The 144,179-nt window shown below is 38.0% G+C and overlaps 8 protein-coding genes across 17 annotated transcripts in view; 4 read left to right on the top strand and 4 right to left on the bottom strand.

Moving 5' to 3' along the window:
• gabrr3a (gamma-aminobutyric acid type A receptor subunit rho3a) overlaps nucleotides 1-2,134 on the bottom strand; it is a 13,688-nt gene extending 11,554 nt beyond the window's left edge. Inside the window, exons 1-3 of the mRNA XM_079861560.1 lie at nucleotides 2,069-2,134; nucleotides 1,198-1,363; nucleotides 1-8 (exon numbers count right to left, since the gene is read on the bottom strand). The exon at nucleotides 1-8 is cut by the window's left edge and continues 105 nt beyond it. Coding sequence (XP_079717686.1) covers nucleotides 1-8; nucleotides 1,198-1,340 — 151 coding nt within the window. The 5' untranslated portion in view covers nucleotides 1,341-1,363; nucleotides 2,069-2,134. The remainder of the gene's footprint in view (nucleotides 9-1,197; nucleotides 1,364-2,068) is intronic.
• Nucleotides 2,135-5,583: 3,449 nt separating this feature from the next.
• Nucleotides 5,584-12,209, top strand: hhla2a.1 (HERV-H LTR-associating 2a, tandem duplicate 1). The gene is made up of 7 exons (XM_079861561.1): nucleotides 5,584-6,260; nucleotides 9,213-9,497; nucleotides 10,675-10,953; nucleotides 11,052-11,378; nucleotides 11,504-11,593; nucleotides 11,678-11,740; nucleotides 11,889-12,209. Exons 1-7 carry the CDS (start codon nucleotides 6,191-6,193, stop codon nucleotides 11,933-11,935), a joined length of 1,161 nt encoding a protein of 386 aa, XP_079717687.1. The 5' UTR covers nucleotides 5,584-6,190; the 3' UTR covers nucleotides 11,936-12,209.
• A 688-nt stretch (nucleotides 12,210-12,897) lies between these two features.
• On the top strand, nucleotides 12,898-18,633 carry LOC307152709 (uncharacterized protein). The gene is made up of 7 exons (XM_079861559.1): nucleotides 12,898-13,132; nucleotides 14,533-14,841; nucleotides 15,817-16,092; nucleotides 16,188-16,514; nucleotides 16,609-16,716; nucleotides 17,488-17,550; nucleotides 17,626-18,633. The coding sequence occupies exons 1-7, from the start codon at nucleotides 12,985-12,987 to the stop codon at nucleotides 18,060-18,062; spliced, it is 1,668 nt and encodes a 555-aa protein (XP_079717685.1). The 5' UTR covers nucleotides 12,898-12,984; the 3' UTR covers nucleotides 18,063-18,633.
• Nucleotides 18,634-29,796: 11,163 nt separating this feature from the next.
• phldb2a (pleckstrin homology-like domain, family B, member 2a) lies at nucleotides 29,797-54,828 on the top strand. Of its 9 annotated transcripts, none has more exons than XM_079860593.1 (18): nucleotides 29,801-29,934; nucleotides 35,654-35,771; nucleotides 38,370-39,331; nucleotides 40,918-41,250; nucleotides 43,172-43,306; nucleotides 45,612-45,749; nucleotides 46,115-46,243; nucleotides 46,570-46,725; nucleotides 46,827-46,937; nucleotides 47,768-47,857; nucleotides 47,966-48,112; nucleotides 48,256-48,355; nucleotides 49,079-49,271; nucleotides 49,880-49,970; nucleotides 50,080-50,196; nucleotides 51,020-51,239; nucleotides 51,946-52,031; nucleotides 52,121-54,828. In XM_079860593.1, the coding sequence occupies exons 2-18, from the start codon at nucleotides 35,717-35,719 to the stop codon at nucleotides 52,259-52,261; spliced, it is 3,204 nt and encodes a 1,067-aa protein (XP_079716719.1). In that variant the 5' UTR covers nucleotides 29,801-29,934; nucleotides 35,654-35,716; the 3' UTR covers nucleotides 52,262-54,828. The 9 variants fall into 9 exon arrangements, with proteins under 9 accessions (XP_079716723.1, XP_079716719.1, XP_079716717.1 ...); XM_079860591.1 differs by having other exon boundaries at nucleotides 47,966-48,142; XM_079860590.1 differs by having other exon boundaries at nucleotides 29,834-29,934; nucleotides 35,703-35,771; nucleotides 43,169-43,306; nucleotides 47,966-48,142.
• A 2,306-nt stretch (nucleotides 54,829-57,134) lies between these two features.
• Nucleotides 57,135-61,243, bottom strand: LOC307152185 (uncharacterized protein). The gene has a single exon (XM_079860599.1). It carries the CDS (start codon nucleotides 61,035-61,037, stop codon nucleotides 58,446-58,448), a length of 2,592 nt encoding a protein of 863 aa, XP_079716725.1. The 5' UTR covers nucleotides 61,038-61,243; the 3' UTR covers nucleotides 57,135-58,445.
• A 4,205-nt stretch (nucleotides 61,244-65,448) lies between these two features.
• On the top strand, nucleotides 65,449-77,244 carry zdhhc20a (zDHHC palmitoyltransferase 20a). 2 transcript variants are annotated; one of them, XM_079860335.1, is made up of 14 exons: nucleotides 65,449-65,610; nucleotides 67,169-67,195; nucleotides 67,430-67,524; nucleotides 68,643-68,763; nucleotides 69,737-69,806; nucleotides 70,311-70,343; nucleotides 70,464-70,584; nucleotides 72,081-72,116; nucleotides 72,818-72,950; nucleotides 73,953-74,079; nucleotides 74,279-74,362; nucleotides 74,642-74,751; nucleotides 74,981-75,028; nucleotides 76,554-77,244. In XM_079860335.1, exons 1-13 carry the CDS (start codon nucleotides 65,493-65,495, stop codon nucleotides 75,022-75,024), a joined length of 1,119 nt encoding a protein of 372 aa, XP_079716461.1. In that variant the 5' UTR covers nucleotides 65,449-65,492; the 3' UTR covers nucleotides 75,025-75,028; nucleotides 76,554-77,244. The 2 variants fall into 2 exon arrangements, with proteins under 2 accessions (XP_079716461.1, XP_079716462.1); XM_079860336.1 differs by lacking the exon at nucleotides 72,081-72,116 and having other exon boundaries at nucleotides 65,450-65,610.
• Nucleotides 77,245-77,809: 565 nt separating this feature from the next.
• On the bottom strand, nucleotides 77,810-92,915 carry smg6 (SMG6 nonsense mediated mRNA decay factor). The gene is made up of 19 exons (XM_079860334.1): nucleotides 92,742-92,915; nucleotides 89,447-91,619; nucleotides 89,107-89,287; nucleotides 88,259-88,369; nucleotides 88,030-88,136; nucleotides 87,696-87,774; nucleotides 86,153-86,263; nucleotides 85,857-86,069; nucleotides 85,052-85,113; nucleotides 84,382-84,527; nucleotides 84,152-84,268; nucleotides 83,853-84,027; nucleotides 83,555-83,771; nucleotides 82,722-82,889; nucleotides 82,394-82,561; nucleotides 82,124-82,268; nucleotides 81,824-82,041; nucleotides 80,554-80,635; nucleotides 77,810-79,966 (listed from the first exon to the last, which is right to left on the bottom strand). The coding sequence occupies exons 1-19, from the start codon at nucleotides 92,884-92,886 to the stop codon at nucleotides 79,836-79,838; spliced, it is 4,749 nt and encodes a 1,582-aa protein (XP_079716460.1). The 5' UTR covers nucleotides 92,887-92,915; the 3' UTR covers nucleotides 77,810-79,835.
• Nucleotides 92,916-114,245: 21,330 nt separating this feature from the next.
• ovca2 (OVCA2 serine hydrolase domain containing) lies at nucleotides 114,246-116,788 on the bottom strand. The gene is made up of 2 exons (XM_079861710.1): nucleotides 116,424-116,788; nucleotides 114,246-115,807 (listed from the first exon to the last, which is right to left on the bottom strand). The coding sequence occupies exons 1-2, from the start codon at nucleotides 116,587-116,589 to the stop codon at nucleotides 115,290-115,292; spliced, it is 684 nt and encodes a 227-aa protein (XP_079717836.1). The 5' UTR covers nucleotides 116,590-116,788; the 3' UTR covers nucleotides 114,246-115,289.
• Between the last annotated feature and the right edge of the window lie 27,391 nt (nucleotides 116,789-144,179).

Genomic DNA, 144,179 nt, shown 5'->3' with positions numbered 1-144,179 from the left:
CTATTCGTCTGTTTGAAAGAAGACAAAATGGGGAAGGTTTATTTTTATGATGTAACAGACATAAGCAAAAACAAACCTGTACACACAAGTTCTTGGTTACATTCTGAGTAAATAATCAGCACTGACTAAAACAAGAGAAATTCATTTCACTTCAGTATGGAACAAGATCACAGATGATTTTATGCACTAAGACAGATATATCTCTCATGATATATGACTAATACTTTTGAATGTATTTAATTTCTAATCACAAGACAGCAATACAAAAGTTTCCCACAACAACTTTGACTTAATATGCCTCTTATTAAAATAACCTGGGTTATTTCCAGGTGACATTTCTGTCTCCATGACTTACTAGTACTAATATAATAACAGTCACATATTTGATAGATTTAGTGTGACATAGAGTGACATAATAGAAAATTGTTCCATTTAACAATATTTGTTATGTTTTTGTTATGTTATGTTATGTTATATTATATTCACACTTACATTGGCATTACCAAGCTCAATAGTTCAACCTCAATATACCATATAAAAATGTAACATAGAAATGTAACACTTTACGGATAAGGTTTGGGGTTAACAATACATGGTGTACTCTGGTGTATTACTGGTACTGTAACCACATATTCAGGATTTTATGAATAATGTATTTAATAATAAATGTACATAAATACTATCTATCTATCTATCTATCCATCCATCCATCCATCCATCCATCCATCCATCCATCCATCCATCCATCCATCCATCCATCCATCCATCCATCCATCCATCTTTCTGCCACAAATGGCACTGTTACCTGAGAATGACCTACCCCCGGATCAGTACTAAAGACTAAATTACTACCCAGTGCTGTTTTTGTTTTTATCTCACATAGCCAGCTCAACCATGAGCTCTAATTACAGAGTTCCTTTATCCACAATTAATTATACCCTCAAACACACACACAATCCAACAACCCCAAATTGCAGGTCATAACAGCGCTTCAAATAAACCCGTACACATCAATCCACAGGGACGAGACCACAATAAATAAGACCAAGAGTGTAAACAGACTGACACGGGTATTTAAATGAAACAGAATAGAGCTGATTGATAATATACAAAGTGAAGTTCAATCTACAACAGCATTCTGCAAACGCATTTAGGAGCTGAAGAAATGAGCGTAAGGAGCTAGAAAAGTATCCTCACCCTCCGTGTTTGTGCCGTGTGTTTTCACCCAGGTAGACGTCCTTGTGCCTGCGCTGGTTTTGCGTGTTGCTTCCTTTGAGCAGGGCGACGGGCCACAGCCAGGCCAGGCACATCAGCCTCAGTGTCGTGAGAGCAAAGTCCATGGCCGAGGCCTGAGGTCCAGGATCTGATGTGAGGAGAAACAGAGAGATGGTGTGGGATCAGTCTAACTCTCTGGAGTTCCTTACCCAGCATCCTTTCCATCTGGAAGTGTCGCCCATTCCGACACGGTAACGACCCTTAGATCCACACTGTGCAGCACATGTTACATGGTGCCATGTGAAATCCTCTGAGCTCCACTTTTGTGCATGCGTGTTTGTGTATATGCCTGGCGGTCTTGTTTCCAACCCTGCCTAAAAGCCTGTCTGCTTTTCTGACATGGTGCTCTCCATCCATCCCCCTCCCGCTGATTATAACCAAATATCAATTTATTTCTATAATGACAAAGGAATGACGTTAATTCCTCCCTAATCTTCTTACACGCAGCTGCTGAAATCTTTCAGTAACCTACAAACTCCATGGGGAAGGGGAGGTGCATCACAAGCAGAGTTAACTGTACCATCAGGTCGGTTAAAAAAGCAACAAGCCCTCTTTGTTGAGAATAGTACCCAAGAATTTCTGACGGAAAAATCTACAAATTACTAGTCTTCTCATGTCCGTCAACATAAACCTAACATTGTTAGTAGTCTTATGCGTGTTTACAGAGTGTTTTACAAATCACTCGCATTTTGAGTAACCTCTAGCTGTTGATGAAGCATAAAGTGTCGGTATGTGTTTTTTCTGTAATTGCATGTGTCTCTGGCTGTCATGCTGCTATGATGTGCAGACTCACCATCAGGCTAATCTGTGAGAAGCATCTTAACTCGCTTCATAGAGGATTACAGTCATGGAGAAGATCAAGAGATGATGGTGAGATGAAAGGTTGGGGGGGGGGTGATAGAGGGAGACTGAACAGGGATGGGAGAGAACAAGAGAGGCTTCCTTTAGGAGACAAAAGCAAGATGATGGAGGAATGCTATATATTATATAATAGCATAACATAATATCCATCCATCTATCTATCATCTATCTGTCTAAGCAGACATGATCGCTTTATCCGATGAACAGATTCAATTTAGGCATTTATTCACATATAAACATTGATCAGCAAACATAAGCTCAACCGAACCTGCTTGACGTGCGAGAACAAACCTCATTGGTTCTTGCTGAAGCTCAAATGGGCTGTGTAACACAAGAATGAACCTCATTGGTTCTTGCACGTCAAGCGAACATGCTTGAGCTTCCGTTTATCATAACTGATGAGTGTGTCGATTAATGTTTATATGTGAATAAAAGTCTAAATTCAATCATATAAAGTGATTATGTCTCTTCAGAAACTTTGGACTAAAGTGCTCAATTCATATGGATTAGATTTACGATATCTTTATGAATTTTTTGAAGCATCAAAATGGTAGTTGCGTAGCTGTCAATGGAGGGACAGAAATCGCTCAGATTTGATTAAAAATATCTTTATTTGTGTTTCGAAGGTGAACGAACGTCTTGTGGGTTTGGGATGACATGAGGGTGAGTAAGTGATGACAGAATTTTCCTTTTTGGGTGAACTAACCCTTTAATGTTGCCTTTCTAATATTTTCACATTTTGCACAAAATGTACCGGAAATTATGCATAATAAAAATCTGATGTGATATTTACCTTGATTTTCTTAATTTTTTCCATACATCATGTTTCATATTTGATCCCATGCACCTTCAATGACACTGTTGTCTCCTCCTTGGAAACCAAGTACACTAACTTTTGAAAAAATGGTCATGGAAAAATGGTTAGTCATAGCGGAAATGCCGTAACAACTCGTAATGTGTAAAAAGTAAATAAAGAATTTTCACACAATAAACAGTAATAACATTAGTAAATATAATATTATTAAATATAAATATGAATATATTTAAATATAAAATGGAATTGCTTATGATTATCATATCATAATTATAAAAGATTTAGCAATAAATTAATAAATGCATGATAAAAAGTATACAATAGTTGTAATGATTGTCAGAAAAAAAAAAAAAAAATTAGTTCCAATAAAAATCATTCCCTGTGACAAAAGCACAAGAGAGGGGAATTGAGGAGAGACAGTCAGAGTCTGTATATAGAAAAGAATTATAAACTGTAGTCCAACCGAATATCAGATAAAACATGGTGGCACACAATCAATAATAAAATTGCAGCTAGCAGAACAGTAATCCCCCAGACCAGTAACATGCTCCTCTAATCCAGGATTAGAGTCTGATTGAGGACACAGAAGAGTGGTGGCATCTAAGGGAGTCGTGCACGTGCCTCACTGCGTCTAGAGGAAGCTGCTCTTTTACGCTGAACGAGGATCATCCTTCTCTATTCAGATCATTAATCATTATAAGAAGGATATAAAAAGCTGCTCCACCATCACAGCCAAAGGGTAATTTCCACAATCACCCCTCTTCTTCATTCAAATTCCACAAACATCCTCTTGTGGCCAAATACTGAATGACAGGAGAGCTAATACTGTTTTGATCACGCAGTTGTGAAGTACAGTATATGATATAGCCATGGATACATTTTGAAACTTAAAAAAGTGGAAATAATATGATTTGTGAACTGCTTGATATACAAACTCTGAACATTGTTTGCACCCTAGTTTCAAAGAATCATATTTATTTTTCTGTGTCCACAACATATAAAAATGACAAAAAAAAGTCTGATTTTGACTTCCTAGAATATATCTAAAACACATTACTGTATATTACCAATTCCAAGTGGTGCTCACTGCAGAGCCAAATGACATCCAGCTTCCCTTGTCTGGACATAATCCAGCTCCGCCTCTGTGGACCTGATGGAATATTCTCAGTGGTTGATAGAGTAGAGTGGTGCAGGGATGACATATTTTTGTAGGCCAACCCAGAAAATAGCATCACCCTGGTTCCCTCGACAAAAACCCAATGGGATTTTTTCATTGGCTTTTGGATTATTGCAGAAAATAAGGCCTATGACTAAAAAAAGCTAATGATTCTTACACGTTTTGTTCATTGTGATAATCTTCACAATTGAACACAACTTTTATGAATTTTGAAGCCTAAATACAATTGGAAGAAGTCAAAACGTAAAGACAGACAGACAGACGCGGACTGTCAATCCTAAAGATTGGATTTGAACACCAAATCACATTTGTGTGCAGTGTGATTAAAGGAGAACTCCGGTCAATTTTAACATTGAGCTAATTTTTTTGTACATTTGGAGTGCTGTCAATACAGAGAACAACGACAAAAATCGGTGTTGCCTACACCGTGTTATCCTCTTTTTAAAATTTGCACCCTGTTGACTTCAATGGGGCAAGTTTTAAACCTGCTTTTAGCCTCTTAACATCCTTGATGTGTCATTACAAGTGCACAGGTCATGTGAGTGATTCCTTCGGAGTGAACGCGGGTCAATCTGACTGCAGTAGATGTGAAAGATATGAATAAAAATGATATTTATTCAGCCAGCGCTCATACCTGTATTTACATCCTGTTTTCGGTCGAAGTCCATAGTAATCGATTGTCGAGTTCACGCGCGTGATCATAGGTACTAAACCAATGCGCGTGAACTCGACAATCGATTACTATGGACTTCGACCGAAAACAGGATGTAAATACAGGTATGTGCGCTGGCTGAATAAACATCATTTTTATTCATATCTTTCACATCTACTACAGTCAGATTGACCCGCGTTCACTCTGAAGGAATCACTCACATGACCTGTGCACTTGTAATGACACATCAAGGATGTTAAGAGGCTAAAAGCAGGTTTAAAACTTGCCCCATTGAAGTCAACAGGGTGCAAATTTTAAAAAGAGGATAACACGGTGTAGGCAACACCGATTTTTGCCGTTGTTCTCTGTATTGACAGCACTCCAAATGTACAAAAAAATGAGCTCAATGTTAAAATTGACCGGAGTTCTCCTTTAAAGCCAGGAGGAATGTATTTACTGCACTGCCCCTGCTGGCAGAACTGAACCAGCACTGCCATGTCATCACACACATTGACCACACTTCTGCTACAGCCTGAGGGCACTTGATCAGCTCAGTCAACGAACGCACTTCCTCAAGCCTGTGCATTTGTTAACCTGTAAGGTTGGTATGACAACTTGCACCTGTCAAAGTCTGTAAATACTACAAGTTTGGACTCATTCTATGCATTACACATCAGTCAAATGTAGCTGTGGAATGTAAAAAAAAAAAAAAAAACTATTAAAGTTTTATTGGGCCATCTAAAGGGCTCCTTCCAGGAAGGAAACTGTTTGACGTCATACGAATCTTTACTAATCATCAGGGTTACTGCAATCCACTACTAGGTTTGTACTGCCACACTTAGAGTTTGGCAAATTGAGCAAGAAGGTGACAAGGACAGTTGCAGCACGTCTAAATTTAGCAAAGGCTCAACAAAGAACAAGGTGGTGAGAAAAGACAATGTACTTCAGAAATGTTGACCTGGGGGGATGTGGGAAGGTTATCTCAAAGTCATTCGCAGGAGTACAGGGTATGTGGCAAAGGGTTTCAGCTGCCATTTAGTGACTCAACTCATGATCTATGAAAGAGGCGTGGAAACCTGTCCTCCTACACACTCTCTACACCTCTTTCTCTCTGTGTCATTCAGCAAGCTCACACAGCAGAGTCAATATTCAGAAATCACCTGAGGAACTTTCTCTACTTGCCTCTAGTTTTTTATTCACAAAGACTTCATTCAGGTGGACCCAAGGGATACTTCTTTCTTTTTTTTTGCCTGTCTGTGCTGTTGAAGCAGTAAAGAGGAACAGGGTCTGATTACGTTCCTAAGAAAGACTCTTTTGAAGAGTCTCATCTTCTCAGCAATTCAGTTTCTCTCTGCTCTACTCTTTTAGTCCCGCAACTCTTTTTCACTTCAGTACATTGTTGTGAGGGAGAATGTCAAGGACTCTCTATGGCGCTTATGTTGTTTTATGGATTTCTTCCTTAGTGGAGTGTAAGTTTCCAGGTAAGATTGACTTTTATTGTGATTTTTGACATTGTTTCTAAAAGTTGAGTAACTTTTTTCTTATTTTCCAGTATGTCATTAATTTTTAGGTCCAAAGTTTGACCACTTTATTTATAAAGAATGCCACTTTCCTTTATGAAATGAAGCTAAAAGTTCTGCTCATGAATCGCTCAGCTAAAGTGATTGATTTACTTATTATTTTTCTTTTCGCTATTGATCAGCTTTGATTTCTATTTGAGTGCTACTTTCAGTTGGGTCACTTATGATCAATTCATGTTTGTAGTGAAGCTGAAAAGATGCCAGGAAAGACTTACGTTATGAATATACCTTATGTAATTCAAGTGGATGGAATAGGGTTATGAATGTTGGCAAGACCACTTAGAGACATCTGTTTTCTAGTTATTAGGTAGTTCCTGCTTATGAATTCTTTCCAGTACTCAAATTAAATGAAACAAATATTAGATATTATCCATTGATTGCTTTTGCTGTTATAAATTATTATATAGGTTCAAAATATATGTTATTTTAGTATTATTTATGTACTACTGTAGTATTTATTCATATTTATTATTTTAATAATATATATATTTTTTAGTTTAATATTTTAATAGTTTTTAAAATATATATCTTTTTAGTTTTAATTTATTTATACTTCAGTTTTAGTCATTTTAGCACTTCAACTTAAACGTATTTTTCAGTTTAAGTTTTTCATATATATATATATATATATATATATATATATATATATATATATATATATATATATATATATAACTGCGTATTATCTATCATCTGTATGAGTCTTCTCAAAAAAGGCTTTCAAATAGAGACACAAAAATGCATTTTTGAGCTAATAAATTATTAATCTGAAGTAGGTGATTTATCTTCGCTTTTCCAGTTTCATTGGACCGCTTATTTTGAATGTGCATTATTCCTGCAATAGATCAACAGCCAAACTAAAAAAGATGCCAGGAAAGATGAATAATCGTTATAAATATACCTTATTATGTAATTAAAGTGGATGCTACTCTTAGATCTCAAGTGGAGGCAGAATTTCAGCTAATGCGTTTTTGAGCCCCTCCTTGTTATAGTCTGCAAGCGAAGGAGATGAGTGAGTCTGCTAGAATGCACTCCGACCCGTCATCTGTTTAGACTAACACGGTCACTGTGAATATTTTGACAAGCCAAGACCTCTCCAGGGACTCTCAATAATAGATCTAGACTAGACACATAGCACAAAGGAAAGCGTTACATGACATCAAGATAAGATGAGAAACAGAAGTACAACTGATCCATTAGTGCAACTATTCCATATGAGATTTTATCACTCTTATGACAATAATCAATGTTATATAATCAATATAATCAATGATCGATATAATCAATGCCAATTAATCTGTGGAAGAGGTAGTTTGGTGCAATCTCAGTCCGCTACGCCAGTGTCACAACATAAAGGTCATGCAGTCATGCACTTTGCTGCTGCTGTTTATTTTGTATTTATAGCCAAACAATCTTCTTGCAGACTCCGATAAGGTGAGTGTGTTGAACGCTAAACAATCACAGTCATAAGTGGTCCTCTAAGCATGATGATCTGGGTGAACACACAATTGTAATCACCCATAGAAAAGGACAGACAGCAAACAGCGGCAGTAGAACTAACTTTTTCTGAGAAAAAAGGTGGCATATATATGGGTGCATACAATTATGTATGTATTGTACACATGCACTTACCATGAGGTTAGGAAACTGAGGGTGGAGATTTACATATACTGTACGACAAAGGCATCAATCCAGCAACATCTTTAAAAGGAAATATTAGTAAGAAGGTGATGGTTTTGAAATGGCAAGGTTGCTACCTTCTCAACATACTATGATCATTGTATTAGATCACAAAAATGAAAATGACATAACTAAAATAATGTTGTTATATTTGGTATTTTGTTGTATAATTCTTATTTTTTTTCAGCTTAAGTATCTTAATATCTGAAAATATTTTAAATCAGTATAACCTTGTTGCAAAAACCTGCATTGATTCCATGTTGGTCCAGGCTGGTTTATGCTGGTCTAGCAGAGTCATCTGAAATTCTGAATAAAGTAAAAAAAAAAAAAAAGTACACCTGGTAAATTGTGAATCACATTTGATTCTAAAGACAAATCAGAATGTAATAATTTTGTACTTATCTTCTGTTGCATCACTGAAAATTAAAACTTGCTTGTTTTAAGGACTTTCATGCACATTTGGGAACATTCATGTGTCACAATCCAGCTGGCAGTCACTAACACCCCAAAAGTTGTAAACTTGGTAAAAGGAATAAATGTTAAAAGAACTTAGAATAATGTCATTGCAGTCAGGAGCATGACATACAGTACTACTAATGTAGACAACAGTGACAGCCTGCACTTCAACAATTGCTGAAAGTCAACCAAAGTCAATGACCCATTTAAAGGGAACACTGATCACCATAATAGTGACAACATTCTCCAACAACATTTGTTGTGGTCTTGCTGAGATCATACCAACATACAAATTACAGTCCACCAGCACTTTAGTATCCCATGGTGGGGACCAGCCAACCAGCAACCCAAACTGGTAACAGTGCGCAAAACATACCTTATGCTAGTATTCAGCAATGATGGATTTTTCAGCAAAGAAGTTAAAAGTTATACGTTGTTGAAAGATTTATTTAATATTCCCTTTAAACCAGGTGTGTCCAAACTCTGTCCTGCAGTGTTTAGCTCCAACTTGGCTCAACACACCGGTCTGGAAGTTTCTAGTATTTCCTAGAAAGAGCTTGATTGTCTGCTTCAGGTGTGTTTAACTGCGGTTGAAGCTGAACTCTGCAGGACAGTGACTCTCCAAGAGCAGGATTGGACACCCCTACTTTAAATGAAATTCATAATTCCTTCTCGTAAATGCAGGAATATCTTAAAAGCCCTTTTGTTGATTTGCAGAGGTTCGTGTGACCTGCATCTTCTCTGAGGACTGTATTCTTCCCTGCTCTTTCACGCCCAATAATACTGATGTGAATATTAAGTGGTACCAGCAGGATGCGCTCATACTCAGTTTACAGCCGGCGGGACAGAGGCTCAGCAATGACAAAGTGTGGCTCTTCGGCGACAACGTCTCCAAGGGCAATGCATCGCTGCTTGTGAAACAAGTAGATACAAGGAGTAAAGGACGATACAAATGTGTGGTCAACAATGCGACTCAGACATATGTTATTGCAACAGTGGAAGGTTTGATATATATTGATTTATTTTTAAATGTATTGTCTGTGATTAGTAGTCATTGACCATTATGGGTTTATCAGTGGCTTAGGACTATAATCGTTGGGTAACATTACTATAGTGTTTCCCAACCCTGTTCCTGGAGCACCAACAGCGTACATTTTGGATGTCTCCCTTATCTGATCTCTCTATTTCCCTTCTTTATTAATGAGCTGATGGTTTGAATCAGGTGTTTGATTAGGAACAGGAAGAGTTGGAAAATGTTTTTAGTGTTAGTGTGCCTCCAGGAACAGGGTTGGGAAACACTGCCATAATAACCTATCCATTTGTAGTGATGAAGATTTTGATTCATCCCAGTGACTTTATTATGTAAATAACTTCACTAGAGATTGGTTCAGATTGATTTTATGATTTGTTAGAGTAGGTGGTGAGAAGTGAGTCTTTTTGTGTAATGAGAGTCATTGAGCCATTCATTCAACAGAATTTTTTTTTTTTTTTTTTGTGGAAGTCTTCCAAAACAAGTTATTTATTAACATTTGCTCAGTTTTCGTTCACAAACAAGATGTCCTAGTTCATTCAGTTGTTTACGAACACAATGCCCCATTCATACTTTTTAGCTTCTTTTATTCAGTTAACTAGCAGATAAAAAAATCTGTTCTATTTTTGCTGTATATAAAACAAATTAATGTTAAATTTTGTACTCATGATTTACTAACAGCTACCAATGCAAACCCTTTTTTGGCATTAAAAAACTACTGTCAGGATTTACTTAAGACACGCAGTGAAAAATTAGCGCTGAAAAGGCGTGGACAGGGTGATTTTTGTGACTGACCTTATTGCATTTGCATTTGTAGGAGTGTCCTTTTCAGACGCAACATTTTATGAGAGAAGAGTATTTAAATGAATCATGCAAGCTGATTTACTAAGGTTTGCGCAAGTCAATTTACAGGTATTTGCGCCATTATTTACCGATCAAAAAAAGCACATCTTAAACCAGACTCTAATTGGCGCTGCTTTTGGTAGATTGCGTTGGTCATTATGGAAATTGCACTCTCACACTAATTTGCCCTGTTTAGTAAAAATAGTAATTATTATTGGCCAATTCTGTTCTGACAAAGGCTGAATTTGTACTGATTGAGTTTAAATAGAATTTAAATTGAATTTTTTTTCATTGAATGTCCTCCAGCTCCCATCAGTGCGATCTTCATTAACACCGATCCCTCTGGGCTGATTCGGTGCTCTACTAAAGAAGTTTACCCAGCTCCGGTGGTGCAGTGGAGCACAAAGCCCAGTTTACCTCCTGCTGCCCTGCAGGCCAACACCCACATGGCTCCTGCCGGAAAGGGCCTCTTTACAGTGGAGAGCATCCTAAAACAGCAGAACAAAAGCCTTGATCATATATATGTGTGTAACATCACCTCCAAATATGGCACGCAGACATGGACAGCTTCATTAAAACTGCAAGGTAAAACTTGTGATATATGCTTTAGTACTAATACAGTTTGTTATAAATGTTATGCTTATGAAGGTGATAATAGCAATGTTGTCTCATGTACAAAACAGAAATTACCAGCTCTGAAGGGCAAGACCTGATTATTCCATGTAGAGCTCCCAAGGACCTTCAGTCCTTCTCTCTCGTCTGGACTTTTACGACAGTAAACAAAACCACAGATGTCCTCGAGTATGACAGCAGGACCCATAAATCCAGCCGCTCCTGGGATAATGCAGAACTAGAAGAGGAAAATGCATTGAAAGGGGATGTTTCACTAAACCTGCAGAAACCTGTTGGCTCAGAGCATTCTGGAATCTACACATGTGCCCTCTCAGGAGCAAAAATGCGGCATCTGATCCAGACCCGTGTTGTTTTTACATCCTCCAGGCAGGGGAAAGGTATCCACTGATCCATGAACTTATCCATCCAATAATGAATCTGTTGGAACAAACCTTGAACTCATTTCCTGTTGAAACATTGTGGCAGTTTACTTTTTTAAACATCTGTCTCTCTCTTTTTGTAGATTTTCTTAAATATAATCTGTGGATGCTGGGTATTGTCGCAGGATTAATCGCTCTTCTCGCAATCACTTTGGTTATAAAAAAATACAGAGGTAATACAGTGTACAGAACTCAATCCATAATATTTCAGTGTTTATTGTTGTGTATATATTCAATGGTGATGTTTATGTTTGCAGCAAAATCGAAAAGAAATCAAGAAAACACTGAAGAGGATGCGGAAATGCAAAGCATGAACTCAGGTACTGTCCTGTTTGTGTCCTTTGTTTTTTTATAATTAAGTCATAAGAAGAACTTCATAGAAATTCCCTGCCATGTAAAGATGAAGTAAAATTTCCAAACATAGATTTTCAATTTTGCAACTGAACATTTTTCTTTTGTCTTTCATAGCCAGAACATTGGAAGAGCCACAAGCGGGAAGTAAACTGATGACATAGAGCCTTTGGGTTCTCAAAGTTAACCACGGACAGAAAAAAGAAGAATATTAGAAGAGAGAAGCCAGTATGAAATACAAGTTGGAAGACCAACTGATGGGACTTTATTTGCATTCTGAGTATTTGTGTGAACAAAATGTAATTCAGGAAACATTCAGAAGAAACCAAATATTTCTTGTATATTATGTTTTTGAACAGTACTATTTTTTTTTAAAAGATTATATTAAAATAAATACATTATTTATCAATAATTTATAATAAATTTCCCATAAATCTCACACTGGCTGTTTTTACGATATTAAATTGTATTATTAAAAAATATATCAATTTCCATACATTTTGTAATTACACTACTGTTTAAAAGTTTGGGGCCATGAGAATTGTTTTTGTAAAGAAATTCATACTTTTATTTAGCAAAGATGCATTAAATTGATCAAAAGTCACAAAAGATTTCTATTTTAAATAAATGCTTTCTATTCATCAAAGAATCCTGATAAAGATGCATCACGGTTTCCACAAAAATATCACACAGCTCAACTGTTTACAACATTGATAATAATAAATGTTTCTTTAGAAGCAAATCAGCATGTTAGAATGATTTCTGAAGATCATGTGACACAGAAGTCTGCAGTAATCACTGCTGAAAATTCAGCTTTTTTTAAATTGTAGTTATATTTCCCTATATTAAAGTTTTTATTGTAATTTTGATCAAATAAATAAATGCAGATCATTTCAAAATCATTAAAATATCTTTCCATCCCCAAACTTTTGAACGGTAATGTATTTAATCATAATCATAATCTTATTTAGGACTAAAATAACCACAACATGCCACATGCATGGACAGACCACACCAGTGTGCTTTGAGGTTTATATGAACCGGTCTGTTCTTTTCTTTCTCCTCTGCTTAACTGTACCCGTTACATGGCCAAACCAGTTCTGGTCACTATATGTCCACTCATGCACTCTGGTTAATCTTTTACCGGTTTAATTGATATGTCCACAAGGGTCTATCTCTCCCCCTTTCTCACGCGCACACACTCTCAGGACACATGCACACATACAGAGAAAGATTGTGGCATCACAGTAAATTTGATCTGAACATGTGGCATAGTCTGACAGTCATGGATCTGCTGTTTCTGTGTGTTGCATTTGTGCTTTTACTTAGGACTCGCGTTTCTGGTATCACCATTACTAAAGGTAAGACCGCATATACACGCATGCTCACTTTTGATGCTTCTCAGGGTGAGATATAATCACCATCCATGTCTTGTAGGTAAGTCTCTTTATGCTTTTTAATGTTGTCTTCTTGAAATATAAAATAAGTTTTTTTAAATAGTTTTTCATTTATAATATAAAAAAATATAAAATGCAAGATCACATATTTTGAACATGATACGTGAATAAATTGTTACTGGAAAATTTATTTCATTTTATTTGAATGGTACTTGTTTGGTCATTTTTTCCCCTGCATTTTCCATCTCTGGCATTTAAGTTGTATATCATTTAGTTGTATGCCATTTAAGTAGCTGTAGTTGCTCAGTGAATGGATCAAAGCAGCACTTGTAGGAAACTCCATTAGTCTCATAATGACACTGGTGAACGAGAACAAAGACTGACTTTGACGAGAATGAATATGTGATTTATTCATCCTCATAAGCAGCCTACAAGGAAATATTTTAGCATCTACAATACAGTCTGTTTGAATAAAAGAACAGGTTCATGACTAAATCTTTATGTGCAAATGTGCAGTTTTGTTATTTGATGATTTGGCATTGTTTGGCATAAAGCTATTTTAAACCAAGATAACCAGAACAATAGAATCTGTAGTGACCCAGCTAACAGGGAATGTTCTCTCACAGTTATGAACAAATGTTCTTCCAGTAATGTTTAGAGAATGTTCGTTCAACGTTGTATGGAACGTTTTTCTGAAACGTTTTAGTTTGTCTAACGCTTTTAATGGTACACTGTGACTCCGCCCTCTAGCGGTTAAAAAACTGCATGCATTTAACAGAAGAATATTGTTTTGGTTGTGCTGAGGCTCTGCCTGACTGTGCAAGTGAATAGCCTATATATGACCTTTTGCAACAGATAATGTTTTACAATGGACTCTGTTAGATAGCTATCTGTTCAATACCTTACTCACCTATTGAGTGATAAAAACGCCATCTCTTTTACATAATTTCAAATCCCTCAGTTGTGGCCATCTCCGAAAAGCCAAAGTCTTCTCTGTTCTGCTGTTCTAAATTTAGCGTGATGATGTCAACCTTTTTGACAACTATAACCCATTCCACTCCCACACCATACCCGCGACAAAGTTTTCGGACAAAGTTTTTTTTTTCTTCTTCTCTAGTATTTACTGATATGACGTGACATGCATGGGCGAGACACGTACGCAATTTCCCGCGAACACCATCCTGACAGCCACAGGTCTAAAATATAAACACTTATAATAGGCTTACAAATTTATTTTTTGCATAACTCAATGGGAACGTTAACAAAATGTTCTTAGAACAGTTTTAGAAGGTGAGAATTTTTGTATGCAAAGCAAAATTGAATTTAACATTGCAATTATTTTACATGTGCTGGTCTCGCTCTAGATGCACACGTGACCTGTCTGTTCTTAGAAGACTGCGTGCTACCCTGCAGCTTCAGGCCCACGGGAGCCGTGGTCATCCACTGGTACAAGCAGCAAATCCCCGTCCATAGCTACTACTACAACAAAGACCAGTACGGGCTCCAGAACAAGCATTTCAGTGGCCGGACGAACCTGTTTAATTCCCAGATTACACAGGGAAATGCCTCTCTGGTGCTGAGGAAAGTTAAAGTCCAGGATCAAGGGAGGTATAAGTGCTACACCAGCACCAGGAAGGGAAACCAGGAAACCTTTGTTAACCTGGGGGTGAAAGGTCAGTCACGGGGTCAACAATTTTTGGTCTCCTATTGTAAAAGGAATTTAGTTTTCCAACTGTGGTCAAAGGGACTCTCATGGGGTCACAAGAGGGCGCTGGCGGGGTCTGTGGAAAACTTTTAAGTGGAAAATTCACATGTAAAAGTAACAAATGACATTGAAATAATTAAAAATAAATAATAATACATTTTTATTTTAGGTAATTTATTCTTTTTTGACAGATAATACAGAAAAAAAAAACGTTTTAATTTAAAATAAATTATTTTCTTTGGATATATTTGTTTTCTAAGGAAAAACATTTAGCCTATTTTAATTTTGAAAACACAAAAGAGTAAAATACAAAAAGTAAATAGGCCTACTATGTTAAAATATTTTTGGTCGGAAGTAAAAAAAAAACAAAAAAACAAAAACAAATGAGAGTAATCACAAAGTATTTTATTCTATTGACAGATAATAAAATAGTATAAATTTAATAGAAAGTATTTTTTCAGATTTTTATTATTTTGAAAAAGGTATTTATTTGAATATTGAAAATATTTATCTTTTTGTTTGTTTTTTTTATTTTTATTTTTTCCATATATTTTTTTCTCCAGGTTTATTTGTTAAAAAACAATAACAAAGAATAGATACATTTGTATTTTATTTTTAAATGACAGTTTATACATGGAAATATATAGCATATAACTCCATGTATTATATATAGCAAATGGCAATAAATAACATTATATAATATATGGCATTAAAACGTTTGAAAACCCTTAATTTAGTAATTCACTAGTAGATATTTATACCAGTCATTTTCCAGAGACCATGCGATTTAATTGCTGACAGATAGTCTTATTACAATGCATGTAGACAAGATAACATGAAAAAGTTTATTGTATATACGTTTGTATAGATACACAGTTCAAATAATAACCAATCGATTCATTTTAATAGAATTTCTTGTGGTACTTTTTCTTTTTATGTTCAGCTCTGATCCAGTTTGTGAAGCTTGAGATGGTTGAGGAAAGGGTCACATGTCTGTCCCAAAACATCTATCCAGCTCCTGAGGTCACCTGGGCCACTGATCCCCCTCGTGACACCAGAAGCCTCCAGAACTTCACTCGTAAAACCTCGGACTCCAAGGGCCTGTTCACCGTTGAGAGCGCCATCAGTGTGATGGGCAACATCTCTGACCACACTTACTTCTGCTCTGTCGTCTCAGCGGATGGAACGCAGGTGTGGACCGCATCACTGCATCAGCAAGGTAACAGTTTCCATTTCTGACACTTGCTAAAACAATGTCAAGAAAGGTGTTCGTCATTCCTTCAAACAGCTCTTTGAATCGTTTGAATCTCTTAGATAAGTTACTTGGTGAGGAGGGCTCTGGACTTATGATCCCCTGCATGATACCACAACCTCGCCACAATTTCACCCTCACTTGGACCTTCATCAGAACCACAGAATCCTCCGTCATCTTCACTTACGACAGCCGGACCCGTCGGATCGCGAACCTGTGGGAAAGTAAAGCTGAACTCGACATAGATCAGGCTCACTTAGGCAACGGGTCCCTTCATCTGCTGAATCCAGACAGCTTGGGACACAGCGGAACCTACATCTGCACATTCTACGGCTTCCAAATGAGACATCAAGTCCAAACCCACGTCAATGTTACAGTTCGCGTGACTGGTAAGATTTACTTCATGTGTTTGAAAGTTTGGAACAGGATCATTTCACTTAATGACTAAAAAGTCAATACATAATACTATACTTTTTTTCCCAGATGATGATGAGTTTGACTGCAGGAGGTCATGGTGGGGAACCGCTGCGTCTGTCTTCATATTTCTCATCACTGTATCTGTAGCTCTGTCACGATGTTTTAGACTGAGAGGTAAATAAAGTATTTCATATTCAAAAATATAATAATATATTTTGACATGTAGCTATAGGTTATTGAAAGTAATATATTTTATTACTCATTGTTTACACTATACATAGAGTATAGTGTATGTGTATAAAAGCAATTTCCCTTTAGCTTTCACTTTATTATAATAAAAATTGAAAAAACATTTTTTTTACAAACTATATATTGTATACTATATTAATCATATATAATATAATATTATAATACTATATTATATAAAATATTGTAATGTATTTTTGTTACACAATTATTTATTATTTATACAATGTACATGTAATATTTAATATATATAGTATAATATATGAAATATTTTAATATATGTAGTGGTAGTTTCCATTTAGCTTTAACTTATAATAAAGTTTTAAATATACATATTTTGACACAGCAATATATTATTGATTATAATATATTTGTTAGATAATATTTTACACAATATACATATATTTATAATATTTATTATAGATAATATAATAAATGAAATATTCTAATATAGTTTGTAATATTACACAATATAATATTATTAAACATTTACTTTATTATAATAACATTTTTAAAATATTATATATTTGTATTACACATTTTTACACTATATATATATATATATATATATATATATATATATATATATATATATATATATATATATATATATATATATATATTGTGAAATATACAATATAATATATTATTAAAGCAATTTCCCTTTAGCTTTTACTTTATGCGTATTGTCTCTTGCAGGTGAAAATCCAGTACGTGGCCATTCAGACATCAATAAACGAATCAGATGTACCAACAAAACCGGTAAATAATGATCCTCATTCATGCATTCATGCTGTGAATGCAGCACTCTCTAATATCCTTTATTCATTTTGGCAGAAATCCCTCTATTTGAAAGACAAAGACAAGATGAACCCGGGCACAATGGTTTGGAATCAGTGGAGACTGAGATTCGCAGAGCGCCATGCAACACAACACCTTTTGAAGCATCCAAACCATTTAAACAAGATCCTGACTGCCTTAATAATGACGTCCTGCCACATCCACCAACAGTAATAAATAAGTGCATGATTATTAGTGATTCCTCTACATCTGACACACCAGTGGAAAGACACGAATCCAGGCCGCAATCACCTACAGGTGCTATAATAACTCTGCTCACATCTGAGATGAAAACTGATGCATCTGATAATAAAGAAAATGAAACAAATGAACTTAAATCTGAATCACACTCAGCAGATGGAGTAGAGACGGAAAGTACAATGATTCAGAGATTCGCCACAACTGAGCACTCACAGATTAATGGCTTCAGGTGATTGATATTCATTTAATAATTTGAAATGGTGCTGACTAGTTATAATCACTTCTGGAATGCATGGCCTATAGTAAATAATAATGTGTAGTTATTTTGGACAAAACCCAACAACACAAACCACCCAGCTGAACACTCAATATTCTTAACTAATAAAATACATTTTAATATAAAAGTGTTTTATTATTATAAGTCTTGCACATTTTATAAAGTTATATGTCTTTAAACTAGTATACCATCCTTTTACGGTAATCATAATTTAGATAAAGCTTATTAAATTAACCATTTTTATTTTTAATTAGTTTTATTAGTGGTTTATTTATCTCACCTTGATATAAAAAGTGACAATGTCAACAGACTATGTGACTTGTGTGAAATACATAAATAAACAGTGTATGAATGTGAAATGTGCCAGTCTATAACCAGGAGGTGGCGATATTTCTATTCGCGTAAGTACTGTGTCAGTAAGTACTGGGCTAAAACCTATTTTTTTACAGTCTATGGCTAAAACGTGTGATTTTTTTTTTTCTGTCAGAAAAAAAGATGTTGGGCAAGTGTTTTAGTAAAATTTACGCAAAAAAGAAGAAGAACATACTTTTTATGTACTATAAGTCGGCTGTGAACAACCACTGGCTACTGTGTTGTTGAATAATGTAGAAGCTAACAAATTGAGCAACACACAAACGCACAGAGTACATTTAAGTAATAACTTCAGGCTGATTTTAGAGTAAATCTCTCAAGATTTTGGGGAAGGAGCTGGTCCTTTTTTCCTGTTTACAAGGCGACATATCATCCCTCGCGGACATTTAAAAATTAAAGAACAGAAATGTCTCTTTCAAGCTTGTTCAGCTGTGTGTCAATGGGACTGTAAGCTCTGTTACTGCATCATTGTTAATTAAATAAGGAACCAGATGATTAAAGCTTGAGTGGACTTTAAATATACAGGACTTGTATGTGATCTGACCTACTGATCCCTCCAGTCTGACATAAGCATCTCCGGGGTAAGATTATAATCAGGCTATTATTATAAACAGACTCTCGCTCCTCAAATAGCTCATGGCATAGGATAATCATCTCATTTGTATGCATAGCCTAGTCTGTAAATCTGAATGGTCCAATGAATGTGAAACACTTACCTAAGTGAGTTTGTGAGCCATGACAACATGGTCAAGTAAACTTAGATGGTTGCACTAAGAAAAATCGCTATTGTTACGTCCCATGGGTAAAGTTGTCTAGAGTAAGGGAGTAAACAGTGAAAAGAAAAAAGAAAAAAAAGTTTGGGGTGAGTGAGTGTGCTCGTCCCCTGCCCTGCACGACAGACACATCAAATTTCAGCTCAAAGATTTATTAACAAAATATAATTGACAAACTATGAAAAGGAAGCAAAGCAACCTTCAGGAAGGGGGGGGGGGGGGGGTAAAGCCAAAATAACAAACATAAGAGGCTACCCTACTTAAAACTACTTAAAAATGTTCAATGGAACATTTTTTTCTTAAACATTTTAGTTGGACGGGCGTCAAATGTTTTTCTTAAATGTTACTACTTGTTTCAATGATATTCCAATAATGTTTGCAAAATGATCAAATGGAATGTAGGCTACCGTTCCCATAACCAAGAAAAATGACTTTAAAAAAACAAACAGTCTGAACATTCAGAAATGTTTTCATAACTTAATGGTAACATCTGAAAACATATTTTTGTTACAGTAGCCTTTTGAGAAAAGCAGCCCAAAAAAGTTTTGTTTGATTAATTGCATTGTTTCAAATATATCTTGCACAACCTAAAGCTGTAGACAGATGTGAAAAAAAAAATATTTAGAGTTTATCTACATATAATGCAGCAAGTCATGTGAAAAGTTTCTTTGTTAGCAATCAATGTTGTTTTATGCTTATCCAGAAAGAGTGTGACTTCTGAGGGTTTTTTATTCACAGTCAACACAGTCACTGTGTATATGGCTGATGGATTTTGCTACAAGATTATCCCCCCTTTTTAGCTTATTAAGGTGATGCAAAGTCTTCTCAATAGGTTTTCAAGATCTTTCCCAGACAGCAACATAGTAGTAGCCCAAATCTGGTTCATGTGGATTTCACATGGTCCAGATGTGGGCCGGACCTGGGCCGACACTATGTTGCTGTCTGGGTTGTTATTGGGGAGAAATGGACTAGCCCAGTGACCTCACGTACAGAAACCGAGAGACAAGGGGAGTCAAGTGCTCTCAGCTGTCTCTGATCCTCACTTCCTCCCGACGGAGCAAAAAGAAAAACCCAGAACTCCAGCCAGCTGGAGAGAACAAGGGGAACAGCCTTGTTTCATGACATATCCCATATCCCAGAGCAGAACTGCTGTGCTGCTTTTTAAAGATAAAATTATTAGAAGACCTAGATAAACATACTTTTAGGGGGTTCTAGATCATTTAAGATTAGCTTTGTTAATCTGGGTTTATAGCTCATAATTATAAACCATATTCTGGCGCACAAAGCGTCACTTGCCATTCCAAACAATTTTTTTACTTCAGAAGAAATATGGACCTTTTTTATTTTACTTTAATGGTGATTTTACTGGACAGCACCAGTTCTTACTCTCTTCCGTTGAAAAGAAAAAAAAGTCATAGACTACAGGTTTGGAATGGCGTTAGGGGGAGTAAATGATGGCAGCCTTTTCATTTTTGGGTGAACTTTCCTTTTAAATAATTAAACTGGTTGTAATGGTTAGCTTGATTTTAAGGGTTTCTTTGTTTGTTAATTTTGGCTGGCAGTCATGTGCCTCCTCAAAGTTTTAACCATGGTACTTTTTCTGTTATTTATTTGTTTTTCCTTCATGGCAATTTATAGTAAGCCCTCTCAGCCTGGCCTCTTTTCTTCCTTCTCCCTCTGTCCCTTTTCTGACTTGCTCCCAGAAGATCACATGAAAACATTCCCCCACACTCTTTTCATGTCCTCCTCCTCTCTTAAACTGAGACAACCCTCCTTACTCTAAAACTTCTGTTTTGTCTCTGATTATGTATATGTGTGCATCTGTAAATTAATCTCATTCTGAGCAAATGGGAGATCCACTAAGCCCATTTTCCTATAGTTAGTACTGTATGTAAAGGGTCTTTTTCTCAGGCTATATAAAATGGCCTATAAAAACCTGCTCCAGCGACTATGAAACTAAATCACTTCACCATGACTTAGAGGGTTTACAATATATTTTACTGCAGCGGTGCTTGAGTAAGAGGAGTAAATCCATCATTTTATTTGCAGATTTATTTTTGCTTATCTTTGTTTGAAAGCTTAAAACATTGTCTAAGGAGGTCTATAATACCTGGAGAAAGTTATCTGTTAGCATTCCCGTTCATTTCAGTTGTAAGATATCATTGCAAGGCAAGTTTATTTATATACCAAATTTCATACACAATGGTAATTATGTGCTTTACACAAAAATGAGAAAGGAAATGCAAGGTTTAAAAAAGTAAGTAAATAATTTAAATTAGAATTGATTAGCAGAGGAGATAAAAAAGATAATTAAATGGGGTGCACACACTGATCTATATATAATGACGTCATTCTATATCAGTGGGTGCATATAATTAGTCAGTAGAATGTGATGCTAAATAGATGTTTTGAGGCAAATGTTGGATCACAATAATTAGGAACCACAGTTTCCACAAATCCCTTCACTCGATTGGGATGTTCTCTTTTATTCTGGACGGCAAGGGCAGTGACTGTAACATTCGAGCATATTTTGCAGTATTAATAAACACGTATTTACCCTTACTTTTTCAGTAAGGGGCAATATTTGCCCCCTTAAATCGATTTTTCCAGTGCATTTTTTTTACCTATTCCTTTATAAAAAAATAAAAAAGTTCAATAGAGAAATATGCATTGATGGTAAAAAACGAAGCGACGCTTTTAAATATTAAATTAAAACCGCCATTAGGTGGCGGCAAGTCACTGTCTTTATGAGTGAGTCATCGAGTCATTCATTCATTCAGTACCGAAGCAATTTGCTGTAATTATGAATGAATCATTGAAGCATTGACTCGATTTGTTCAAAGCCGCAGATTCATTCACAAACACTGCTGTGTGCTGCTGTTCTGCTGTGGCTTTCGTGGAGCTATTATTTTGTTGAAAAAAATACTGACAATACAGTGTTTAAAATTAACATCACTTAATATTATTACCTTTCGTTTGTTGAACTGTTGTATAAAATCAATGACACATTTGCAATAGTGTGGATATTCGATTACGGTAATGTGATCAACATTAAACACAGGAACTCACACAGGGTATGTTTTTGTATCGAAGAGGGTTTAAATCTTAAATCCAATTTTACAAAGGTAGAAAAAATGAAAGCATTTTGTTCGCATACCCCATTCTGTCACCGCATGTACCCCCAGGGATAGGGGAGAGTGGGGCACAACCTAATGCGGGGCTAGTTGTAACACCCTTGTTTTAAATACGGGCACCGGCATGGACACCAGTGTCTCCGGCATGGACACCAACGTCTCCGGCACGGACACCAACGTCTCCAGAAAGGACACTACCGTCTCCAGCACAGACACCTCCATCCGGCACGGACACCGGCACGGACGTCTCCGGCACGGACGTCTCCAGCACGGACGCCAACGTCTCCAGAATGGACACCACAGTCTCCGGCGCAGACAGCACCGTCTCCGGACATCAACGTCTCCAGAACAGAAACCAACGACTCCGGCACGGACACCAATGTCTCCGGCACAGACACCAACGTCTCTGGCACGGACATCGGCAAGGACACCGGCAAGGACACCGGCACGGACACCAGCGACTCTGGAACGGACACCACCGTCTCCGGCAAGGACACCAACGTCTCTGGCACAAACCAACGTCTTTGGCACGGACACCGGCATGGACACCACCGTCTCCAGAACGGACACAATGACTCCGGCACGGATACAACGGTCTCCGGCATGGCACCAATGGACACCATCATCTCTGGCACGGACACCAGCACCTCCGGAACGGACACCAACGTCTCCGGCACAAACCACCGTCTCCAACACGGACACCAACGTCTCCGGCACGGACACCACCTTCTCTGGAAAGGACACCACCGTCTCCAGAAAGGACACCGGCACGGGCACCACCGTCTCCGGCACGGACACCAGTACGGACACCAACGTCTCCGGCATGGACACCACTGTCTCCGGAAAGGACACCACCATCTCTGGCACGGACACCGGCACGGACACCAACGTCTCTGGCAAGGACACAGGCACAGACACCAACGTCTCCGGCACGGACACCAACGTCTCCGGCACGGACACCAACGTCTCCGGCACGGACACCAACATCTCCGGAACGGACACCACTGTCTCCGGCACGGACACCAACGTCTCCGGAAAGGACACCACCGTCTCCGGAATGGACACCGGCATGGACACCGGCACGGACACCACCGTCTCCAGCACGGACACCGGTAAGGACACCACCGTCTCTGGCACAGACACCACCGTCTCCGGCAAGGACACCAACCTCTCCGGGACGGACAACGACTCCGGCAAGGACACCATTGTCTCCGGCATGAACAAGTGAATGGACACCACCGCCTCCGGCAAGGACACCAACCTCTCCGGGACGAACAACAACTCCGGCACGGATACCACCGTCTCCGGCACGGACAGAATGTTTTCCCCTCATTTCATCAGTCTTTTTAGTGGCTGTTTTTAGATCATGTTTGATTTTCTCCACAGCGTTTCACTACATTCTCAATAGAATTAAAATGGGTAGTACATTTTATCAATGGCTTGTGCAAATCTTATCACACTTTTGGAGCGTGCTGGTGAACGCGCCATAGCGCACCACTCATGCTTATAAAGGCTCCGATTATGTGATGTATACAATTAAATAATAGCCTGATTTTATGTTTCGGTCAGAGTACCAGCAACATGCGAGAAGTGCCGGCACGCATGAAAAAGTGAGGGTGTAAGTGCCGGTACTGAGATACTTCAAGCACTGAGTAAGATCGCGTGGGTGTTTGGAACCAGATCGCAATATTTTAATGATTAATTATGGAATTTAATTGCGCTATTTTTTTGTTCTGAACTCGTATCGCTTATGTAGTCTATTGAGAGAATAACATATAGAAATCCCTTTATTTCCCAACAAAAATGTTTTAAAAAAATATGAACTGGAATGCCGTCAACCCTCGGAATTCAATCCCTGGACTCCATCCCCCGCGTTACCCCCCATTTCCAGCCCTGGATATAATCAGATATAAGGATATAATAGATTGATCACTATATGCTTACAAACATTCCACAAAACAATGTGTTCCTCAGAAGAGAGAAAGTTAGGTTTAGAATATGTTAGTCGGTAAATGACTATCTGTCTCTTTAATAAGCTTTGTTGAAACTCCTGCTGTTATCCTTAGAAAACCCTATTGCATTTAATTGACAGTGGGAGTGGCCTGAAGGTGTGGTCACAGTTAGCCACACCCTACCTGATCAGTCTAGGCAGTGGCTTTATTACTTTGATACCTCTTGCTAAAGGCGAGTGTGTCTACTTTGAATAAAATAGGCCTATCAGAATATTAATAAGACGGATACCCAAGTATTTATTATTGGCTCTTTTTACTTGTTTATGCAAAAAGCTATGTTTTAATAAATGTTTGTTAAATGTTTTTTAAATGTTTTACTCTGCTGTATAGGGTGTGTTATATTCTAGCCACATGGCAACCTTGCTGCTCTGAGACCATTAAAGTTTCAGACTGTGCACAGGAAATATTCCTTCAGCTAGATTGGAATAATGTAGCCCATTAAACTGAGGCCATGATGGCTGAACTAAACTTGAGTTTGAATATTGACCCTCTCACCACCTGCTGAGTTTAATACCAGTTATTTAATGTGGGGGTTTCCAGAGCAGTGTGGTATATTCAGTATTTTAAAAGCGTACAGGAATTTGATGACAGCATCATAAAGGCATTTTATACCAGTTCTTCTGTGAGAAGTCCAATTAAAGGGCAATTTTAGGAGCAGTTGTTTCTGAGACTAAATTGACTAACATCTGTCATAGTGATGTTGTCACAACATAAGTGAATAGAGTGTGTTTGTAAGCCAAAACCCGGAAACGGGCTAGCATTTTAGCACTTCTGGTTCCATCGTCCTGAAATCAATGGTTATTTTCAGTTAAATCAGTTAAATATTTATTTTCACATTATATGTAGTAATATTATATTTTTATTTACTGATTCAATTAGTCATTCATTAATTTCTATATTTTTGTTTTTTATTTTATATAACTATGTATCCATTCATTCCACTAACCACAGATATGTTTCTTACACAATGAGGTTCTAATATTTATTAAACTGATGCTGGTTGAGTTCCATGCACCCACAGGATAGAATCAGCAGCTTTTAAGTCACTACATAAACGTTTCTCATCATAGGGGTCGGGGAACGGACTCTGACAGCTGGATTGTTTGCCGTCAGATTCTGTTCCCCCCCCCCCCCATGTTTCTTACTCAAGGATGTTCTAATATTTATCAAACTGAGGATGGCTAGTTGGTGCCAATAGCCTCGTCTGCAGTGCACTGCATTTCTGGTGACCCGAATTTGAGTCCTGGCTCGTGGACTTTTCCTGATCCCGTCCTCCCTTCTCTCTCTCTCTGCCAATTTCACTTTCTGTCTACATACTGTCCTATCATGAAAAAAGGGGAAAAAATGCCAAATTGGTGCTGGTTAAGCTCCGTCCACACACAGAATAGAATCAGCATTGTTTAAGCCACTACATTACCATCTATAATCATATGGGTGTGGGAATGGATTCTGACAGTTGATTGTATGCCGTCTGATTCTGTTCCCCCCACTTTTCTTAGAAAATGAGTTTCTAATATTTACAAAACTGATGATGGTTTAGTTACATGCACACACAGGATAAAATCAAAAACTTTTAAGTCACTACATCAACATCTCTAATCAAATGGCATTAGGATTCCGACAGCTGGATTGTTTGCCGTCAGATTCTGTTCCCCCCATGTTTCTTACACAAGGATGTTCTAATATTCATAAAACTGATGTTGGCTAGTCGGCCCCGACAGCCTAGTGGGCAGCTCGCTGACAAAGAGTAGTTTTGTGCTTTTGGTGACCCAAGGTCAAGTCCAACTTGTAGGCTTTTCCTGATCCTGTCCTCCCCTCTCTCCCTCCCACTTCACTTATTGTCTACATACTCTCTTTTCATGATAAGAGGCAAAAACGCCAAGAAATAAATCTTTAAACTGATGCTGTTAAATACCATTCACACACAGTATAGAATCAAAAACTTTGAAGTCACTACATCAACATCTCTAGTCGTGGGGGTGGGGGCACGGATTCTGACAGCTGGATTGTTTGCCGTCGGATTCTGTTCCCCCCATGTTTCTTATACAAGGATGTTCTAATATTTATCAAACTGAGGATGGTTAAGTTCCATGCACACACAGTATAGAATTAGAATATTTTACATCAACATCCCTCATTTTGGGGGTGGGGGAATGGATTCCGATAGCTGATTGCTGTTGGATTTTGTTCCCCCCCAATATTTTTTACAAAATGAGGTTCTAATATTCACAAAACTGTGTTGGATAGTTGTCCCCAATAGTTTAGTGGGCAACTCGCTGATATATAGTACTGTTGTGCTTTGGGTGACCCGAGTTCAAGTTCCAGCTTGTAGACTTTTACTGTTCCTGTCCTTCCCTCTCTCCCTCCCCCTTCACCTTTACCTTCACTTAATATTTATCAAACTGATGCTGGTTAAGTTCCATGCACACACAGGATAGAATCAGCATCTTTTAAGTCACTACATCAACATCCCTCATTTTGGGGGTAGGGGAATGGATTCCGATAGCTGATTGTTTTCTGTTGGATTTTGTTCCCCCCTTGTTTCTAACAGATTTAGGTTCTAATATCTTGTGCTGGTTAAGCTCCTTGCACACAGAATCAGCATCTTTTAAGTCACTACATCAACATCTCTAATCATATGGGTGGGGGAATGGATTCCGACAGCTGGAGTGTTCATGTCGGATTCTGTTCCACCCATATCTTGTACTGCCTTTTGGGCAGCTTGCTGACATAGAGTACTTTAGCTTTTGGTGACCAGAGTTCAAGTCCCAGCTAATAGACTTTTGCTGATCCCGTCTCCCCTCACTCTCTCCCACTTCGCTTCCTATCTACATACTCTCTTATCATCATAAAAGACAAAAACGCCAAGGAATAAATCTCTAAACTGATGCTGGTTAAGCTCCATCCACACACAGAATAGAATCAGCATCTTTAGCCTTGTGGGCAGTGTGCTGACATGTAGCACCGCCGTTTTTTTGGGGGACCTGAGTTCAAGTCCTAGCCTGGGATCTAACCATGCTTGCTTGAGAGAAATCAAAACAGACGACAGCAATGAATCACTTCCTGTCCAGTGATACCACTCATGCCTGACACACCACAGTTAACATCTCTCTCCCTCTTACATTCTTTGTTCTTGATTTTCTGTCATAGGTTTAGCAGAGTCTACAAATAAACTCTCTTTTTCATTCTCTTTTTCCGTCTCTCTTTTCTTCCTGCGTTTGCTGATCAGAATGATATGAGATCACACTTTTCTGTGTGACTCCAGATTTCCAGAGAATGTTTCAGTGTTTAATAGTTGATTGGTCACACACCCCTTCTCCTCCCTCTCAATCTCTTATCCTCTTCGTCTCACTTTATTTTTCTTAAGGGTCAGTAACTAACTGTGGGACTATGTGTCCTAAAGTTCTCAGGTAAATATTTAGAGCACTCGGAGACGTCATAAGATGTAGACAAGCATAAACAGATAATGAGACTCGCAAGTTTTGCAATTCCCATGCATAGACATTAGAGACAGATAGATTAAGGCATTCCTAAGCTTACTTGCTGTTTCATGCATGTCCAACAGACCAGTGTGTGATATCTGTTTTTTTTTTTTTTTTTTTGTACTGTCTCCGTGAGTGGCAAACAAGTGAGAAAAAATATACAAAACTGCATCTGGTATATATCTAGTTTAACTAAGTGTATTCGGAATGAATGTTTATAATTGTGTTTATCCGCATGCGTTCATGTGCTGTATGAGTGCATGAATATGGGGATGTCTGTGTTTAAGTGTGTTGAAATGTGTAGTCGAGGTCTGGAAGTAATCAGAGCAGCTGGGCAGCACTCCAGCGCCCCCTCCCCATGATGCAACTGGAGCTCTGAGAGTGATGGAGAACAGAGTGCCCGCTGGGCAGCAGGAGGAGGGAACCATCTTTCCTTCTCTTCCCCCCACCCTCCTCTCAGCTGTACGCCGTTACACTGAAGGAAATTTACAATGGAAAATATGCCAATGCACTCTCTTCATGGATTTAATGCAAGGTCAAGCAGAAGATTTGCAACCAGTGAAACACACACACACACACACACACACACACACACACACACACACACACACACACACACACAAATGCTTGTTTTGGATTGGCCAAAACTTCCCTTTTACAGAAAATGTATAGAGTCTTCAAATAAGGGAAATTCTACTTTGCACTTTTTTTTTAAACTACTTTTGGCTAAGAACTTGAACACGTTTCAATTATTATCTAAAAGTATGTTATAGGTTTTAATACAAAGTTAATTATATATAATTATTACACACACATACACAGAGACATGTTGTGTTTTCATGTTTTATGGGAACTTTCCATAGACATAAGGATTTTTATACTGTACAAACTGTATATTCTATCGCCTTACACTAACCCTACCCCATCACAGAAAACTTTCTGCATTTTTACATTTTCAAAAAACATTACTTAGTATGATTTATAAGCTGTTTTCCTCAAATGTCCGCACAAGGACAATGATTTAGGATATTTCTATCTTTGTGGGGACATTTTGTCCCCATAATGTAGGGTTTACCAGGCCACACACACACACACACACACACACACACTGGTATTCCTATCATTATGAGGACATTCCATAGTCGTACTGGTTATTATACTGAGCTAATGACATTTACTAGCTCCTACCCCTAAACCTAACCTTCACAGAAAACTTTCTGCATTTTTTCATTTTCAAAAAACATAATTTAGTATGATTTATAAGTATGATTTTTTACTCACAGGGACCAAAGAAAAGACCCCACAAGGTCAAAAATGACTGATATTACTATCCTTCAATCCTTGTGGGGACATTTGGTGTGTGTGTGTATATATATATATATATATATATATATATATATATATATATATATATATATATATATATATATATATATATATATATATGTCTGTGTATGTGTGTTTATGAAACCATCTGTAGGACCTAAATTACAGGGCACATCAATGAAAAAAAAAAAAAACATGGTTAAAGAATCAAGTGATTATGTTTTTGTTGGCTAGCAAATGTATAGCTCGCTGTGAACGGATTGGTATGGTAATTGTTACCAGACCTTAAAGATATGCCTATGTCGACTCATACAGTAAGCAAACAGAAAATTGTGTTACAACAGAGGATATTTGTTAAATCGGCATGATCAAACTTGTAGGAGGTAGATCACACAACCTCTGTTAGTCAGAAACGTTAAATACAAGTGAAGTATCCCATGAACTACGACAATTTGTGTGTGTGAGTGACTGTGAGTCACTGTCTGATCAGCCAAAAGTCAGAGAGTTGCATTAGAGCGCGTTCTCGATCAACCAAAAAGCCAGAGTTCCATAGTTCCAGAGCGCGTCCCCGCTGAGAGGAGGCGTGTCCGCAGACACGGCCAAGGTCTTGCCGCACTCACTCAGCATCGCGTCTGTCCTCTTTTGTCATGCTAAACTGGTCGGGCACAGAGAGGACCGACCGCGCATCATTCTCCTCCTGATGCTTCGTCAATGGGACACTAAATAAAGGTTAGTTTTAATCCTTCAACTGCAAACAGAGCTCAAGAAAAATCACTTGGAGCTTAGTGAAGAGCGTAACTACGTTGATACGATTAAGTTAGGCGTTTTGCATAGTTTCAAAAGAGTTATTGTTGGGAAATTAATTTTGTGGACAAAAGTCGACTAGGGATTGACAGAGAAGTTCTGAGCAGTCGTGTGCTGGTTTTGTTCTGCAGTAAAGTAGGTTAAAGGCATGTTTATAGAACTTTAGACTGACAAACACGGCGTGACGCCAGTGAATGGCGTTTAAACAGAGTCGCATGTGTGGTTGTTTGCTTTGCGGCGCAAGCGAGCAGATCGTTGATATTTAACTCGCTTAATCCCAGTAAATTAAAGCGATTAGCGGTGAGTGCAATAGGCTGCCTCAGTGTTAGTACTCTCCTAACTTGTTCAGATGTGTTTTTCTTTTTCATGTGCATCCACATTCTCTCTCTTCTCTCTCTCTCTCTCTCTCTCTCTCTCTCTCTCTCTCTCACACACACACACACACACACACACACACACACACACACAGAGAGAGAGAGAGAGAGAGAGAGAGAGAGAGACAGAGAGATACAGATATACACTCACCTAAAGGATTATTAGGAACACCATACTAATACTGTGTTTGACCCCCTTTCGCCTTCAGAACTGCCTTAATTCTACGTGGCATATTGATTCAACAAGGTGCTGAAAGCATTCTTTAGAAATGTTGGCCCATATTGATAGGATAGCATCTTGCAGTTGATGGAGATTTGTGGGATGCACATCCAGGGCACGAAGCTCCCGTTCCACCACATCCTAAAGATGCTCCACACCATTACACCACCACCACCAGCCTGCACAGTGGTAACAAGGCATGATGGATCCATGTTCTCATTCTGTTTACGCCAAATTCTGACTCTACCATCTGAATGTCTCAACAGAAATCGAGACTCATCAGACCAGGCAACATTTTTCCAGTCTTCAACTGTCCAATTTTGGTGAGCTCGTGCAAATTGTAGCCTCTTTTTCCTATTTGTAGTGGAGATGAGTGGTACCCGGTGGGGTCTTCTGCTGTTGTAGCCCATCCGCCTCAAGGTTGTGCGTGTTGTGGCTTCACAAATGCTTTGCTGCATACCTCGGTTGTAATGAGTGGTTATTTCAGTCAAAGTTGCTCTACTATCAGCTTGAATCAGTCGGCCCATTCTCCTCTGACCTCTAGCATCAACAAGGCATTTTCGCCCACAGGACTGCCGCATACTGGATGTTTTTCCCTTTTCACACCATTCTTTGTAAACCCTAGAAATGGTTGTGCGTGAAAATCCCAGTAACTGAGCAGATTGTGAAATACTCAGACCGGCCCGTCTGGCACCAACAACCATGCCACGCTCAAAATTGCTTAAATCACCTTTCTTTCCCATTCTGATATTCAGTTTGGAGTTCAGGAGATTGTCTTGACCAGGACCACACCCCTAAATGCATTGAAGCAACTGCCATGTGATTGGTTGATTAGATAATTGCATTAATGAGAAATTGAACAGGTGTTCCTAATAATCCTTTAGGTGAGTGTATAGCCCCTCAATGTATGGTGGTAGAACTGTAGCATAGGAACTATAGTAACTAATGCATTTGATGGAAACTATGGTTAAAATGGAAAATTCTTAGGGTCAGCTTTGCTGGAATATTGGTTTATAGACCTCTGCAGATAGCCCTAAAATGAATCTTGAAAACTGAAAAATGAAAACTTTAAGCATGGCACTTTTTGCTCTGTTCTGTCATCACTTTGGCAGGGTCTTTGTGCTGAAAGGCTGACAAGTGCTGCAAATCATCACACAGAATGAATGTGGTTTGTACAGGGCAGACCCGATTCTGGAAATTCCAGAGTTAGTGAAACTCAGGTTTTTGCAGTCTGTTCCCAAGATCATAAACTAAAGCAAGCTGTTAAACTTTAGAGAGCAGTGATTGCACTACACATGATACCATTATGGAGACATATAGTATGTAATTGTACACTCCTTCAGTCCAAGACTATGCTCATCAAATGATGTGCTTTAGGCTGGGAGGGAAGGGAGGGTTTCTATATGTTTGAGAGTTGGTGTCAGCCGGTGATGGAGAGAGTGTGAGAGAGACATCACAACAGACCTGAGAATTTGGCACATTTGAGAGAGCCTGAGCTATTACCACATATCATAACATTGCAGCTGAAGTACCTCATCACCTTGTTCCAAGTAACTGCATTGTTTCAATAACAATTAAACAACTGCCATGCAACGTCACAGTTCACATAATTATTGACAAATGGGGCATGATGAAGAAAATTTTCCAGTGCTCTGCCTCTGTCTGGATAAGACAATCAACTCAGCCCTTTGTTGGTTTAGAGGAAAGCCAAAGCTTTCTCAGGTGGCTGGCGATGGTGAACTCAGGGTGAAGGATTGTGTCGCTGACAGCGTAAAACGATCCCCCACTTCCTTCGCAGACTCCTCATAGGCAGCCACAGACTGCAAGAGTGGGCTTCTCAGGAGAGTCTGATGGGAGTTTGAGTGTTCATGCAGTGTGTTTCAGGAAAAGCCTGTGTGCTTACAGCATGTCTTTTGCGCATTGATTATTATACATGTGGCAGAAGCTTGCAGTGGTATTCTGAAATGAGAAGGCAAAGTCCTCACTGTGTTTTTAATGTTTTTTTTATTTAAATATAAATTCATGTTCCAGTTACACTAATGTTGACACATTTTTCAGATTAAAGTGCCCCTATTATGCTTTTTTCAAAGATTACTTTTTATGCGGTATGTAAATATAGCTGTCTGTTTATGAATGTAAAAGGTCTGCAAAGTTTTAGAGATCAAAGTGCACTGCACCTATGTAACATTGTAACAAATTTGTAATTGATAGAGCAATCAAAACAAACTGGGCCGTCTGACCAATCAGAGCAGAGTAGGCTCACGGAAAAGGAGGGGTTTAGAGAGACTGGATCTTAGAACAGACCGTTTTCAAACTCTTTGAGAAATGAGGTGATGTGCAATGTGTATTATGAGAAAATATGTTTTTTGACCTTTGATGGATGTCAATCTATTGTAGAAGGCCAGCAGCCATGTCACCCTGTAGCCCAAGACTGGTTGCCCACTGAAGCTAAGCAGGGCTGAGCCTGGTTAGTACCTGGATGAGAGACCTCCTGAGAAAAACCAGGTTGCTGCTGGAAGAGGTGTTAGTGAGGCCAGCAGGGGGCGCTCACCCTGTGGTCTGTGTGGGTCCTAATGCCCCAGTATAGTGACGGGGACACTATACTGCCAAAAGAGCACCGTCCTTCGGATGAGACGTTAAACCGAGGTCCTGACTCTCTGTGGTCATTAAAAATCCCAGGATGTCTTTCGAAAGAGTAGGGGTGTAACCCCGGCATCCTGGCCAAATTTGCCCCTTGGCCTCTGTCCATCATGGCCCCCTAATCATCCTCATATACTGATTGGCTTCATCACTGTCTCCTCTCCACCAGTAAGCTGGTGTGTGGTGGGCGTTCTGGCGCAATATGGCTGCCGTCGCATCATCCAGGTGGATGCTGCACATTGGTGGTGGTTGAGGAGATCCCCCATTCTATGTAAAGCGCTTTGAGTGCCGAGAAAAGCGTTATATAAATGTAATGAATTATTATTATTATTAGAAGAGACCTCTAAAACAAATAGGAACCTTTAAAATAGCATAATAGGGGCACTTTACAAAACAACTCTTTTCTGATTTTTAAAGTAACAATGCAATTATTGTTCTATTTATTAAAAAGTATAAATCCACATCAAATTTTTACATCCATTCCAAAATAATAAATATAAGAATGCATAAATTTTTTAATATTTCATGTATATTTTATTTAATGAATTTTCAGCTGTCCTTCTTAATTTAGGATCATCAGCGATAAAAACTCGGTGAACACTGGAGGCGTCATGATAGTCACAGACATAGAGATGTAGGCCTACCTTTAATTTCACCCAACTGATTGCTCACTAAAAAACCCTCACAAATCACATTTTCTAGTCATTTCAAGTTTGGATGTGACTTGACATAAAGCAGCGATATTAAGTGTCTAAGTTGTCTACTTACTTTTGGAATTATCTGATCACACACATACATCACAGAGACGTTTTTTTGATGTGCGTGTTTACATCTGGACGACACAGTTTTTAGAGTGTTTGCTCATCTGCAATACGTCTTTAGGACGTTTCCTCTCAGATGTCAAATAGACGTTTAGAAAATGTCTTTAAGATGTTTATGATTTCGAATGTATGTAAAACTGACATCTTAATGACGTCTATCAGATGTTAGTAAACAGCAGATGATTTCCAGATTAAGTGATCTTTAACAGACATCTTGTAGACGTGCGTGTGCTATCTTTCACATTTGCACATCATTTATTCATTCAGAACAATTTGCAAATGTGGAACGTGGACAAAAATGAGAGATGGGAATTATCTTGTGAACAGCATAATACACCAATTGTACATCTTTGGAGGAAATGCCCCTGACGTAGTTATTGGAGAGAGCTATATTCCATCCACCTATTTTTATGCGCATTTTGGGATATCGCATTAAAATTCGCTGAATGTAAATGCTATGATTCACATAAATTCTAAAAATACACATAAAAAAAAAAACGCATGCGCCCAATTGAGGCGTGCATAAACTGATGCAAACACATTTACCGAATAAATCCCTTGATGCGCAACAAAAAAAATCCTCAACAATGGATGTGATTGGATAACTGGACTAACCAGCAGACCAATTTCATCGCACAACATCTCAAATGTTAGATTGATCATTCTGAAACGACTGAGCCAAAGTCTGTCATGAGACGCAAGTCAATTATGATGTACGAAAACGTCTATTTTTATTACAGATATTTTGCACCAATTTCCCAGGAAGTGACGATTTTGTACTCTGGAACACGTGGAATGAAAGCACTGCTTTATTTGCAAATGTTTTTCACAAAAGTTAAATTCACAACTTTGGATGGAAACAGTGTTTGTTTGATCAGTCAGACATTTCCCAAAACACTCCCAAATCTGCGGATTTTTTAAGTATTTTTCTTACTTTTCACACTTCTTTTGTTTTTATGTAGGCTAATTATAATTACTAGAGACAAACCCTACACCTAATTTGCATTTTTTTTAACTTGTAAGAATTTAAAAACTTTTTTGCTTTATTTATGAATATACATTTTTCCAATTGAGGACATCGCCACCAGGAGGTTTTGTCAGTTTAAGCCCACATCTGGAGATAAAATCAGTAGTAAAAATTAAAGAGAGAGGGAAAGAAAAGAAAAAGAAGGGGAGAGAGAGGATGTGCCACCAGACTTAAGGGGAAAACCAGTCTTGTGGATTTAAGTCTTCTGAAAGACTCTGTGGACTTTGCTTTAGAAGAAACTTAGAAGAGAGCTCTTTCTGGATCTGTTTTTTCACTTAATCAATAGACTGTGTCTCTCTTTCTCTTTCTGTCTTATTGAGCTGAATTCATATCAAGACATGAAGAGGGGAAAGAGTTTTGTCTTCAAAATACCATAGCTCTTTGTCATTTTATGTAACTTTATTTGGTCATCATAACTTTTAAAACAACTGTGAATGTGTATCATACTTGTGGGCTTGTACGTCTGAGGTAATGATTTATTACAGCTTAATTTCCTCACCAGTGCAAGCACAATATTTTTATGTTAAAATGACTATGTGTGTGTGGTGTGGTTTCTCCTCAGGGTGTACTCTTTGTCTGGGTAAATCTTTTTTTCTGTTTCAACCACCCAGAAGAGGCAAATCACATGAAGAACATGCTGCCAGAAAAGACTGCAGGACCCGCACTGTCCCTCAGCACGGGTGAGTGACATTTTCTTTCACCTACCCCCCCAAACCCCCCGATCACCCAAACCCAACCCCCCCCCCCCCCCCCCCGATGAGCTCTTCGGCTTTGATCCAATCTGCTCTTTTCATAAACCGAGTCACTTGCTTGCAGCCTAATTGATCCCCTCCATTATCATGCCGCAGACTGTTTTATACACAGGAAGAGTGCAATTCAGTGCCATCTGTTCTGCTCTTCTGCGCTATTTTGTGTTTGTTTGCTTGTTTGTTAAACATGTAAATATGCTCATCAGTCTCAATGAATGTTGTTTCCTTCTTTCCAATCACTTTTAAACATTACTTGTAATTTTCCACGAATAGGATACAAAATAGGGCCTTAAGCGTTTAATAGTTAGGTATTTCTAAACTAAATGTCAGTAAAAGGAGTTGCTTAAACTTCTAAAAATGACTGATAGCCAACTTCAAAGGTCAAACTAAATATTATAGATCTTTTTATTTTCTATTCATTTTAAATGAGGTTTGGGATATGTCTAAATAGTTGAAAACCCAGATTTGTGTACATTTGTAATTCTAGCAATAAACACTAAATGTATATTTTATTATTATATTTAAAAAAATGTTGTAATGAGTAACAAAGTTTCAGATTTCACCTAAATTCGTTCAGAAGCAGCTACGCTAATTAAGGACAAAATAGTTATTAATGTATATTTCCCATACATTAAAGAATGCTTGTTGTATTTGTTTGATCAGATTCGCTTTACAATAACTTGGTGAGCTTGATAAGTGAATTCAGGAATATTTTCGGTAATAACATTAAAATGGTGTATGTTAAAATAGTCCGCTTATTACAATAAATTGAATGATTCAACAAGTGATTCTGACATTGTATAATTTTAGTTGTTTACATTTAAGAAGATCAAGACTTTGGAGGTTTGACAGTCCAAAATCATTATTTAGGGGGAAATGCAGACATATTATATATGATATGCTACATTTCATGCAGGGCAGGCTTAATTTTATGTTACATAATGGTTTATGTAATGGATCTTAACAAAAAAAAAAAAAAAGTTATGGGACCCAAAGTGTAATGTATTCATGGAAAGCGCCACCTCTGCTTTTCTTCTCTTCTTTTCTCTTTCTGTCTCTTACTCTGTGGGCTTTGTGTTGGCTGAGAGACCTTGAGTTTATACAAACACTCATCTTACCACGATGTAGCTGCAGCTGTACAAATGACCATGTTACCTTGCAAATAAATGACAACGTGAAATCCCATCCATATGGCTCCAGGTCAACCACTTAGCTAAAATGATTTACAACCCAAAACAGAGATAAACATTCTGGAGTACAGGTGGTCCACACGCATGTTGTGTGTTCCCCGACGAAGACCACCACTGCTCCCACAAATCACACTCCAGTTGTGGAGGAGTTCTAACCCGGTCCCTTTCCTCTGCTCACGTGCCAGAAAGTACAAACCCATTCTGGTTGTGGTTCTTCCATTTTTAGGCAATGCTTTCCCCCCTAAAACCCAAGGCATCCATATTTGTGTGGGCTGAGATTTGTATGAGAAAGCTGTAGTCAGCTGAGCACATGTGCCCCTTGAACTTCAGCAAAACCCAAAAATTAGCCAGAACACACGTCTGATTTCTCTGTTTATTTTGTCAGATTTTGCAAACTTGTTTGTGCTCGTGTCTATGACAACCTTTCCAAACATTGAGCTTTTGTATTAAAACAAGATCGCATCAAGGGTTTGTCATGTTACAACTCTTGATGGTTCCAGTTAAATGCAAAACTGCTCTTTCATTTCCCTGATGTAATTTCAGTCTCCATTAAAATTTGCATGCCTCCAGATGTTTCACTTGGCTTTGGTTTTCCACCACTTGATATCAGAGGAATTTATAGGTAAAGACTTTGTGTATATTAAACCTTAAAGGGGTCATATCATGAGGAATCTAAAGCCATACAATGGCTTTTTGTAAAGGAACAGACTGAAATTTACATTTACATTTATTCATTTAGCTGACGCTTTTATCCAAAGCGACTTACAATTGCTATGTCAGAGGTCGCACGCCTCTGGAGCAACTAGGGGTTAAGTGTCTGCGCAATAGTGAGCGTGAAGTGGATCCATGGTATCAAGGCCCCGCCCACACTCCTGCAGAATCTGTTAGTACAGTTTACTGCAGAACAGCTCATGTCAGTGGGAAATAAACAGTTATGGAAATTAAAGTTAAAGTTCCAATCTTCTCCCGAAAATCAGTGACTACTTCGCTCAGAGACAATCTCAGCTGGCAATCATGATGTCACACTCCTGTTTTTATAGCATCAAATAACTAACTAAAACCAAACTTAAAATAAAATAACACTTGAATTTACATTAGTGTGATTAAAAACTACCTAAAATGACAGAAACCATCTTTGGAAAACATTTATTTGAAGCGTAATTTGATTGTTTAGTTTGTCTCACGTCCTATTAGATTACATGAAGAGGGTGGGGTTTATGACCTATACTTGGTCCAGCCACCTGGGGGCGATCAAAACATTTTGGCTTCACTTTTCAGGACTTGTGCAGCACACTTGGTGCACAGGCATAAATTACACTTTTTTTTTTTTTTTCACCAGACACAACAAAGTTTCATTCCAATGGCGGCACATTGGTTGGATCCTGTGTTCGTGGCACACGCTCCAAGGCAGAGCTTCAGGAGTTGATGGAGAGCTTGCAGCGCAGGAAGTCCGCTCTGGAGGCCAGCTTAAAGGCTACTTCAGACCGCGGTTACCTCACTTTGTCCTCCCCTCCCAGTCCCCACTCAGCTTCTTCCTATCTACAGGACCGTCCACCCCTTTCTATTCGAGTTCCCTCCCCTTACACACCCTCCAGCAGCCTGAGCATGCCACCATCACCCCACCAATCAGAGCGCCCCATAAGTCCAGTCCCAAGCCAAACCCGTGGCCGGCACCAATGGCAGGACAACCTGTTGATTTGCCACCCTTTAGAAGGACGAAATCCCAACACTGCCAGCTCACTCCTTTCTATGTGGAACGGCTCTTCTTCCTCCTACGTGACTGATGCTCTTCCTTCATCCCGCCGAGGTCCAAGTGGTGCAGCCAGCATGCCCTCCAGCCCTCGCTTGGGGCGCAGACTGCTAACACGAGATGGGGAGTCCACTGTTGAACCATTGCTCCGCCAAAGGAAATACTCCACCGGCTCTCTGAATGGCCTGGGGGGACATAGTCGCTCTCTGCCCAGGTTGTATCGAGGAGACGCCCCAATGCTTTCTTTGCCTCCCCGGCGTACCACCAAACCACGCCGCAGCCTTCCATCCTTGGAGAAACCACCAGATGTGACTGTGATAGCCAATGTGACCAGCAGTTCTCGCAGGGCCAGCCTTTGCTCTGTGGGATCTGCCCCATGTTTGGATTTAGGAGTAGGAGAAAGGCGGTTGTCATTTGGTAAAGGAGGCCTGGGGCCTGGCATGGGGCCGAGAAGGGGCAGTATCAGTTCTCTCAGTGGAAAAGAAGAGCTCAGAGATTATCATCAGAGACAAAGAGATGAGAGACTTCGAGAACAGGAAGTGGAAAGACTGGTAAGAAGACCTGCACTCATCCAAAACAAACACACCAGGGAGTCTCAACCAGGTTTCAGAATTCTCTGTTAAATCACATATCACATGATAATATTATTATTTTTATTATATTTTAAATATTTTTTTTTATTAAATATCTTTTTAATGTTATATTATTTTAGAATTTATATAATATATTTTATAATATAGTATATCATTAATGCCTTTTAATTACCCTTCATGTTATATTCTTTTTTATGTTTTAAATAGAAAATATAAATTATGCTTTTTATTATGTTATATTTTATTATATTATTATTAATATATTAGCTCAAATATAATATATTTGATTAGAAACCTAACATCCTAACTAACATGGGAGAGGTGCAAACTTGTTGGGTGCCTTATGTTGCACCCGGCACACTTTGTAGTTGAACTCTTATTGCTACGGCTCTAAAAAAAATATGCTAATCATTTTAAAGTATATCAGAATAAATTAATTGAAATCAAGCGAGGGAGTTTATTTAGCTAATATTGTGAAATATTGTTTCAACTTTAATTCCCTATAATTCTCAGCCTTGAATCCAGCTTTTTGGTTTTATTTTGCATCCTTTGAGAGAATGGTTAGACATGAAAGTGTCAAGAGGACTTTGATCTGTTCTTGGCCTGGAGCGTTATAAGTGCTATTCACTGGATTATTCACACTCTTTCATGTACTAGAGACTTAATGAAATAACATTCACAGCTAAATCAAAACCTTGAGTGTGTATGAACCAGCTGGTAAACGCGCGTTAAATTAGTTTTTGCTTTTCACTTAGACCTTTATGAGAACTTGAAATGTTGCCTCTAGTCACATGATAACTGAGCTAAAGCACTGCAATTGTAGTCAAACCATCTGATCTGATCACAGGGGCGTGTGGAGAGAATGTATGTGTGTTTGTTTGTCTGTGCAACTAAATTAGTTCCGTTCCACAGGGCCAAATCCCACAACCCACTGCTAAGGAGGCATCAATGATACAAATCATAAGTCAAATAAACAGTGCATTTTATGTATAATCTTAATATTTCAAAGATCAAAGTGCCCCTATTATCTTTTTTGAATATAAGCTGTTTATAAATGTAAAAGGTCTGAAAAGGTTTAAAGACCAAAGTGCACAACAAATCACAATTAGAGCAGAATAGGGGATTAGAGAGACAAAATATTCAAACGGACTGTTTTCTGATTTAGACTCTTTGAGAAATGTGAGTGCAATGTATATTATGAGAAAATCAAAGTGTTTGCGACCTTCGATGCATGTAAACCTATTGTACGAGACCTCCAAAACAAAACGTTAACTTCAGACTATTGAGCTCAGTCAGTTTGGTTTATAATATAATGTATCAGGTAGTGTATGATCCAAAAGTCTGAGACCATTAGTAGAAAGGGCTTTTGTTTTGCTTTATATTAGATTACAAATAACATAAACAGAATCTTAAATATTAATTTATTATCGTAATGTTTTTAAGATTTTTAAAACCCCGAAACACTGTCCATTACCAGTTTCACATAAATCAAATCCATATCATCAATGAAGCCTAAGACGGTTTAATTTTTCGTTCCACTCTAGGAGCGCCAGCGTCTTGAGACCATCCTGTCCCTGTGCTCTGAGCTGGGCCGGTCCGATCTGTGCCAGATGGAGACCGATTCGGGTGTCTCAGCTGTGTCGGACCTGCAGAAGATCAACCGAGAGCTGGAGAAGCTGCAGGTGTCTGATGATGAATCTGTGTTCTCAGACTCTGCAGCTGTGTCTCTGGATAGTGGGTATCTGGGTAAGGGTCGGACAGAGATACTGACTCAGAGACAGCGCAGACTCAGCGGACACAGGGAGACCAGGCCCCAGTCGCCCACCACTAGCCTACGAAGCTCAGCCCCCTCGCCCTCTCCACATCTCCGCAGCAAGGTGAGACACTGCACAATATGTACCTGAATACAAAAAATATTTTCTTGTATTTTTTAATATGTTGCGTCTACATGTACCATTACTGATGTCAAACAGTGAATATCACTTTCTGAATTTCACACAACCTATCCAAGAGCATGGATTTTGGGGGTCATCCCAAATTATTAAGAAAAAATCTTATTTGTAGGGCCATTTTGTTTTTTCTTTCTTGTGTTGTGGCATTATTTTTTAGGATAATTATGTGTATTATGGCCATTACTAAATTCTTCAATTCTAATTACTGTAATGGGAAATAAATAAATGATATACATTTATTTAGTTTTCAATTATATTTAGTTAATAATTTGTTGTCTGTGATGTACCAAATTGAATCTATGTTAAATTAATTTTAAAAATATATAAATATTTAAAATGTAAATAAAAAAGCAAGATTTTACTACCATGTACAGTAAAGAATATTAATGTAAATTATTATTCCTTTATTTAATTCTGGGATAATTAGGTAAAGTAATTACGATAATTAAGTATATTATAATGAGTATATTATCTATTTATTACCAAATTCTCATTATGTAACACATGAATCTAATTCTCATCAGTGTAATGTGAAAGAAATTGATATATTATTTAAATTGTAGTTATATATCATTGTATTTGTTGTAATTTTAGTAAATTTAGGTTTAAAAAAAACTTACTAGTAATTATTTATTTTTTTACAGTAGCTTTTGATTTGAGGTTGAAAATGACCATACGTTTCTTCATGATATTCACTCTTCTATTAATTTAATCTCCAAATTACTTAGTTATTTCTTGCCACAGTGATGTTTGTTCTTACTGTATATACCATCATCATCAGTGTGTTCAAATCTAAAGCAGCCTACAACTGTGTATTCAATATCCCAGACTGAAATAATGATGCAGTGGAAAGTATGCAGTCCTCTTGGATCTAAAGTATGCTAAACAGTTTGGGAATGCTGTGGAGTCTTTATAACTGACACACTCTCTGTTGATGTCTGTTTCTAAACATGCACGACGAAGTCAACTTTGACCTTTTAAAACGCTGACCTTACACAGTTTCCGTCTGCATTTTAAGCACATAAGGTGCAAATTCCAGCTCAAGATGGGGACTTTGTGGAATAAGTGTTTTTCCATTGGATACCTATAATGACCTAATGGTGTGTTTGAGTTTAATAGACTTTCTCGCAGGAGAGAGGGGCAGTTATTGCCTCTCCTGCAAGAGGAGAGGAACAGGAAATGACTCTATTCCAGGGTGGATTTGCTGTGTATGTGTGTGCGTCTATGTGCTCAAGACACATGTGACAGTAATTGTTGGAAAGAAACACAGAAATGCAAGGAAAGAATGCAGATCTGCATATAATTTCTCCCACATTTATCCTCTTCTCTCAAGCAATATTTCTTAATAAACTCTCATGACAGTTGCTATTGTTGATCAGAGTTTTCACTTAAACATATGCACAGACCCATCCACTGCTAGATATTTCTGGTAAATGTCAAATGCATGGAGATCAGACGCCATTATCAGACAGATGCGGCTCTGTAGTCTTGCATCTGTTGCTGAGCTACATTCCTCTGCAATGTCACTGAAAAACTCGTGGCCTCAGAAACAGCCTAGTTAACTATCCATAAAGAGCTGTCATGAGGAGCTGGATATTCATTTCAGAGTTCAATCTCATGTCAAGTCTGAATGTCTGTATTTGTTTTTAACCTAACCTTTTCAGATCATTATGTAATTGTGATTTGTTTGTTATATCAGTCAAGAAACAATGAACAATGTAGGAGTTCTGAACAAACACTGAATTGCCCAATCATCATCCAGGACTGAAACCAATCATCTTATAAAGTGCATTGTCTTTAAAAGTATGCCTGATCTCTAATGTTTTTGTGTGTTTTTTTTAAGCAGGTATCTGAAGACAGGCAGCTGAGACAGGAAGTGACACGTATAGAAGAGGAGAGGATTCAGGTGTTCAACAACATCGAAGAACTTGAACAGAAGATCCGAGATCTAGACACACAGATGGACGAGTCTATCAGAGAGGTGTGTGTGTGCTTAAATGAAAAGTAGAGCGTGGCGCTAGCAACTCCAAGCTCATGGGCTCAATTCCCAGAAATTGCAAGCCGTTTCGAATAAAAGCATTTGCCAAAAGCATTACTGTAAATGTCTCTCACAGACTGATCTCTAGATCAAATTAATTAGTTTATTCTGCAACAATGTTATTTTAGTTATATTTTTACATAATATTATAGTATTTATTAATATTTTGAATTAACTTTTTTTTAATATATACATTTAAATCTTAGTTTTAGTAATTTTATATACTATTTTCATTTTTATTCGTTTTTTATTTTTCTATACAATTTAAGTAATTTTAGTACTTATTTCAATAAGTTGCAATTAGTAATTAGTAATTCAACTAGTATTTTAAACGTATTTCAATTAGTTGCCATGGCAACATTTCTAATTTTAGTTTGAAGTTTAAGTTAATTTTTCATTTATTTCAGCTTTATTTCAATTACCAAAAACAATTTTTAAATAGTTTTAGTTAACAGTAAGGCTGCCCCCAACTAAAGATTTTTCTAGTCAACTAGTAGTCGTTCATTTAAGCCATGAGTCGGGATAAATAGCCTATTCTGCGCTCAAGCGCACGCATAAAGCTTAGCGCAAAGCAAAAGTAATGATCATGAATGTGTTAGAAAAAAATAGCAAGGAGACATTTTAATTTATTAACCCTATAAACCTGAAGGGTACTGCCGGCGGTATATACACTCACCTAAAGGATTATTAGGAACACCTGTTCAATTTCTCATTAATGCAATTATCTAATCAACCAATCACATGGCAGTTGCTTCAATGCATTTAGGGGTGTGGTCCTGGTCAAGACAATCTCCTGAACTCCAAACTGAATGTCAGAATGGGAAAGAAAGGTGATTTAAGCAATTTTGAGCGTGGCATGGTTGTTGGTGCCAGACGGGCCGGTCTGAGTATTTCACAATCTGCTCAGTTACTGGGATTTTCACGCACAACCATTTCTAGGGTTTACAAAGAATGGTGTGAAAAGGGAAAAACATCCAGTATGCGGCAGTCCTGTGGGCGAAAATGCCTTGTTGATGCTAGAGGTCAGAGGAGAATGGGCCAACTGATTCAAGCTGATAGAAGAGCAACTTTGACTGAAATAACCACTCGTTACAACTGAGGTATGCAGCAAAGCATTTGTGAAGCCACAACACGCACAACCTTGAGGCGGATGGGCTACAACAGCAGAAGACCCCACCGGGTACCACTCATCTCCACTACAAATAGGAAAAAGAGGCTACAATTTGCACGAGCTCACCAAAATTGGACAGTTGAAGACTGGAAAAATGTTGCCTGGTCTGATGAGTCTCGATTTCTGTTGAGACATTCAGATGGTAGAGTCAGAATTTGGCGTAAACAGAATGAGAACATGGATCCATCATGCCTTGTTACCACTGTGCAGGCTGGTGGTGGTGGTTTAATGGTGTGGGGGATGTTTTCTTGGCACACTTTAGGCCCCTTAGTGCCAATTGGGCATCGTTTAAATGCCACGGCCTACCTGAGCATTGTTTCTGACCATGTCCATCCCTTTATGACCACCATGTACCCATCCTCTGATGGCTACTTCCAGCAGGATAATGCACCATGTCACAAAGCTCGAATCATTTCAAATTGGTTTCTTGAACATGACAATGAGTTCACTGTACTAAAATGGCCCCCACAGTCACCAGATCTCAACCCAATAGAGCATCTTTGGGATGTGGTGGAACGGGAGCTTCGTGCCCTGGATGTGCATCCCACAAATCTCCATCAACTGCAAGATGCTATCCTATCAATATGGGCCAACATTTCTAAAGAATGCTTTCAGCACCTTGTTGAATCAATGCCACGTAGAATTAAGGCAGTTCTGAAGGCGAAAGGGGGTCAAACACAGTATTAGTATGGTGTTCCTAATAATCCTTTAGGTGAGTGTATGTGCATAGTATGTGCCTAAATAACAATACACATTTATCTAGGTTAACGTTAGAGCAAGTGGCCATCTAAAGTTGCTACTACTTACATGTTTCAAATGACAAGCCATATATGAGGTTGATGGATGTTAGGCAAACGTTTGGATTTCCTGCCTGACATACTGTAATTACTACAAGGACCCGCCGTTAACATTGCGTCCCTCACGGACTGCGTGACTTTTTTTTTCTGCGACTAACCGACTAATACAATTTTGGTCGACTAACGTTTAGTCGACTATTAAGGGGCAGCCCTAGTTGACAGTAAGAACACTGTTCTTGAGGAAATAAAGTCAATAAACACTGTCTTGATCTCTTCTTAGATGGAGGTGGAGAGAGCTCTTTTAGATGGCGAGCAGGAGGCAGAGGTCACTCAGCTACAGAGCGATAAAGAAATGCTGGAGCAGCTCAACCAAAAAATGGCGAACATGGAGAAAAATGCTCAAAGAAATCAAACTCGGGTAACCATCTGTTGACAATGTATTTGTACAGCTTGAAAAGATTGAAAATAGTATATCAAAACCTCAGGATGAAGTCTCCAAAAAGGCAAACAAGAGGGTCTCATTTATCTACCGTACGTAGTGTGAACGTTTTTACACAGAAATCATGATTCATGAATTTAAATGTAAGAAAACATGTACTCCATTATTAGTGAATTACACCCACCAATGTCACATCTACTTACCTTTTTTTTTCCAGTTTACCTCTTCCTTGCTCTAACCCAACCTTGCAATTTCTCTATTTCTCTGTCCGTCATATTTGTGTCCATCTCACCACTGTGTGCTCTGTATGTGTATGTCATCCATACGCGTCGCCACTGCTATAGGACAAAGCCCTGTTGGAGGCTGAGAGAGTTAAAGTAGAGAGGCTAGCTGAGCTGATTTCAGAGCAGAAGACCCAGTTGGACACCTGTCCTGAAGCACTGAAGGAGCAGCTACAGATTCAGCTATCCAGGGTCAGTCAGTTACCGTGGTCTCCCCCGTGTCTGCTCCCACCTATGCGGCCAACTATTCTGCTGTCTGTCTCTCACAAACACTTCCCGTTGTGTTTTTTCCTCTCTGCAACAGTTCTGGAAATACCATTTTTTCTTGTTGGTAGGCCTTTCTTCTCTGTGTTTTAACATACCCAAATTTCCTGAGACTTTGACTTTTAGTCACTTTTCTGTTTAGAACAATCCTGTAAATTATTGCTGAATGTTCAGTTAGTTTAGTTTGGACTTAAACCATGTAATAATATGCAATATATTGCCTCATGCTAAGTGTTGTTGCCTTTTTTTGTTAGGACACTGAAGCTTTAGAAGCGGAAACAAAGTGTTTTGAAGATTTGGAGTTTCAGCAGCTGGAAAAAGAAAGCCGTCAAGATGAAGAGAAGGAGACGCAGACGCAGCAACTCCTCAGAGAGATTGCAGAATATCAGAGATCTGTTGTCACTCGCAAGGTGTGTGTAGATGATTTTAACCTTGGAGTGTTTGTGTGTGGTCAAAGAGCTTTTTATAATCGTATTTTTCCCTCTGTACACAAAAACTGTTTGCATTAAAGGAGAGGCTACTTACCCTGAAGAAGCAGTCGACCCAGATTACCCAGCAGGGACAGCGGGAAAAGGAGAACTTCTTGAAAGAGAAGAGCAACCTCACTTATATGCTGCAAAGGGTGAGTGTACATATACACAGAAATGTATAATATATTTACATACAATATATACATTGATTATTATGTTTCTAGCGTATGTTTGGCAACAGTTCTTCTAACCCTAATTGATGGAGTGTGCAGCTTTTCATTTCTTAACACAACCATGTCATGGCCACATTCCAGGATGACAATGTCAAGATGCATTTGGCTCTAATTGTGAAAGAATGATTGGGAGGGAGCATGAAGAATTATTTTCACACATGAATTGGAACTTCTGATTCCAGACCTTAAATTTATTGAAAGTCTTTGGTATGTGCTGCATACAGAGTGCTTGACTCTTACATTGTAGATCTTGACCAAAAACTGAGGCAGCTCTTGATATAAATAAATGTTGTGATGTTATTTCCATCAAGAGGTGCATTAATTTTTGTCTTTCTACATAGTTGTTTAAGAAATTAAGAATTTGCCTATTCAAGTCCAAAAAGCCATTTTATTTATTTTTTGGCCAGGCAGTATATTATTGTAATTGAATGTAATCATTTAATACAATATCAAACCAAGTGGTATCTGCAAAAAAGACAATACAATATAATGTTTCTCAGACCTAACTTCTCTATTTATTTATTTTTAGCTATTTTAGACATGTTCCACTAACTACAAAATGCCCAGATTGCTTTTTGACCTATACATGTATAGTTTATCATTTGAAACTTGAAATGTTTTCTTGAAAATTGTATTTGTGCTATCTTTCTTTATTCAGTATATGACACGTGGTTTATTATTTTGCTATCTAATGCAAGATTATTCATACATGTTTACACATTTCTTAATGGTCTCTAATTCCTCTTCAGGAACGGGAAAACCTTTCATCTCTAGAGAGGAAGTACTCTGAGCTGACAGGTGGTCAGGCATTTCCTCTTAACCCTGTGTCCATGAAGGAGGTATTGCAAACCAATTCTATGAGTAAAGAAGAAACTAAGCTCAGGAATGACAAAAACGTTTTTTTCAATATTGAAAGACTATTTTATCTTTCTGTTTGAATATTCCAGCACTTTCGCTCTCTGGAGGAGAGGAGGCGGAGTAATTGCAGTAAAGAGGGCGGAGTTCTGCTGAGTGACAGTGGAATGTCCCGTAAAAGAGAGAGGCAGAGCTCTGGAACCTTAAACTCTGCTCTTAATCGCAGTCTGTCTCCCAAGGTCAGACAACAGATACGGCACATCGGAAAAGTATTTTATACAATCTTAAAAGAGCAATTTACATTTAAAATTTCAGTGCTCATGGTTTTATGTGGAAGGGAGGTTTAAATGGTCTCTTTTGCTCTGTATTCTTAATTCTGTAGCCCCATATGCCGCTGTCTCAAAGCTCTAGCTGTGGTAGTGTACTCCCCCGCACCCTGTCTGTCACCTCCCGTGATCTGGACACTCGCCGCCTGCTCAAGGGTAACACACTGGTTCATCTCATGTCACTGACATTTCTAAAGGTCTACAGTTCTACAAGTTTTAAGCATATAACAACAAAAAAAAAAAAAAAAAAAAAAAAAAAAATATATATATATATATATATATATATATATACACATACATACATACATACATACATACATACATACTTATATTTATATTTATATTTATTTATATATATATATATATATATATATATTTATATTTATTTATATATATATATATATATATATATATATATATATATATATATATATATATATATATATATATATATATTTATGAAATCTGTTAAGCATATTTATTTGTATTATTTAAACATATGCACATAAATAATATATCAAATTATTTGTTACTTTCCTTTTCAGTGCACTTTGTGTGTATTGATTAAATTAATGTGTGTGTAGTGATTAAATAATATAATAAAATATTTCAAATATATTGATATAACTTACCCCATAATAATATTAACATCAATAATACCTCAAATTGTGGAGTTTATTGACACAGCCGTTTCTTTTTGACAGTTCTAAGCATTTGACATTTCATTGGAAATTATATTGTAATATATTTATATTATACATGTATCCTAACCCTGATAAATGTATTATATAAATGTGTAAATCTCGAGAGAAATACATTTTTCTTTTAAATTATTATTATTATTATTATTATTTATTCTTTTCTCCTTTGGTCTTGCAGCAGGTCAAATGTATCTGAATGACGAGAGGCAGAGAATGAGTGATATGTCCAATAGAACGGTTTCTGAGACAAACGTCTTCCTGGATCCATTCCACTACCTGGATAATGGACACAACTTTGACACAATGAGCGTGGACAGTACAGAAAGCCTGGAGACCAGCATTTCCGCCTGTTCACCGGACAACATCTCAAGGTGAGACCAAGACTGTGATGAAGATCAGGATAAGTCTTTTCTGACCATTCAAATCGTATTTTTTTGCATCCAGTTTTTTAACATTTAGATGTTACAGATACTTGCTGGAAACAAACACACCCCTGCCTTCATTGCTCCTCCCTAAAATAAAAAACACAATATTTTTTCAACTGCGTTTCGCAAAATCGCTTGGTACACAGTAACATCCACTTTAAATGGTACTTTATAAAGTAACTCTATCATTATATTGTTGGCATTAATATTGTGTCAAGTAAGTGTGTGTATCTGTATTTTGTGATCTGTGAGAGTTTAAATGTATTTATTACTGTTTATAAGGATGCTGTATAGACAGAAGTCTGCCTTTAAGTAGCCCAGATAAACACACATCCTGTGTGAGGAATTTTTATTGCATTCCAAGGTCGTTCCAAGTAGCTGAACCTTAAGATGCTCTGGAACGCATTGCCAAATGAGGTTAAGGGTTTACACCTCTGATTTTATTGGACAATACATTATTTTTATACTAGATTTTTACTAGAAAAATCTTATTAAGACCTGAAAATCATCAGTTTAAAACACTAACAAAAAGTGTGTGTGTGTGGTCTGTACAGCGCCAGCACAGCTAACATGGCGAAGATAGAGGAGATGGAGCGCATGCTAAGAGAAGCTCAAGCTGAGAAGAACAGACTGCTGGAGCACAGGGTACATCGGTCTCTTTTTTTAACTTTCTTTTCTGCATCTGCATGTTTATCAAAAAAATGCCAATATACAGATTAATGAAATCAGAATGTGTTTTCATTCTCCTCTGCAGGAGCGGGAGATGGAGTTGCGCAGACAGGCTCTTGAAGACGAGAGGAGGAGGAGGGAGGACTTGGAAAGGAGACTGCAGGAAGAGACAAACCGCCGACAGAAACTAGTGGAGAGAGAGGTGAATCTCAGGGAGAGAGACATAGAGACAAGTGGACATGGAAGAGAGGAAGATTAATCTTACAGCATTTAATGCAATTCAAAACTCTGATTATGGATGCACTGATTTAGAAAATAATATATTATAAGCACACACAATGGGTAAACAAGAATAAATACAAATAAATATTCTAAGATAACAATTTTCATTAGTAATATTTGTACTTCTAAACCTTAAAACCTACTTCTTCTTTTTGTTTTGTTTTTACCAGTTTTTGATAGATTCTAATTATAGATGATGCATCATAAAAGTGTTTGTTTGTTTTTTAAATCTATGACATAAGACGCAGCCAGAATCCAAAATTAACTTTTTGTCAGGTGATTTTAGAATTGATCATCCAGAAATATTTTGTTTCTGTGACAAAGCCTGTATTTTGCATCATAATTTGTAATGGGGTTGTTTTTGTCCTAAAATGTATGTCTTCCATATTTATTGATTATATTATGAGTATAAAATGCTGTCGATCCTATACAACGCAATAAATGTACCTTTTATAATAATTATAATAATAATAATTATACATTTCATTTATTGTGTGCTTATCAGGGTACTCAAAAATGCTTTACAAGAGATACAAATAACAAAAGCAGTAAAGCAAAAGCTTAAAAATAACAAAAGCAATATAATAAAACCAGTAACACAACATTAATCACACATTAAAAGCATATTGCAGATGGTTTTAACGTATAAATATGGGTGGCTGATAAATGAGTGGATCTCTGCCTCTGATCAAATCTGATACAATTTTATGACCTTGTTTAATTTTTGCCATTTGTGTCTCTAGTCTCGTCCCTTGACACGTTATCTCCCAGTGAGAAAGGATGAATTTGACCTGAGAGGTCACATCGAAGCAGCGGGTCACCATCCTGAAACTTGTTTTCACCTAGCCATCACCGAGAAGACCTGCAGGGGGTTCTTGGTCAAAATGGGTGGAAAAATCAAAACATGGAAGAAGCGCTGGTTCGTCTTTGACCGCAATCGAAGGACGTTGGCATATTATGCTGGTAATTGCACTTTTTAGTTGGACTTATCAAGCTTTATCAACATTGTCTGTGGCCCGCTGTGAATTACCATAGAATATTAAATGTTTATTTGTCACTCATTTTAGATTTACAGTTTTAAAATGTGCTTACAGTAATGCATTTCTAATAGAGATAGGGTAGACATTTATTTTGGGTAGTGCACTTTATTTTTCAGACAAAAAGAGTGTTTGTTGAGCTGTAAACATTTAAATCGTCCATTAAAGTATTGTAATTGTCAGCCTTTTTTTTCTTCTTTTTAAAAAAACAAACATTTTTTTAAGTGATAATTATGAACAGGCCACAGATATATTGAATCCAGAATATTTCTTGAGTTCCATGTTTTAATTTTTTCCATGGATGACTTAAACTATTATCTAAAGATGACCTTAATAATAAGTGATGCAAAATAAATCTACCATGAAACTATATTCCACCACAAGGGGGCAAAACTGAGCTGTGCCCTTCACAGACATCACAGGAGACAATGGCTACGTTCAGCACTAACCTGCAAATCATTGCAGATCTGTCATACAAATATCTGTTACCCACCACTTTTATTTGACAGAGTTTTACTTGTTTAGCTTAACCTTTGTTAAATTGTGTTATTAAACCGTAAAATAAAACAATTAAACAAAGGTTGAACCGCATGCTCTCTTCAAAAAACATAGATGGTTTTATTTTTCTCCAGATAAACACGAGACCAAAATGAAGGGTGTTATCTACTTCCAAGCCATTGAGGAAGTGTATTACGACCACCTAAAGAACGCACACAAGGTGAGCTGCAAAAATAGTGCTCGTTGTTACAATTGATCATTTTTTCCTCCCATTAATCTTGTTCCATCCACACTCTTATTTTCCATCAGAGCCCAAACACCTCCCTGACGTTTAGTGTGAAGACGCACGACCGGGTTTATTACATGGTGGCTCCTTCCCCAGAAGCAATGAGAATCTGGATGGATGTTATCGTCACTGGAGCGGAGGGATATACACACTTCCTGGTGTGAGCAGGGCTCATCTGTAACGACATTTAACAAGCCCAAAGTGACCTTCACAGTTCAGCTCGGCCTGCTGAAAGGATCTGGGTAATGGGTACATTTTCCATGTCTTCCTTTCAGAAGAGGTTACACTTTTATGATTCTCATTTATCAGGACTGATCGTGAAGAGAGCGTCGACTGTGCATTTGCAGTCATCCATGACCTAGTTTGGAAAAACTGGTGCTTTACCCACTGCGTCCTGTCCTGAGTTTACAGAGGCAGCTTTTGGACTTCAAAGGTACCAACTCTTGAATTTTTTCACCCCGTTTTGTTCACTTCAGGGGTGAGACGTAGAACAGCACTGTAAATAAGAAATCCTTCACTGGTCTTCACACTTCACAAACGTGCCAACTCATAATGAAGCTTTGACATGGATATACCTCAAAGAAATAACTGGTTGTGCTTGTTAAAAAATGAGACACCAAAGTGTTCCTGGTGTGCCATACAGACTCTAACAAACATCAGGGTATTGTTCAGTACTGTTTTTATATCCAACAGTACTGAACATGAATTTAGAAATGTTTTTGTTAATTGACCTCTATATCGCTATGCAATTTATATTATTCGCTCTTTTAAGTGCCTTGCAATTGTCAATATCTGATGAGTATAGCTATATATTTAGCTACAAGACTTGTAGAATGACATAAACAGACTGTTTATTATAAGTGTTTTTTGTACTGACCTATAGAGGGCTGCGGTAATGACATATTTTTGTAGGCCAACCCGGAAGTTAGCATCACCCTGGTTCCCTCGACAAAAACACAATAGGGTTTTTAGATGTGACTATCAAAAGTTAATGATTCTTACACGTTTTGTTCATAATGATGATCTTCACAAATGAACACAACTTTTATGAAATTTGAAGCGTGAATACAATCGACAATAGTCAAAAGCTAAACGTAGGCTATAAACGAACTACATACAGTCACATGACTTCAACATCACCATCACTAAGCTTTCACAAACTCTTTCAGTCTTTGTATAAAAACATTTTCCCTGAACTTTTCAGTTATAATAGTTTGCAAGAGGGCAATTATAAACACAACAATGCAATGTGAGTAGATGAGTTTACCTGTTCGGCTGATGACGTTTAATGTCACGGACAATCTTTTTCAAGACACGTAAAAGCTTTTTTTTAAAAAAAAGTGAATTACTGATGTATTTTATATTGTAGAATCAAACATCAAAATATATTGTGCTTTTGTTCACCACAGAACTTATTTCAGGCATTTAAACAAAAACCCATTAAAAAAAACAAAAAGTCGTTCCTGACTTGGGAACGATGGAACCGGAAGTGCTAAAATGCCATTTCTGGGTTTTGGCCTTCAAAAATACGTCATCCCTGCAACACTCTTATTGTGCCTCCCTGATGCTCAGGAACATTCCAGAAGGAATCATTTAGCTCCAAAGACAAGCTGAATTTGTGTTTCAGCATGATATGAATGTAATGACGTCCACCCATCAGATAAGATGCCATTGAAAAGGGTTTATTTAATAGATAAGGCTTTTAAATAATTTAGCACAAAATGATTATTTTCATAATCTTTTTGATTGAATTCATTGATTTCTCAATGCCATTGTGTGTTGTACCGCAACTGACCCGCAGATATTGAAATGATTGCAGAATTTATTCACTGCAAGAATATCATTTGAACCCTAAGCTGAAAATTTTGATTTTTAAAAGTTTCGTTTTATAACCACTGAACAAATCTATATGCATGTCTGAACTTATGATTGTGTATTTGATATTATTTTTTAAATGTAGGAATCAGTATTATTTCATTTAGAGTATTATTAGCGATACAGAAATGATATGATTATAGGTGTAAAGAAGAAATGCCAAGGTTGTCATATTAGGTAAAATGAAGGCACATGTGCTGTCTGAAAGCAAGACATCTAGTTCAGTGGTTCTCAAGTGGTTTTGTTTCAGAAACCAGATTTTCATACGCAGCCTTAGACATCAACGACAAAAGAAGTGTTTTTCTTCCTTTTTAAAATGTGATCAATCTATTTGTTTTACCATCCAAATGATATGCAATTTTAAGAGTAGTTGCATTTTATTTGCATTGTTGCCATCATCCCAGTTAAGAACCACTGATTTTTGAAGACCAAATTGTCTTGTCATTCTTGCAATCATGTCTGTCATTCAGCCTCATTATAACCACAGGGCATCTTTTCTGGCTAACACTTCCACATTTTCACCAACAATTTAGGCCGTGAAATGAATTAATTGTAGTTTGCCAGCCAAAAGATCAGTGTTGATGTGCACTTTGAGACTGAACAGCATTGTAGAGGTGCTTTTTCAGCTTTCACTCAGTAGACAATACAGTACATTACTGCATAAACACAGCAAAGCGTTATATAGATCACAATAACAAAGTACTTATTTAAAATGTATCATGATACTTTTATATTCAGCTTTTATCAGTATTTTTTTTAAACCATTCAGTGTTTTTTAGATATTTTTACTGTAAGCATGTTTTTTAGCTCATTTAAAATGTGAACCATAATAAAATCATATGTTCGAGTAAACCAGATGTTTTTTTTTTTCATTTGTCTGTATTTTGAAAGTGATGACGATAACGTTGGCTTTGAGCTGTATGTTTGTTTATATGTATGCGTCATTGTTATTTATGATGAATAACTGCAGAACATGGCTACAAAATGAGACATGAAACATGAACACATTTCCATCCCGCCTCTCACACCTTCTCACGGACTGTTCACCCAGAAACATGTGATCAAGTGTGATTCAATAAATTCATTACAGCTAGAATGTTCAGTACGGCCCATCTGTCACATACACTACCAAGTTTTATAAACATGCTACATACAGTAGTTCACTTTTAACATTTTGGACAGATAAATTGTGTTACGTATGTAACGTGAGAGTCCATTTTAGAACTCCTTGCCTCCTCACCACACCTCTCTTCTTCCCGGTCCCCCATTGGCTGACCTAGTGAGGTTGCCATAGCGACGTTTTTTTCAGCGGAGCATGGATAATTAGCCAAACATCTCCTAACAGAGAACATCTTTTCGCTGGGGGTGTTTGTATATACACCGATAGGGAATAAGACACATTCTGTTGTTACGGCCCGTTTTGAAGTATCAGGAGAGTTTATGACAATCCATCCAGCTCACATTGCTCATTATTGTAAAAGGAATATGATCCGAAGGGTATGTAATATCAGGCAACATGGTTCAAATCTTCTGATGGTATCATATTTCTATGCGTTTCCACTGGGTCTTTGGTTTGAGTCGTAGGAAATGGTGTTTTCACCAAGTTTCATGTTTCAAAACAAATCTCTTAGAGAGATTAGGACGTTAATCTCATGTTTGGATGCACACAAACTGAACGCATATGCAGATAATCTGAAATCGCATTTTTAATCCCATTCTTTGTGATTATATCTACATGCGATTCTTTGTCTGCGTGTAATTATGAATATGGCTTGTTGTGCCATCTGCTTTAGGGGAGGATCACCTCTGGTACTGTCTAGCATGGCTGCATTAGCATGCCAGACTATATTCCATTAGATTTAGACAATTTCATCCTATTTTGAGCTAGGGCTCAAAATAGGACCCTCATGCCGGATTTATCTTGCGCACACATCTTTTTTTTTTTTCTGCCTTAGATCAGACTGCAGGCTGCGTTTGACATTTTCGCTTTACAATGATTCGCTTTAGTTTTTGTAATCGAGGCTACGTGATCATCATCATTATTCATATTCACAATCAGACCTCAGGTTTTGCAGAGTTTGGAGCAGCACATTCTGTGACGGAAAAACAGACCATTTAGTGCGTATGCCTTTCATCATCTTCAGACCCCAGGGGGGTGTCAGATCCATAAGCAAGGGACGGTTTCCATTAACAGTGAGCTGCTCTTTGGCTAATCACCTTGTGAAGTGGTGAAGACCTCGTGTTTTTCCAGTTAAACAGTCCTACTGCCCTGGGCTCTGATTTGGACAACAGAGCCTTGTTTGTGCTGTCTCTCTCCATCCTTTGTTTGTCTTATTCCTTATGGGAAATTTGCAACCTCTTTCTACCTCTGTTCACCCCGTGATGGAGATCAACACCCGATTGAATCTCTGTCCTTACAAATATCAATTGCTGTTGTTTGATTTCAGTAGTATGAGTTTCAAAGATCTGTAGTGTTAATGCCTTACACTCTGCTTTTAGCATTTCTTGTTATGTCACGACTGTCAAAAAACACAGCTGTGATGGAACCAAAAGGCTTGCTATTTTCTGCCCTCCCCTTCCTTGTTCTCTCTCCCCATCTGTACCACAGTCTCTCCGTCTCATTCTCGTTCTCTCTCTGTGCACCACTGTTCCCCCATTTCAGTGTTCATTCATTCCCTCAATTAAGTTTTATAAAGGCGGAGGATCCCCTCTTTTAAATAACTGTATCCTCGTTCCTCTTAGACACAGCATAACAACCCATTAGAAACATATCATTTGCATACAGCAGCTGCATGGTTGCGTGGTGGGAATTTCTATAGCGTATTAGCATCTTAGCATACAGCTCACTGACCAGGAAATGCTGACATTCATGAGGTTTGCTATTCAGGTCAGTGGGTTTTTCAGGCCAGCAGCATGGCACTTCAGAGGAAGCTGGGGGTGGGGGTGGTTGGCAGTGGTGGGGGTCTGGGTCTTTATAGTGGAAAGCTCTGTGGGGATCCACATCTACTGACTGTCCTCGAACCAAAGAGTAACATGGTTACATAATGTGACTACAGAGGACAATGTACTGCACCGCCAGTCTCTCACAACCTAATTCTGTCCTATGCAATCGATTCCCATACCATAAAGCACCCTGCATATGACACTGAAACCGTTCTAGGTATAATCACATTTTATTGATTAAATAGGAAATAATGTGACATTAAGATAATCACACCCACTCATTCACATATACACACTCATACACACAAAAATAGTCCTCTATTAAACATGTGCATGTGATGGCAACTTTGAAAGAAAAGGATCTATTAATCCAAAACTTGATACCACTGTTATCCATGAAAGTCTTTGCTTACCTATAACACCAACTGCCTGTGAAACATCACCTCTACTGTCCTTAGACTTCTTTAATGCAGTCTCACACAAAAGTTCAGTGCAGGCAGAAAGAAAAATCCATAGAGTTAGATCCATATGCCTCATGGTTCTTCGATGACATGTTACATACACATTTGTTACAGTTGACAGGCACTGTGTGACTTAACACAGTGTTTAAAAAACAGTGAGAAAAGGACATCTGTGGGGAGAGGAAGAGGAGTGCGATGGCTCGTCTGGTTGAAAAAGTAGGGCATGCGTTCTGCTACATACATTCAAAAGATGCTGTGGAATATCCTGTCTTGGCATGAACTGTACAGGTAAGATATCCAGTTTGTTTGCATACAACACGTGGGAGCTCCAAGAAGACTAACATTGATCCACAAAGTTCACTTGAAAAAGAAAAATTTGAAAAAAGACACCAGACAAGAAAATCTAAAAAAGAAGGCCAAGTAACAAATGCTACAAAGATCCCTCAATTGCTCTGTAACAAAACATTTTTTTCTTTGTGGCAGTCCAGGAAGATAAGAAAAAAGCACCTTTGTGATGATACTGGGCCCCTCTAGTGTGTTGTAGACCTGGACAAAAACCACAAGACTCGATGTTGGATTGCTTGTTTCTTCTCTGAGGCTTTTAACCACCACAAAAGACCATTATGGATGATGCCGGAGATAATGGATGGATGCATTTATTGTTTCTTCAGAGAAGGTCTACATGGCTTTGGATTCCAGGTGAGGGCTCTTGTGCTTTAGTGCCTGCCATTTAATTGGCATGTTTGGTTGCCATGGGGATCGTTTAGACAGGGCCTGTGCATGTGCATCTGTTCCTGGTGGCACACAGAGTTGAATCCAGCTTCAGTCTTTTCTAGAGTGATATGAATAGAAACACCCAGCTGATAAAAGAATTGTGTGATTAACACTGGTGTGTAAAATAGTTCAAATAATGATAACAATCCAGTTGTTCCTGTGAGGATATTTGCTGCAAAAAGGCGTAAACCAGGCACAGTGATGCCTGACCGAATATATTAAAAAGTATTTCTTGAGAAAACTGTTGCGAGTGGAATGTTTCAGGGTTTTGTCATAGGCAGGATTAGAATGTCAGTTACTTTCGGGTGACGGCAGCTGTAGCTGTTGGTGCAGGCTTATTGCTGGTCCGACGAATGGGCATTTTGGACACTGGTATCTTGGAGCGTGAAGCTTCTGCCCTCCCCTGCACAGAATGGTAGGTTGCAGTAGATCCGTGTTTGATGGGGATCTTAGACTCCCGGGTTAAACTTGTTGCACCAGCTGCTGGATGTGTCTGGAGACTAAGTTTGCCATCAAGAATGTCCTCTTGGCTGTGGGAGAGGGTTGGGGTGACAGCCCCTGATTCTGTGGAGACATCGCTGAGGGCCTCTTTGCTGCTGCTTTCCCGTGAGAGAGTGAACGGACTTTCCTCTTCATGTACTGGTGTTGGTAGATTTGAGTGGTCATCATCTCCATTTGGCTGGGAATCTCGATGATGCAGCTTAGCAGGTCTGCCTCCACCACAAACAGGGATCTTACTTAGAGTTGTGGGCTTTGTTGCAGGGCCCCTTTTCACAGCCTTGCTGATGCTTTGAGTAGCTGCTGAGTCTCTATTGTCAGTTCCTTCTTGTCTTAACAGGTCCTCCCTCAAATCCATGCTGACATCATCATCTGTTCTTTTTGAAGAAATGAAAGATGGAGTAATACCTGGAGGAGACTTCAGGACAGGAATGTGTGGTGTGGAAATAACCGTGGGTGATTTCATGGTGGCAGAGGTAAGAATAGGAGCAGGCATGGATGTAGAGTGTGACGGGGCAACAGCAGATGGAAGTTTAGCAACAGAAGCAGCCGTTTCAGAGATGGAGGCTTTTCTTACAGATGTTGTGCCAGTGTGGGTAGTAGATTTTGAAGTTTGTCCTGTGGGTTGTTTTGTCTCAAGCTTGGAAATAGGAGCAGTGTTTCGGCTTGTCGATAATCCAAATGTTGTTACAAGTTTTGGTCTTGGTGTTGGTGCAGGGGCTGGGGTAGGTTTACCAAATGGTGGTGGATAAGGAGTATGTTTGGTTGCAGAGGTAGACGCAGTATGTTTGGATTCTTGGGTAATTACCAAAGTGGGTTTTGTTGCAGGGGTTGATACTTGGGTAGGTTTAGTCACAGGGGTTGGGGTAGGTTCAGTTTTGGTAACAGCAGACGTTTCAGGGGTAGAACTAATTGAGGGGGAGAGGGAGGTTTCAGAAGTAGTGGTCGAGAGAGATAGAGGAATGAGTGTAGAGGTTAGGATAGGTTTGGTCATGGGGGTAGTTGTGGAGCTAGATGGTGTGGCAGGTTTGATTTCAGGGCTAGATTCAGGGGACAGGGCAGGTTTAGCTAGGGAAATGATAGATTTGTTTGTAGGGCTTGATAAAGGGCCTGGGGCAGGCTGTGTAGTGGAGACAGATGTAGGGGTTGGTTTAGGTTGGATAATTGGAGTAGTTGAAGTTGCAGTGGCTTGAGGTATTGGGATAGGTGTTGGTGTAGGCTGGGTTATGGGCGTAGCTGATGATGTAGGGGTGGGTTTAGCGAGAGGGCTGGATGTTGGGGTAGGGATAATAGGGCCAGTAGGCATAGACGGTGACATTTTGGTCACTGAAGAGAACGTTGAGGTGACTGCAGGTTTTGTCAAAGGGCTGGGAAAAGGTTTGGTGGTGGTGGGTGAAGGGGTGGGTTTGGTTGCTGAAATAGGGGAAGGTTTGAAAGAGGAGGTGGGGCTTAGAGTAGAAGTAGGAGAAGGACTAGGCTTTGATCTTGTAGAAGTTGTAGAAGATGAAGTCGTCTCAGAATTATCCACTTTCTTTGTGCTAGGTGCTCCCTCCATTCTACTGCTAGCTTTGACCCATTCTGCCTCAACATCTGCTACAATATCTCCACATGCCGTCAGTGAATCAAAGCTCAAAATTGATGAGATATCTCCGAGCAGTGTGCTCAAGCGTTCATTTGTTGGAGGTTTGTTCACCCCGCTCACCTTTGCAGAGTCCTCAGATGACGTAGGTCCCTCTTGTGTTGTAAGAAGCTTTTCCTCTGTCTCCTCCACAGAGCGAGGCGGAGGCCCAGGTGTTAATGTGAGACTCTCCTTTATAATCTCAACACTGTTGGAACGGGAAGCAAGAAGGGGAGGGCCAGGTTGAGGCTCTTCCTCCTCCTCATCCTCCTTCTCTTTACCACGCCAGCGTACTGTACCAAACAATCCCTTTAGGCCCTTCCGTTGGCGTCCAGGCCTCTGAGACTCGGTCTGAGCCTGCCGTTCTCCCGTCAATCCTCGCCGGCCTTTGCGAAGCATATTGAGGAAGCTCAAAGACTTAGCAGAGGTGAGCGAGGAGATGGAATGCCGAGTAGGGGTGGTTTCTGAATTCATGTTTTCGCTCGTGAACTCCTCCATTGGAGCGTCCTCCTGTTGACTCTCATCCTCCTGGTCAAGATCCACCTGCTCTGCCTCTGCTTCTGGGGCAGTAGGCTCTTTTAATCCATCCAGGGTTTTGCTAATTGATGGCGGTGATTTAGGGCCTCCATCTCCTTTCCCACGCATAGAGAAGATGCTAGCGACGCTGCTCCCAGGCTTCCGCTTGCCGAACAGTTTGAAGGCTTTTCTGATTTTACCTGGAGGCTGAGGGTCACATGGCGGTGGTTCACAGCTCTCAGACTGTGCATCCATATTCCAGCTCCACTGCAGTGTGTCTTTTCCTTCGTCTCGACGTCTCGGTCTACCCTCACACTTTCTCTCTTGTAACCTCACGCTCAGATGAATGAAATATAACTGATAAGAATAAATAAATAAATTACCTTTTCCCTTTATATTTCTATGGACTGTTTTTGCTAGCAATGTGTATCTATCTCCGTCTTCACTCTCGTTCCCTCCCTCTGTCTATTGCTCTTTTTTCAAGCGCTCCCTCTTTCTCTCTCTCGTTCTGTTCCTCCCTCTCTAGCCTCCGCCCTCCCTCTCCCTCTCTTTCTCTGTTCCTCTCCTCTGGCTGCTCCAGCTGGTCACCATAGCAACTGAGGGTCTAAGCAGCTTTCGTCAGCAATGGAGCGGAGCCAGGGGCTGTCATCATCCTACCCTCTTTCCTTCTTTCTCTCTCTCTCCCCGTCCACTCCCTCTTTTCATCCAAGTGTTCCCATGTCTCCCATCCCAGTTACTCATGCAGATTCATCCTTCCTATTTTTGACTGTGTTCTCTTGCTATGAGCATCACTGCTGCGTATGGGACAAAGGACAACACAGGCAGCAACTGGCTTGGTTACAGCATCCCTGCTGTGATAGATTTACAAACAAGCTGCTCAAAATATCAATCTGATCGAAATATGTTACCACTCCAAGCCTGTGTATTGTACATTAAAGTGGAGGACATGTTGGAAGGGTGTTGAAATTGAAATTTTGTAATGAATATGGCTGTGATTGGTGTGAACATTTTCCCGTAATTTCCCTCTCTTTCCCAATCTCTTGTCGTCTCAAATTCACTGTCTTTCTCTAATAACCTTCCTTCTCTTCTTATGCCCCTCCCACTCAACCACCCACAATCTCTCTCCCACACACACATAATTCTCATAGGAATTCTCATCAGTACATGCTCTTGTAGCCCATCCTTTTGCTTGTCACACTTATTTTGCTGGGGTCTTGAGGACTATTTTTATTTATCACGTTCCTCTCATCATGAGTTTGGCCCACCTCTCCTACCCAGTATCTTCATCTCTGCATCAGTGTCTCTCTGGCTCTTGCTGTCTTTCATGATCTCCTTATTTGTAAAGAAATTCTCTCTCCCTGTTTGTCTTTTTTTTGTTTTGTTTTTTCATTTACATATGAGATTATACCCATCTCTCTTCTCCTGCACATCCATTTTTTATGGATTCAAAAAAGTATGATTAGGTAGCATGATTCTAGGTATATATAAAAAAAGTAAAATTCTGCAGCAGAATATCAGATTTTGATTGTTTATGAATATGATTGAATGTTTATTTTGAATACGATTGTTTTAATTTGTTTAGAAAGCCCATATATTTCAGAAAATCATAAATACATTCTTCTAATTATTTTAGAAAAGAGCAATTTCTTTGAAAAAAACTTGTTTACTACATTTTGTAACTGAATTATTTTAAATATGAAATTGAATATCGTTATTTATTTTTCTTTTTTAAATTTAATTGAATGTATTAATTTAATGTAATGTATTTTGATTCTTTTTACAATAAGTTTCAATATTTTTCTCGTACTCTCTAGACTGTTGTGTAATGTACTTACCTTTTTCATTTCTTTTTACTACACTATGTTATCGATAGAGTTTGGAGAAAAATTAAGTTTTTGTCTTGAGTACACCACCAAGTGACCCAGGACCGCCACTGGTGTCCCCTCTGAAGTAGGTGCATGACACCCCCTCTACATCCATTCATGTATACATCTACTTTTCTGTCCTTATCTGCTCAGTATTCTCTCTTAAAACAGGCCTCTTTCCTCCTTCCTTCACCTCATCGCAACGAAACAATGAATTCATTCATCCCTTAAGTGGTGCTTTCATTGGGGCTCACTAAACAGGGGTGACTCGCCAGACAGAACAACACATTACTCTGTGCTGAGACTACATATCTCCTACCTATTAAAGGAGGCTCAAAACTAATTAAAGATGTTTTCTTCTGTATTGTGATGTACATCGGAGTGAAACAGATTCTCGAACAAAAATGTAGGGTGGGAACTTGGTTCAATCCATGGGGTGTTGATTGGTTTAAAAGTCAGGCATACGTCACCTGAGATAACTCTGTTAATTTACCAGAAGGCAGAGTTATTTATAGAAAAATGTACAAAAATTAAAACATATAAAAATGTTTCGTAAATGAAACATGCATGGATGAATAATTCACAATAAGATCAGTAACATCCATTTAGAAAATAGGGTGAATTTTCATTTAATGCCAACTTTAAAGACAAGTTTCTGCTGTGCTGCAAATGTCTTTGCAAAATGTACAAAATTCACAGCTGGCCACCCAGAGGAAGAAGGCTAGTTCAGCTATATCAGAATTTGGGGATTTTTCAGAGTGAGTTTAGATTTCAAGCATTGCATATTTTAATTGTGCTAGCGTGATTCATCAATAAAAACTACTGATAACCATATCATCCAAGTGTGTAGATACAAACCACTCAGTCACATTACAGTCAATAGATGCTCAAGACTGCTTTTAATTGTATCATCTGAAATGAATCTGTACTGAATATAAGTCACTATAAATTTAATAGGCTTACAAAAAGGACTCATTATATTTACATTAAGTGCAGAGCACAGAGAGAGAGAGAGAGAGAGAGAGAGAGAGAGAGAGAGAGAGAGAGAGAGAGAGAGAGAGAGAGAGAGTATTTTATCAAAAACAAGAGTTCTAAATCGGGCTCAGCACAAGATCTATTTATCACACGTAAGTTCAGGAATAGACAATTTGTTCTTTGTTTTGTTGGTTCTCTGACGAACTCACTTCTGAAACCTCCTGAAGAGAAGAGCAGATAGAAAGAGAGGACCAGAGGAGTCTGTTTTCTACAGTGCAGAGAAATGAACCACATCTGGCATCAATGTAGGAATTCCCCCTGCAGGACAGGGCACAGGGTGGAAAACGAATCTAATAAAACTCACAAATAAACGGACTTAGGCCTACTATCTAGCCCACCTAGCCAGCAAACTGACAATGAATCAAATTAAGCACAAATGAAAAGTACCACACTGATGAAGGTGACTCTTGGGACATCCAGTCTAACTCATTAACTAGATTAAATTTAGCTGGGTGATTCAAATCCATCCAGACTGTAATATTGATTTTTGCGTCCCACGCAAAGTCCTCTCACCTCTACACTGTCTCAATGGGAGACCAACAGTGATGCTGAAACTACTGCGCTGCTTCCCTCTGCTGACGTGATGGCGAGTTGCAGGAAAATTACAAATACTGTATATATAATTACTAATTTTATACTTTTTTAAATAATACATTGGAATGTTTTGCTTGGACTAAGCCGGGATTGAGTGGCATTGTTTGATGGTGTTGTGTGTAGCCTATGTGGGCAAGTGAATTGAGGTGTTTTTTGAGTTTATTATGCTAATTAGTTCATTGTATGGTTCTTGTAATTAATAAATATTCAGATTATTGTGATATTTTTATTTTTGGATGAACTATCCCTTTATAATAATAAAGGTGACTAGTTACCATGATATCAAAATAGATAATTCTGTTTTTTTTTTTTAAATGGAATATAGGCTAAATGATGTATTCGTACAATGTGCACATCATTATATTTTTTAATTCATGTGCCATGAGATGTGACAAATTCCCATAAAATATGAATTTAAGTAGCCTAGTGATAGATCATAGTTGAATAAAATAACAACAATGTAACACCAATGACGTAATTAGCCTAATAAACAAATGAAGTGAGAAAAATAAAAACAAATGAATAAACGTGCAAAATTAAACAGCCATAAGCATGTTTACTTTGAAAGTAATTTTTAAGAAGGCCTATTAACCCAGACAGCAACATAGTATCAGCCCAGATCTGGCCCAAATCTGGTTCATGTGGATTTCACACGGTCCATATGTGGGCCGGATCTGGGCCGACACTATGTTGCTGTCTGGGAAGTTACAGATTTTTTAAAAAAAAAAACATTTAAAAATATATTAAATGAAATAAATATTTAATTAAATAAAAAAACTGAATTAATCACTAAAAAGCGCATTATTTTTTTCTGAAAACACCACTGTACATGCATTTTATATATAAGTTACACACATCAAAACACAATAAATAGGGGTTTAAACTCTCACGTCACTGAAGAAATAAAATAATTTAAATATACTGCGATTAAATGCAAGGCAGAATGGCAGAAAGGTGAATGCTGATTTCATTTGGGTTCCTAAGGCTCGGAATTGTCACATAATAGCCTACAACAAAATTATATATGGGAGGACAATTGAATGTTTATTGTGTTATTGATTTAAAAATTAAATACTTATCGCTTAATTGGACGATAATGGGGAATTAATGTGCTGCTGGTGTTAAGCAGCTCTTTGTTTTTCTCCGAGCGCGTCGATCGGACGAGCCTCGTGCCGTGACGTCACCGACACCCTTTCCGACGAGGGTCGGATTAAAGATGGCGCCCTCTCAGGCGGTAAGATGCTGTCAACGGGGCTTATCCTGGATACCTGTGATTTTTATCAACCTGGTCGTGTGCTGGTCCTACTACGCTTACGTGGTGGAGCTCTGTATATGTAAGTTTCGACCCTAGTAGACTTGGTAGAATGTAACACAGTAGATAAAAGTTGATGGCTAGTTGTTGGTCAGGGAAGGAAGTGACAGTAACTGACTGGTACCAGATATGAATCGAAATTCAGCTCGGTTTCTTTGTATAGTGTTTATTTATGTGCATAATTCACGTCGAAAGCCATGAATGAACTCGTTTGATTTCAGTTATTGTATGTACAGTGTTAATTCATGCGCGAGCGTTAAGCCCAGGTGTTAAACTGATTGAGAAGCTTGATTTGACAAGCTGACGTACAGGAAAGAATGGCCAATATATTATTAATTTTCAGTAACATAAAGCTCACTTCAATCTGATCGAGGTATGTCTCGGAAGATTTCTGACTCACATTGTTTAGTTTGCCAAACAGTGACAATGGAACTTGTCTTCAGTGTCATCATAATTTCAGTCTTGTATAATTATAGTATATGCACAATTATCTCATTAATTGTTAAATAGACTTAACGTTTCTTCAATTTTCTTTAAATCCAGACTGCAGGACTATTTAAATGGACAATTAACCAAAAAAATTAAATTCTGTAATATTTTTTTGGGATTTTAAGGGTGAACTCCTTAAGTGAATAAATTATAATTTTTTTAGATATAGCCTAAAGTGTGAAACATAAATGACTGAAAACATATATGCTGTTTAAGTCTTTAACTACAGCTGTTGTTAACCACTTCACAGTGATCGCTGCACTCTCTGTAGTTCCACCCAGTTATTACTTTCCCATCAGTTTCTAAAAATACTCACTTCATTGTGTGTTCCGGTCCATTTATTACCCTAGTTAAGTGCAGTGATATATTGTAAACCCTTCCTTATTGATTCCCCTCTCTTTTTTGCTATAAAGGTTTGTAAATCCTTTTAGAAATCTGACGGGATGACTCCATGATGGAGAGTTGCTAGTAAATTCTTAAATTAACTTTTGCTCTGTTGTTGAGTTTCATATTTTATTTCACAAATGAAACAAGGATTGTGACACCAGTGACAAATTCACATAAAAGATTAATTGACATTCATATGATTCACATTAAATCATAGCTCAATAAAATAACAACACAATGTAACACTAGTGAGGCATAACCAAGTGGGAAAAAATGGAAATGATTAAATATTCAATATGTTATGCACATTTAAACCTCCTACATACTTTGACATTGGAAGTACTTTTGATTATTAAAATAAATATTTCAACATTTATTGAAATACTTAATGAAATAAAAATACATGTATTTAAGCAAAATATTTCATGAATAAAAGATTTCATCACGACACGCATCTGTCAGTCACTTGAGTCGTCATGACAACCGGGGTTCTCCATCCGTGATGGACACAAGGCTCTCTCTGACAGCACTCTGCCAGATGGCAGTACCAGTCGCCTGGCGCTCTGGCATAACTGGAGGGAACTGGGCGGTTGGGAGCTGAGAGAGCATTAGCAGTATCCCAGCACTCAGCAGATGGCTTTGTGAATCAGGCCAGTTGTTCTTGATGGGATTGCCGATTGACCTTTGCTTCTTTCTCTCTACAGACACAATCACTAACACAGAGGAGCAAGGTAAGAGGAACGCCAGTGAAACCAAGTGCACAATATTGCAAAAGCAGTTAACAAATTCTTCTGTTGGCTAATCTGGCCTCCTACTGTTATTAGTCACATGTTTTGTCACACCAGAATGAACAAAACATCCCATTTCTGTTATGAAGTAACAGCATTTTTTTTTTTTGGTTTATAAAGTAAGTATGGATTGTCGTTTGTTTTTCTAAAATTCCCCTCATTCTGTTTCTCTTGCAGTTTTTTATCTCATAGTGTTTCACCTCTGTTTCTTCATGTTCATATGGTCCTACTGGAAGACCATCATTTCCAAGCCTGCCATCCCCTCAAAAGAGGTAATGTCGTTCTCTCTTTGTCTTTCTGTTCTCGTTCCTTTATTTACTAGTTTTGCCTTAGGGCCCAGGTCTTGCTTTAAGTTTAGAGATCAAGTGGTGGCCCAACAGTATATCATATTTAATATTTAATGTAGTCTGCCCTGTATTTTATTTTACTTTGTGTAGTTCAGTGTCTGGATTTTGAGAATGAGGGATGTACTGTATAACCTGTCAAAGTATCGTAGAAATTGGTAGCAAACGCTTTGAGGTCAAGAACAATTAAAAACTTTGTTTAATATAATGTTTGATAGATGCGTCTTTTATTTAATTAGTTTTATTGGTGGTTAGGTATTTTATTATTTGCTTGTAGCATTGGTTCCCCCCATTCTCATTTGGGACCCAATCAGAACAGATATGTTGAGAATCACTGGTCCAGTGTTGTTATTGCTTACTAAAATAAAAACTATTAAAAGAAAATAATAAAAATGAACTGATGCTAAAAAATAAAATGAAAATTATGTTAAAATATGTTGCCTTTGAATGTTGAATTACTAAAATTACATTCTATTATAGTATACTAAAATAGCACCACTGGTCTAGATCATGTTAGTCTCAGCCTCAGACGTGGCAGCCATTGTAAGTTCACAAGACCGAAAGTGCATATGAAGCCTTATTGCCAGGCTCTCAGGTTCTCATTTCACCTGGGTCATGGGGGAGCAAAATATTTATCATACTGTAATGTGTATGTGGTTATGTTCCTCACATCTGGAGGAGCAGCAGCAGCAGCCTTTAAACTCTGGCTGCTCTGTAGTTTTATTACCACAAAATGTAATGACAGAGAAGAGAAGAGGAAGAAAGCCCCAAAAAATGATGTTTTAGCATTTTTTACTGCCTGTGGGGTGTGTGGTGTGGTTTAACAGTTAGCACACATGCTCTAACACACTGAGCTCATTTGGACAGTGCTAGTCAAATAATTTCTTGTCATGTATCTATCTTGCCAATAAAGATGGCAAAAATAGTATTAAAAATTTAGTAGTATTAAAATGTTATTTGAAAGTTTCTGGTTGATTTTGGTTGCATATGCAGATTCATATTAGTCTATTCGCACTCACAATCTTACATCCTGTTGTCTCTCTTAGTTCTGTCTCCCTAAGGTTGAAAAAGAGCTGTATGAGAAAGAAGAGAGACCAGAGGCCCAACAGGAAATCCTGAAAAGAGTGGCCAGAGATTTACCCGTATATACACGCACAGGATCTGGGGGTGAGCTTAAAAAAATACAACGCCATTGTAATCCCTCGTACTTATTTAAAATGTTCTGCAGATAATTCAACTCCAAACACTAATACTTCGTTACTTTTTGTTTTTATAAATGTATAACTTCAGAAATGTGTAGTTTTAAAGTTTGCTTCAACTTTTTACTCAAACTTCTATTCTGATCAAATGCGATATTAAATGCTGGCGATTTCAGACTTTTGTACTCCACTGTATCTATTTGCATACTGAAGTGTGATTGGTTGTCTTTCTTATACACAATTGTTCAAAAAATTTGGACTCGTAAATGTTTTTGAATGAAGTCTCTTATTAGAGCTGCACAATATATTGAAATAACGCAAATGTACATATCACGATATGTATATCGCAACGGCTTGTAATGCGCTACTTCAAAAAGTTGCGAAAAGTCAAAGTTTTAGGTCGACGCATATAGCAGAGAATAGACTGGGCACGCAACTGTTACTTACGTGTGACTTGCTTGGCCTTAAAGAGAGTTATTAAGCACAATAAGCTGTGGAAAACAACTCATTGTGGGACTCACGCTGTCTGACACACACCCGCTTGAAGCGCGCACACAGAGAGATGCTTCTCGGACAGCGCGCAATCCCGAATTCAGTTATATGAATTCATTAATAATAATTTGTTACATTTATATAGCACTTTTCTCACCACTCAAAACACTTTACGTGGAGGAGGGAATCTCCTCAACCACCACCAGTTCTCTTTCACATAATTGTGCTGGTTAATATTTTTGTGGAAACTGTTGATTCAGTTTTTACTGTCACTTTTGATCAGTTAAAATTAGCCAAATAAAAGCTTTAACTAATTTCTTTAAAAAAAAACTACTGACCTCAAACTTTTGAATGGTTTGGTACCTATACATCTATATACTAGTGACATACAGTTCGGAGTTATGAATTGATGAATTGATTCTGAATTATAAATCCTCTTCCCTCCTCAGCTATCCGTTACTGTGATCACTGTCAGCTGATCAAACCAGACAGATGTCATCACTGCTCTACCTGCGACAAGTGAGTCCACCCAAAAAACAGTCTAGTAGAGAATTTGATACTTAATTACTTCACGTAATTACTTCACAACCACTTAAAAAAAGTATGTTGTATGTAGTATGAATGTGTGCATTATGAATGTAATCTGGACGTACTACATTCGCCATGTTGTCCTTATCACGTGACCTGCCAGCGTCAGTTGCATCACTTCACTGTCATTCATAAATCCTCTCCCATGGCCTCATGGGATAGTAAAGTGTCCATCGTATGCACACTTCAGAATCTCGCCAGAAGTAGTAGTAGTCATCCGGGTACTTTTTGCCTCTTTTTTAAAATATTTTTTTTATATGATTACTGTGAATTCGGACATATTTCTTTTGTCACATACTGTTTATCGCCTGCTATATATATAGATATATATATATATATATATAGTAGGGAAGTATGCTGTTTCGGATACAGCCGTAGTTATCTTGTATGTCTTGGATTTGCACATTTTATTTTGATCCTTTTTGTTTTTCCCAGATGTGTGCTGAAAATGGATCACCACTGTCCATGGTACGTGCATCCGGAGCTGCGATCAGTTTATTACCTTAAGTTATGTTGTCACATGAGCTGTCACCTTTTGTGCTTGAGCTAATATGCAGCGAGATAATGACTCTTTGCTGTGTCTTTCAGGGTTAATAACTGTGTTGGATTCTCCAACTACAAGTTCTTTGTGCTGTTCCTGGCGTACTCTATGCTGTACTGCGTCTACATCGCCGCCACAGTTTTGCAGTACTTTATCCAGTTCTGGACAGTAAGTCCACACATTCACACAAAGACATCTGATTCCTCTCATTTCTCACACTTCTTGCTTCTCACCTTGTGCTATTTCGGAGCGCCAACCTCAGCGTGTCTCTCCATCTATCTGTTTTTCTGTCTGCATGAAAATGAATTGCAGATAACCTAAACAATTATGTGAAACAGTAACGTACAGTCAGGTGGTAATATCACAAAGATAAATAAACGAATTGCCCTGTTGGGGTTTATTCTATTATTTTAGATTTATTTAGTTCATTATATCCTGCTTAATTACACAGCTACATGCTAAATAAATAAGTATTATTATAAAATATTTATTATAAATAAACTTTGATTTGAGTTAAAGGGTGTGTTCACACTTGTAGTTCATAAAAACATTGTAAAACTTTTTTTTTTTTTAGGTTTTAGTCCTGGTCCGCGTAGCGTTCACATTGGCATTTTAACAATGAACCTAAAAGCATAAGGATATGTTCGTAACCTGATTGGTCGGCTTTTATTACGTATATTTCACAACGGAACTTACCGAACATCCAAAACAATGCTGTGTGCTAGGCTAAATGTGCTCGTTGTATGTGCGTAGCCTACATGTGATGGTATTTTGACCTGTTGAGAAATCGTGAAGAGCTTATAAAATGTGTAAAGGAGTCAGAACAGGAACTCCCTCCGTCACACACACAAATGAAGATCTGCTGCGAGGAGACGTGGATTTGATGCCTGTACCCAACTGAGATGGGCAACATTACTACTATGATGAGAAAAAACAGGTATACTTGAGCATTCTGTCCATTTTAGGGTCGCATCTTGTGACATCATGTCCCATTTTTGGTTCGTTTACATGTCTCGTTCATATTTCATTCGAACCACACCAGAGTTCGTTTGGAAGCAGACTGAGACCCATCTTTTCAGCGGTTTCGGTCTGCTTGTTTGGTGCACACCAGGGTTCAGATGGCAGCGTTCACACTTTTTCAAATGAACCGCAGTAACAGAGCAATCGCACCAGGGTTCATTTTAATCGAACCAGACATGCCAAGTGTGAACACCCTAAAGGTACACTGTATCTTTCGGCCCTCTAGCTGTTAAAAAACAAAACTGCATGCATTTTGTGGAAGAACATTGTTTTGGTTGTGCTTTGGATTTGAGTGACTCTGCTGATGAATATGGTTCTTTCTCATAGCTAAAAAGAGAGAGATTATCTTATTTCACAATATTGTTGTTTTAAATGAATTTTTTATCAAATAAATGCAGCCTTGCTGAGCATGAGACTTCTTTTAAAAACTATTTTTTTACAAACCCCAAACTTTTGAACAATAGCATATACTATGTGTTCATTTATATGCACCATATAATAATATATTTCTATTTTTTCACTAAAACTTTTTTAATATTCTTAAATGCTACGCGAGGACCTTTGTGTGTTTTTGAGACACCGAAAGATGGAAGAAAATGTGTCTGCTTCTAACATTCTGTCTGTTTTTAACACTTTGTCTGAAGCTTTGCAGACGGAGGGCTATAGAGCATTGCCCCGAGGTAAACCACTCACGCGTGCTTTGCACTGTTTTGACTGTTGCCGTTTGTTTTGTGTTGCACTGTTGAATCATTTTGCTTTGCATTCTTTTACTGATGAAAATAACCAGTAGTGTTGCTACAAAGCGTGCAGTTTAGCATATTAAATTATAGATGCTTTTTAGAGGCACAACAATCAGCTCTTACCAGACATGGACGTTAGTGTTGATGTAGTTAGATGAACAGGCTTTCAACTCTGCAACTACATTAATGCCAGTAAACGATTTTGGGCATCTCACAATTTTAAAGACGATGTGTGTATTTAAATTTTTTTTTTTTTTTAAGGTTAAAATATTTTTTCCCTATCTTAGCTTAATATTCAGATACAGCTTGACAGCAACATTGGCTCAACCAGTGGTGTGAGTTTGGAGCGGGACTATATTTTCCCGTCCAAACCGTGGAGTTATCTGTTATTTTGTTTACTGATTCTAAGAAATGTCACGCTTCACATTTAAAAAAAATCGTCTGCCAATTCAATTTATTTGTAAAGTACTTTTTAGAGCAGCTTTACAAAGAATAGCACCTTACAATGACCTGTGAGTGAGGGTCTTGCCTGAATATGCCTTTGTAGTGTAATAAAATGCTGATCTACAAACTAAATTGGGATACGTAAAGGGTTTTTTTTTTTTCTTCATTTTCTCACTTTCTACTTTCTGACTCAACAGAATCATCTGCCAGACACTCATGCAAAGTTCCATGTGTTGTTCCTGTTCTTTGTGGCGGCCATGTTCTTCATCAGTATCCTGTCACTCTTCAGCTACCATCTGTGGCTGGTGGGAAAAAACAGAACCACCATAGGTAAGATGTTAGTATTGCCTGCTTCTTTCTCTTTCTCTTCCTCTTCCTTTTTTTACTTCTTCTCCTTCTCCTCCTCCTCCTCCTTTTTCTTCTTCCACTTCTCCCTCTTCTCCTCATTCTGCTGTGTCTTCTCCTTCTTTTCTTTCTTCATCTCCTCCTCCTGCTTCTTCTAATCCTCCTCCTCTTGCTTCTTTCTCTTCCTCTTCTTTCTTTTTTCTCCTCCTACTCCTACTTTTTCTCCTTCTCCTCCTCCCCATCATCCTGCTGCTGCATCTTCTTCTTTCTTCATCTTTCTTCTTCTCCTGCTCCTCCTTCTCCTCCTTTTTCTTCCTCTCCTCCTCCTGCGTCTCTTAATCCTTCACCTCTAAAGTTGAATTAATCTGCAACCGTTTAAATGTTTTTTTCTTCTCCTTTTCCTTCTTTTTTTTTCATCTTTTTTTTAGTTTAGTTTATCTCTAGCCATTAAAATTATTATCAATATTATTATTATTATTATTATTATTATTATAACTTGCTTCTTATCATAAGCTGTTGTTTATTACATTGCAATTGTTTTTTTTCCCTTTCGCTTCACTGCAAACACTAAATACACTAAATACAGTTATCGTTTCTTTAGTTTCTAATTACTTCCTCATCGTATTCCTGTCCAGGTTCATATTCTGCTTTCCCTGTCACTCTTTGACCTGCTAGTCCTCCTATCTCTTAGTTACATATTGTGACCTATTTTGCATCATTATCTTTTACTGGGGGAAAATGCAGTCACATGTTCAGACAACAAATAAAACTTTGCTCATAATAGTCATATGTAAATGAATGAGGGCAATTGGATTGTGAGCGTGCTAATGAAGAATGTTTAGGTAAACTTCAAGACAAAAAAACAACAACTTTTGTGTGCCCTACAATGAGGTTTGATACTCCTCCCAAAGTTTGTTCAAAAGTAGAGGATGTCATTTGTTGAGAACAGGAACAGACCTCATTCTAATCTCTCATCCTTTGTTTCAGAGGCGTTCAGGGCACCGGTGTTCAGAAATGGTCCAGATAAAAATGGCTTCACTCTGGGCTTCCGTAAGAATATCACCCAGGTGTTCGGGGACCAGAAGCTATGGTGGTGCATACCCATTTACAGCAGGTAAAAACAAACACACTTTTTTTTTATTAATAATATGCACCAGTGAATCATTCATAATTACATTCAGAAATGTGTATTAAGAAAGTAATTGATAATTTTAGTTTAATGTTAATTGTAAGATTATAGCACCCTCATGAGAAACCATTCAGTGTTGTGTGGCAAGTTATGGTTGCATGAGTAGCTGTTTTTTCCTCTCTAGTTCAGGCGACGGCTACACATTCCCTACTCGCTTAGTCAACGTTGACTCAGAGCAAGGCAATGTTGAACACCAGGCCATTAAATGGTAATTACAATCTACTTTGTTTACAATTCCTCTAGTCATTTGAATGGCAGTATAATTCTGCAGTTCGTCATGAGAACAAATTAAACCATGCATATTTTTCCCTTTAGATCATGTGCATTCTCTTTTAAACTCAGACATTCTAGAAGTCCGTTTTCCCAGAAATGTCTTCAGAGTGTCACTGTTAATAGTAAAATATAATCCAGGGTGAGGTTTATTTTGGAGCAGTGGAAATCTCCATAAGTGTTTGTGACTGACACATAATGGTTGTTATGGTAACAGCACTGTTGATGGACAGACAAACCCCAGACCTCTGAATGAGTCACAGAATCTTCTCCTAGGCAACGATACGCACTCTGAGGAGCAGAAAGACGGCAGTCCTGCAAACATAGGTAAGTTACGTCACGCACCCCTTATATTGCTAGAGAACATTGTGAAATATGGTGGGTTTTTTATCACTAGATATTGTTAAAAGTCTAATGATTTCTCTGAAGCTTTTATGGAGACACACTGCTCCTTAATGTACACCAGTTTGCTCCCTAATGTAGTTGACCGATTACATCAAAATGTGAGGGAGATGTATGCATTTATGAAACTGATTGGTGTGGAATTGTCTTCCAGAGGTATGTCAGCCTGTTTCTGTTACCATGGAGAATGAGTCCTAATCAGGTAAGACTTTGCTTTAGTTTGAATGGGGATTGTCTTTGGGGTGATGTGTTGTAGGGGTACGGTTACACGAAAACAATGTTCTAAAATCAGTTTTTCGTGTACAGACAACAACATTGTCAAAATGACCCCCGTTCACATGGATCTGTGGAAACGACTAAAAACACTTTATTAATAATGCCAGGCCAGTAGTTGGCGATATCACTTTGTAAAGAAACCCTACATGCCTATAGACTGAACACACATGTGCATGACGTCACCGTTTTCACAAATAAGCGTTTTTGTAGTTTACACAGATGCATACGGTATCTTTTTCAAAAACTTGCACTTTGAAACCCGTTTTCAAAAGTTTGCTTTTTTAAGCCCAACAATCTGGGCAAGAGTTTTGTAGCTTTGAATCAGTGTTTTCTAAATACTTTAATGTTATTTATTTTTCAAATATAATTACTAAAAAAAACGTGTAAATGTATATCTTTAACCAAACATTATCAAATGAACTGTATTGATACAATTTCATGTAGTGATTTAAGTCTCACAAAATTCTGGTATGTGAAACTTGCATGTTTAGATAAACATCACTGAAAGTCCAGTTCAGTGAGTCAAATGTTGATTCAGTGAGTTCATTCAGTGGACTGATTCAAAGCAATAAATGTCCATTCGCACACCAAAAATGATAATAGATTATAGACAGCGCAGGCTCATATGTCCTTAACCCAATCTGCTTGCAAGAACATCATTCTCTATAGGGCACAGCTGATTGGTTCCCACTATTGGTAGCCAATGAGCTTGCTGCTCAACATTTGAATCCTTGCTTATTGTTTGCTGTAGCAGTTTGTAGTACGCTTTCAGAAACCCTCCACCTTCCCCAGCTCCACCTGTATATCGGCTATGGGGGCGATTCATGTATGCTTGTACAGCAGCAGCATATTGTGCTTGCTCAAAGCATGTTGTGTGAACGATAACTATATTAGCATCCACACCAACAGACAAAGACATTGTATATTATAAGTGTGCTAAATACTCAAATTCCAATTCTGATTGGCTGTGAATGGTTTTTATCATTCATAAGCTGAAAAAAAAAAAAATCTGTTCTTAAAGTGATTCCTAGATATTGTTCCTTCCTGGTATCATTGTTGTTGATAGGACTTCCATATTCTCATAGAATTAGAACGATATATATATATATATATATATATATATATATATATATATATATATATATATATATATATATCTTTTTTTTTTTTTTTTTTACTTAGTGCGAACGTCCTTTATTATTGAACAATTCAGAACAATAAACCTGTTCGTAAGAGTAATTTGTTCTGGAATCCCAGTATATAAAAATGTGTATATATACATGGTCTTTTATCTCCCCATCATCCCCCATCATTGCGTTTTGCAATTACATGTCCATTGAAAGATTTTTTGATTGGTTGGTCAAAGTGTTCCTTCTGTATATTCAGAGAATGGATCTTTCCAGTGTTTGTTTATTCTTACACAAGTTTGGTTTCTCTCTCTCTCCTTACAGGACCTTGGAATGGCACCAGGATTATTTTTCCTCTAAGGATTCTCTTGTGTGCAAGACCGCATAGCCCTCAGATATAATGCCTTAAGGTTAGCAGCATCATCATCTCATCTCTATGGAAATGACCTGCAGCACATCGCTGCGGTGGATTTATTTAACCTGCGTTCATATCCGCACAGACTCTCAATTTCTCCGCACCAAACTCCGACTGAACTCAACGACTCTTTCACCAGGTTTTACTGCACGGTGACTAACACATTTTCTTTTTTCCGAAATGCACATTTATTTGTTCAAAATATCTTACGATGACCTTCAGGTTTTTGTCTGTCCAATATATAATGGTTAATCTCTGGGATTACTACTATTTATTGTTTTTATTTTTTTGACCAAAAAAGTTTGGCAGGTGTTTCTACCCAAGATGCACTTTTGTCAGCTGCAGATGTTAACTGATCTGAATTAACATGCAAGTGCAATGCATTATTAGATAAGAAAGTGTTCCTCCGTTAAGTAAAATTCACTACACGGAAGCGTCAACCTCAACTAATGTATGAGTTCTAGTTATGTATTTTTTGAGATAATTCAGAAGGTGCAATACTTTAATGTACTATATTTGTGGAAAACTTAATGTAGTATTCAGTGGTATCCAACAACTTTTAGGTCCTCTACCCATTCATTAACACTTTTTCAAACCTCAAGCCCATCAGCATTATACTATCAGCTTTGTGCCTTTGTTTGAGGGCTAGATTTTGCAGCAGATGGTGTGAATCGTGACATTAAAGCACACTTCATTTCTAGGTTGTGTAGCACATGCAGCTCAGTTGTTTATTACAGAAGGAACTCAGGCCAAGACGTTCAACTTTTGCCAGCTGCGGCAAATATGGAAAAATGAATTTAGCAAATAGTATCATGTGGAGTTTTGACAGGATTTCCTTAATTTAAGTTTGAAGACAGCTGAAGTTTTTACTCCACATGAATGTGTAATCTTGGTGTATGCGCTGTTCTGTAAGTGGGAGGAGTTCAGTGAGGTCTGTTTACAGATGCACCGTTTTCATTTATTCCTGGAGAAACGTGACCTCATAAGGAAGCTCTTATGTGACTGAAATACGTGCATATCTCTGCTTGAAAAAGATTGTGTTAATACTTTGAAAACAACCCATAAAACTCATTTCAGAGTTGATCATGGAAGGCATTGAATCGTGTTTGTAGTTAACAGTTGCTATATTGTTTTTTTATTATAGTTTTTCAGAATTTTTTATTTATGTTATTGCATGTTAATATAAAAAGTATTGAAAAGCAATGACCTAGTTAAAGGGGCCACGGATTACCAAATGAATTATGACCCCCTCGATAGCATTACTGCAGAACTTGAGCTGACGTAACCATTGCAACATCAAATGTAATTACTGATAGGCTGCTGCATCTGCTGGAGGTCATGTGGTATTTGAATGAGGACATGATCGTCTTTATAAACATTTTTATAGGACTGCGAGTATGCCAAAAATAATCATTTTAATATCAAAGAACTCACTAATCAATCACTTACTCCCTCATGAATATGTAATGTATTACTGGAATTTAAAAACCAAACATATATAGGACCATTTTCTGAGTTTTATTATTGTTATTATTGTAAAAAAAAGTTGTACAGAATCTTTTTTGTACTTACTCTGCAGGCCAGTTTGGTTCATGATGTTATATTTGAAGATGTTTCTGAAGTCTAAACAGTTTGCACAGATTTTCCGTCTAATTCAATTTAATGTTTGTACTTTGCAGATTTACCAAGAATTTAATGTATGCATTATGAAATTGAATTAATAAAAAATGTTGGCACTCCATTGGCATGTGATTGATTTTGACAGTGAAAAGGAATGACAACTGACAACTACATTACATGAATGCTCACTACCTGTGCTGAAAAAAACCTATGGCAAAAAAACACAAATGATTAACTCAGAAATTTTAATTAAATCCACAACATTAAAAACAAATCAGGAAGACTTGTGACCAGAGGTGATTAATTCAGATGCTGCTTAAAGCCAAACATGGCTTCTTGTTACCATAGAACAGAAATGTATGATATTTGACCATTAAAACAAACAGGCTCTAACAAGATGACATACCAGGTCCCATTAGAACTATACTTCAGTTTTGGGAAAGAAAAATAACCACACTAAAACACCAGCACAGACGAATACATCCACTCAAATACAGGCATGAAAATAATTTGCACAATAATTTCAACCATTGTGTTTTTCTTGATGGTTGTGACAGCAGTTTATAAAAAACCCACTTCGCAGCTCATTTAAGTTGTCCATGTATTTTCCCATTTCTTTATGAGAGGAAACAAAACTGTTCTGTTCTGTTTTTCTCGACCTCAAAATTGCAGATTTTATGTTCCATTTATTCAGAGACAGACACACCTTGTGAATAATTTTCAGCAAATCCTAATTTTCCTCAAAAAACTGTGATGACAGATTCATTACATCAGTATTTACTTGACACAGGAATACAGATGTTACAATGCAAAATTCAATTTCTGACTTGAATTTACACACTTGATGCTTCCATACAGCAACTACAGAAGATCAGACAGTTAGACAGAGTGTATTACAACAAAACCATGTGACCTAAATGAAAACAAGAACCTGACAGTCAAAACCGAAGGCAAAAATGCAATGCAAACTTAAATACGCAAGAAAAAAAAATCATAAGAGCTTTAAACCAATCATGCTTAGAGCAAACCAAGCATGCACCGGATGCAATGAAACCGCAATCAGGGCCACTTGGGCCACATAGCAGGAACGCGAGACCGCCTCACGCCGCCCCCTACTGGAGCACTCACCTCATCACAGGCCCTTGGAGAGAGACGGAAGCGCTGGAATGAGCTCATCCGCCTGCGTGTGACTCCACACAAACACTACAAGCTGACACTCTAAACAGCAGAGCAGCTGATGCTGGGTTCTCTTGCTCACACACGTACACCTCACCTGCTTCCTCTTCTACAGCATTTCTGCGCTTTAATTAACCCCCCTGAATCAGCTAAGCTGCGTTCAACCTCTCCAACCGTGTCCGAAGTAAGCGGTTGTCTATGCACGCTGCGTTTTAAGGGGGAAATCCTCCATTCTTTCTTGTTAAAGTAGCTTGATGTGTTACTCCACTCTTTTTTTTTTTGTCAGTTCGACAAAAACTTGTAGTATCTTTCCCCTTTATCTTCATCCTCTCTCTGTGACATCAATTCCTCAGTGGAGGATGATTGGTTTGTACAGCAGTAGGTGGGTCTGCGTTTCAGCCTACTTTAGCCCAGATCAGGAACGCGGGGATGTCTCGGACAGGAACGTTGCGTGTGAGAGCTTTGACTCGCAGGTTGCGGTCGTCCGTGAGCAAAACCACCTCCCTGCGCAACCGCACCGGCCCATCTGGTGGAGAACACAAAACTGGTCAGTAAATTCAAAGAGCATTTGTATAGAAAGTATTCTTGCTCGAATTAGAACGTATGTTTATTACATGCTCTCTGAAATGCTTGATTCTGATTGGTTAGTCGTGCCATTCCGATAGGAGTGTGCGATATTGAAAAAACACTTAATGTATCCTTCAAAAGGACGTGAAACGATGGCTGCCTTCAAAGGATCCTTTAAATTGAGACGTTCTTTGACGGAGCCTGATGATGTGATATGCAGCCTTCAGAAGCACCCTATATCTCATGTCCCGTCATTATTTATGTGGTGAAAAGCTGTGTAATAAGTGATATAAAACTAATAGGAACTTGCTAAGAACTGTACTTTGTGAACGCTTTGAGTTTAATGAGCTAGAAAAATATCAAATTAAATTTTGAGTCAATTTCTTTACTTAAATGGCAGGTCATGCAATAAGAAGGATAATGTACATTCAGCTGGTTATTATCGCAATACGAATATAAAAGACTAACAATCTATCAAATGCAGATGGAATGCAAAAGTGCCACCTGTGTGAACGGCCCCTAACAAGTACAAGTAAGTGAACTGACTTCTCTCCACAGGCATGAAGTCCTTGGCTTTGTCCTGACAGTAGTGCAGACAGCAGGACAGGATGACATCATCGTTGTTGCCCTGGGGAAAGAGGGAAAGAAACGCACAATGAGTGGGTGGCTTTAAAATAGACTTTATAGTCCCATGTGCATTTCTGAACTTTAAAATGAACCTCTAAAGGGTTGTTTCCACACTAGAGTTGCAGGTTGACGTGAAAACGTTTTCCGAACCACAGAACTGTGTATGAATGTTACATTCCCTGAAGACCACCGTTAGACTAATTATGCAGTCTCTCCTTGTCTTGTGACTTATATGAGAGTGTTAAGACAGATATTTTTAGGACAATCTCTTAATCAAAATGATGCTTTCCTTAACTAATAAAAAAATTATATAAAATAAAGAGCACTGATGATTTGAACTTCAGCATCAAAAGTAGCTATAGAGTTAAGTTCAGTTCCATGTTTGAACTGCTTGCTTAAATCGTTTCAAAACTCTAATTCAATAATTCATTTGTGTCATCGGAGAGCTCAAAAGTTATTCTAGTAAAAATGATTTATGTTGTTATATTGGTGCATATACACTACAGTTTAAAAGTTTGGGGTCAGTGTTTTTTTTTTAAAGAAGTCTCTTATGCTCACCCAGGCTGCATTTATTTGATCAAAATACAGTAAATACAGTAATACTGTGAACTTAAAATAACTTTTCAAATATTTTATATGTAACTTATTCCTGTGATGGACTTTTGATTAATAAAAAGGTCAAAAGAACAGTGTTTATCTGAAAGATTATCTGTATGTCACTTTTGATCAATTTAATGTTTCCTTGCTGAATAAAAATATTAATTTCTTTATAAAATCTTACTGACCTCAAACTTGAATGATAGCATACTAATAATGTGGAAATCATCAACATTGAACATTTTATTACTAAGACGAATTTTGTGGCTGCATGAATTTAAATGGCTGTTAGTCAAAATGATACATTCCCTGACTGTAATAAAATAATATAAAATAAAATGCTATTTCAGAGCAAATACATATTTATAAACATATTTTTTAGCCTTTTGATGGTATATATATTTTAATTTAGCTGAACCACTACTGACGACACCTCACCTTTAGCACTCAACTTGATGGCAAACTTACAGTGGTTTAGATGAAAATAATACAATAAGGAAAGAGGAAATTGAATAGAACTGAGGTTTGAACCAAGTATAATCCTCTGTAGATTAGCGCCACCTTGCTTTCACAAAGGGGAAGAAACACAGACCTTTTGTCCAGAGGTGTCCTCACTGCGGAAGGCGATGGACTCCAGTGTGTTTCCTCGGCTGGTGAGCGCTCTGATGCAGGGATCTCTAGACTCGAAGGCTTTCTCTAGACACGTGACCGCTGCTCTGGCTCTCTCCTGCACCTGTCGGGCATGGGCACCATTACTGACCCCCTCACGACAGTCCTGCCCTTTAGCCAGACCGTCCAACTCCGTGATCACTGTCACAAAAACAGAGAAACATTAGACAGAAAGGAAGAGTGAAACATTTGTGTGCATTTTAATGATCAAAGAGGGTCTCACCGATAAGAGGCACAATCAGAATGTACGTCCCACAGGCCAGAAGCTTCCTCAGGCCCTCCAGATGATCTATGAAGCCGTTTGTGTCAGGGACCAGATAGAATGGCCTGATCTCAATCTCCAGCTGCCCACCCATCTGCAGAACAGCCTGGAGGACAGAAACAAACACTTTGTCAGCTCTAATTCATTAGCTTGATCTATTCTGGTGCAAGAAACACTGACTAACATTAGAAGTAGACAATGTGTATAGATAAAGATGGCATCTTGAGATACCTGAATCTTGTCCCTGCGTTTCTGCTGCTGTGCCAGCTTGTGTGTGAGAGCGTGGCGCCGTGCCCTCAGCTCTCTGATATCATCCTCGCTTCCGTCTCCTTCAATCTCTCCATCGATCTCCCCTTCTGAAGCAGAGAGAGACGATTCCTCCACAATGACATCATCCTCCTGAGAAAACAGTGGAATTAGCAGTGCTCTGCCCAGATAGTTAACCGCACACTCTGTTGGGTGGGTTACTGGAAAAAGACCGTCAATGATTCAGGGAAAAGCAAAACAAAATAGATGAAATTCTCTTTCACACATCCAGGAAATGAGAGGTTTGCTGTACCAGTTCTTGCGTTTGCATCTTGTTCTCATCATTTACGCCGGCTGTAAGTGGTGTTGCCATGGAAATGTACTTTCCTCCCTTAAAAGCCAGCAGCGGCTCTTCCTGCCCGCACAGAGCTTCCAGGAAGTATTTCAGAACGGTCACTCTCTTACAGTCAGCTGCTATAGCCTACGATACAGAAACAATCATTCAGATGTGAGAAAACTACAGCTGCTAAAGTTAATTTATTCAATTAAATGTGATTAATATCATAAAACAAACAATGAATTTGACTCAAGTAAATAACTGAGTTGTGTGATCAGAATAAGAACGGCAGCACAGGTGTTTTCACTCACATTTATTAGTAAATGATGAGAAAGACCTCATTGATTTAATAAATCAAATCTTTGTATAGAATTCAATTATTATAGACTATTTTCTTTCCTAAAAAGAATGCATTAACACTGAATGGACTACATAAAAATATAAAATAAAAAAGGCCAATTTTATCAACTTTGAATTAAAAAGTGAAAAAATGGCAAATTAAGAATTAATAAAAAATAAATTGCAATTATTTGAATCTACTAAGTGCACTAAATTTGATACATGATTTCACCCAGGAGGCAGTACATTTTAGCAAATTGGAATTTAAAATAAATAGCTAATTTATTTATTAAAATAATCTACAGTAGATTTTTCACTAAAAAAACATATCATTATAATAATAAATAAAGGTTAAATTGCAAATTATTGCAATCTACTGAGTCCTAATTTTTGATATATTATCCAAACAAGCATGCAATTTGGCAGTGTTATGTAATGTGTTAGTATGCATAGACGTGTACATTACTGACCGCATCTGTTCCTTGGTCTATATAGCAGGCTTCCTGTGGGGCAGCGAGCAGCGGGACAAAGCCAGAGAGCATTTTGTCCTCCTCCAGCTGCAGGACTCTGAGCTCCTCGTCTCCTTCTCCATCCGCATCAGCTTTATACAGCAGAACCTCACCGTGATACACTCGTGAGAAAGAGTTGCAAAGATCTGCAAGACACTGCCACACATCTGGACTCCCCCTATAAACACACACAGAACCATATTACTCCAGCTCAGCTTCAAATCAACAGTCCTGTGAACATACAGCAAGCAAGACTCACTGAATACTGCAGGGAGGAGGGTTCCACTTGTCAGGGTGTCCGAGCATCCAGTCGGACCAGACCTTCATGCTGGGCAGCAGTTCTCTCAGGTCAGGAGGGAAAGAGGACACCCGTACCATCCCCTCTTCATCATCCATCTCATCAAACTCCCCGAGCTCTTCTGCTGGGATAGACTCTGGGGGAGACAAAAAAAAGAGAAAGCAAACTATCAGACAAAGCAGCATAGGGCTCACATATACTGAGATTTTTACCTCTTAAGAATGTAAAAAATTCACTCAAAAAACACATCATCTACTCACCAGCAGGCGTTTCCTTCAAGAGCTCAGTGCAACGCTGGACAAGAAGACCAAACATAGCTAAACCTAGGGATATGGTCTGCTCCTCCAATACAGACCGAGATTCATCTTGCCTTTCAGCTATGAGAAAGAAAGAGAGAAAAACTGAGTGGCATAGCAAAGTGGGAAGCAAGAAAGAGTATTTTCAATGGACTGGAGAGGCTCTATGGCCGCTGCTAGTGTTGTATTTTTACCTCTAATCTGTGCGTTATGGATGGTGAACATGTTAATTGTGATGATCTGCAGCATGCGTGTGCTGCCGAGGGGGGAGGGGCTGTGCTGGAGGAGAGCCCGAAACTCCTGCAACACTCGACTGGCTACAGCAGGAAAACTCTCCATCCTGAGGACCAAACACGACACATTATGCAAATGAACCAGAATTTTTTTTTTTTTTTTTTTAAATAATAATTTCTGTGGTAATTACCAGCATGTCACAGATTCTGTAGATATTTTATTTATTTATTATTATAATATCAGCAGCAAAGGCTTTTTGCATGTCAAAATTAAAACATTAATAAATATTTGAAAATCTAACATTTTCCCAGGACAGGTCTTTTTAAAAATGTCCATTAAAAAAATTCTGAATAAAACAGTTGCCTAATATAATTTAAGGTAGGAACTTCCAATCAAACATGCTTTATAGTCAATGCTATAGATAAAGATGAATTTGTTCTGATCCCAAAAAGTTCCTCTCAGGAACCATTGCAAATTATACATAATCTAGGTTCTCTTCAAAAATCAGCACTCTGGAATTTCAATATGATTGGACAGAGATGACCTTCTAAGTCAAAAGTCAATTTAAAAGCAAAACAACACAGTGTAAAAACTGCTGTTTACAATGAATCTGTTGACATTGAGACTTACCCTACTTTAGTGAAGAGCTTTCCATGAGTGTATAGGAAACTCAAAATAAACCTCTTATTGAGCTGTAAAGAAAAGGACAGAAAAATATAAGTAGATGTGTAATTTACCTTCAGCTAAAATGGATGAAATTATAGAGATTGTTCACCGCAGTAAAAAAAAGTCCCCCCCCCTGAAACCAATAGCTCCATAGGTATGCGCAGTCACCAAGAGTTAATGCATAAACAAAATGATCAGAAAATGTACCAACTCGCCACAGGATGGGCACCTTGATTGGCAGATAAACCAAAAATGTTCTTCTTTAATTAAATCAGTGTATTGCCTGAAGCCAGAATCAGAAGGCTCAAAACAACCTGCTAACCCTGACAAAAGAACAATGGTGGGGTGGAAAAAGGTCAAATTTCTTTAAGAGTAAGTGTGTACTTAATGCTGACGTGGGCAAATATCCAAGGTTACCGAAATGAGGGCACTATGACGCCCTTTTCTGCCACTGATGAGTGACTCATAGTCAGCCTCATCCTGTGCAACTGATAAACAACTTGACATGACTGTTTCTTGCCTAAAGTACAACAGGCTGCTAGTCTGACTCTTTCTTAATAAACGTTGTTAAAAATTGTATCTATTTGTCAGCACATGTATTAGCAACGGTGGCATTTTATTTGGTAATTTCTCTGAAACTTAAGAGATCAGTGAAAGATTAGGGCAGTGACAGCAATCTAAACATTGCGGCCCTATGTTAGTATAAAATAACCTCAGATTTAACGAAGTAACCCAGCACAAATAACACTATGTTTTCAAAAGCACTCACATCACTGGCACTCAAAGTTCCAAGCTCTCCATCCAGCTCAGAGTCCTTTCCAGATTCACTGCCTGTTGGACGAGAAGTGCCCGGATTCCCACTCGGACGTATCCAAATCTCCACACGGGAGGCGTCCTCGCCACGACGCCCACCCGCATGACCTCTGGAACCATGGGTACCTCCATCTGAATCCTGCTTTCGTCTACGTTCAATCTGGTCAGCCTAGGTTGGGAGAGATGAACAAATATGACACTCAGAAACAAAAAAGTTTGATTCTATTGGAAGAGTGGTGTTAACATGCATACCTTGCGCTTGGCTTCCTCAAACAGACTCATCAGGCTCTCCTTGGCTGTGAGGATCGGGTTACTAGCAGCTAGACTACGCATGTAATAGTATACAGCATCCAGCTTTCGTTTCTAAAAGAGAGATGAGAGGAGATTAAATTAGTTTAACTTTCATGTTAATAATAGTCATTTAAGCGAATAACATACAAGCAATTATTGAAGAAGAAAAAAAATGGTTTAAAACTGACAAGCCTACAACTTTTTTTTGCCAGTCTGAGACTGATTCAACAGGCAGTTTTTGTTTGAAATATTTAAAATTATTTTTCAATAAAAGTGCAAATACTTATATTTATATTTGTATTGATATAATATATATCTTAATATTTTATATTAAAACGTTAATGTACGCATTTTAACACACTGTCTAATAGGGGTGTAACGGTACGTGTATTCGTACCGAACCGTTTCGGTACAGGGCTTTCGGTTCGGTGCACGTGTGTACCGAATGACTGAATGCAATATTTTGTGTGCGGAACATAGGTACATTTTCGTGTTTCCACACGAACATATTAAGTGGCGGAAGTCTCCGCGTTCAGCGCAAATCCCGCCCTGCAGCTGATTCTAATGTTTTTTCCTATTAGACATTCTCTGGTTTTACCCGTGTTTTACCCGTCGTCACTGTAACAATGAAATAGACTGCAGGGCGAAAAAAAGCTTTTCCGCTTCGTGTGCGCCGCCGCACTCTCCGTTCCGTGGCGTGCGCGCGCGCGCGCGCGTGTGTGTGTGTGTGTGTGTGTGTCGACCAGGTGTCGACGACCCGCTGCGCTCTCTGCTCAATGTTCGAGTCCGTGTTTGCGCTGCGCGTTCTGCTCTGTCGTTAACGGCCCAAACACTCCAATCATGTACCGATCACGCACTGGAAAAGCAAAGTCCGCTCAAATAAGGTGAAATTTCTCAGTAGTAACTTAGATTTCTGTTTGCTGAGCTGGTATAGTTATGCTGGCAACAATGGTAAAATGACCTGCTCTGATCACATGCTCTGGTAATAATAGCTTTGTACTATAGCTTTGGACTATATTTTATTTTGATAATTATTAAAAAAGTGGAAAAAAAATCGTAAATTGATTGTTGATTGATTATTGAAAAATAATAATACATTAATATATTTGTTTAATATTATTTTAATATAGGGCTATTTTCTGTTCCTGCACTGTAATCATAGTTATTTATTTATATTTTTCATTATATTTTATTATGTGATATTGGTTTGAGACTGAGAGTATTTTATTTAGTGGAGAACTTTGCAGCAGTATTTTATTTCTTATTCTTTTTTTATTTTATATCTATTTTATTATATTTTATTAAAAAGTGTTTAAAAAAGTGTAAACAACTTGTTAAAAAAAGTTTATAGTAATAAACAACCTGCAGTTTAATGTTTGCATTTCTTTCCCTTACTGTACCGAAAATAAACCGAACCGTGACTTTAAAACCGAGGTACGTACCGAACCGTGATTTTTGTGTACCGTTACACCCCTACTGTCTAATGTTATCTGGGTGGTCTCACCGTGTACACTGCTAGAAGGGCCAGCTGGTTGTAGGGTCGTCCGTTTTTCGGAGCAATCTGCTGAGCTTTTAGATACCAACTGAACAAGAGAAAAGACAAATTGTCAACACTGAAATGTGAAAACGCAACAACACAACTTAACCAATGACTTCCTATAAGTAAATGAAGGGAAAAAAAGAAAGAAATTATTTATGTTGCACTAATTCAATTTATCATCAGCCAATATATGATATAAACAGAGGCGCATGTATGTATATCAAAATACTATACTATGCTATAAATACACCTTTGGTTTTGAGTAACTTCAAGTTTAATGTAGCAATGACAGACTTACCTGCGGGCCTTCCCATAGTTAGCAGAGTCACTAGCCTGTTCACGATATCGTGCGATATCGCCCTGACAGATCATGCAGCGTTGGGCACTGATCAGAGCATACTTGACCTGAAACAAGGTAAAGTGGATTCACACTTGTTCAATGTGCTTGCATAAATTTCTATTCAACGATAGTTGAATTCAACGATAGCTGGGCCGATATTCCTAAGTAATTTATAGTATTTGTGTACCGTCTTGCGTAGAGGTCTTGCTCGTATAGCCATGCAGTCCATATAGTCCTCCAGCTTGAACTGAAACACTGTCTGCAACTTTTGTAGAAGTGAATCAAAGAATACTGCCCCCTAGAGCAAAGAATAAACATTGCACCTTCACTTTCGGTCACAAATGGATTATTGTATTGTTGAGTGATGTAATATGAAAAAAAAAAAAACAATACTACACTTTTTTTTTTACTTTTTAACAAAGTAATTTACAGTTTTATTCCAAAAGGACAAGTGAACATTAAATCATCCTGAATGTGAAACTTAAGCACTTTTGAAAGTCACTCTGGATAAGAACATCTGCTAAAATGCTTTACACACTACCATTCAAAAGTTTGGGATTGATTCAAGTCACATATGCTCATCAAGGCTGCATTTATTGTATTTGATCAAAACATCATACAAACAGCAATATTGTAAAATATTAATATTTAAAATAACTGTTTTCTATTATATTTTAAGCTGTAATTTATTCCTGTGATGGCAAAGCTAAATTTTCAGCATCATTACTCCAGTCTTCAGTGTCACATGATCCTTCAAAAATCATTCTACTATGCTGATTTGCTGTTCAAGAAACATTTCTTATTATCATCAATGTGGAAAACATTTTTGCTGCTTAACATTTTTATGGAAAGTTCAGAAGTTTTTTTTAAACATTATAAATATCTTTACTGTCACATCCTTGCAAAAAAAAAAAAGAATCTTACTGACTCCAAACTTTTAAATGGTAGTGTAAATTTGACATCAGGGAGAAAACAAAATTAGACAATGACAATGACTTTCATAAGGGGGATATAGACAACTTTGTGCATATCTACCTCTTCCAGAATGGTCATCAGCATGGTTTTGATCTGTGGGGCAGTGTCTTTCAGAAGCTGCCTAAACCTCTCTATCACCTGGTAAAACACATTTTTCCACAGGGCCTGATCTAGGTTTTGAGAGTCGGAGAACTCTATGTCTGTCAAAATCACCCGCTCGTATAACGTCAGGAGTTCAGCCCTGGATAAACATCAGAAAAAAATGAAAGGAAAAATTTAACCAGGCTGGAATAATGTCCATTATGAGACAATGACATCAAATGTATAATTGTAGAACTCTAATATAACAAATCCCATGTTTTCCTATTTAAAATACCCATGTTTTACTTTCAATACACACCTGAGCTGGGCCATTCTCTCCAGTCCCTCTGGGCTCAGTCTTTCCCGGGACAGCAGGTTACTGAGTTGGAGTTCCTGACTGTCAGCCAGCCGAAGCAGCTTTCCCAGCTCTCCTCTGGTCTGCACCTCTGCCTCTTCTGGAGTGAGACTAGATCCCGCTGCAGTGGGATAACCTGGCCCACCTTGCCCATAGGGTCCATAAAAAGGTGGCATAGCAGAGGTGGGATAGATCCCATTAGAGCCAGGAATTTGGTAGGGAATGTGATACGGGTATGGATAGCGTGGCGGGGTGTTTGGGGAATTGGCTGGTAACGGATAACAGTAGGGATTGTCGGAATTCTGGAATTTGTAGTAAGCCATCGCAGCAGCTTGCTGGTTTTGAAAATACTCTCCCTGGCGGACAGGAGGACTTCCTGCAGTCTCGTCATCAGTATCCAGGAAGTGCAACGGCCCGCATCCACCCTGCTGCAAGTACAAAGCCTGCTGGAGAGATGCATGCTTGGACTGTTGGCTTGACACCAGCGCTGGTTTCTTATCCGGGTTATTCGGGTCCCAAAGTCGTCTTGCCCCTCCTCCACGGCCGCCTCTTCCTCGGCCCAGACCCATTCCTCCTCTCATTCCTCGAAGCTGAGGCCCAGGCTCAGGGGTTAAAGTTAGATCAGTGTGGGCAGGAAGCACTAGGATTCCCCTCCCACGACCTCTAGGGTTTTTTCGGCTCGCTTGCTCTTCACTTGAATGCTTGTCCAAAGAAACTCTCAAAATTCCTCCTCGACCACAAGGCGCAGGCGCTCTTTGGCCTCTTCCGCCCCCTTCAGGACCCCTGTGGGTGCTCTTGGCTTCATCAGAAACTCTGCCTTGTCTATCTCCTCGCTCCCACGCCTCATTTTCCTCCAGCGAATCTGTGGAGGACAAGGTCCGGGCCGTCCGTCTCCTCGGGCGGGCCAGGCTCCCTCGGACGAACTCCCTCTGTCCAGTGGTTCTCTCCACAGTGCGTGCTGACAACTGCCGACCCTCTCCTCTAAGTCTCTCAGCTTCAGCCAGACCATCCATACTGGTCCCGCTACTGGCCGAACTCGTGCTGTATGTGCGGTTTCGAGGTCGTCGGATGTCTGACTGAGAGTATCGCTTTGAGGCAGCGTTGACTCGGTTTGAATCTGTTCTCTCACATGGTTTCCCTCTCTCTTTCGGCCTGTTCCCTGTTTGTTTTTCACGGTTCATGTTCTGGTTATGGCTCACCTCCTTTGCGCCAACATTCCTCTGCCTTTTTCCTTCAGGCTGAGCTGCCTCTGTACCTTTCCCTCCCTCCCCTTCCTCTTTTTTGACAAAGACCTGGTTGTTGCCTTTCTCCCTTCCTGCTTTGGATTTCCCATTACCCCTCTCCTTTTTTTTGTCTTCTCCGATTCCTCCATTCTCTTCACCTGCTTGGCTTCTTCGTCCTTCCCCACTAGGTTTTCTCCGGTTTGCACCATCCTGCCCACCTCCTTCTCTACCTTCCTCAGACTCTACTTGGAGTTCGCTGATGTTACTAGTGATATTCTCGACATTATTCTCATTTTTATTCGCAGAGGGGGAGTCTACATTTCCTTTGGACTCTTGCTTTTTCCTGCCATCTTTCCCACGCCTGTTTCTACGCTTTTCCTCTTTCTCACCCTTTGTAAGTGATTCAACATATTTCCCACCCACTTCTTCCTCTTGTCTTCGATCCCCATCTAATTCTTTGCTCGCCCCAGTCTCTTTGTTTCCTTGACATCTTCGCCCCCCTGGCTGATATATCTCACGGTCTGGCTTTCGCATCTTTCGTGACTGCTTCGGAGACCTTGGCGTCCCAGCACCTTCAATGCTTTTAACAGCATTTCCATCTTGTAACACAAGTAGGTGGTTCTTGGCACTAACGTGCCCTTTAGTGTTATGATTCGTTTCAGGCTGACCATCATTTGGAAAGTCTCCACTGTCTATACCAGGGATGTGAGAGCATCCAGGACTGGTAGGTGAGCCGTCAGGCATTTTGGTGTCATTACCAAAACCACAATCTTCCGGTGGGTGCACAGGGTATGAGTCAGCTCCTTCTGAGCTGTCCTTATGCTTGCGTGGATGGCCAGAACCAGGTTTGTACAACTGTAGGTCTGGACGTTTACTGTCTCGTTGCCGTTGTTTCTTACCCTCCTCTTGCAATTCTGAGAAAAAGATGACAAAAACAGAAAAAAATTATTTTATTGGCAAAAGAGTACATTAGGGCAGAGGTTCTTAACCCTTTTGATTCCAAGGTCTCACACTGTCAATTACAATTTTCGAATTGAATTAAGGTTACCTCTTTTTTTTATTATTATTATTAAATATATACTTTTTACTCAAAATTTCTACCCAATAAAATATTTTAGAGCTTGGGTTAACAAAAAAAAATTAATTATTTAAAAAATGCCCACGGTGTTATGAGATTTTATTACTTTGCATTACTTTTCTAAGTCTAGAATTTGTTTAATTAGAACTCATAACGTTACCGTAGAAATCCTGATTCTTTAAAGAAAAGACAAAATGGATTAAAATAAGAATTATCTTGATATTTAGTTTTAAAATTAGTTTTGGCTAATTTTAAATCATTGTACGTCATCTCGAGGCCCTCTAGTGGGATCCGGTCCCCAGATGTCATCACAATTTTTTTTATTTAGCCATTATTTAGGAAATGTGTGATCGACTGCGTTATAGGAGACAGAAATAAATAGCAACATATAATACTTTAGTTGGTACACAAAATCAAGACCAAATTGCTGTTACTACTGCACCCGAGGAATAACCTGTTGCACATCCACTATAAACACGCTTACCCAACAATATGTTTACTACATATACATAGACAGCAGTAATCAAGTTATAATGTAAAGTTAAAGAATTGAGGTTGGATACCATCTTATTTATAAACTCTCCATTTTAAATAAATATATCATTTAAGAAGTTGCCGCCTTCAATAGCCAGTATAAGTTAATAGTTAGCATTACACTTGCTTCTTTAAACAAATGGAAAATATTATTTCTTATTTAGGTGCTTTATGCTAAGCGACACAGCAGGGCCTATTCAATGCAATTATGCAGGAAAACCCGGAAAAATATGTTGAATGTTTTTTGTTTTGTTTTTTCAAAACAAGCGCCGTTCAACCCACATGAGTGGCGACCGTTGTTAACTGTTATGCTAGCTAGATATTAGCAAACTGAACCCCAAGTTTGACGTGACTTGTCAAAATAGGGCTTGTCTTCGACTTCTCCCTTTCTTACATTGTTATAAACATGGATAGAGCCCCTGACCTTTTATATTGTCGCCGTGTGTTGTGAAATTCGACGCTTCTGCTCGTAGCTCCGCGGCTGAAATTCGTACTCTATCCAGCTCGTCCGCCATTTTCGTAAGAAACAAACACAAACACACGGCGACTCTGTAGGGCCAAAAAGCCATACAACCAAAACGCGTTTAAAAATTAAGACCATCCCGTCATAATGCGGAGTGGTTTGCCTTGACGAGAGAGAGAGAGAATTAAATCATATTTTGGGAGAGAGCTCTAGCTCAATCACAACAGCAGCAAAATATGTGACAGCCTGCCACAAACTACGAGAGTCAGCCAGTGGACAAAACTAAAGTCAGAATCATTCTTATCTTGTCTGAATGTTGGTACAAATGTACAAAGGTGTTTTCTTTTTCTTTTCTTTTTTTCCTCTTGTTTATATAAATGTATTCATGCATTTGTTTACTGATTGATTTATTGAATTTATTGATTATTTGTGTATGTAATGTCAATTTATGTAATGGCCAATGCTTTGGCAATACTGTACAAGTCATGCCAATAAAGCTCATTTGAATTTGAATTTGAATTTGAGAGAGAGAGAGAGAGAGAAGAGTGTTTAGTATCTGCATCTACATCATAATTATCCTGTTTACTTGTACTATATCAGATGTATTAACTCCTTGTTGTTGTTTATATTTGTTCTTATGCTTTGGCAACACAGATGCATTTTTTTTGTCATGCCAATAAAGCAACATGAAATTGAAATTGAAATTGAAATTGAGAGAGAGAGAGAGAGAGAGAGAGAGAGAGAGAGAGAAAGAGAGAGAGAGAGAGAGAGAGAGAGAGAGAGAGAGAGAGAGAGAGGAATATTAAAAAGGCAGTGTATATAGGCTATCAGGGTATTCTCATGAATTAAAATTCCCAAATAAAATAAACTTTTTTCACTTTTCATTTTTGTAAAACTCAAAGATTTACAGTAATTCTAAAATTATTTTTGAAAAACAGAAAACAATAGCTTTGTTTTAAGAAACTCACATTTATGAATTCCCCCCCCCCCCCCCCCCCCCCCCCCAAAATAAATAAATTAATGTGCAGGGCAGGCTACATCTATAAACTTCCGAATTATGAATAGCACTTATTAAATGCGACTTTTAATAATAATCAATATGATTACAACAATAATCATACCTTGACAAATCCTATAGGCTTACGTAATTATAGGCTATTTATTAGGCCTACATTAAATGAAAATTATAGTAATATTTTCACGTCAGAAAAACAAACTGTTTGTGTGTGTGTGTGTGTGTGTGTATATGCATATTATCATTTGGGTCCCAATGTCTGAGAGCACTAGTAAAAATGCAATTTTTTTTGTATTTTTGCATTTAATAGTTTTTTCTTACAAATTCTAAAATGCAATAACAGCTAAAAATGGCTCTCCACTTGACTTTAATTAGCCTGTTGTCTCCTTACAGTGTAAGCATCTCTCTCTCTCTCTCTCTCTCTCTCTCTCTCTCTCTCTCTCTCTCTCTCTCTCTCTCTCTCTCTCTCTCTCTCTCTCTCTCTCTCTCTCTCTCTCTCTCAAGGGATGACAGGGTTCAGTGAGAACAGAGAGGTGGGTACTATGAGTCATCCTTGTGAGTCATGTGCTTTGTGGTTGTGTGTTCTGTTCATGTGAGTGCAAATGGAGAAAAGTAAGGAAATTTCATGGCAAATTAAGGAGCCGAAACAGAAAATAAATCACTGAACATGCAAAAATTCTAAATTGATAGTACATATAGCCCTCCGTTGTATAAGAAATGAGTTGTTTTCTGCGTCTCATCATCACCATATGGTATTTTTGACCAATGTGAAGTGCAGTTCCTCCAAATGGCCAAAGGTGTCAGTGTTGTTGCATTTTCAGGAGCAACCTCAAGGACGTTCATTAGAAATTTCTCTGCATAGTTTTGTCTTTTATTTCTCTTCTGCCCGACTTGAATTTGCAGATGTTTTACTGCAGATATGAAACCTCTAAATGTATCACACACTTTAAAAAGTAGCAAAAAATCTTGCATGGGGAGGTTTGGAAGTCAGAAATAAACTTGTTGAGACAGAGAGATCGAGTGTGGCTGAACAACTTCATTAAAATGTGGTTCATGAGGTCAGTTTTCTTTTTTATCACTTTGGTCATCCTACTCATATCTGACATTCACATGACAATTCTGCAACTGCACATGCATCCATCACTAATACCAGAATTAATTAGTTTATTGAAAATTAAATAGTCCTTTTCTGTGAGGCAATTAGGAGGGAAAAACAGCATCATGAGAATCAAAAATGCACAAAGAGAATGGAAGAGAGAGAGAGAGAGAGAGAGAGAGAGAGAGAGAGAGAGAGAGAGAGAGAGAAAACGTGGAAGGACACAGGAGAGTCAGCCAGCTCACACTGATGTTGGAGTAAACATCTCTATTTCCCTAGCAACATGGAATCAGCCAGGCATTTAAAGAGACAGGAGCCTATTCACCTTTTGTATGAATTCCTCATTTATGGAAGTGCTTCCTGTCAACTCCACAGGGTGTAACACCTTCCTGATATCACAAGTCAGTCAGATGTCAATTTAAGGTGTGTTTTTTCATCTGAAGAAATGTTTACTCATATGCAATGTCTCTAAAACATTCCAAGTTGTGCATGTGAATTGTTTATAAAAGTCTTAAAGTTTTCTTAAAAGTGACTATAAATCAGACATTAAAGCTATCGCATATAACACTGTTGCACTCACAAGAGTCACTTTTTTTGTGAATTTCTTAAAAAAAAAGTACTGTGCTGGTACTTTAATATATACGTAGCCAACTGATTTCTCTATCTCCTGTACTAATTAGCAAATCCAGGTGATTGGAACAAAATACTGAGGAGGACTTTTACTTTCTGAACCTGGGCGTTACACCTCTGTATATATATTAGTGCTGAATGATTGCCATATTCATATATGGAATTTGCAGGGTATTCCAATGAATACAAATTCATTACCATGTTTAAAAACATGATATTATTACCATGTGAGGAAATATTGTATTACAATGGTGCCATGTTCAAAAAAGTGAATACCATGGCACTTGTATAAATTGTAATTAAAAAATATTAATATACCTCAATAAATTTAAATTTGATTCCAGCTTGTACATTAATAGTGCATTTGAACATGGATCAACTGTAAAGGAACACTGATGTTTCACTGCTGCACTATGCTGCAGGTAAAGTAATACTGAGGGAAAGAGGCGAGGAAGGAGGAGGGAGACGAGATATTGAGGCGGGAGGAGGGAGAGAGAGAGAGAGAGAGAGAGAGAAAAGACTCGGAATACAGATGAGCAGAGCGGAGGTGGCAAAGGCAGGGAGTTTTCTGCAGGTGAATTCACAACACCAGGGGGTTTTTCCTGCCCCCTCATTTATCCATCCCTCTCCCTCTCTCTCACACACACTCCTGTTCTCTCCCCCGCTCTCCCTTGGGATGCATAAGGGTGGTGGGTGATAGGCTGAAGCCAACTTTTTAAAAGTAATGAGAGAAGAGGTGGATGATGGTGAAAGGAGGGATGAAGTGGTCCAGGTGACACATGGGGAAAGAGACAGTGATTAATATGAGAGAATTAAATGAAGAGGTGGAGAAGGTGCAGAAAGAACAATGAGCAATGCAGAGATAATGCAGTGAGAAGAACCAGGAGGGAAGAGGAAAACGAGGCAGAGGGGTTGGAAAAACACATCGTTTGAAATCGAGAGGGTATAGAACCTGTGACGTATGTATCCCGATAACCTCAAGCCTCTGAAAGCTTTTTAATGTTTAATTCACATTAACAGCTCTAGGGAGGAAGAAGAACAGAAGAGGAGAGCGAGAGGACGAGAGAGAGAGAGAGAGAGAGAGAGAGAGAGAGAGAGAGAGAGAGAGAGAGAGAAAGAAATGCTGGACTTCCCATGAAGCAGGACTGAGGAAGTGTGTTTAATTTACAAGGTACCCAAATATGTGCCAAATGAGGAGGAAACAACTTTACATAACTTAAATATAAATGAATTCACTTCCTGGTTAAGAAATCAATTATTCAAAATATATGTACATGGGGTACAAAAGTATGAGACCTAATTTTCACAAATTACACACACACACATATAATTTCCAGTTTTATGTAAACACTGAATTTCGAACCCCACAGTGTTAATATTGCATTCTGTCACAATATGTTTATACACTCTTAAAAATAATGGTTCTTTATTGTCATGTGGTTACATGAAGAACTTAAGGACTAACATTCCTAAAGAACTAAATGAACCTGAGGAACTAATTGAACCTTTCCATTGGACAGTTCTTTATGTAAAATGTAAAAAGGTTTCTTTAAATTTCCTTTTATTATTACGTTCTTTATGCAAAGAAAAAAAAAACAGTTCTTTTAAGAATAGATCACTAAAAGGTTCTTTGTGGAACCAAAAATGGCTTGAGAACCGTGTTTAATGTGTGTATTTTGTCTAAGGGTATTGTAAAAATAGTGCTTATATTATGTGCACTATTTTATATGCACACATTACTTCACATTAATAAAACAACCTAACTACATTATTTTACACTATGAAAGTCATTTTAAGGTTCAGATCAGGTAAAGCAAATCAACTGCACATTTTCACTTTTTACAGTGAACACTTTTACAGTGTTTCTGTCCATTTCGTATAAGGTATACTACTGTATTGTGTTCTTCTGTCACCGACTGCAATGTGGATGACGCACACAAGATTTCACTCTTGCATATAGTGCAGGGTTTTAATGTGTATCTTATTAAAGGAATATGACTTGTCGACAGTTACTGGTCACATTGTGGATTCACAGCGGTTCAGATTGGTCTTTTGATGTATAATGAATGAACTTGTATCAGAGAGAGTGTGTGGATGTGCTGGGCGATACAGGTGGGTGTGGTAGGAGGAATAGAAATGTGTGAATTTGGGTGTGTGTGTGTGTAAATTAATGCGTTGGTGGAGGGGGTTTTACCAATCAGAACCCACTTGCCTCTTGCTCATCCTTCTGTTTCACTCGTTCTCTCCGGCAAACCTCATTAGATGCAAGTCAGCCTTGCAATCAGAGAGTGAAAACACAAACTGGGCTCAGGCATGCAGGGATTTCTGCATGAGTCAGAGAGAGAGAGAGAGAGAGAGACGTGGTGGGTGGGAGGGCGTGAAAGAGAAGGGAGGCAGAGGATAAGGGAGGGGGGTGTGGGATTTTTTTGTATTGATCTGAGTGCATTCTGTGCAGTGAATACAGAGAGAGAGAGACACAAAAAAAGAAAGTGAGAAGGGAGACAGAGATAGAGGGAGCAGTTACTGTCTCCAGACATCAAGTCTCGCCTTTTGAATCAATCTTCCGAAAATTCTGATATCATTATCGGCGTCATAGCAAACTGTGGAACATCTGCAAATGCGGGGAGAGAAACAATACAGTGACAACGTGGAGAGATGCGAGAAGCAGGGAGAGAGAAAAGGGAGAGAGGGAGGGAGGTGACAGTTTCTGTGGGGGCGATTACATTGGAGAGGGAGGAAGAGAGCAGGATGAGAAGGGTGGGCGGAAGTGACAACGAAATAGAGATCAAGAGAGAGAGAGAGAGAGAGGAGGTAACAAAATTCAGCATCTCTTCTTGTTATTTTTAACGAACAGTGCATTGCAAAATATGTGCCCACACATGTGACCAAAAATCTGTCGAATTTTTCTTTGAAATTGTGCATGCATACATTTTCATGCATACATTTAAAAACGAGGACACTTGGAGGTCAGGATGTACTAGAAACGAATCGCGTGCTATCGGAGGGAGTCTACGGCGTACAGTCCAAAAAAACTTCTCACAGCTGGAGGAAAGTACGAATCAAATAGGAACAAGTATAAACAAATACTAATCAACTAAGCAAAAGATGGAGGGATGCAAAGAGTAGGCAGAGATGACAAAAAAGGAGCTCTGATGGGGAGATGGGCCTCTGAAAATAGAAACGGAAGTAAACGCAGCCTCCCAAAGACTCTTCCCACTCAGCGTCTAAGAGAGTTATTTTCTGTCCTCTGCTCTGAAATAAAAGAAATTGAATCCGGCAGTGAGCTTCCTGCGATCCGTGATGTGTGTGTTTCGCTCTGAATTCAAAAAGGAAGGCACGTGTTCACCCAAAATGCCCCGTTGAAGTTCAGAAAGGGTTCTGTAAAATAACTAGATTCATGTTTCATTAAACAAACAGATCTCCAAAACCCCAGAGCTAACAAATGTTTGAGTGCACTGTGGCTTAAGGCAAAAGTCCAATTCAAGTCATTTGTCTTTTTGTTTTAGTTGGTTTGTTTTCAAAAACCTAGTTCAAATAATTATTATGATATTTTTGAGATTTCTGTTTTTGGAATCTAACATTCCAATTTCATATGTATGATCATTTTGGATAAATAAGTGTACCCAATAAAATGGTATCATACATTCAGACAAGAGTCAACAATATAATGACGGTAGATGTAAACCGAAATGTCAAACTGTGTTCTCAGGACAAGAGAATGCCAGATTGGAGCAAGTTTTCACATTTATATCAGTGCAATTTTGTTACCATTGTGGAGAAGAGTGGAACATTTGCCTAAGATGTGGACTGATACAGCTAATTTCATAACTGCTTTGCTTAAGGAGCATTTAATGATTAACATTTAATATGCTAATTTGCGCTATTGCTAGCTAATAGTTTGTTAACAAGGTAATACAGTCTTATAATTCAGCTGTGTGACACTAACATGAAATTGAATTGGAGGAATGAATATATGAAATCGAATGCCTGAATCATGTCAGGGAGCCATATAAAATTCACATAGACTACTTAATTGGGTCACTTAAAATGACTTCATTCCATGATGTTGAAGTTACATGAACATATTATGATTGTTTAACTTATTTGATTCATGTGGGACCGATGTACAAGATTAAATCTTGTAAAAATTTCAGTGAATTGATTCATTAAAATATGCTTAGTGCTCACTGTGATTTTGCCAAGACATGTTCCTCAACATTCCAGTCTGGAAATGTATTCCTAACAATATATCCTTAAACCTAACCCTACCCATTAGATATCCCTAAAGTCAGAGGGAAATTATAGATGAATAACACTGGTAAGCACATAACTTGATTGGATTGTTGTTCCAGGGTCAACAAAGATGTGGCACTTGGTGAAATCACATTCACTGTTGGTTGGTATATCAGGTTTTCATCGTGACTACTTACCCCATATAGTGTATGCCCCTCTGTCTGCAGCACATAAGGTCAACATAAAAATTGCACGTTTTACTTGGCGATGTCAGTGGAAATGTTAAATACATTTTCTTTTTATAGCACATACAATTCATATATCAAAGATATATCTTTACTTGTTTGGTTCTTGCTAATAAAAAGGTTTATAAATGGGCCAAATAATTTATAAATCTAACCATGCAAAATGTTACTTAATTTATTAAAACAATATAAGTCGCTGAGGTAATCACGTTCTTATGTGTGATAATGCAGTAAGTTGATAAAACAAGTCATCCTTGTATAAATAATATCTTCATGCTATAATATTGCTATAAGTAAGTTGATATGAGCATAGCGAAAGTTAGAAAAGCCGCAAACTTCCTCAGGGATGTACCCTTTGCGGGGGCACGCGGTGTATTCCTCTGTCTTGATCATCCCACGTTCAGTTCAGGAGGGAGAATACGAGCTACCCGTCTGACACGTGCGTTACGTCTCAGGGTTCCCCAAATCACTATCCAGAATTGGTCATGAGGACGTAGACTACCGGTTGTACGCATTTGCGTGCTCTCGGCGCACTTAGAATCGAGTTACACTTGTATTGATTTCAAAAGGCTGATCAATCCTCTGCTGCTATGACTGCTTTCCCATTGACGTCTGTCTGAATATTTAAACGCGAAACGCACTCGAGAATGATTTAGCGACGCGATTCGCAGAGAGCTTGTCGACATTTTGCGCGCGCTATATGATCGAAATCAGTTTATTACAACAGCAGAATGGCCGTCGACGTCTTTGTCGCATCAAACATAAGAAATAAGAATGTGATGTTCCGTTCTTGCAGAAAAAAAGGACGTCCGCAGTCTCCGCACTGAAACGCTATTCTGTGGTAGGCTATAGTCAAAGGGTGAAAGGCGCGCGAGGAATCACGACTCACGCGCTTAAGCAGGATAATATAAATATAGAAAATTTACATTTTATTTTCATTAAAATACATGAATTATACAGTAAAAGTGGAATGAAAGTAAAAAGACACGTAAACTGACATTACATATATGCTTTTGTTCAATCTGCTCTATAGGGTTGATGGTTGATTTATGTTCAATTCAATTCATTTGTAGCGCTTTTATCATTTCAAAGCAGCTTTACATAAAATGCATGTCTACATTAGAATTTAGAGTGATCTGTAATCAGAGGTGACATTGTCCAAGTTATGTATTTCAGAAATGTATAGGTTATATCAAGCAGTTAGCTAACAATGTATTAATTGTACAGTATTCATTTAGGGCAGAAACAATTAAAGAATACACCTTGTTAGTAAATTTTAGGATATATAGAATGTAATGTCTGTAACTTATGTGTTTTTGTGCCAAGTGTTCCAAACTTTAATATTTCCATATCAAATAAGTAAACTTTAGTTGTCCTTAAACGGACTGTTCCACTACTGGTTGGGTGTTAACACTTAAACATTTTAAAATGTGTGCATGCATTTAATATAGCCAACATCAAATTTACGTGTTCAAAATAATTATTATTCCACTCATTCAACCACACATTGATTGTGTCCAATAAACTTGGACACAAGTAGAACAAATACATAAAGACTAACAAATCTAAAACATAACAGACTTGCCATAGTTTTGGTATTGTGGCCTATACAATGTAACATTTTATGCAATCTTGGGTAAAGTAAGCATTGGAAAGTGTTACAACCCTGGCCAGTCATGATATTTCTAGCCAATTTACACATATAGGTGAAAAGGTTGTGTGGATGTTATATGTTGATTTTAAGGAGAACCTGATTATTCAGATGATAGTTGTCATTTAACATCCATTTATATCTGAAATTATACTAAAAGGTTTTGTGGATGTTATATTGATTTAAACGCGAATCTGATGATTCAGGATAGTTTTGTCCTTTTACATCCATTAACACCTCAATTTATAAGACAGAAGTGAAATTATACTGTTGTGTTTTTTAAATCTTACATACTTTTAAACAAGTGGTGTTAAAACCTTTCCTGGTCTCCCTTACATCAAAACCAGCATTTAAAGGGACAGTGTCCCCAAAAATGGAAATTCTGTCTTCATTTACTCACCCTCAAGTTGTTCCAAACCTGTATGCGTTTCTTTCTTATGTTGTACACAAAAGAAGATATTTTGAAGAATGTTGGTAACCAGACAGTTGACGTTAGCCATTAACTTTCATAGCAGGAAAAAAAAAAATACTATGGAAGTCAACGGCTATCATCAACTGTTTGATTACCAACATTCTTTAAAATATCTTCTTTTGTGTTCAGCAGAAGAAAGAAACTTTAAACAACATGAGGGCGAGTGAATTATGACACATTTCATTCTTGGGTGAACTATCACTTTAATCATTTTGTTGAACCTGAACGTATTTAGCCACATTTTCAGTCTTGAGATTTTAACTGGCAGGTTCAGAAGAAGGAACAAGCATACACAATCTATATATAATCGTTCTGTGCTCGTTTAACTGTGAGAATCCGAACTCTCCTTGGTCTTTATAAATAGCAGCCCCGTTGACAAAATTCCGTCAATGACGTAGTGCACGCGCGTAGTTGAGTAGGTGATGCTTTTTAGTGAATGAGTTCCCCCTCCCTCTCCAGCTTACTAGTACTATCAGATCTCTATAAAAAGCGCACGGTAGATGGAACAGCGCTTGAGAGCTGCTTGTTTCTACCAGGAAAAAGAAGACGAGACGAGCGTGACGAGTGTAGACAGTGGTCCATATGGAGACACTCAGGCGAGAAAGAACTTCTCATTACGCAGTACACCGCGCCATCCTACTGGAGCGCCAACATCTCACAGACAAGGTGCTAGAAAACGGACAGCCGTCATAAATTCGACTGCATTTTTGACAAGGACTCCTATATTTCAAGGTAAGTGTGATTTGACACTGTTTGGTTGAAAATGGCACGGTGACAGCCAGGAAGTTCATTTAAAAATGACCTGAAGGTTGCCAAATACAAGTCTTAGAAGTTTTTTTCCCCCTCAGATAATATTTTTATGCGTGTTTATTAAAAGATGTACGGCATATTGCAGACGACCTGAAACTTACTGCAGTGTGACTCACTTTTTTCGCACGTGGGCAGCATGAAGACCCTTTAAAGGGAACAGTCTAATAATGCAGGTGCTGCTGTAAAAAGGTTGCGTTCACAAGTTAAATTAAATAATATGTTTTTTAAATTATTAACTTTTTATCGTTGAAGATGAATTTGCGAAGTTGTGATTTATTATTAATAAGCTTAATTAGCATATTGACTATTCGGGAATGACAATAGGTTAAAAATGCTATGTAGGCTACATTTCTGGAATTAATATGTATATGTATTTAGTGCAACAAGTCTATAATTGAATGTCGCTGTAAGTCATCTAAATGTACAATACCACCCGAATCTTTGCTGTAAACTCTCTCGTGAATGTGTGACACCGGGAGATTTCCGGTAGAGATGAACTGCATGTTGTCGTCTCGCGCAACGTTGCCAGATCTTAGTAAAAAAAAAAAAAAAAACCTTTTAAATAGCATGGCAATTATTCCGTATAATAAACGTCTGGATAAAAACGCACTTTTGTAGGATAGGAACTATTTCTCCTGCCATTTATCTGAACAGCCTCATCATTTACATAGATGGAGACACACTTTACACTGTAACGACGAAGCAGTCAAGCTCAAATTCGCTAAACCTTAAAAAAAACAAGCACAAAGTCGCGTATAATAGCTGGACGTGGCAACACTACCTTCCCCTTTCTCTCCGGTTGATGCCCTAGTACCTCCACTAACCATCGTTTTTATTTTTTGCCTTTCTATTCAACAGTCGGTTTTTTTTTTACCTCCCCCCCCCTCCCCTCTTTACTGAATGCTATGAATTTCCTTCCTACCTAATGTTTCCGCTCACCTTTTTTTCTACACAGATTCTGTGACGTGTATTCAGGCGTTGAAGTCAGGTCTGCGTCACTCTTGCGCACTTTGCAGATGATTCGTAGTCACCTACTGTAACCCTTTAAAGAGACAGCGCGCGCTCAGATACAAACACACACACACACACAAATGACTGCAGCGCAAACCTTTTATTTTTCGCGGGGGTGTTAAAGTAGGGAGTGGGCATCCGTTTTCATTCAATGAAGACACCTTATTCATTCTTAGTAAATGAATGACTTAACAATTGAATTAGCACAGCCAAAGACACTAATGACTAATATTTTGAGTAGCTGAAACAAGTAGGCTACACAAAATGTATTTTAACTCTTAAAGGAACAGTGCATACAAAAATGATTATTATGATAATTATTCACTCACCCTTATAAAAGGAGATGTTTGGCACTATCATTCAGCGTTCACTGTATTTGTATGTACAAATATGCTATGAAAGTTAATGGTGACTGAGGTTGTCAGGTCATTGTATTCTCCCTAACTTCTTTTCATTTTAGGGTGAACTGTATAGTTTGAAGTGTAGTGCAATGGAAAATATTTCTTTTTAAATGAATCTAGGATTAATAACTTAATCAGTCATGTATTTATCTGTTACCTAGGACTGCTATATTAAATGGGTTCAATGGAATAAAGCAGAGTAAACGTGTGTTTCAGCACCACGGACAGCGGTTAGGGTTTTGTCAATGCTGCTTCCTCCTTTCTCAAAACTGAACACAAGTAAGCAGTCTAACATTGGGCAGTCACTAAAATAAACGAGTATAAGGTGTTGTATGCATAATAAAATATAATTGAAAATGACTTTCAAAGGGGTTCAAGCCAGCATCTACCTCACTGTCCCAGCAGCGGTGCTCATGGGAATCAATGTTCCTGAGAATTTTCTGCTTGGGCAAACCATGGCCCTTCTAATGAAATAAACCGTGTTATGCATCATTCATGGGCATAAAAGAATAGTTATGATATTTTTTTTTATCTATACACCTTATACATATTCTAGGTGTTTAATAAATCCTGTTTTTGTAACACTTCTTTTTACTTGCAGTAGCTGTTCTATCTCTCCCTCAGTGAGCCGAATTCTTCCAGGTCTTGCCCAGCATGGCTGTAATGAGAGTCTTTGCCAGTATGCCAGCACTTCATGACCTTGGCTCTAGACTGCTTACTGCTTATGGAGTCCAACAGTACAGTAACAGTCTACAGTCATGGCTACTGAAGTCTGGCTCCAGCATCACAAATACGCATTTGAATACCAGACCTAGTCTGATTTAGCCTATCATCTGTATAACTTCCGTTGGATTTCATAGGAAAGGCTGTGAAAATGTGCACGCACACATACTTCAGAAATACTCGGCTGTGACGGCAAACAGTTGCGTATATCTGAGCCTGTATTGGGGGAGTCCTGTGCTATGGAGGCTTGTCGTTTCATCTAACAAGCCAATAGGAGAGCACTATTTCCAGTTACCATGCCAACACCCCCTCTGCTGTCTCCATGGTGACCGTGGCTTTAGATTGTTACTGTAGCGATGGCACGTGGTAACAGTCTACAGCCATGGTCGCCAAGGGGCAGGTGTTATAGCGACAACTGGAAGCATAATTGTGACTAGCAGGCTTCATTATGTTTCATGTGCGTGACCAGAACGCACATGAAACTGTAACATGGTGAGGGATTTGCTAGGAAGAACTTACAGAATGATTTGATTTTGGAAAGTAGGTCAAAGTCTCACTTTATTTATTTATATCCTTCCCTCCTTCTGAAACTCTATTGAAAGACTATTTTTCTCTATCTTTGCCTGCTGAAAAGCATCAAAACTGTACATGAGACACAGTTTGATTTCTGACAGAAAACAACACATTAAACACTTCGATACAAACAGATTTGTTTTCTGTGGTAATTGATTCATGTACTGTACCAGAATATAAAATGTTTTCCTGATGATTCACTTCATTTCCTGATGGCCAAGTGATTCATTCTAATGTGAAGTGCCAATGATTGCTCCTTTTTTTCCAGACAATTTCCTGTGGAACAGGGAGAAGCAGTTTTAATTAGGATAGAGTGACAGAATATGTTGAATGTGTAATTGATGAAAGCCATACATTATTTTTTTTACCGGTTCCAGTGCCATCTGGGACAGCAGGACAGGTGAATTTAGTGAGTAATTAACAAATAATAAATTAACAGGGATGTCTTGTCAAAATGAGTTTTGATCTGCAGACATTTTTAGTGGTGTACAATAGAATATGGCCCAAATGCTACAGAAATAGAACTCACATGTCGCCCTCTGGAGGAGAGAGTCTGTAGTTGCACAAAACAAACAATTGTCATGCAAGTAATAGAAAGAAATTATATTCAGAAATGTTTATATGAAAATTAAATTACATATAATCTCGGCATCCAAAGACAATGTCCCATGTTTTGGTTTCTAATATTTTAAATGATACCACTTTGTGTTAATCAAATCTTGGCCAGAGTTGTCTAACTTTATATATATATATATATATATATATATATGGTTGATCATTACATTTCATCATTAACCAAGCGACAATAAATAAAAGTATTTCCAAAACATACATTTGCATAAAAAAAAAATTTCTCTGTTCTTCTGCATTTTTTATGTTCTAGCTTCTGTATTACAAGCTTTCTCTTGAAATTTCTAAATATTGTTGCCTCTTGTATGATCATCTTGTGACATTCCTCATTTGTTTCTCAGAGATTAAATGTAAATGTTGATTTGCCAAAATAAAGTGAATACTTACTTTGAAACAATGTGATGAGAAGTCGATAGAGACTCTTTTCCCTACAAGTAAGAGACCATGTGCTGATATTGGAACCTCAGCACATAAACTCTTACTGTTCAGGGCTAAGGGCATCGTGTGTACACACACACACACACACACACACACACACACACACACACACACACACACACACACACACACACACACACACACACACACACACACACACACACTCTAAGAATGATTAATTATTCAGATAAACCTGCCACTGTCAGGCATTTAAGCAGAAATCCAGAGAAAATACTGCAACAGATCATCAGCAAAGAACAATAAATTCTATCCATTTTAAAAACACAAACACTAATTGGCCATATGCATTAAAAGCAATGATTAGAAATGGAAAGTATAGGCGTTAATTCATCTCCACCTCCACTTGACCCAAATTTGCCCCTGTAACAACTAGATTCACAAGAAGGAACAGCCAAACCTCAAGAATTTGAAGGGTTATGTTCAGATCCTCTTAACCAAAACCTTGTAGTTCTTACCAATGATAGCAGAAAGAGTTCCTGCAAGCTCAGAAGAAAGAAAGAAAGAAAGAAAGAAAGAAAGAACTTTATTTTACAGTCCTGTTTCGCATGTACATATATTTACTGTAGTAATTACAATAACTGGGTGAAAACTAGGTACTAGACCTGAACCTACCCCTAAACCTAAGTACTTTCTTGGGTAAGTACACTGTAAGTACATTGAAAAATAAAGTGCAACCCTCTGGCTTATGGTGTGCACGGTCTACATAAACAGGAAAACCAAGAAGCAGCAGGACCGTGTTTAGATCAGGCTGAAAATAAATAATAAGTAACTCAAACCACACTCAGCTGGATGAATTCCTGAATTCCTGGGTATAAGACACTGTCTGACTCGCTAAGAAAAAAAGAATCCTAGTTACAAAACAAAACCACAGCAACCCCTAAACTCAATTTTCAGAAAACAAAGCATCCTGTCTTGCTCTTTGCTTGTAAATATGCACCATGTGCTTCATAACAGTGACATCATAGCTGTTCTTTAGGTTAAATAATCCATTCCTTGGGAAACTCCCTCCACACTCTCTGTCACTGCTGAGATCTGATTGGTCAGTCCGGCCACACCAGCAAAGCAGGGTCTTCTCAGTGACCTCTTCACCATAACACATTTCCTGGAATTTAACTTCTGCTCTTCTGGGAAACCTCATACGTATCTTTCCGTCTTCTTCAAATATTAAATAAAGTTACATATAATGGTTTTGATTCACTCCAAAGCAACATTTCACCTACAGTATGAATAAACATAGGCATATACATATACACTGTAAAAAATTTCTAACCTCTCCAAGTCAAAATTTTCTAGTGACTGGTCACATCTAAATTTTTAAATTGGCCCAAGTGCAATTCTTGTTGTAATAGTCTATTAACATTGGCTCAATGAGAAATAATACGTCAGACTAATTGAAAAATTTAGATGTGATCAGTCACTAGAAATTTTTGACTTGGGGATGTATTTTTTTTTTTAGAGTGTACAAATACATATTCATATACATAAATACATCATATACAGGTATGTATTCATTCTGTAGGCTACATAAACCTTTCTAATATGATTACACTCTTTAGCTTCATTTTACCACAAAACATCTTAGAAATGAGATCATGCGTGACTGTACAGCACAATACATACATGACTCCAACATGTGTGATTAGTAGACACCCAAAATCACCACTTGTCCAAACGCATCACTCCTCAAAATCTCCCATTAAGATGTAGATTTCCAGAAAAATAAAGGTAAAAGTTCAGAGACAGTGTGATATAGTCCATATAGTCAGCTTTCAGGATGAGAGAACGCAAAATATAGTTTAACGGAGCAGGATGAAACTACTGAGTCCTTCTACTCTTATAAAAACACGCTGTAGCTCCGCCTACATTCTCAAAACCACGCCTTCCTCATTCCTCAGATAAAAAAAATAAAAAAATAAAAAAGACCTCCTGTTACTTTTAACACAGGTTGCTGGCATCCCTTTGCCTGCTACTATAGCCCACCAGAGTCAAAATATAGCCCGATGTACCTCTCACACCCTTCTTTTCCAGACATTTCTTACACAACTCTCTCTCTCTCTCACCCCTGGCCACGACTGTTGCGCAAGTCCAGGATTCCTGAGGCCGGGAGTCACGGAGCTGTTGTAAAACTTACTGGCAAGAGGGAGTTTGTGTTTCTCCTCTTCTCTTGTCTTCCATTTATCAAAACCATGTGTTTGAGTGGAGAAAGAGACACGTGGCACTGAGAAGGAGAGAACAGAAAAAAAGGACGAATTATGTGGGAGGGACTGACAGAAAGAGGGGAAAAACAAATGAAGAGGAAAAATAAAAAAAAAAAGCTTTAAAATATGATCATTTTGGCGTGGTATTGGTAGAAAGATGTGTTAACAAAATTATGTAAATATTTCTATATACTATAACAATTATAAAATAATCATATAAAAATAAATGGAAGAAATTTGAGTTTTTCTTCCATTTAATTTCCCCCCCATCACAACCCTTTAAGGGCTCCGTAAACCTCTTTGTTTTTACATTTTGTTAACTCATTAAAACAAGTTATACAAGATTCAACTAATTTTTAAGTCAGTTTAATGTAATTTAAGTTGAAATTACTTAAACATCCAAGTTGATTGTACTTAAAACTTTAAAAAAGCATTTATTTTTACAGTGTAGTCTAGGCTAATTGAAATGCTTAAATCTTGAAAAAAGGCTTTAATTTTTTTAGTGTACTGTAGATGCAATGTGAACTGTTTAAAACAACAAATCAACCTAATGTGTAGCTGTTTTATTGCCGTTTACAAGAATAAGAGAGGGATGGAGACAGGGAGAGTGAGAAAAAAGTAAAGGAAACGCGAGAGATCGGGTCAAGGAAGGTGTGGAGGCGCTCTGGATACATTGGAAAGAGTGAGAGAGAAAAGAGGAGTGCCTTCCACAAACATCTGGAAATCATCATGAATGCAATCCTGGGCCGCCAAACTTCCTTTAAGCTACATGAGAACACAGAGTTCCCAATCTAATTGCTCGCACAAACACACACACAGACACTGACAGAGGAATCAAAATGATAAACAGCTGCAGGGTGAAACACACACACACACACACACCCACACACACACTGGAAACTGGAGCTACTGCACCTGCCAATTGAATATACTGAAGATTCAAGTTCATCACCCAGAACGGTTCCCTTTTGAAAGGGAACTCGCACTGCGTCGATGACGCTATTGGGGAACGCCCTCCACGTGAACCGATGTCTGAAAAACTATCCAATCACGGCAATCGAATTTGACCGGCGACAGCCTATGACGTCACTACTAGTGCGACCCGGAAGTATAAAAGGGGCGCCTAGAGAACATGTCATCCTCTTTTCGTCTTCAGGGACAGTTTTGTAAGATTTTCAATCACCTGAAAATGGTAAGAATTACGGCATGTGAAAACAAGCGTTTCAAGAAGTGTGTAGATCCGTGTCTCTGACACCAGATGACACACACGACTTGTGCGTTTACTGTTTGGGCGAAGAGCACGCACGATCAGCTCTTGAGGGATCTGATTGTGCAGAATGTGAGAGTTTTCCGCTTAGAAAACTCCGCTCTCGTCTGGCCCTCTTCTCGAGGGAAGAGGGACAGGCATCTGGGCCCAGTGGTTCGGGTCCCGCTCGTGCTGAGGCACTGTGGAGTCTCGTATCATGGGGTTCCCAGATGGAGCTCGCTGATGAGTTTGAGAGAGGCGTTTCTCTCTCACGCCCATCAGAAGCTCGTGAGGGTGAGCTGCTGGATGAGAATGTGTTATCTCTTACATCCTCTGATCCAGCAGCAAGTGCTCTGCTGGCACCTAGCCCGAGAGAGCAGGAGAGGGCTGATGAGGGTGAAGAGGAGGTACAACCTGAACCCTCACAGTCTTCCTACCCCGTGTATGATGAGCTGTTGGGTGTTCAGCGAGACTTCAGCTGCCGTGGGAGCGCGTGAAGGAAGGACCTGTTCATGACAGGTTGGATGAGCGGTTCCTTTCTGACCATAACTCCCCAGCTCCTGTGAGCCTTCCATTCCTTCCTGATCTGCATGCTGAGATCAAGAAGGCATGGAAGAACCCATATTCTGCACGCATCCATCGTCAGCAGCGGGCAAACTACGCTGATGTCGAGGGGATGCGTGAACATGGGTATGTGTCGATGCCCCCAATTGATCTCGCTACTGGAGAGGCATCGGCACTAAAAGCTCCGGCCCTGCCTTCCAAGCCACTCAAGATGACATCTCGCTTGAATGGCAGGGCATATGTGGCAGCAGGTCAGGCTGGGGCTGCCTTACACACGATGTCTGTGTTACACGCATACCAAGCCATCCTGCTGAAGGATTTGGATAAAGGGCAGGGTCTCTCCCCTGACGCAGTGGATGAGCTGCGCCGCACCACAGATCTGGCTCTTCGAGGTCACCAGACAAACCGCTGCCTCGATTGGAAGGTCGATGGCAGCGATGGTGGCCGCGGAGAGACATCTGTAGCTGAACCTGGCTGACATCGGGAAGAAAGAAAAGGGTTTTCTCCTCGATGCGCCGGTTTCTTCATTTAAATCATGCATTTCGCTGTGATCCGAATCCACACCCAGACAGCCAGGGGGGCCTGGCCCATCCCGGTTCGAGGATCGGAGACAGGGCCAGAGGTTCAGCGTCGCCTCTCGTGCTCCTCCTCCAACAAGAAATAGGTCGCAGAGAAGGTGCGACTCAAGGAAGAAGAGGGATCCGAGGGGGGTGATCCAACACAGGCGCTCCCAGCGTCAGTGAGGGATCCCCTTCCTCTGAGGGTGAATAACATCCACCCTCTCCTCTCTTCTTCCTCTCCCCCCTATTTTCTTTACCCCAGGCGCTTCAGGCCTCAGGCCTGGAACAATGATGATATTTTCCCATTAAATGGAATGCTTCTGAAGGTCCGGAGTCGGGCTTGGTAGTGAGCGTGTCCTTTAGCTTTTGGGTGGTAGGCCTTCGATCAAAGAATAGAATTTAGGCCACAGCTCTATGAGCAGCAGGATGATCTTGGTAGGTCTTTATATAAGGTTGTTATACTTTAGACCAGGGTTCCTCAAACTCGGTCCTGGAGGGCCGCTGTCCTGCAGAGTTTAGCTCAAACACTGATCAAACACACCTGAGCAAGCTAATCAATGTCTTCAGGATCACTAGAAACTCATAGCTAGGTGTGTTTGATCAGGGTTGGAGCTAAACTGTGCAGAACAGCGGCCCTCCAGGACCGAGTTTGAGGAACCCTGCTTTAGACCTCGGTTCCCTGTTTAGAAAGTTTTAAGTGGTATGTTTGAAAGAATAGGAAAATATTAGAATTAGGAATTAGGGCCCTGAAGTTCCCTTTTTTTTATAGGTAGGCTTGTATACCTTTTCATAGGCCTCCTCTTGTGTTAGAGTCGTCAGGTTTATGTAGTAGGGGATGCCAATCTTGGTCACCGAGTGCGGTACAGGTTGGCTTAATCGCATAGAGAAATCTCTAGTGAGGCCATCGTGCATGAGAGCTTCAAACTGATTCTGTTTAGCATGAGATGGCTTCCTCCCATTTTTTTATCCTGAGGCCACCGCTTTGTATAAAGCTCCAGATAGACCAACCAAGTGTTGGCCCACATCGGGCCACCTGGATAGCCACTTTGTATTTGTAAAGCAGGTCTCCTCTCACTTCTGAGAGTTGGTTTGAGACTTTAGCTTGGAACTTCAGACATAGGATCTTCAAGTGCCATCCCCACGAGGGCTGCCTTAATATCGTTTATTCGCCCTACACCACTGGGGCTCACTTTAGTTCTCCCTCCCATTTGGCTTGCTTAGTTGGGGACATTTAATATTCAACAATATTATTGATCTGCCTTACTTAGGGTGGACGATGATGCAATTTTCTTCTAAAAACAAACTTTGTTGTATTATTTTCATGTTATTACTGTGAAGCTGCTTTGATACAATCTGTATTGTAAAAAGCGCTATATAAATAAAGGTGACTTGACATTGGGACGAGTTTGAGTACACTCCCTTAGAGCCTGAGCATGCCATGGGCTGACGCTGTTGATAATTGAAGCTGTAGGCCTTTCTATAGGCCTCCTCGATAGTCAGGTAGCGTAAGATTGTACTCCCCTTGTTTAAAGGGTCGATAGCACTCTAGCTGAGTACACTGTCCATTGGCAATGTAAAGTAGGAAAAGCCGGGCCCACAGTATTTCTGTGAGTACACCTATGATATCTGAGGCTAGTTCTGCTAACAAGTATCGCTATCAAGTAGAAGGCCTTCACAGGCCTCCTTGAAGGTGGCTTCACTATTTGTGGATTTTAGCAATATTCATCAAAAATATATATATTATTTTCCTAGCTACCCTAAGTCTGGTTATAAGGTTGAAGGACTCTCATGAGAACTCCCTGTTATATTAGCCCTAGAGCTGGAGGCTAGGGTCCCTTGTTAGAGTGCCCAGCCTCCACAATGTTTCATAGCACTATGTAGATCCAGGATTGAGAAGAGTTACTCCCCTCATTTGCAAGGGTTATAGAGTGCTATGCTGAGTTCTACTCTTCAGGATGCCCGTCTCTATGTTCCGGTTTCATAAGAAACTATTGGTTTTTGTGAGAGACTCTGTTTAGGAAAATAGACAGATTGTTGGAAAGACTAGGTCAGTAGACTTGATCAGGTCAGCCTCCCTGGTGGCATGTAGGGTTGATTCAATGTCCCTCTCAGAAAGTGACTGGATGGGACTCCTTTCGGATGCCCTGGCCATATTCCCTTAAAGGAACCCCTTCCATGGAAGCTGTTGGTTTCAAGCCCTTGAGCGGCCTTGGTAGGCTTTTCCGTGTTTGGAGGCCTCTTTGAGGCTTATAGCTTGGGCAGTGACCGTAGGGAATAATGTCACTGACTATGTGAGTGTGACCCGAAGGGGGAGTGTGTTCTTGGCATTTCAGGTTGAAACTGCCATTTCTTAAGTTTTGTCGCGAGCCATAAATCACGTGGAGGGTGTTCCCCAATGACGTCGTTGACGCAGTGCGAGTTCCCTGTTCTCAGGGAACAGAGGTTACAGTCGTAACCTAGATATTTTCCCACTACCAATAGGACTTTACAGCTCCAATACCACACATTTTTCTATTGAATAATTTATAAAGCACTTTAACAAATAATAACATAAACCTAATAAAATAAACCTAAAGCCTATACTGCATCAAATTTTGTACGGAAATTTCCAAAGACTCTGAATTATCAATATGATCAAAACTTTGCTGAAAAAAACTGTTGTAAACAATGTACTACATGTCATATGATTGTTGTTTATTCGTTTTTAGCAAGTAAAAGGCCTTTTAATATAATTTTTAAAAATATCCCCCTTCAGGTTGTGGTACTGTGCTGTGGAATCTTTTCTGATTTTTTTGTAAAGTAAATGTAAGAATATCTTTTATACTGTTAGTAAAATTTTATAATGAATCCAAACAGGACTGAATCAACTTAATTATCCATACATCACTTCTTCTTCTTTTAATTTTTAGAAAAATCATATAAAAAAATGTATCAAATATAACACATCAGACTTTTGATGAACATTTATTTGTTTATCTCTCAATCATAATTTTATTGCATTGCATTATGTTTTACTCCCCACAATAAAATCTACAGAGAATTGATCATAAAACTAAGCATTTGAATATCATCTTACTAAAACATTTTATTGGGAGATATAGTGACAACTGATATTTATATGCATTTATGTAAGTAGTCTACTATACTATTATAAAGATATTACTGATTAAAATTACATATAAATATCAGCAACTGCACCAAATGGCACATTTTTGCTCAGGGCTCTGAATAAAACAGGTGTTTTTTCCTCAAGTATGAGCTACACATTTTCCTATATCACACTATGTGTGTGTATGTATATACTTTGTCCATAGATTCTATAAACTGTTCCATTTTTATGACTATTTCATATGTTAGGCTTTACAGGGTTAAATCCCACCCCAGGGAGTTGCAGCATAGACTTCCATTTTACATGCATTTCTGTGCAATATTGTTTATTTTTTACAAACTCCAAATAAAAATACATTATATTAAATATATATTACATCATTTTTTTCCCTGTGGCAAACACCATGCCACAGAGCCTAACTTGATTTGAACCCCAAAATAGCCTTTAAACAGACACTGTCACGGAAATGAAACAGCACTGCATACTTCTGAAATTCTTTATTCAAGTAACCATTTCCCTGAGAACAGTGTAAAACATTCTATTATTAACCTTTCAATTTCCAAAATATCTATTTTCTCTGGCTTATGCGTAACTTGACTATGCCTTTAGTATAAGTACATTATGTTTTATACTTGTCTGATGTTTAGTTTTTCTCTCCTTTTTTCTTTTATAATTGTAGTTACAATTCTAAATTGTGCATTTCTTAATGCTTTCTATTTTAGAGTGATGTGTCATTTTAAGTGCAGCACTCATGTTGCTTTTCAGGGTATATAAATAAACCTGACCTTGAGCAAGGCTTTTTTATAATGTAGCTATAATTCACTTAGTACATTTTATGTAGACCTGATTTATTCCAGGAACCCTCACATATTCTGTAATCTTCTCACTGAAACTTCTTAAGGAAGTCTTGGTATGTCTGCCTGTGTGAGGATTTCGCCGGAACAAAATGTCCACCAGGATGAAGGAGGATTTGAGCTCCATCAAACGCTGGCAGCAGATCTCGGCTCATCTCCTCAGGAATTACACGGTCATCCTGTCCAAACACATGCAGAGAGGGGATTGTTAGCACCGGTCCTTTGTAGAACCGCTGATGCTGGGAACAGGCACTGCGGAATCCTGCGACCACGATGGCAAAGCGGAAATTGAAATCAGGCTGTACTTTCTGTTCTTGCAGGGCACACAGCATGGCCACCAGGGCGGCACCTTGACTAAAGCCCAGGATGCCATCGAAAGGGCCGAGATCCTTCACTGCAGTTTTCACAGCCTCTATACTCTCTTCCAGACCCAGGCTGCTCTCACACTCCTGCTTAGCATTAAAACCTCGTGCCTGGACATCAGAGAACCACCAGCCCCTCTGGTCTTCTTCACCACTGCTGGCCATCTTCTCTGGCTCCTGATTGGCTGTTTGCAGAAGTAAGATAAGGTAGAAAGATTCAACAACGACACTTACCGGTACGTAGGAAATAGATCAGTTTTTGCATAAACCATTCAGAATGTCAGGATTCTATGATGAATAGAAAGCTCAAAAGAACAGCATTTATTTGAAATAGAAATCGCTTTGTAACATTGTTAATTAAATCATCTTTGCTGAATAAAAATGTTTACGGTGTAACGTGTTAATAAAAAAAAAACTTTCTTAACTCAAACTTTTGATTGGAAATGTGTCAAAGTTTCCACAAAAATATTAAGCAGCGCAACTGTTTTATAATAGCTTAAGGTATGTTTCTTGAGCACCAAATCAGCATATTAGAATGATTTCTGAAGGATCATGTGACACTGAAGACTGGAGATGCTGAAAATTCAGCTTTGCCATCACAGGAATAAATTACAGTTTAAGAAATAAAATAGAAAACAGTTATTTTAACTTGCAATAGCCTATTTCACAACTGTTTTACTGTATTTTTTTTATCAAATAAACGCAGCCTTAGTGAGCATGACTTCTTTCAAAAATATTAATTATTCCAAACGTTTAACCGGTAGTGTAATGATAGGCAGATATTACCAGTTTTATACTCACTTTCGTTTTGAATAGCAGGAACTTGGTGTGGTGCACTAACATACACCAGCTCCACTTGTTTCTTTAATAGTTTCCGTAAAGCCCCTGTCTTCTCTCTAAAGGAGTTTGCATTCTGTCGATAACCATGAATACAGAGAATTCGGAGAGGAACCGCAGATTTAGACATTATTAATAATCTGTCAAAGCTTTTTGGAATTTTCTAGCTATTCTCCAAACTCGAAACAATGCACTGCTGCTAAAGTACACACACCCAAACAAACAAACAGGGACAAGCTGACTTATAAGCTAGTCAGAAGCTCACTACTGAGTTATATTGTTGTAAAATAACATTAGAAAGTCTTCACATGTTTCCCTATTCTGCGACTGATTCATGGTCGTGTGGAAACATAACGAATCAAGAGTTCCGCTTAGAGAAAATATTATCCGCAACTTGTTTACAAAAGTCCCAGATTACAAGTTAGCACTAAAACTATTTCATAAAATGCGTTTTTATGTTTTTTCTTCAAGTGTGCTTTCCATAAATTGTACATTATTGTTTTCCACAAACAGAAACATAGTTCCGAATTTAAACACCAGGGGGCAAGCGTTCCCTAAAGAATGTGTAGGGTGTTCTAAGTAGTAGTGGATCATAGATACGTTAGCCTCTCATATGCAAATTGAAAAGGATTGCAACGAATGGAAATGTTTTACTCATTTAATTTAATTCTCAATAAATAGCCTACAGGCTTAACAAGGGCTATAGTTCTATTTGCACTGAAAGAGAACACCGAAAGGTCTAATAGAAGTCCACTGACAGCAGACATAGCCTACTGTCAAAAGCAGTTTCCCCCCCTCAACAGAATAGTGACAAAATAAGTGCATGTTTTTAAATCTAAATTTATGTCCAAAGAGGAAAGTTTCACTGCAGTTAAATAGAGAGAATGCAAAGAAAAAAACATATGCTGCATGAATGCAAATGATAGATAATTTCTGAAAAATTAAAACAATGAAAGAGACAAAACATCATTTCTATGCATTTTTGCAATTATGCATAGTGATTTAGGGATTCAGTGTCTCCCATATTTCCAACTGTTTGTATAAGAAGAAAAATCATGCCTCCAAGCTTTTAAAGAATGTAAATAACTGCACAAAAAAAAATGTGTTATATAATAACATAAATCTGTATGCATTCAATATTTCATGCAATCCTAGAGGGGAAGTTCTTAATTTGGGTAGATGATTATTTCTCTCTGTTGATCTTGGTGAGTTTTCTGGATGATTGTGCCTCCTGAGCACTTGACAATTAATCTAAAAATGAGCAGGAACCCTGGAGGTCTGATGCCTCTAATACTTATACTCTTACACAACATAGAGTTTATCCATATAATAATGCTGATCCGAGACCAGTTCTACTGAAACAGATAGATAGATAGATAGATAGATAGATAGATAGATAGATAGATAGATAGATAGATAGATAGATAGATAGATAGATATTGATTAGTTTGTTGATTCACTGATTTCGCCCATAAATGTTTATTACTTGGTTGTGTGCTTGCGTGTGTTTACGTGAAATGAATGAATATTTCTGCCTAGTGATGTGCAGAGCTCAGCCAGTAGAAACCAGCACTAAGCATATGCTTAAAACATTAATTAAGGGAGGTTTTGTGGCAATCCACCATGTTAACTTAAATGAATCTCTGTAAAAGAAAAAGAGGTTTAATTAATCAGAGTCTCTTTCTCTAATTTAATGTTGTGTCTGTGCATGCATATTGAGTATGTCAGCCAAATTCCCAGCATACACCCTATACCTCGTTCCCTGCATTAACAGATTTACTTAAACACATCCAAAGCTATTTTGCCAGTGCAAAGCATTTTATCACACATTAAATGCTTCGGTGTGCCCCTTCAAGGGTCTTCCTATCAACCAGTTCATCACCCGTTCATTACCTCTTCGTTTTCCCTGTCCTCTGCCTGAACTGCTGCTCTCTTTAATATTCACCGTGATCAACCAGAGAGATGAGTCACAAATGAGACCAAATAAATAAAACAGGCCCTAAGGCCAACCTTCTTTTCAGTGCTGTTTAAGTGATTTATTCTCAAATGCAGCTTGTTAGAGGCAGGTGAGGGTGCTTCATTCTCACCCTTTGCAGCAGGAAGTAACCCCTGCAGGAACGCCAGTGCGGAATACAGATGAGATTTAGGATATATCCACAGAAACACACATGAAACTGGAGAGAAAGCACAATCACCCACGGTCATTTAACAAGTGGACCGCTGGATCAGAATGACACGGATTGCATCAGTATTGGGTTGAGTAACCATGTCAGCAGCACATATAAAATCTGGTAAACAAACAACAACAACAACAGGCACTTTACAGAAATAGTGTGCAAAATTGAGGTTGAGTGTGCCTAATTTTTATTGTTGTACTGTTGTAATTTGTATTGTTATAATGTTCTTTTATTGTTTTTAATGTTGTCAAAATGTTCTTAGAACGTATTTTTGTTAGCCAGGAAGGTTGAAGATTTAGCCTAAAAGACTTATGTTGTTAAGTCTTATATAATATAAAGCTCACTCTCTAAAGAACAGGTTATTTGGTCCTTTATGGCTTTATAGTTAAAAAAAGAAAAAGAAATGACAAATGTACCCCCTATTCACAGAAAGAACCAATAATACATAGAAAATACTTGGGCAAAAAATCCAGTAGCACATGACTAACAGACACACACACACGTGCCAGTAGCTTTGAATATCAGATATCATGACACTCCACACATATCAAGTTAGAAACTGTCCATTCCCTTACAATATTGACGCATTAATGCAGTTAAAGTGCATTATAAGAAATGTAGGAATATCATATATCAGGTAATCTGTCAATAGAGATAAAGGCACTATAGAGAAGGACATTATGGAATTGAATGCAATAAAAGAAAGTATAAAAATAGATTGTATAATAATAAGATCCCAGTTCCAGTTGAATATAGGCTGTGGAATTGTTATTTTACCATTGCGATAGATCATAACCAGCGAATCTGTCATTTGAATGTTGTTGTAACTTCATAAGCGCACACTGCAATCACAAAGCTTCTTTATCATAAACCAAATTCATATCATCTCTGAGCTTTAAACCATGGATGCAATCTCTTTCTCACACACACACACACACACACACACAGCAGCAACAGTGAAGGTTTAACAGTGTAAGAGAGATATCGCAGCATGCTACCTGTAATACTCTGCTCACAAAAAGCTGGGATTTACTTTTGCTTCTTGCTTCTTTTCATTGTACCATGTAGCCATCATTGTGGGTGGGATATGCGTATTCCCATTACCTGCAGCTATTCTGACAAAATATTTATGCCTCTGCTGAGTGACCTCTGTGTTTGCTTCACACCGGCTCAGTTCAGAAAGCTTTAGGACAGTTTATCAGCAGTCTCACACAATAAAATTCAGACATTTTGTGCCACAGACCATCGATAAGCATAATAAAAGCAGTGTGGATTTCTGTATAAGTGCATTACCGTAAATGTGTTTCCTGTTTTATTGTCTGTGATAATCGACAGCATGCAACAAATGCCCATCGACCTTGAAGGAACAATTCACCTGAAAATTAAGTTATATTTCTTAAAGGGAGGGTGATTTGTTCCAGAAACATTTTTTGTTATGATAGCTGAAAGTCTCTAACTAAGTTAAGTGGTCTAAATGTATTTGTATATAAATCGTCTATGGAAGGTGCAGGACCATAAAATGTTCATCCAATCATTTGGTCCGAGCGATGAATAGATGTCCTGCCTCTCAACATATGTATTTTCATACCCCACCCTGCTCGCTTAGATATCACGCGCCATTGTTTCATGCTATACAAAGTTAGACAGACGTCAGTCACCGAGCACCTCAACCACCTTTTACAGTTCCTCCTGAACCAAAACAATGAGCTTATGCTGCGTTTACGCCATCACTACTGTAATTTGGAAGAGATGGAAACCTGTGACGTTATACTCGGAGCAGTTCGTGACTCAAATTTATGCGTTTCATTGGCAACACTATCAACGCCAAAATGAATCTTCAGCAGTCAGATGGTACAGGTTAGTACTCTTTAAGTTGTTTATGTTCTTTATTATTGTAAAGTTATGTGCCTTTGAGACATGAGGTATGCCATCTCAGACTCTGCTGTGTGTGTTCATGTGTTTTGAAGGAGGCATGGCTTTGGAGATGCTCTGAAGGGAGGGTGGGATCTCATGCTTTCAAAACTAGCTCGCTATAGAGCTGGTAAGTCCCGCCCCTTCCGCTAACCCCACTGGACCTCTAGGTTGAAAAATCGTCAATGCAAGTGAATGGGAGAAAATAATTATTTTCTGGTCCCGTTTGAATTGTGCCATGAATGTGAACATATGTTGTCTGTGAATTTTTTATATAATTTTTCGTGTAAAGAATGCTACAATTTAGCGGGTAGAAGTTTGATACGGTTAGACTTTGTGTGAGAGCACTTTATGGACTACAACTCTTCGCTGCTTTCGACGCGTTTGAAACGTCACCAGCACTCGCACACGGACACTAGCTCACGGATCCCGCTAAACATGTCTTTGGTGCACTTCACCGCCTTCTTTCAGGGAGAGGACAAAATCGTTGAGGTTGGCGAAAACCACGGGTAAGTCAACTTTATGGGGTGACGTCACATAGGCGACATGTAGTCTTTCTCGTTATGTCTTTTACACAACTGCTAGCCGAAGAATCATACCATATACTGTCAAACTCGTAACATGAAAAATTATATAAAAAATTCACATATGTTCACATTCATGGCACAATTCAAACGGGACCAGAAAATAATTATTTTCTCCCATTCACTTGCATTGACGATTTTTCAACCTAGAGGTCCAGTGGGGTTTTACGGATGGGCGGGACTTACCAGCTCTATAGCTAGCCGCTCCGAAAATTGCCTATGCTACCTTTAATTAGCTAAAAGATTATTGTGGATTATTTTAAACTTAAAGGAACAGTTCACACAAAAATAAAAACAAATGCATCATCATTTACTCACTCTTGTGTCCTTACAAACCTGTATGGCTTTCTTTCTTCTGTGAAACACAAAAGGACAAATAAATTATACTTGTAATGAACAAAACATTTTGACCAAATCATTTCTGAATTGATTCATTGATTCACAGATAAGCAAACATCCAAAATCGCATAGCTACTGTCTGAAGTTATACATTTGAATTTGAATTTACTTTGTGATTGTTTAAAAAAGAATGTTCTATATAGTATAAAAATGGGGAGTATGAATGAAATTCAGATGTACTATATCTGCCATCTTGTAACTGTCATGTGGCCTACCAGAGTCAAATGCGTCGCTTCACCTCCATTCATAAATCCTCTCATGTGACCTCATGCGATAGTAAAGTGTCCATCGAATGCACACTTCAAAATCTCGGTGGAAGTAGTTTGTCAGCCGGGTACTTCTTCGCCTCCAGTTTTGTTGAATATGTATTCGGACATTCTACTTTTTTGGCATACTATCCATTGTATATATAGTAGGGAAGCATTTGATTTCAGATGCAGCGGCTGTTTTAAAAAAAAAAAAATAGATCAATTGATTCGTTGAAAATATTTGGTTTAAAATAACATAAAATAATCTATAAGACTGCAGCAGAACTGATGTAGAATTGCTTGAGCATCTGAATGGAGTGAAGAATCTTGTCTGAATGCATGGTAAGTGCGTTAGAGTGATAATAAGGACCAATTTTAATGTCTTCCCGGAGGACACGGCAATTAACGCTAACCATTACATGGCTATTTATAGTGTAATATTGGGTCTGTGTTCAAATAAGAATGGCAGCGAAACTGGAGGTAAAGAAGAAAGGTGAAAAGGTTAAATGAATGCAATATTTTTTGCTTTTATGACGGTGCAATCTAGGGAGGGCAAAGATGGGTCAGAATGGATAAATGATCAATTTCACAAGTAATTTTATCTGAGGTTTCTCTTTGTGAGCTTCGGTTATGTTCCAGAATGTTATGCCGCTGTGAAATTGTGATGTGAGAGACAGTAAAGAACAAAATCATAGAGCTGATTGAATGTTCAGACATGTGTGAACAGAAAAGCAGAAATGAGCTTGGCTTCATCCAAGATCAATTTAGTCAATTAGGTAGACTAACTAGAAATTGATTCAGTGGCTTAAATTTAGTCTTTCATCTCGGCTCGGGTCCCTACCTTAATAAGGACCTTGCCAATATAATATTTAGCAAAGACCAATCTTGGAGTACAAACATCCTAGAGACTTTTGAGGTCAAGCTGATAATTATTTTCATATTATGGTCAGTAACCAATAAATGCAAGGCATTTTTGTCTAAATTACAAGTGAATGTGGGCATCATATACAGTTATGAAAAATGGACTTAAAATTTAAGATTTAATAAAGATTAAATTTATGATTATTGTTTTACAGTGTATATATATATATATATATATATATATATATATATATATAAAAATATAAATATACAGCTATATACTGTATATTAGTGCTGTCAAATCAATTAGTAGCGATTATCACATCTAGCATAAAAGTTTTTTCTTTATATATATATATATTAATCACTAGTTAGCATGAAATGTCATTTGCAAACAAAAAATAAAAAATTCCAGACAGGAATTTGGTTGGATTGTGAAACGCCTCATGGTTAACAGGTGGTTAAAAAAAGGGGGTGACATCAGTCAAAAAGCCAAACCTATATTATGGATCAACTTTCCTTTTTACTAGATGCAGCAAAGTGACCAGTATACACACAGAAATGTATTTGCACAGGAATCACAGTCACAGAAAACAAAGTATCACATGCTCTAACATTGATTATTGATTCACGTGCACAGAGGACTGAAAACAAGACATGCAGAGATTAGGGCCAAAAAGACAGGAAAGAAGTCACAAATGAGTCAAATCTGACTCGTATCTTCTGAGAAATGATATAAGTACTGCCCATGTCTGTTGCTTGTTTATGGAGGAAGTGAGATCAGTTGCCCATTGCTGAGAAGATGTTTAGTCTGGAGAGAGTGAGCAGATGCCAGATTTCAGAAGGTCAATAGATGTGAAATATTCTGCGACGTTAAACTCGCATTCCAATTCCGGTTCTTTCCTACTGCTGCTCCATGAGCATGTGCCCACTTACGCACACATTTCACACACACTCATCAACTTCATCTGCATACATGTATACAGACAGTCTGAACTGACTGTCACTTCCCATTAGGATCATCTCTCCCTCTCTGAGTCTGGATTCTATTTCCGTTCACACCTGGCCATAATAAGAACTCGCTGCACCTCTGGCTGAAACCTCACAACCTTAATATTAATATGTCCCTTTATGAAAACTCACTGAAACAGCCTCTCTGACTGGAATGACCTAATGTTTTATCATTTATGGACACACACAGGACATGTAAGCAATTTAAATTGTTTTTACTAACTTCTGCTACTTGATATTGGTTATCGGACAATATTAAATTTGATTTATTTATAATTCAAATAATTAAACGTATAACTACTACTAATAAATTATTATAAATTAATACATTTATATAAATGATCATACATTTACATAGTAATGCTAAATAATTAAATGTAATTTTATATTGGTTACACATTTTTAAAGAAATTGATTGATTGTTTTATTTATCAATAAATCATTCAATTAATCAAAAATGAAAGTAAAGGCATTTATAATATTACAAAAGTAATCTGTTTTAAACAAATCAGCATATTAGAATGATTTCTGAAGGATCATGTGACACTGAAGACTGGAGAATAAATTGCAATTTAAAATATATTAAAATAGAAACAGTTATTTTAAATTCTAACAATATTTCAGTGCTATTTTTACTCTATTTTTGATCAAAGCCTCAGTCTTGGTGAGAATAAGAGGCATTACATCTAATAAACATCTTACAAACCTTATTTATACATTTAGATTATTTTTGGCATCATCTACCACAAAAGATTAAAAAAACGAATCATTTAATGACACTGTGAACTGTAATCTTTAGCAAATCTCAAATTGAATATCAATTTTCCCATACTGTACATTGTAATGTATAAAATGTGTAAAACTTTAGTTTTTAGTATTTTATTTGAAATTTATTTAGACAAAATAAACAAATAGAACTTTAAATATTAATTAAAATGATCAAAAGAATAGATTTATATTTCCAAAGCGCAGCTAAGATCACAAATAAACTCCAATGCATGAGCCTTACATGAACAGAAATATGCCTAGCATATGTCAGAGATTTTCTAAGATCCCAGACTTCTGAAATATAGACGTTTAAGGGGATGACTAGGGGTGCATAACTAATTCACAAGCACTTAGCTGAGCAAAAAAAAAAAAAAAAAAAGTTTGAATCAAGAGAATGATTACAGCTGGTACTCACTGATCCAAACACTTGAATTATTTAAGGAAGTGGAATCTTCATTAATATATTATTGTATATAGTGCACACAAGCTAGGAGAAGTAAAGGAGAGAGAGAAAGGAGGGAGCGAGAGAGGTTTGATTATTGACAGTGCAGTTGTTAATATACAAAAAAAAAAAGAGAGAGTTTGAGAGAGCAATCAGAAGAGCAATGAATGCTTTTATCTTGGTTTATTTTCTCTCACAAGACAGAGTAAAGTATAAACCTATCCTTACTCGACTCTCCTCCTCTGCTGTGACTGCATTCATCTCATGCCGGACAACACAAAGAGAGACGGATTGGAAAAGAGGGAATAATCAGAGGCATGTGAGAATGGCAGACAGAAAATAAAAGTGAGGGAGAAAGAGCAACTGGGTTGTGAGATGTAACAAATGAGAAATTTGCCTATATGTAGTTAGACGGGGTAAAAGACAGATTAATGAACAAGCAGACATGGAGTGATGGAATACAGGCAAAAAAAAAAAAAAGACTAAAAAAGTGTTGTTAATGTATACCTTGTCCTGACCAGCTGCCGATGACAAGTGTCCACCAAAAGGCGATAGTCTCTATTTCTGCTACATTTTGGTTGGTAGCCCACCCACAGAGTATCATCATCAGCTATAGGTACAAGCTATAATAGGGGACATAGTTAATAATCTCCACTCCACTGGCCTGTAATCAATACGCTTGCATTATTGATCTCTCTGTCAATGGTGAGGAAAGGGAGTTGAGCGCATATATCTGCTCTTCATTTCACTCTTATTTTCTTTGTAGAAGGAAGGAAATATCAAATTAACAGATTGATCATTAAATCCTATTATATATTTTTTTTCCCTGCACATTAAACTCTGATACAAGAATTGGTAACACTTTATTTTTATGTTCCCCTTTAGATATTCTGTTGACTATAGCTCTCATTAGAGTAGTAGTACTGTCCGCATAATATTTGCTAATTCTTTATTGTGATGGTCCCCCAAAATACATTCTATTAGTAACTTTATACATGTCAACTTAACCCTAACCAAGTCTACTAATACTCTACTAACACTCTAATGAGAGTTAGTTGACATGTAGTCAACAGAATGTCTAAAGGGGACTGTCAAAATAAAGTGAAAGCAGTGGTAACATGGAACAAAAATGACCCAGTTTTAAACAGAGGCAGAATCATGAGATTCCCCAATGGCTTTTGTCGATATGCTCGAGTCAATATGTGCAAGTTCACATTTTATTTAAGAAATTAGTTTGTATTTGCATAATCAATCTCGCCAACCTCTAAAATCTCCACACTGACTCTCAAAGCGGAATTTGAAAATCTCTTACTCTCTTTCTCTCCCATTTTAGAATGCGTGAAATTGATCCAGAAGTTTCTTTTGGCACGCTGAGCTTAAGAACAGAGGAAGTAGAGAATGTAATTTGCTGTACCATCTGCTCTGCTGTATGTTTATGTGGAGTGTAGCTGGCGTGTTAACAAGAACTAAAGGTGTGACAAGACAGATGCTACACTTAGGAATAAACAAGAATAGTAATAAAATCAGCATTTAAAATAGGTGCGTCAAAGTTAACGCTTTATCACGCAATTAATTAAAAATGTTTAATGCTGCAGGTTTTTTTTTTACTGATAATTTGACTTTGATTCATTTGGTTTTGTGTGAACAGCACAGGATGTTCAGCGCATTTGCCTCACATGCACACAAAATGCCCTAGCGGAGCAACTGTTTATCAGTACTTGATAAAAATACTTTATGTCACAGTCACACACCATTTGGACTTTTGTTTTTCAGTTTGCACTGTTTTCCTGAGCTGAGTTTGTTAGTTGTTTGTGTTGTTAATTATCCTTGTTTGCCGGTGTACTTAAGTTCCTTTGTTCCTGTTCATTGCTGTCGGGTCTCAACCATGGTTACGTTGTGTTGGATTGAATTGCTGGTCTCTGTTTGTGGATATACTTGTGGATTTATTAAAGACTGCCTGTTTCCCTTAATCGTGTTTGTGTGTGTTTGCAACACAGCGTTGTGACACTTTAACAAATGTAAAGTATTTTGTTGTATGGTGATTCCATACAAAGTGATAGTCACCTTCAAAGCTCAACAAGTATGAAATATCTACAATATGCATTGTCAAAGTGAAAATTCTATCAACATTTACTCACCCTCAATTTGATCCAAACCTGTATGAGTTTCTTTCTTCTTTTGAACACAAAAGAAGATATTTTGAAGAATATAGGAATAATATATATCTACTTCCTCTGTTCTTAAGCTCAGCGTGCCAAAAGAAACTTCTTCATGTTTCTAAAATGGTTGAGAAAGAGAGTAAGAGATTTAAAAATTCTGCTTTGACAGTCAGTATGGAGATTGTAGAGGTTGGCGTGATCGATTATGCAAATGAAAACTCATTTCTTAACTAAACTATGAACTATACATATTGACTTGAACATATCGACAAAAGCCATTGGGGAATCACATGATTCTGCCTCTGTTTCATTAAGCTTATAATTAAAACTGGGTCATTTTTGTTTCATGTTACAACTTTAAGTCAAGTCACCTTTATTTATATAGCGCATTATACAATGTAGAATTGTTTCAAAGCAGCTCTACAGTGATAACAGGAAAATGATGCATTTTGGCTGTTGTTCAGCTGAAGTCAGTGTTCGGCTCTTTAGACATTCTGACTATAAGTAACGTTGTTCCTACAGTACATGTCAACTAACTCTTGGGTAACTGGCTCATTAGACTCATTCATTAGAGATTGGATTACACTGGTTGAGCTATATATTTTGATTCACTAAAAATACCTGGTGAGAATTAGACTACTGTGTCACAAGAAATATAGGCTTGATTTAGTCGCAACAGTGGATTGTAATGAGATGACAGTCGGAGGAGATTGAGACAATGGTGAAGCTGGAGGAAGAAACCAAGAGTCATTCCAGTATTTTTTTTTTATCCAAAGAATACATTTTCAAGGATATATAGAATCTGATGTTTTATTGTGTGGGTGAGATAATTACACATATGCCTATTTAGTTTCAACAAGCTGAATGTGTTAACGTGTTAAAGAAATTTGATATTTTTAATCAATGGCAGCCCTAATTACAATACATGAATTCCAGAGATGGTTTATCACAAATGTGTGAAGTTCAGTCCAGTGTTGAGTTCTGGAAGATTCACAATGCATAAACAGCTCAATACATCACCTCTGTCACGAGAACACAGTTTGCTTGTGTCTCTTGCCATGTGAAAGACAACTCTACTTAAGATTACTAATTCAAGCTGAACTTCTCCACAGAGAATTGAATATGATTTTTTTTTTCTTTTAGATCAGTTTCAGTTCTTTTAGATCAGACGTCTGAGGAAGTGAAGCAGTAAATAGTGTTAAGATGGATCAGAGAAGTTAAGATGGAATCGAAAAGAAAGATGGAGGAAGTGAAAGGTGACCGGTAATGTATCTGGGCCACTGCATTCAGGTGTGATGGGAACACTGCTGTCAGTGTGATTTATGAAAATGGAAAATGTATATTATAATGATCTTTCTCTCTCTCTCTCTGTTGTGTGTGTGTGTCTGTGCAAGAGAGAGACAGAGAGAATGCTTTTTAAAGAGGGACAGAGAGAAAGTTTAACACAGCCTACATAAGTAACATACAACAAGTTTGCATCGATATCTAAGACCCTTTTGGAACTCATCCTACATTCTTCAATGATGGATTCCTTTCAGACAAAAATCCTGGAGTTTCATTTGGCTTCAATCACTATGAAACAGCAAAAACTCTCTCTAGCACTGATCAAAAATAATGTTTTGTGAGTTAAATACTGTATAAAACACTTCAGTGTTGATATTTCATTATCATGTCAAGGCCAAGAGCACAATGGCAGTGGACCACTTCAGTGTGGTTCAGTTTCATTAAATGGTCTAAAAGTAAAGCAAAGTAAAATAAGAAGGGGATAACAAAAAGTGATAACCTTGATGAGAGACGTGTGTTTGTGCTATTTATATCTAGTCTATTTATGCTGTTTTATAACTGCTGCACGCACCCAAACACACATAGTATCACAGTCATAAAAATGATTATGTGGTGAAGTAAACACTACAGATTTGAAAAAAAAGAAAAAAAAGAGAAAAAGAAATTGTAGAAATTAAAGCGTAAATATCAACGTTATAAAATTAAGTAAAACCTACTCAACTTTCTGATACTGGTTTTCCCATCATGCACTGGGGCATGAATAATTAATAAGGGTTTTTTTCACTGTTGTTTTTTACACTGTTTTATCATTGCTTTTGTTGTTAGGTTTAGTAACTTGCTGTTTTGGGACATCTGGAATTAATTTTCTATAGATTCATACTCAAAAATGGTCCAACGAATGTTATCGTTATTCTGAATTGTGTACCAAGTATTGAGATCCCTGTGTTCGGGTAGCTACCACGTTACTTATATTATGTCGACATGTTGTCTACACAATATCTACTGTATTATTTAATTAGATGTTCTAATTAAAGCATACACTTTAAAAGCATGGCTTATTTCAGTGTTAATTCAGGCTATTTGAGTAAAACGTACTTGAAACATTGCAAAGTAAACTTCAACTTAATTACTAAACAAACTGGCCAATTTACAGTTACTTATTTTCTTTGTTAATTTTACTTAACTTTGCTAAGTAGATTTGACTTAATTCCATATGTGAATTTACTTAAAAAATATGCGTACAAAAAAAATCATTACTTATTGTTTTTTTCACTGTTAGACAGCAAGTATAATTACACTGAATTAAAAAGAGCTCATTGATTAGAAGTCAAATATCTTTTCTTTTTAGCACACTGGAGTGTAAACACCCATCTGAACTCCTGCTAACTCTTTGATTTCATGAAACTTGTGCAGCTTGCTGAGAACCTATTACTTTTCTAAATGATTGGACTGATGATTTTTGCCTGGCTGACAATACAACAGAATAGAAAATATAGATTTGCTTTGAAGGAGGAACCCAAGGGCAAAAATATCAGAGACAGGGTATAGAGTTTTTTTAATTTTTATTTTGGGCCAGAAAGAAACCACCTACAGTAGAACACTATAGCAACTGCATTCTAACCTGCTAACAAACAATCACTCACGTTAACATGTTAACAACTGCAAAGCAACGCCCTGGTAAGTAGAACACCATAGGTACCTAGGAACACTCAATCGGAACATGTTAGCAACTCCTTGACACCATCCAGGACACCCTTGCAATCACACAGCAACATAACAATCACTCGGTTGGAATGCTGCTTTTAAGAAGTAGTCTAAAAAATGGAAAATGACTGATGTGAAAATCAATCAATCAACCAATCAACCAACCAACCAACCAACCAACCAACCAACCAATCAATCAATCAATCAATCAATCAATCAATCAATCAATCAATCAATCAATCAATCAATCAATCAATCAATCAATCAATCAATCAATCAATCAATCAATCAATCCCAATTTAATAAATGTTTGGATGCTTTTACATATGTAAATATCAATCAATCAATCAATCAATCAATCAATCAATCAATCAATCAATCAATCAATCAATCAATCAATCTCACATAACTATTTGATCTGCTTTATTTGCTTTAAAAACCTGAGAACCAATTTAGTGAAAAAAAGTACAAACTAATAGCAAAACCATTTTAATCTCCAAAGAAAACAACAACAACAACATCAAAAAACATATAGCCAACTCAAGAACCCTATAGATCAGTGTTTCTTAACCAGAGGGCCGGGATCTAGTAGGAGCCCTCGATAACTTAAAATAAGACAAACATGCATAAAATAAGTACAAAATAAAAAGTATTTCAAATATATTTCTCATATTAACTCCAAGAAAAACAGTTTTTCTTTGTAGAACCAGGGCTCCCACTGTCTACAAAAACCTGGATATATGAGGTAGTATAATTTTAAAAGTATGAATTCTAGACCTTGAAAAGTAAAAATGAATCATTTCCTATAACTCCAAGGAAATGTATAATTAATAATCATTTCCTTAGCTTGTAAATCATGAATAACTGGAAAGGCCATGGGGCCTTTGAATATTGTCAATATTGACAATGAGGTAGTCTTTAGAAAATGTGCTATAGAAAATGCTTGAAATGAGCATTATTTGCTGAAGCCAAAGCACAGCAAAAAAACAAACCTTCTCTTTAAAAGCGCATTAGAGCAACAAAGCAAGCAGCCAATCTTCTCATTCAGTCTAGTGATTCAAATCTGACTTCAGACACTGAAGTTCCGCACTTGTGCTCTGCATTGACGGAGCCCATATGGCGATAAGTGTGTCAACTGTGCTCGTGCCGGTGGAAGGCGACAGAGAAATGGGACCCGCGATCCTTCTCACTCCAGCCCTCGGTGCCTGCTGTTGGGTTTTAGGTCGTGAGCTGGCGGCTTTCCCTGCACACACATGGAGGGCTGTGGGGTGAATCAGGAATTCACACGGTCACAGAGCTTCTAGCAAACAACCCAGCTGACTAAACACTCACACAAGGTCACGGTATCAGTGCAACTGCCTGAGGGCCAGAAACGCCACGGATGGAAATGCATGACAGGGTCACAAAGCAAAAGAGAGAAACTTTCTGGCATCTTGAAGGAGACTGACTGAAGGTATATGAGACTTTCTGAGGGTTTGTTTGTAACGGCATATTATCACACCACTACCGGTATTAGTCTTTTGCAACATGCATCATGTATACTAGCTACAGCATGCAAATACACAGAATATGTGGAATATCTGGATGACCTTTATACATTTGCTAAAATGTATAATATCAGAACCATCTGAATGAATGAATCAATGAATGAATAAATCAATTAATCAATCAACTAATCAACCAATCAATCAATCAATCAATCAATCAATCAATCAATCAATCAATCAATCAATCAATCAATCAACTAATCAATCAACCAATCAAAACAGAAGGAAGCCTCACTTTTTTCCACTCAGTATACACTCTTAGAAGAAAAGGTTTTATATATATATATATATATATATATATATATATGAGATGAGAACCCCTATATATATATATATATATATATATATATATATATATATATATGTAGGGGTTCTCATCTCATCATAGGATCATTTTATGGATTTAGTTTTAATTAATTAATTAATATTATGAATTAAACAGCTTGTAAACATACTTTATTACAAGAAAAAATATTTTTTTTTGCTTATATAGAATTTGGCATAAAGGGTTCTTTTAAAATGAGTTAAGAGCTCATTCTCCTCGATCTCACAGCTGCCTTTGACACTGTTTGCCACAACCACTTACTTTCTCGATTGGAGACCTTGCTTGGTATCACTGGTGTTCCACTGTCCTGGTTCAAATCATATCTCACTGATAGACAACAGTTTGTTTCAATTGGGAATTTCAGATCTCCAAATTCACCCCTCTTACATGGTGTCCCCCAGGGTTGTGTCCTAGGTCCCCTGCTGTTCATAATTTACATCCTTCCCCTTGGCCAGATAATACAACATTATGGTATCAATTACCATTGTTATGCAGACGACACTCAGATTTACATTCACACCAATCCCGCTAACACATTATCATTATCCAATCTGGTTAGCTGCTTAAATTCCATTAACAACTGGATGATTCAAAACTTTCTCAAACTCAATCAAGATAAGACGGAAGCTATTCTCATTTCCACCCCTAACATTCTAAAAAAACTTAAACATCTGCAGCTATCTATCCCTGGCTATTTCACTGCAACTTCTGCGGAAGTTAGAAATATGGGCGTAATCTTTGATCCTACTCTTTCTTTTGAGTCACATATTAAAAATATCACCAGAACATCTTTCTTCCATCTCAAAAGTATCTCCAAACTACGCCCCTTCCTCAACTGATCTGCAGCAGAAACAATTATACATGCATTTATCACATCAAGGCTTGACTACTGCAATGCTCTATTTCTCGGCATTCCGGAAAAAATCCTAAATAGGCTGCAGTATGTCCAAAATTCTGCTGCAAGGCTGCTCACCCGCACCAGGCCCTGGGATCATATTACTCCTATCCTCCAGCAGTTGCATTGGCTTCCTGTCCACTACCGCATCCATTATAAAATCCTTCTCCTTGTTTATAAATCCCTACATAATTTGGCCCCATCCTACCTATCAGATCTCCTCACCCCATACCTGCAATCCCGCACCCTTCGCTCTAGTGATGCATGTCTCTTAGCAGTTCCTACATCTCGGCTTCGCTCCATGGGTGACAGGGCCTTTAGTGTGGCAGGTCCTAAAATGTGGAATGCCCTGCCACTTGAGATGCGCCAAAGTACAAGTGTATCCACTTTTAAAACTAAATTAAAAACACATTTTTTTAGTTTAGCTTACTTGTCAGCCCGCTGATTTTGCTTCCACTGTCTTCACCTCATGCTCAGTGCACTCATGTATGCCATTTGAAGGTGTTTATATTTTCTCTGCATCTTGGCATTTTATGTACGTATGTAATGTGTATGTAATCTATGTCCCAAGTTGACTGTACTGTCTATACTGTCAGTGAATTCCATCATGGATGTAGCTGCATTGTTTTTATTTTATTTTTTATTTTTTTTATTTTTTTTTATGTTCTTTACTATACCAATTTGTACAGTGTCCTTGGGTACCTTGAAAGGCGCTTTTCTAAATAAAATTTATTTTATTATTAAGAACCCCAGGGTTTCATATTGAACCCTTTTTTTTAAGAGTAGTCAGTGGCTTATCAAAAAAACTAAATCTATGAAAAACTAGCTTTCAAGACATTTTTTGCACAAAACAGAACTAAAACTGATATATAACTACATTTCTGTCAGGACCACTGTCGTCAAATACGATTGTCAATTAGCATACACAGTTTGGATTGGCGGTATGGTTCTGAGCAAGAACTCCCTGCGCATCCATGCAGCTTAGCATGGATAAGAGCAGATAGATCAGATATCATTAATTCAAGATTTTAACGTACAACATAATTCAAGAATTTATTCTGATTCAAGGGGAATCAGAATGCCATACTGACTGACGAGAGGAGGAGCTGGGGATGGATGAGGATGGATAGCTCCTGAGAAACGTGATAGCAGCTGAAAATACTGAAGGAGCTTATATATGTATACGGTGATAGGCGTTGTATTCCTATAGGTAGACATGGATCAGCTGAGAGTCAGCTGATGCGAGCTTGACTAACGTGACCTGCCAGAACTGACGCTACCCTTAATTTATTTAATAAATAACTGCTTGAGAATTATACATTAAGTTATGTAACAAAAATATAGAATACTAATTGTTTAAGTACAATCGTTGCACAATGTGTACTGTTCAGTGTTATGTTAGTACAATAGGCTACAGTATGTATTAATATTTTTATTATTTTAGTTTTATTATATTATTTATATATACATTAGTTTGAGTTAATTTTTTTACATATTTTTATGTGCATGCATTTGTATTTTTTTACATTCAGGTTTTTTTTTTTTTTTTTTTGTACTTCAATTTAAACCTATTTTATTTCAGTTAGTTGCCAAGGCAACATTTAAAGTTTTTCATCTAATATTTATATTTTAAAGAAAGCTATTTTTAATAGTTTTAGATTATAACACTGGAACTTTTTATAATAATAAAAAAATAGCAGGAAGTATGCAGTATATACTGCACAGTATGCACTGAGAAGTAGGCCTACCATTGTAAACATACTCTGAGATGTAGAGAACACCAAAAGCAATAACATCACAGATATACAACTAGGCCTATTATAACCACAGCCATCTTTCCGAGAGCGAGATTGACACTACCTTAGTAACCTTAGAGTGTGTGTGTGTGTGTGTGTGTGTGTGTGTGTGCTTGTATGAGGGTGACTGTCTCAAGCTGAATGCATAATTCAGGTGGACCATCCACAGTGATGATGAGGAAGAACAGGCAGGTCAACACATACTGAAACATGAGAGGAAAGTAATACAGCAGAAGGCATATTTTTCCAGTCTGATAGGCCAAGTTTGTTCGTGTGTGCTGAGTTACGTGTCATGAAATTTTGATGTCTGACAATATTGTTTAAGGGTAAAATGGACTGGATGACTGGAAGTGGGAGAGGAAATTGCTTAATAGAAGGCCTGGTGCCGCACACTTTCTTTAGTGTGAAATAACAAGCCTTTCCCCCTCTCTTTCTCTTGTTCTGATTGGAACATTGTTGGGTTAAATCATGACACATTGATGAAAGGTTCCACACTGCCAAGCCTTTCATGACAGACATATATAAATATATACAGCAAGCACTGACTGTAATTTTACCATTCTTTGACCTCCAGATTCCCAAATCCTAGCGCCTAAGTTTCTGAAATCTACTAGGAATACATACAGTATAACATAAGAAAAACATTTAAATGCATTTGCTAAGTTGCACATCATGCTGACCTTTATTTCAAACGAGACGCCAAAACAAAAAGCTGATTAGCGGTTTAGTTATGCAGCGAGAAGTGCTTTTGACTCAAGTGTTTTCTGTTTTTTCATACTTAATGATGTGGCGTTCCCCTCTGGTAGCATTCAAAGTTCAGTATAGAGAGAAACTCTAAGTCCCGAGAGTCACGAAAACCAATGTCGTCAGCATTCTGCTCCATCTCCCTGTATATTCATTATCCCTCTTTTCCTGGCAATTAGGCCTGATCTCTCACCTCTTCCCAATTCCACACCATCTTTTCATCCGATGTGAGAACTCTCACGCCTTCATCATGTGTCAGGGCTTTTGCGCGGCTGCAATATGAAAGAAGGAAGCTGATGTGGTGTGGTGATCTATCTATCTATCTATCTATCTATCTATCTATCTATCTATCTATCTATCTATCTATCTATCTATCTATCTATCTATCTATCTATCTATCTATCTATCTATCTATCTATCTATCTATCTATCTATCTATCTATCTATCTCACTGTGTGTTTTTCATTGTTCAGTCTATCCATCTATGAGTTAGTCAGTCAATCCATCTATCTATCAATCAGGCTCTCTCACAGGGATAATCTGTTTACATGGCACACACATATTGATTGACATATCTGTTGGGCGGTGTAAACTTGGCACAGCTGAGTGGGACTCCCACAGACCGACAACACATGACATGCACTGTAGCTAAAAGTGCAGCAGTCGTTGAAGTTCACAGAGTGACTCATATTTTTCCTCAGAAAGGAGGGATTGTATAATTTGGCAAGGAGAGTGAAAGCAAGAGCGCATCTGTTGAAAAGGTCGAGATCTGAGCTTCGGACTTGGATGTTAGGAAGCTAGAGTACAAAGCGTTCATTACAAGGCAGAAGCTTGTGGAATGGTCAATGAAAGGTCACCAAAAGGTCAAAAGCCCATCAAGCTGATCACTTCTCCGCCAGAACTGGAAGTCACATACAGAGCACAGAGTGCGATACCAAAAACTGATTTAAAGTTCAAAACAACCTTATTATATATTTTCTTTTCTAATTAGTTATAGTAGTTAAGAAAGTAATTAATGCTGCCTTCACGTGTTATCGGAAATTTCCAACTTCCCACTTCTGAAGTTGTGATTACGAGCTTGTTGCATTCGATTGCTTTGTTGTCAGAAAGAACAGGAATCATAGAGGACACCAGAGGGCATCATTTATAAAACATGCGTACACACAGATTTGAACTTAGATTTAGCGTGCGCTAAAATCCACGCCAACGTTCAACGTAAAAAAAAAACGGCCTTTGACATAGAAAAGTGCTTAGCGTCACATCAGAGTCAAAGCAGACGTGTGCACTTTTCCTTGTGGACGTTGACTGGTGCTCTTTTATATGTTAATGTTATTAATTAGTAGTTTACAAGACGGAGATCTGAAACCATTTAGCGTCATGTAGGACGGTTTCTACAAACATTTTATAAATGAGGCCCTAGGTTTTTATCTGCCTATTGGGAAACTCTTAAAACCAAAATGACATTTAGCATCCCATTCATTGACAACCATAATAACATTCACCGTGCTGGAATTTCGTTCAAACAAAAGCTATTTTTGCTGTGTATAAAACATACATATGGTTATTCATATTTCTAAATATCCGCTACTTTAACGACAAGACAACGCAATGTAGCTGTTGTGGGAAAAACTAATAAAAGAATACCAGTCACAGAAGCAATCGTTCTCCCCTCCACCATGTTTAAAGTTTATGGACTGTCCATCTCAGGAGCTTGGGTATCAAAATGATCCCCGAGCTTCCTGTGGTAAATATGACTTGAGAGGCCAATTTTTAACTAGGAAACTCGTATTTACGATAATTCCGATAGCATGTAAAGGTATAAGTAACCATGTAGCAACCACTCAGAACACCTAGCACCACTCCCATTTTCTTTAGAAGATGTTAAAAGTTTATAAGTAGGCTATAAAACTGTGTCATCAAACATTATGCACACTGGCCAATGCTTCTTCCAATAATGTTCATGCTGTGCCAAAATCGGTAACAATTCCTCAAAAGCTCCATAATACAGTGAACATGAAAGTGAGCACATTCATGGAGTCTGAATCCAAACCTTGCGCCTCTAGAGTCCAAACCTAATTCTTCTTTATGTATAATGAGGACCAGTGAGACTAACTTTTAAGAGTAAATAACATTAGTGGTTTTGTTCCCAATACATTTAGCATGACATGATAAAAACTCAAAGACTGCGCTCATCTCAGTGCTCACAAGACACAAATCTTTGAAATGTAATTTGTGGGAAATGGTTCAGTCTGTGCTGTGTTTAAACTGACAGTAAGGAATGAGAGGTTGTGTGAGAGAGATTTAAAACCAGCTATAGTGGATGAATGGGAGAACTACTCTACTTTACCTGACATGTTTATTGCCTTATAAAGCTATATAACCCTTTTTTTGATATTTTATATTCTACAGATAGAGGACAGAGTATTATATTTTATTTTATTTTTTTAGAAATTTTTTTTTTTTTTAAATGAAATTTTAAAAATGTACTTCATACTTATTTTTTAAAATTACATTTAATTCACTTTTTAAATACAATAAAAACTAAATTAGCTGAATTAAATTAAATGTATTTTTATTATTATTTATTTATTTGTTTGTTTATTTATTTATTTGTTACAACTTTCTGAAAATATGAGCGGTGCTTCTTCATGCAAAAGGTGTTTCCTTACTGTTCAAAGTTCAAATTCAAAGTCTCTGATATTCTGGTCACCTAAAAAGTGTAATACCTAGGTTTATGGATTTATTGAAATCCTTAACCCTATAGTATTAGCAATATTAATAGGGCAACCAAACTAAACAACCAAATAAATAACAAGTGAAGTGCTTTTAAATTCAGATGGTAAACTCAACAAGGCTTCAAGGCTTTCAAAACAAGTGAAGGTAAAGACTGGACTCGGAAAGAAAATCAACATCTGACGTCCCTACTGAGTTCACAGTTCTTAGTGCCCTGGTGTGTGACCAGTTTCTAAATGGCTTTATCAGCACTATAAAACACTGATGTGTGTGTTGCTGCACCTCTTAGAGACAAACAATATTGTGTGTCAGTTGACCAGGTTCCTCTGGGAGATGACTCCTCCTCTCACGCAATGTTGTTTTGTCTTTCTACTCATGCATGTCTCATGCTTGCTTGTAATTCAAGGGTCTATTTTCCAATTAGGTATGATAAGTTACCTTGAACAAATGTACTAAAACAAAATTTAAAGGGTTAGTTCAGTCAAAATGAAAATTCTGTAATTAATTATTCACCATGATGTTGTCCCAAACCTGTAAAATGGTGATCCGGCTCACCATTGGCCAGCTCCTGCTTCAGCATCACACGCATGTGTCGTGGTGCTCACATGACCAGCATCGGCCAATGGTGAGCCGGCGTTCTGATGTAGAACTTGGAAGTGCTGTACTGTATTTACAACGTAAACAGCGTAGGAAACTGACACAGACGAGAAGAAATTGTTGAATAAAGTCGTTATTTTTGTTTGTTTTTTGCGCAGAAAAAATATTCTCGTCGCTTCATAAAATTAAAGCTGAACCACTGTAGTCACATGGACTATTTTAACAATGTCTTGTGGCATCATGAGAGGGTATGTCATAGAGGCAAGGTATGTGCCATCTAGGTGGTTACAGCATGGGGACTACAAACCAAGATGGTCACCTGGTCCCGGACTACAGTTACCAGGCTCCTCAGCGGTGGGGACACAGCTGTTGCAAGTGAAGGAGAAAAGCTGTTAATGAGCTGAGAACGGAGAGAATGGCTGTTTTTTGTTAGAGAGCATAAAGAGAAGTCGGAAGAGTGTTTTGGTTAAAACCGTTTTGGAGTTTTGAGTTGATTATTAAAAAGAAACTAGTGACTTGATCTCTGCCAGGACACGATTTGTGAAGCAACCCACACTTTGGTGATACCCTACCTCTCACAATGCCACAGTCTTTACTACTTTTCTGGGCCTTAAAGGTGGTAATTTAATTGCTGTCTATGGAGGGGTCAGAAAGCTCTCCGATTTCATCAAAAAATTTGAGTTCCCAAGATGAACGAAGGGTAAACTAACCCTTTAACCAGTCTGTCATCATTTACTCATTCACATGTAATTCCAAACCGCAGTTCCATCCATTGAACACAAAAGTTGAAATTCTCAGAAACCCCTGCCTGCTTTTTCAATATAATGAAAGTAAATGGGGGCAAGGAATGTCAAGCTCCAAACATAATTAAAAACTCAATAAAGGCACTCTAAAAATGTTCCATACGACATGTTTTACTCTTCAGGTTTTCTAGTTCAAGTGCTTCACAAAAACCTTAAAATGTCTTGAATTTAGTGCGATCTTTACCACAACACTTTAGCCCGGCTGTGGTGAGTTTTGCATTAACAAGCACCACTCATATTTTCAGAAAATGTAAAAAATAATAAAAACATAAATAATAATAATATATATTTTTTGCATTTAAATAATTAATTAATTTAAGAAAATAAATATAAAGTATATTTTAAATTTTGAAAAGTTTATTCATTTCTAAAAATAATAATCTGTCCTCTATACCTGTAGAATATACAAGACCAAGAAAAAGGGTTATATAGTTTCATAAGGCAATAAACATTACAAGAGTAGTTTTCCCATCTCCCATTCTTCCAACTCTTCAACCTCTCATTCCTTACTGTCAGTTTAAATAGTAACCATTTAAATGTATTTCTATGTACAATGTGATTAAACTACAGCCTCACTTTTCAGTCCACTGGAGATAAACCCAAACGGAGAAAGGAAGACACCACTGGGGAGGTAGAACAATTTATATTTATCAGTGTCAATCCTATACCGGGTCCCCAGAGGGAGAGGGAGGGAGGGAAAGATGGGCATTATCCTCTTTACTCTGGATTAAAGCGGCCTTGTGATTGACCCTACTACTTTCTAGACTGTGTGATTCCTGATGTGATAGCTCCAGCATTTGTGTCAGATGATGCTGGATAGGGACATTAACCCCCCTTGCCCTACACAGAGACATACAGGACACAGGGACATTAACACTCTCACCTTACACAGAGATTTACGGCTTTTTACTCGGGCTGCTTGGCTCAGCAAAGAAGGACCAGTGGTGCTGTCATGGCAGATTTATTGGGTAGGCTTACAGCCAGACAAACCTAAACAAAACAATAAAATATATGAATTATCCATTCATCCATATTTACCATTATTAATTAGATATTAATCATATAATAAATATATCTTTCAGTCTGTCTATCAAAAAGCAATGGTTGTAAACAATCTGATTGACCCACTAATGCATGACATTATCACGATCAGACACTCAAATACTGTATGTTTCATAAAATGCAAGGCTCTTCTAAAGATTAGCCTATCACAATAAAATAATGTCCCTCAACACTCATGATAGTTATTCAATCTTCTTAAGACTTCATCTTGGAAAACAAGAGCCCTTAAAATAGGGAAAGTTAGCTCCTCCTATCTTTTCGTCTACAGAGGCAAAGTGAGAACAGACAGGTTGCCTAGTTTCATCCACAAGACACGAGACAGGCTTTGAGACGAACAAACACACATTAGATTTCCTCACAGCTGCAGGTCTGACTGGGAAAAAGTAAGCAGGATGGAAACATGTTTAGGATTAAAGTGAGATGGCTCGTCTTTCCTTTGCTCCTAACCTCTATAGTAATGAGTCAATTCGTGAATCGGTTCTTTTGAAGAACGGTTCAAAAGAAAGAATTCTGTGATTCTTAATGTTTAAGTTACCCGTGTGTCCTATAACAGGCTTTAAAACGTTTCAAGAAAGCTATATGTGGGCACACATTGCTGATTATCATGCTTTTCTTTTAAGTTTGATCAATTAGGCTGTTTATTGTAATTAAATGTCACACAGTTCAGTTGTTTCTTGCAGCCATCATTCTGCTCAATAGCTCTTATTCATACTGATAAAACTTTAACGTAATTAATTTAGCCAGGTAATATCAAACTCTGCTACTTCGCTTTGCTTCGTAGACAGAGTCTGGCATGGCATAATTGAAAAGCGTTTTCTTTCTCGCGGGGGGGGGGGGGGGGGGGGGCGCTTGTCTGAAGTTTAAAATCATTGGTTACCCGTAAGCCAATCACATAACGTTTGGTTATGGCGTGTGTTATGCGCATGCTCAGCCGCATCTAACTTCCACTGTAAACACATGTATGATGCGAAAACAAAACCATCGAGCGAAATACCGGAGTGAACATGATTGTGAACGACTTTTGCAGATTATGTAAAGTAAATCTACGCATCCACGGTACAATCAGCGTCTACGTCACGGCTCTCAGCCCGCCCTCTGTTCGTTGATTGGCCGGCTGTTTTCAGGCCGGAGGAAAACGGGGAAAACGGTCGCTATCTCAGACTGAGTACAGAAGCGAAATGAAATTGAGCAGAAGTATGAAGTCTGACGTAGTCAGGCTAACTCTCTTTAGCGCATGATTACAATTCTTAAAAAATCATGTTATGATAAATATAATGACCATTAATGTCCGTATTAGTTAGCTTAGCATAGCATAGCATACAGATACCCGAAATAGCCTAATAGCTTTATACACGCATTTTCACTTGTCCTACATGTATTTACAATCATCTTTAAGGTGATTACATGTTAAATTAAGTGTTAAATGTCCAAATATTTCAGTCATAATAAGAATGTAATGATGTTCAATTATTCACTTATAGGCTATTATTTTTATTATTAATTAGGCTAATTAACAGTTTATCAAGTTTTTTTTAATGCGAATATAACCTATACATATTTTAAAATGATTATTGTACGTATATACCCAGTCTATGGTATTTACTTGTAACACTTAATTTTACAGTGTCCTTGTTACATAATGTTACATGTTCTTACCATAACAATAACAGTAAATTATGCATAATTATGCAACTAACCTTCAACCAAATCCTAATCCTACCCTAACCCTAAAGTAAGTACATGTAGTTAATTAATATTACTCAGTACTTAGATAAATAATTACACTGTAACACAGACACCTTAAAATAAATAAAGTGTAACCCTTTATTTTAAGGTGATATTGTTACAGTGTAATTATACACTTACTGAATAATATTAATTAACAACATATACTTACTATAGGGTTAGGATTTGGTTGAGGGTTAGTTGCATGTAATTATGCATAATTTACTGTTATTACTATGGTAAGTACATGTAACATGTAACAAGGACACTGATTTGTTATGACACTGCAGAACCGCTATGATTCATTTTAATTTGTGAGCTGTTCATTGAACTGATTCATTAAAAAGATTCGATTCAAAAGAATGGTTCTTTCCCAAATCGGGCATCGCAGATCCCCTCCCCGACACCTTCCTCCAGTAGTGCTCCAGCTTTCCGACTCCTGAGGAGAGAGACACTCACCGGCGCCTGACGTCCGTTAACCACCAGAGCATCTCTGGCATCCAAACGCTGTCACTTAAACAGAACAGTAATTTGACTCATCGTTAAAGTGGTATACGGCACCACAACGCTGTTTTCCCGTCACACCGACTGATATTGTACAACTTTAAATGCTGTTGTTATGGCTATCTGAACGGTTTTAGAGGCAGTTATAAGTGCTAAACTGATGCTCACATGAAACATTTTTGGCTACGATCTCTTGGAGTCATCTCTCTTTAAAAAAAAAAAAAAAAAAAAAAAAAAATCTCGGGATTTCTGTGAGACTTCCATGTCGGCGATGTTGTTTTCCATCTTAATCGATACCTGAGACCAGGGGTCAAGAGTTAAGAATTTGTATTTGGTGCGGATCGCCTCACGTTTGAAGATCATTAAAACAGATCAAACTTTTATCACATATGACACGGATTATTAAAGATGAGACGCTTATTTTGACTATCACAGTGGGATAAAGTACAGCGCATCATCACCGCACCTTCAGGATGTTCCGGCGAGGTAAGATCAACATTTTAGATTATATAATTGCGTTTTTGGTGCATTTCAAGCAGATGCGTGATGCTGAAAGTAGGTTACATTTCTATTCATTGCGCGCGTGACTCTTGCACGCGCATCCGAGTTTATTTATCAGAAACTCTTGACGAGGTTTTAACCAGGTTAGTTTCAGGTTTGTCTGGCTCTTTATGCTTTGGACTGTGCGCTGATGAAATATTAATACACAGCACGTAATATTATTATTAAAAATAGACAAGCGATGCCGCACTGCAGCTGACAACTACTAGAGCTTAGGCTACTTATTTCACGGGCTTAACTAGTACCCTAAACACACAGTTCTCTTTATTAGACTAGAGAGACGGTGCATGGCGACAGTCTCCCATGGGACCAGTGTTTGTGAACACTTATGCTGCCTCAGACACACACCAAGAAATGATAGACGCGTGTATTTACTGTCTTGCTCAATATATGGTACAGAAAATGTGGCATATGAACTGTGATTTAAACTACAGAATAATTCAAGAAACATCCAGGTCATGAAAATGAATGGATCAACCCAAGTGTGTCCACAGAGAGGTGCTGTTTTACCTTTAGTAGGCAGCCATGTATGTCACTCAAAATACATTTTTGCTGTGCTTTTAACTTTAGTAATCGTTGTTGTTGTAATTAGTTGTAGCTAATTACTTTGGATGCTCATTTGAGTAATTTAGAGTGTTCTTGGAGTGCTCTCACACACAAACACAAACACACACAGACTTCTGAAGCTATTTTCGGAAGAACCACTCAAAAACAAATGGTATTTATGAAGTCAGTCATATTTACTTTATATCACACCTAACCCCAACCCTCACATAAAACATGTTCCATTATTAGATCTAAAGCTAAAACTATTTGGCTGTTTATGGAAATTTCAGATTGTGATGACCAACTTGTATAGTCAGACATTTTCAAACCGCTA

The sequence above is a fragment of the Squalius cephalus genome (genome assembly GCF_949319135.1).
Source record: "Squalius cephalus genome assembly, chromosome: 24".
Taxonomy (NCBI): Eukaryota; Metazoa; Chordata; class Actinopteri; order Cypriniformes; family Leuciscidae; genus Squalius; species Squalius cephalus.
The sequence above is the reverse complement of the archived record's forward strand: the minus strand, read 5'-3'. Positions and strand labels throughout refer to the sequence as shown.

Excerpts from the sequence above, each read along its gene's own strand:
- hhla2a.1 (XM_079861561.1), top strand. The coding sequence starts at position 6,191 with ATGTCAAGGACTCTCTATGGCGCTTATGTTGTTTTATGGATTTCTTCC. Across the intron at positions 10,954-11,051 it reads AGCTTCATTAAAACTGCAAG|AAATTACCAGCTCTGAAGGG; the intron begins GTAAAACTTGTG and ends TGTACAAAACAG. Across the intron at positions 11,741-11,888 it reads AATGCAAAGCATGAACTCAG|CCAGAACATTGGAAGAGCCA; the intron begins GTACTGTCCTGT and ends TGTCTTTCATAG.
- LOC307152709 (XM_079861559.1), top strand. The coding sequence starts at position 12,985 with ATGCACACATACAGAGAAAGATTGTGGCATCACAGTAAATTTGATCTG. Across the intron at positions 13,133-14,532 it reads TGGTATCACCATTACTAAAG|ATGCACACGTGACCTGTCTG; the intron begins GTAAGACCGCAT and ends GTCTCGCTCTAG. Across the intron at positions 16,515-16,608 it reads TGTTACAGTTCGCGTGACTG|ATGATGATGAGTTTGACTGC; the intron begins GTAAGATTTACT and ends TTTTTTTCCCAG.
- phldb2a (XM_079860590.1), top strand. The coding sequence starts at position 35,717 with ATGAAGAACATGCTGCCAGAAAAGACTGCAGGACCCGCACTGTCCCTC. Across the intron at positions 35,772-38,369 it reads CGCACTGTCCCTCAGCACGG|ACACAACAAAGTTTCATTCC; the intron begins GTGAGTGACATT and ends TTTTTTCACCAG. Across the intron at positions 49,971-50,079 it reads ACAGACTGCTGGAGCACAGG|GAGCGGGAGATGGAGTTGCG; the intron begins GTACATCGGTCT and ends TCTCCTCTGCAG.
- LOC307152185 (XM_079860599.1), bottom strand. The coding sequence starts at position 61,037 with ATGGATGCACAGTCTGAGAGCTGTGAACCACCGCCATGTGACCCTCAG.
- zdhhc20a (XM_079860335.1), top strand. The coding sequence starts at position 65,493 with ATGGCGCCCTCTCAGGCGGTAAGATGCTGTCAACGGGGCTTATCCTGG. Across the intron at positions 65,611-67,168 it reads CGTGGTGGAGCTCTGTATAT|ACACAATCACTAACACAGAG; the intron begins GTAAGTTTCGAC and ends TTCTCTCTACAG. Across the intron at positions 72,117-72,817 it reads CTATAGAGCATTGCCCCGAG|AATCATCTGCCAGACACTCA; the intron begins GTAAACCACTCA and ends CTGACTCAACAG.
- smg6 (XM_079860334.1), bottom strand. The coding sequence starts at position 92,886 with ATGGCTTTTTGGCCCTACAGAGTCGCCGTGTGTTTGTGTTTGTTTCTT. Across the intron at positions 89,288-89,446 it reads GAGAGAATGGCCCAGCTCAG|GGCTGAACTCCTGACGTTAT; the intron begins GTGTGTATTGAA and ends ATGTTTATCCAG. Across the intron at positions 86,264-87,695 it reads CCCTTCTAGCAGTGTACACG|AAACGAAAGCTGGATGCTGT; the intron begins GTGAGACCACCC and ends TCTCTCTTTTAG.
- ovca2 (XM_079861710.1), bottom strand. The coding sequence starts at position 116,589 with ATGTCTAAATCTGCGGTTCCTCTCCGAATTCTCTGTATTCATGGTTAT. Across the intron at positions 115,808-116,423 it reads TCCTGCTATTCAAAACGAAA|CCAATCAGGAGCCAGAGAAG; the intron begins GTGAGTATAAAA and ends TTCTGCAAACAG.